Raw genomic sequence first — 121,896 nt, 5'->3', positions numbered from 1 at the left:
TGCCAATAAATTCAAAATTAAACAAATTTATAACATCTATTTTATTTTTGTCCATACATATTATAACAACAAATTAATTTAAACAGAACGGTTTCCTCTAATTTTCCCTGCTCTCCCTCCAACAAAATGTTTAAGCAGTAAATGGGCTGCAAGGCTTTCTATAAAATGTGACCCCAGCCCAACTAATCATTCGAAGAAAAAATGTTAGGCCCAAACAAGCATGCACGTCCACAGTGACCCAATTTCTTAACTCTAGCTATTTTCAACACAGCAGAGGATCCGAATCCATGTTTAGATCTTAAACAGCAAGACAGTTACCGACTTCTTGTCATTTTTCAAATGGATTTCACTTTTCATGAGGGCAAACCCAAATAGTTGAAACTGGGAATCAAACAGAGCATGAATGAATGGCACATGCATGTGCTGTGTCTCATCTGCCCTCCTTGTTTTTTCTGTGATTTCTAGGAGAGTGTGTGTATGTTTATTTATTTTATTATTTTCGAGTGTGTTTTTAGTACAGTGATTCTTGATTTCTGATCGTTACCATATTGCATGAACAAGAATTTAAGCATGCGACGCTTTCTTGATTTACCGAAAAATATATCGAGAGTTTTAATTCTGGCGCAGCCTGGACCATTGACGTGGTGCCGGAGGACGAAAGATATGTCCAGATTACAGGAAAATATTCAGCAGATAATAAAGGTAGGTGATCCACATCACAGAAGGGCAAGCCAAATAGTTTATACATTGATGTCTCATCCACATAAGCAAACAAACACATCAAACCCTTTACATAATTTCAACACGCAAGCACAATCCATTGACTCTGAAGAAAATAAAGGGTTCCCAGACCTAAGAAATAGAGAACCTCCTCCTTCTAGGCTTGGTCAAATCAGCTGTTCCATCTTCGATATTCGAAGTATCCTTCGATCCATTCTTGAATGAGATCAATTTTCCGAGCGTCTTCGACATAGACGAAAAAAACTTATTCTTCTTTGCACTCCCTTTAGATGATGTCGTCCCTACAGTTGGTTTTTGCATATCCGCTATGTACATTTTCATCTTGAGCAACTCGGTTCTCAATGCTTCGTTCTCTTTGGCAAGTGATACATCTGCTTGTATTTTATTTCTCGTGGTTGTTGCATCCGGCATCTTATGTTCATCTGCACCACTTCTTAACTTGAGTTGATCATAGTAGAGTGCATGTAGGACTATTTGGACCGGCAAGCGCTTGTTTTGTGATGCATGGACTCGTGCTTCATAGGATAGTTTGAGGGCATCCATCACACTGCACGCTTTTTCCCTCTCGATTTCATCCAGTTGTGGATGAGCCTAAAATCACCAGTAGCAACAGTCAACAAAGAGCAGATGGATCAATCCTTAACTAGGATTATGCTAATAGTAAATTATCATGTAATAAGAATCGCTAACTTGTTCTATCTCAAATATGGATCATGACAAGAAGACGCGGGCTTTTTACGCCATTCCCTCTAGGCATCTTTTGGTAAAACACAGTTGCACGTATACCCTGTCAAATGTAAAATGACTAACGACACACACTGAAAAAATTATAGCTAAAACCTTTGCCTTTTGTGAAATAAGATCTAGTGTAATATTTCTTAAACAGTAAGTCGGTATATAGCCTCAAATTTTTTTCAGTTGCCCTCCTCTTGCTCCCCTCGTCCAATCTTACTCTCATCTCTCACGAAATCATATATTTCTTCCGTGATCTCAAGATGAACAATTTTAAATTTGATGGTTCGAATGATCTTTATATCCAAACCCACTTAGAATGATAAACAAACTACAAATAAAATCATATATGCACAAGGAATGCAGCAAAAAATTGGATCAGCCAAAGTAATATAAAACCGTCCTGACCTTCAAGTAAATATCAACAGCCCGGTAAAGATCATCATCCATCTTTCTTGCTGCCTTAGGCACTAAATTCGCTATCCCATTAAATTTCGAAATACTCAGATCACCATGTGTAGCAATCTCCCCAAGATAAGCATCAACAGTCTTGGCGACTCTCTGCATAGCTGTTGAACAAACTTCTCTAAGATCACCAGCATTAAAAACCGCAACACTCTTCTCTTTCTCCATGAATCCTGATATGATCTTCCTCACGCTCTCAAGATCGAAAAGCCTCTCACCATCATGGGTAAATGACACAATTAAAAGATCATCCACTGTCACGTGCTCTAGGATAACTGATATCCTCTTTTCTAGCTCGTTTTTGCAGCTATTAGCAGCTTTCAAGAAAATGGCAGTTCTTAAGAGACAGCACAAGAAATTTATGGGGAATGCAGATTTATCCGAGGGCAAGATGGTGACTATAGATTCAAGGAGTTCCCGTTGGCGGGTTTTAGCATTAGAGTCTCCAGGATCAGACGATTTCATGCCATTTCCAGAGTGGTCGCGTACAAGATCGCTAAGTGATCTCTCGGCATATGTGATTATAGCACTGGCTAAAGTAAGTCCCTTTGCTCCTCTAGACTTCATTGCTGCTATGATCTTTTGAAAGAAACTTATGTCCAGAATTGTTAGCTCCTCGGTCCACCAATTTGGGGGGGAACGGCTAGGAAAATTTGCCTCAACGCAAGCCTATCAGATAAAAATTAAACCATATTTTAGTCAACAAGCATACCAGATCAAATAACTTAGCAAACGAACTTTCACCGAGCAGATCAAGCAGCCTCCTATTATTTGATCGTACATGTCATAAAATCAAATTTCTAAAGCGCATAATTTTTTATAAAATACCTTGGCACTGGCGATTTCAACACATTTATGAACAATTTTGAGGTCCTCCGCCATAGGTAGAAGCTTTTGACATGATTTTAGCACCACAAGAGCACCAGACAAGCTCGTTAATGCCACTTGGGACAAGAAATCCTCGGTCCTCCCAGCAAGATTACCATCACAATACTTATCCGTCATTTGAAGATAATCAGCTGCGCATCGCAGGGCTGCCACGTTGTGCACGGTGATCTCAAAGTTCACACCGTAGCAAAATTTTGCTGTTCTCTCGAAGATTTCAGGTCCCCCCGGTATGTCCGAGAGGTTTATTCTTGTTAGATCTGCTTCTTTAGATTCAATAATTAACTTCCGTATGTGATTGCTCTTAGCTACAAGCATGAACTGCCACAGCCAAAAACTAAATCAGATTCATCATGGTCACATTTGGAAGTCGGATTTGGTTAGAAACATTTTTTCCCAACCATAGGCTCAGAACTAGATGCACACCCCACTCAAAACCAAGTTATTAATATATAAATGGGATCACGTATGTAGAGATTCGTATATGTGATCTCGAAACAAACTTAATTGATTATAATGAATAGCATATGCATGATTCCAAAGCCATGATCTCTGCCCTAACATACCTACAATTAAAAGCCATTTTCGCCAAAAATCGAGCTCATGTAAGTTGGATGAACAATAGTTTCATAATTTAAAACGATTTTATACCGTTTTCAAAACTTTCAAGACATCTTGAATGGATAGTGTAGAATATCATACAAAGTATTGTTCTTGAAAAGTGGCTTACAGATCTGAAACTGATTATTTCCATTTTGTTATAAAATTTGGATTGTCTCAAGATCATTGAATGATTCCATAAAAGCATCCACTTCAGCTAACACATTGATATTGCAAATACTAGTAAATCCTTCGCTTAAGGTTTTTATGAAACTCGTATACTAATAAAGATCTAATTTTTTACTTGTAGTAAACTACCACCAAAGATCTTTCGTAGAAACAAAATTTCCAAGAAGCAGATACCAATACAGAACATAAATTAACAAAAAAAACAAGAATGAAGGGACCAACTTGTAAAAAAGAAAGAAATTTTCGTACCTTGTGAAGAGAAAAGTTGGCTTCCCCAACCTCAACAATAACATCTGTAGGGATTTCTTGAGATAGTACCCTGTATTCAGAACAAAAGAAAAAACTTAAGAAAAACAGCAAAGCACCCAAAAAATACCAGTACACAAAAGAATCCCACAAGTTTCGTGTAAGGAATCTTTGTATATTTACCACTGCCCAGTTCTCTCCATAGCAAGCGAAACTCTGCTATTACTTTTGATGGGAGTAGCCATCCAAGGGAGATTCAAGAATTTCAGATGATTAAAACAGCTTAAATGATTATATATAAAGAAATTAATTTTATTTCGAAGTATCGTTTTCCAATCACACCCCCATTTTTATATAAAACTTTTTGGCTTCTCCGGGGACAACTTTTGATAGTTGCAGCAGCCTTGTTGTTGAATATACAGGCTTAAATCCGTAACTTTTTCACGTAGTTTTCGAGTGAAAAAGATTCCAATCACTATTGTACCCTCAACTCCTTTGATGTATTTGTTTTTTAAAAAAAGTATGTTCTGTAATTTTAGTAAACTTTATTTTTTTATTACAATATACTTTACTTTAAATTGTATAACCTTACAGTTATTTATTTTAGATACAAATTTCAAATCTCGAATTTCCAAACATCTATTATGTTGCATGTCATGTCCTCACGTTATTAATTCCACGCAATTATCTAATAATATAAATTTATTTTATGAAATATTTTCAAATACAAACCTTTTTAGAGTAAATGTTTTTATTCGAGCTCGTGTTGTGTTCGAGTCATGGACAATTCTTGTGTCCGGGGCATGAACGACCCAGGATATTGGATGGATGGCCAGAATCAGGACAAGTCGGCAGGAAGGGTTCATCAGGAGCCGGGCGGGTCAATTCCCGGGATGTCTCCTCCCCGGGCCACCGGACGTCTGGGTTCTCGTTCAAACTCCCGGAACTTTCTACCCGGGCCACCTCGATATGTGAACCGCACTCGAGTATACTAGCAGAATAGGATGTGGGCGACTATCTCATCTCTGACACCAGGCCGATGGGTTGACAAAATCAGATGGGCTGGATGTGACCAGTATGAGATTTAACATGTCAGGATATATGGTGTGCTCATCCGTCCTACTATAATTAGTAGGTAGCACGGAGAACGAGGTCATCATTACTTCTCTTACTATAAATACCAGGTTCTCTTTTTACATTTATATTCATTCATTCACACCAATATCACAACCATCACTTGGTTACATTGGTTCTTGGCTTGAATCATTCACTGACTTAAGCATCGGAATGGCCACGCCAGACACCCCTCCGGCGCCCATTCATGTGGTTACCTTCTTGAGTGCAGGAAATCCTCTCCGTCCGAGAAAGAAGCTTCTGGTTCAGATATTTACATTGCTCTTATTTCCTTCATCATTTTGATAGCAGATCCAGTGGAGCACCCGATCCTGCTCATCCATTTCACCCGGATCGCATCATTGGCACCGTCTGTGGGAAATTGAGCTCAAGACGTAGATATGGTTTCCATTCAAAAATAATCTCAACTCTGCTTGGCAAACATACAAGTCCGACCAGCTCGGCACTCAGATCTTATATGTGGATTTCATATGGGCTCAAAGCTCAGCAGCTATCCCGGATTGGCATAAAGAGCAGTTGTTATGCACTCAGTAGCATACAACTATATTAGTCACCTAATTTAGCTCAACCAGAGAAGTTTCACTCTACCGAAAATGAATTCGGATTCAATATTTCCAGATTAGTGATTTGATTTTTAATAAAACTAATATAGCAGGAGGAACAAAAAAGTTAAAAGCCCAGGAGATATGAGGCCCCGGCACATTCTCTTAAGCCTGGGAGGTATCCCCGGCACATTATCTTAAGTCCGGGAGGTATGAGGCCCCGACACATTCTCTTAAGCCCGGGAGGTTTGAGGCCTCGGCACATTATATAAAGCCCGGGAGGTATGAGGCCCCGGCACATTCTCTTAAGCCCGGGAGGTATGAGCCCTCGGCACATTATCTTAAGTCTGGGAGATACGAGGCCCAGGCACATTATCTAAGCCAAGGGTTCTCAAACCTGGCTCGGGGCTCCGCACCTCGACCATTCCCAAGTCCCGGGACATGCTCCCCGGCCCAAGACTACGCCGCACCTTGGTTATTTATAAGCCCATGGTTCTCAAACCTGGCTCGGGGCTCCGCACCTCGACCATTCCCAAGTCCGGGACATGCTCCCCGGCCCAAGGCTCCGTACCTTGGTTATTTATAAGCCCAGGGTTCTCAAACCTGGCTCGGGGCTCCGCACCTCGATCATTCCCAAGTCCCGGGACATGCTCCCCGGCCCAAGGCTACGCACCTTGGTTATTTATAAGCCCAGGGTTCTCAAACCTGGCTCGGGACTCCGCACCTCGACCATTCCCAAGTCCCGGGACATGCTCCCCGGCCTAAGGCTACGCACCTTGCTTATTTGTAAGCCCAGGGTTCTCAAACCTGGCTCGGGGCTCCGCACCTCGACCATTCCCAAGTCCCGGGACATGCTCTCCGGCCCAAGGCTCCGCACCTCGGTTATTTATTAAGTTCAGGGTTGTCAAACCTGGCTCGGGGCTCCGCACTTCGACCATTCCCAAGTCCCGGGACATGCTCTCTGGCCCAAGGCTCCGCACCTTGGTTATTTATTAAGTCCAGGGATCCGTACCATGGCTCGGGGCTCCGTACCTCTACCATTTATGAAGGCCAGGGCTCCGCACCCTGGTTATCTATTAAGTCCAGGGATCCTTACCCTGGCTCGGGGCTCCGTACCTCGACCATTTATGAAGGTCAGGGCTCCGCACCCTGGTTATCTATTAAGTCCAGGGAACCGTACCCTGGCTATCTATTAAGTCCAGGGACCCGTACCCTGGCCTAGTGATCCGTACCCTGGCTCGGGGCTCCGTACCTCGACCATTCATGAAGGCTAGGGCTCCGCACCCTGGTTAACTATTAAGTCCAGGGACCCGTACCCTGGCTCGGGGCTCCGCACTTCGATCATTCATCAACCCCGGGAGACGTAAGTTCCCGGCACCTCATCCCATCTCTGGGATACATGAAGCCACCGATGCTTTTGCAGACAAACTAAATATTTTTCATGATCGGGCACACAAGACTAATCGGGACAGCGAGTATGACTCTAGCCCGACTATTTAAGGAGAGAGTGATGATACCCTCGGGATAGCCCGGGTTGTGCCCGAGTCATGGACGATTCTTGTGTCCGGGGCATGGACGACCCAGGATACTGGATGGATGGCCAGAATCAGGACAAGTCGGCAGGAAGGGTTCATCAGGAGCCGGGCGGGTGAATGCCCGGGACGTCTCCTCCCCGGGCCACCGGACGTCCGGGCTCTCGTTCAAACTCCCGGGAACTTGCTACCCGGGCCACCTCGATATGTGAACCGCACTCGAGTATACTAGCAGAATAGGATGTGGGCGACTATCTCATCTCTGACACCAGGCCGATGGGTTGACAAAATAAGATGGGCTGGATGTGACCAGTATGAGATTTGACATGTCAGAATATATGGTGTGCTCAGCCGTCCTACTATAATTAGTAGGTAGCACGGAGAACGAGGTCATCATTACTTCTCTTACTATAAATACCAGGTTCTCTCTTTACATTTACATTCATTCATTCACACCAATATCACAACCATCACTTGGTTACATTGGTTCTTGGCTTGAATCATTCACTGACTTAAGCATCGGAGTAGCCACGTGGGACACCTCTCCGGCGCCCATTCACGTGGTTACCTTATTGAGTCAGTGAGTGCAGGAAATCCTCTCCGCCCTGGAAAGAAGCTTCTGGTTCAGATATCTACATTGCTCTTATTTCCTTCATCATTTTGATAGCAGATCCGGTGGAGCACCCGACCCTGCTCGTCCATTCTACCCGGATTGCATCAAATATATTGTTGAAAATATGAGTATCGTGTATGTAAGAATAAAACCAAATAGAGACCTGTAGCGAGTACATTTTCCTTAAAGCAGATTCGTCACCTGCATCATGTAAGCAGAGTTTTGCCTTGATCGGTCCAACATTCGACACATTCAGGTCGCGCTCGTACGTTGTCACACAAATCAAACATTTTCCCGCTCAAATCGTGCCCTTGATTTGCATCATCTACTTCAGCGTGTGCGAGAGATAGCTCATTAACACCCAACCTAATATACATTCATTAATTTCTTTATGTGAGACAAACACATCATTTCTCAATTTTCATTCACACGTATGGAAAGCTCATTAACACACAAACTAATGGCAAAAACTTGTGTGAGACGGTCTCACGGGTCGTATTTTGTGAGACAGATATCTTATTTGGGTCATCCATGAAAAAATATTACTTTTTATGTTAAGAGTATTACTTTTTATTGTGAATATCGGTAGGGTTAATCCGTCTCACAGATAAAGATTTGTGAGACCGTCTCACAATCACAAGAGACCTACTCTAACCTAATATACATATATAAGCCAACATATTATAATTTTGATTCACATATTTTATACTTTTATTTTGCAATATGTTGTAATTTCAACATATCTTCATATTAATTAAAGCGTATCTAAGATTTTTTTTCTCGGGAACTTCACGTATTTTCCCCGTTAAATAAATTCGGATGGTTACGTGTTGATTCTCTTGAAGCCTATATATAGTTTTGGAAGTAAAAAGAATTACTGAGCTAATTTAATGATTGTCGTAATTCAACCTATATCAGTACTTATACACTTGGGGCTTGTTAGACGTGGACCCTAACGTAGCTCCCAAACATGGTATAATATGTATTCAAATATGTGAGATTCATCTCTGATCTAGCATACATTTAAAAAAAAATGAATAACGATCATAATATAATCCAATATAAAGATAATATCGAATCAATTTACATTTATATATTCGAGTGTACAATTTTTTTAACCGGAAGTTAATCTGAACAATCATCTATCAAATTCAGATAAATTTATGTTACATTGGTAGAGTTTCTTCTCGTACTCCAATATCATTATATCATGTAGATCTTTCACATTTTTATAAAAGTTGACATATATGTTGATCATTCAAGTGTTAAAATTTGGTCACATCACAGGGAAAGAAATATCTCACGTGTAACATAGTATAATTTATCAAATACAATTAAAAACATTTGATTGGTTAATTGAGATGTCAAAATGACTTGAAAGGTACGTAGATTTTGGAATATATTGAAAAATCTCAACAATAATTAAAATGATCCAAAAGCCCTGCGTGTTTCAAAATCAATTTAAAAAATCCCGAAGTTAAATTTGTTAAAAAAATATTGGCAAAAACTTGTGTGATACGGTCTCATGGGTCGTATTTTGTGAGACGAATATCTTATTTAGGTCATCCATGAAAAATATTACTTTTTATGCTTAGAATATTATTTTTTATTGTGAATATTGGTAGGATTGATCCTTCTCACAGATAAAGATTCGTGATAATGTCTCACAAAAAATCTACTCAAAAGTATTTTATCCCGCAAGTGTTCTATTCTTATTTTATGTAACTAATATGTAAATAAACAATATATATTATTTCATTACTGATAATAAAAATATAATTGAAATTAATTTGTCCAAATACAACTTCAAATTTGACGACTTGAGAAATTAAACAAGGCTTGTGATTGGAGCAATGGATTTTGACCCAAAGAGAGGGGAGACGCATAGTAAAGTCAGGTTTGTTTCAACCTATCTGTGCAGAACGGCCCGGATCACTCCACATGAGTGATCCGGGTCCACCTCCTTAAAAAAAAAAAAAAATTGGCTCGAAAAAATCGGAGCCGTTGGATCGACCCCTACGATTGCCTGCAGGGGTAGGGTCGACCGAACCGTAAAATCATTTGCCGGGAGTGGATCAGATTCAGCCACTCAAATCACGTGGTCCAGATTCTCCCAATAGTCACCAATTAAAAAAATCTTGGTCGTCCGCATCCCACGTCATCTGCCGTCTCCAATTTTCTCGCCCCTTGTATTTCCAAGACATAGATAATATATAATACAGGATAGATTTCCTGTCAAACTATTATTTTTTCTACGTATTTATAAGACGTATCGATTAAGTTTATATAATTAATTTTTTAACATAAAAAATAATTTAATTAATGAATTTTTATGTATAATATTTATATTTCATCTCGTTAAATATTTAATTATATAATAGTACATTTGTCACGACTCAAATTTTAATCCACTGCTCTATTTTTATTAAACTAATTCCTCACAAAATCCCAAATCGAAATTGAATACGTATACGAATTAGTAATTTTTCAAATTTAATTTTTACCCTAAGTAGGAGTAAAAAAATTGGTATGCAATCTTCTTTTTTCCTTCTTGATATGTGTTTCATTTGAGTCTCCATCTGATTATGATTTGCCATTTAATTTCCTCGCGGAGGCGTAATCCATCAGGCAAGTAGACAGGTTCGGAGGAAAGCTACTACAGATCCTTTGTGGCCAAAATGATTGGATGGTGCCATCTTAGCGTGTCTGTTAAAACCACTGAAAAGGCTTCAAAACACCCAAAAGGTTTAATTCTATCAAGTGTGTATAATGATTGACATTTATTTGTGTGCATGATCTATGTTTTTTCCCGTAGACATCACCATATGTGACGATAAACGTACATAAATCATTGAGAAGATGTTATAAGAATGACAAAAATTTGCGTGGGACGGTCTCACGGGTCGTATTTGTGAGACGTATCTCTTATTTGGGTCATCCATGAAAAAGTATTACTTTTTATGCTAAGAGTATTACTTTTTATTGTGAATATCGGTAGCGTTGATCCGTCTTATAGATTAAGATCCGTGAGACGGTCTCACATGAGACCCACTCTATAAGAATAACATCTATTTGACCAGGGTTAAAAATAACTCCATTTCACTTCCAATCGGTTCCAAGAGTTAAGAATCCAAAATTTTCAATATTCTACATGCCTCTATGTAGAAACATTTTCACCTATAAATGATCAAGTAATTGATATCAAATTTACTCAAATTAGAGACCGGGCTTGTAGCTCAGTGATTTCACCCATCAAATTAGCTGGCTTCCCTTCCCGGGTTCGATCCCCCTCCCCGTGTGTTTTGTAGTCAAATTTTTTTTTTACCCAAATTAGGTCAGGAACATAGGAATTGTGAAAGTAAGACCAAGGACAAGTTCAAGAGGGAATCGAAAGTGATATTTAAGCTAAAGTCAGTAACACCTTTGGTCCCCTGTCCAAGTTGGTCGTGCTCTAACTATATCTAGTGGATGCAAATTAACCAAAATTCCTTTTCATGTGAATATAAAAATAAATTATTGGTGTCAAATCTAGTTTGTTTTAGGGCCCTACCATTTGGTCCAATCCTTTTGTCTGTCTGTGTAACCTTGACACCCATTCGGTGGTCCGCCCTCTGTCTAATTGATTATTATTTTTCATATGGGCTTTGCCAAGAAAAGAGTAACGTTTCACGTTTGGTTGCTATTTTCTGTATTTTTATTTTTTTTCCCAATTTTTGATCCATTCATTCGAGATTTAATCAAATAAATTGTTTACGATGTCATTCGGGTCGAGATTATTAGAAAAACCTAAGTTGTTTTGAGATGATATCGACCAACTTTATAACAATACAAAGTGTAAAATAGGTGTAAGTTTGAGGATTTGGAGCACATGTCATTAGTGGTATTGTAAAGAGCGAAGACTTTCCATTGCTTAAGATCCCATATCTTATTTTCATATCCAACAAAAATCAATCAATCTATCATCTATCCTAATTACAATCACAAACTTTTTAAAAAAAATATATATAATTTAAAAGGAAATTAAATTTGAACCTTTGAATTTCATTTGTGAAGATGATTAAGTAATCCATTTATTAATTTTTAGTTGATTTGTTGTAAAAATTGAATCTTTAATTCGAGACCTTAAATCATAAATGAACTACAAATCATCCGCTTTGAGCAATCCATTTCTCAATGTGTGTCAAAAAGCCAGAGTGTAATCAAATCACCAATAAAATTGTAATGATTCGGGCAAAAGCTCCATTCTGCAGCTGGAGTATTTGGGCTCAGGAAGAATCCCAACCGTCCATAAGAATAATTCTAAGGGCTGGGCCCAAATTCTCCAACCAAAGATTCTCTGATTTTGCAAAGCCTAGGAATCTCTCTCAAGTCTTGTTTTTTTACTCCTACACTTTGTTTTGGCAAAAAACATCCAACTAATGTCCATAAAAATTTTGGTACACGACAAGCTTAATATAAAGACGTAGAATACATCATTACTGGTACGAAAAAGACACAATAAAAATGCGCCCAGAAGCAATTTCAAGCAAAAATAATTCAAGAACACTATTCTTGGATCATGTTTATTGCCATGCAACGACCAGAAACCCATATGAATTCATCACCGTTAAAACCCATAATCATAAAATCCAGGCATATACCCACCTGAACCGAAGCCGTGCGGCAGCGGCGGCCTCCGGTTGTATCCGGGGTGGCGGCCATAATGCTCCCATGGATTATTGGAGAAATGAAACGGCGCACCCGAATTGTGAAACGGATGCCCGAACATTCCTGTACTCGCACTAGCAGGCACTTTATCGTGAAAAATCGCTCTCTGTTTATGCTGTTTGCACCAGAAATCTCTGCAAATTCGCCCGTCGATCTCTTGAGGCACGTAGGGTTCGCATTTATGCTCTTCTTCGTCTTTTTCGAATCTGTGGCCGTTGTTGCAAGGATTTCTGTGCTGTCGAGCACGATTTCCGGTGTCGTGCGAGCATTTGTCAGTCTCGTTTCGGTAGGGCTTGGATTTTTCGTAAGCATTTGATTTGCTGCTCCGACTGAAGTGAATGATTTCTGCATATTTCCCTGTTTTCTCAATTGTTTTCACTAATAAATTTGAATCAACTGCTCTGCCTTTCACCGAAACACGATCGTTTTCTAGATCTACGGAGACTGAACAAACCCCTGCATTTATGAAATTTTGAATAAAGATAAAATCATTGATAACGGATGAAAATAAAATCACCAATTACCATCAAGTTTCCGCAACTCTTCCTTCAGTTTTTTCTCATATGCTCTGCAACACATGCTGTTCACTTCCAGAACAATAAGCTGCGATGCAACAAGATTCAGTCAAATGAAAATACAAAGCAGATTGAATTTCATGGAATAAATCAAAATAACTCACACTCGGAGGTGCACTGGAGCTTTCCATTGGAATCTCGAAAGCCTAATGTTGTCCAGGTATGTTGCTCCGCCACACGATCGCTGTTTAGGGTTCCATGATTTCACTGCACAATATCCTCGTGGATATAAATTTAAATATGTAAATAATGAATTAAAAATGGAAAACGGATTTGATTCTAAAGAGTGGATTTTTCTGGATTCTGTACCGTATCTGAGATTTTTTGAGTGTGGACCATCCAAGTTTGATATATTCTTGCAGTAACTTGCAATCGCCGAGCCCATATTAAATCGTTGCAAAACCCTAATTTTGGTTTTGTATGATTGCCTTATTTCTTCGTGAGTTTTATTATTATATTCACCAAATTTCAATTTTATCATCCTAATTTTTGTTTATTTTGTTTTTCATGTTAGTAATTTTTAGCTGACATGATATCGATACGACGTAATTGACATATGTATTACTACGATATTATTGCCAAGGATGATCATATTTCACAATATAGAAAAGCAAAATGACAAAAAACAAACTTAAGAAACAAAAATTTGGAATTTCCCCTAAATTCACTTGTCCGTAATCAAAATTTTAGATTAGAATAACGGGGACGAGAGCAAATTCGAACTTTTTGTGTCGTAAAAGCTACCAAATGACTATTGAAAGGGTAGAAGTAGAAGTGAGAGATAGGAGATAGAGTGATATGTATAATGTGATATGTATGACCCCTATTTTTTGCGTGCACTGAGTAACTGTGTACGTAATGGTGTACAAAATGATACACCAGTGATCTAGTTTAAAACTTTGATCAGGTCGTCCAAATCTCTTTGTTTGGACATTTGGTTCATCAACTCGACATCCGGTTCATTTGATGGTTATTCGGAATATCGACCCATATTTTCTCTGGATCATCATATGCATGCAATGATAAAAATATATGAAAATCGAGATGTTATTTGAGAGCACCGTTCATATAAAGGACCATCAACTACGAGTTGAGTAGGCAGGACCGGAGCCAGAAATATGGCTGTGCTCGAGATAGAATTTTTAACTCTAGGATCTTTTAATATTTTAAATTGATCTACCCGGGGTAATATAATATTATTCCAAAATTATACAAAATTTACTTATAATTTTTTTTAAAAAAAATTGAGCCACCCGGGCTAAAGCCCTGGTATATAATTACATAGCTCCGCCCCTGTGAGTAGGTATCGTGTTAAACGGTCGCACGAATCTTTATCTGTGAGACGAGTTAACCATACCGATGTTCACAATAAAAAAATAATATTCTTAGCATAAAAAATAATACTTTTTCATGGATGACACAAATAAGATATACGTCTCACAAAATACGATCCGTGAGACCGTCTCACACAAGTTTTTTATCTGTGTGTTTTTTTTAAGAAATTAATCATTTTCCTTATGTAACATTAAGTTGACGTCGATTCAAATCTCACATGCACGATACCTAATCGGTATTCAACATTTCTAATGAAAAAAATTTATATTATAAAATAATTTTAAAAAAAGAGACCAAATTCAATTTTGAAAATATATATAACTTAAATTACAAAGTAATAAACATAGAAGATGAAAGCGTGATTTCTCATTTTTAACAAGAATCAAAATCGAGACCTGCCAATTGGCCTAACGGTCTCACTACTTTTGCCTCTATTATAATGATTAAAGTTCAAGTCTTCCTTCCCTGAAGTAGAATTTTTTTTAAAAAAATAACAATATTTTAAATATAAAATCGTTACTTTTGACACGCAACCCATTTATTATCAATGAAATACGACTTTATCTTTCACATGATTTATTATATTTGTTTCATATATTATTATAATACACAATTTATAACATATTTATACGTGTTATTTTACTTTTCCCTCGAATGTCGTATTTAATGCATCAAAATCAAATTCGACAACTTTCTGGCCGTTAATAATTAGAGATGGATGAGGTCAAAGTCTAACCACAAAATTGGCAACATTCTTAAATAAAACGCGACTATTCTTCGACTAATTTGTCGCGCGCAATTAAATACAAAAACTAAGGTGGCGTAAACAAACTAATATACAAACCTAGTCACTTCTGTTAAAACAATGACGTATAAATAACTTTGTTAATGATGAAATCTGCTACCGCTATCTTCGAGCTTGATAGGTATCTGATAAACCTCGTACTAACACATGAAGCTGTGAATCAATCATGCTAATCATGTAAAACACGTTGGACAAACATTTTACGACGGTGTTGAAACATTTGATTCATCTTCAAGTAGTTTTCTATAAATTAAGTGCTTCAATGCTATCTTTTGTAGCAAGCAATTTACAGATCTAAACGAAATAAGACGAAGTCAATAATCTAACCATTATATAATTTAAATTCCAAAAAATAAGAATGTTTCCATTATTTTGTATTAAAAGAAAGCGTAAATTCAGTACATTCTGAAGAATAAGTCAATGAAGGCAGCCACTAGTACGTTTAAATATATTTTTTGTATTAAAAAATGACCAACTCCTGCTTGATTATGCTGTGTACATACATGTACATGGTCGTATATTATTATTTATTGGTAGTATTCAACGTTGAAGCCTCAACAAATGAAAGAGATGGGTGCTGTTCTCATCATTCATCATCAACAGAGATATATTCAATCTACGTGTTTACCCGCTCCGGTGACAGACCAGTTACTTGGGTTTATTTATTTATTTATTTATTTCATACTGCTTTTCGTTTCATCAATTTTCAAACCCACTTTTCTGGTCCTACCAAAAAAACCACCTTCTCATGTAAGAATTTCGCAAGTATTTTTACTCGATATGTTTCTTTTGTAGTTTGAAATTACGGGATTCTATATGATACCATTGGTTTTCTTTTGAAAGGTTGATCTGGTTCACTGGTTGGCTTGTTCGTCGTCCAAGAGCTGTTTTTTCTCTGCTTTGATTTGGAGCTTGACTAGTTTTGTTTTTGGTTATGAAGTGTGTGTGGTTTTGATTGTCTTATCGGAGGTTGTGTTAATTTGTGTGTAAACTTTTGATTTTTATTGATTGCTATTTCAGGTGGGTGATATATATATGTTGTAGAAAATTTTGATAATATCTGATAAATGGCGAATCTTGGGATGTCCCAGTTGACTTCTGCAATGATTGGATTGAGTGTAGCTTTGTGTTTGTCTTTGTTTCTTATTGCTCACAGCCAAATAACGGATCCAAAAGAAGGTAACTTCTCCATTTGATATCATCCTTCTTGTTATATTCTTATCATATGTTATCGTATTAGTGATGTTTTCTAATTATATGTCCTGTGGTGGTTGATGTAAATCTCCATCCTATTCAATTTATGCAATGGTTTTCCTTGATGTTGGCTTTTTGGTAAATGAGCTGGAGACGCTGCAATTTTACACGTCTAGGAGTCTGGCTTTGTACTGTAGTAAATGTAAGAATGTAGAGTAACTGGTTTAGGGATCGACGGTGCAGTATATATTGACGGGTGGTAGTTTGATGTATAACCATTTAAAGTCCTAGCATTAAAGGCATTTGCATATCTCGTATGTTGCTGTTTATTTGTCCTGATGGTGAATGTCGATGTATAGTGTCATTTGTTACTATTTTGATCCTGAAACTCAGGATGATTCATGCTTTAAGTTAGTGACAACGGTGAATGTAGAAACAAAAAGTCATATAATATTTGATGAAACGATAAAATTTCATGCTTTGTGCAGTGAATGCATTGCGATCCATCAAGAATAGTTTGATTGATCATGGAAAACTCGATGGCTGGAAACGCGGGGATCCATGTACTTCTAATTGGAGTGGGATCAACTGCTATGATACGAAATTGGAGGATGGTTATTTTCATGTTAAAGAACTGTACGTCTAATAACTTTCCAGACCTTGCATTACAAATTCATGGCATCAAATGTTATCTTACAGAATAGCTTCTCATTCACATACTACCTTGCATTTCAGAGAATGTGTTACATGTTTTTATTATTCTGAACAGGTTCTTATTAAATTTGAATCTATCGGGAAGTTTAGCACCAGAACTTGGACTTTTATCTAATTTGACGATACTGTGAGTAAAATATTCACACCTCATTACATTATACAGCACTTTAGAAATTTGGATCACTAAAGTTGGCACTAAGATAAGGCTCGTGAGACTTATAACAACTTTACGTTATTTCTATTGCAGAGATTTAATGTGGAACAACTTAACTGGTTCCATACCAAAGGAGATAGGCAACATATCAACATTACAACTTTTGTGAGTTGTAATGGCTCTTCGTTCAATGTTTCTTTTTCCCAGATGCACTTGTTCTGCTTTGTCCATTGTCTGATAGAGGGTCATGTAGATGAGTTCGTTTGAGTTTATGATGTGCCATAAAGACATAGAATGTCAAAATCATATAAAAAGCACAGCGAAATTCAAATCATGAAAGTTGCTCTCTGGGATTTTTAAAACCGTCCTTTATAAGAGGTGCGGATCAAATTTCATGTCTTGACTGTTGTTTCCACGTGATTTTTGCAGGCTTCTGAATGGCAATCAACTAACAGGTTCCTTACCATATGAGCTTGGTAACCTTTCAAACTTGGATAGGATACAAATTGATCAAAATCAGATTTCAGGAGAGATACCACTTTCATTTGCTAACTTGAGCAAAGCAAGACACTTGTAATGATTTATTTCTTTTTGTTTATAATTTATGCATCATCGCGAAGTTTATCTTCTCAGACCATTAAAACTTTTTGAGCGATTGAAACTGATGTGTGTGTTGGCTATGTTTTTGCTTCATATAATTCTTTCTCTGCATTCTGAGCAGCCATATGAATAATAATTTACTCAGCGGACAAATTCCCCCAGATTTGTATCGACTTCCGATACTTATTCACTTGTGAGTTGGATATTTGTTTATTCAATCAATTTTGTGGGATTTTGAAGATTATTTTACACATGTGCATGAAATTTTCTGCAGGTTGCTCGATAATAACAATTTATCAGGATATCTTCCGCCTCAATTGTCTGAAACACCACGTCTGAAAATCATGTATGTATCATGTTCCTTGTAAAACGTTATTCCTCGTGCAACATTGCAGATTTTTTTTTATCCAGCTGTCACTTGTCATTATGCTGTTTCGTTACGCTACACAACTAATGACTGATGATTCATGGTATAAATATTGTTTGTATTATCAGTAGTAAACCTGTATAGTCATCAACTATTGTTTTGTTTCCTAATTGAGTATGGTACTTAGAGTAATGCCTAGCTCCAGAATTTGAATCCCTATTAAATCACCATGTTTTTCATGTTCTTTCTCATTACTGTCTTCTATTGGTCCTTCCTCATTTCACTTTTGTTTTTAATATTTCTGTGGTGAAAGAAAATAATTTTTACTCTATTTCTGGATCTTTATTTGATGAAAAACTTGGAGTATAACTGAGGTGCATCATTTTCTATTTCTATGTTTACTTCAGTCAACCTTCTCTTTTCTTTCTTTCGTTTTTCAGCCAGCTCGATAATAACAACTTTGAAGGAAGTACGATACCTGCTACGTACGGCAACATGTCTCGTCTGTTGAAGTTGTAAGCGAATGAATGTGTTGCTAAATTTTGTCTGTGCTACACGTATTTTTATTGCAGTTGTGAATGGTACATGATCTTCCGGTTATTTTTACAATTTTCTGTAATTCGGGAAACAAATATCTCGATTCAACTTCTCCAAAAGAGTCTAATGTTTCAATATGTTAACTTGGACAACACATAATGTTACATTGCTTTGTCTTCCTTTCAAAAGATTTGACGCTTCTGAAGAATATGGGCACATTGAGAACTAGTGCAAGGTAATGTTGATAACAATTTGGTTTTGTTGGATATATCAGGAGTCTAAGGAACTGCAGTTTACAAGGACCTATTCCTGATTGGAGCAATTTGCCTGATATTGCTTACATGTAAGTAGATATTCATTAAACTTGATTCCTACTCTGGACTTTGCTACTTTTATCTTGTAGTTTTGACCTGTTATTAACATTTGTAGTCCTGCTGCAAGTGGCTCTCATATTGTTATAGGTTCAGAAGGTGCTAGTATGGTTTTCAAATATCTATTTGTTGACTAATATTCGCCTATAATAAAAAACCGACTAGTTTACATATTGTAAATAATTTTTGGTCCTAAGCCTATTTAAACATTGATACCCATGTGGCTTATGGAGTTGATAGTGAGCATGGATCAGTACCTAGAATTATGACAGGAAAACTGAATGAGCTTTTATCTCTTTCACTAATTGGGTGCGCTGAATTGCAGAGATTTGAGTTGGAACCAGCTTAATGGTTCTATACCACCAGGTGCTCTATCTGAAAATATCACAACCATGTAAGCGACATTCACGTTTTCCCTTTTTTAAGAACACGCAAATACCTTTCCTGTTGGACCTTCTTTTCCTACTCTGCAGTGATCTCTCGAACAATAAGCTGAATGGAACCATTCCTGCCAGCTTTTCAAGGCTTCCTCTTCTACAGAAATTGTGAGGCTTCATCGGACTTTCTATCAATTTCATGTTCTTTATTTGATGGAGTTTATCTTGAAAAGTCTCTTGTTTTCTGGTCTATTTAGTTCAAAAATCCCCTATGTATCTCAGAGTTATCAATCTTGTTTTTACATCCTAAAATAATTTAACTTCTTGGTGTAGATCACTTGCAAATAATTCCCTGAGTGGTTCTGTTCCATCAACCATCTGGCAAAATCGAATTTTAAACGAGACTGAGAGACTTCTTCTGTAAGGCCCCTCCTTTGTATGATGATCTCTCTATTATCACTAGACTGAAAGGTATTCTTGGTTTTGATATATCGATGTGTACTTACTGGCATTGCAGGGATTTTGCGTTCAACGAGTTTTCAAATATTTCGGGCACTCTTTTCGTCCCTCAAAATGTTTCCATCGGGTTTGTCGTTTGTATAGCTTTCAAATGTTGAATCTGTATACCTTCTTAAATTGATGTTTTTCTTGAATAAATACAAGTTTAGAAATTTAAGGTTCCTTTTCCATTTATACCGCTTAACAATCTCAGGCTTCAAGGAAATCCCGCATGCTCAAGTAGCAACCTGAGTCAATTTTGTGGGGGTCATGATGTAGATTTCAGCAATACCTCGGGCTTTGGAAATGTCAAAATTTGTGATCCTCAATCATGCCCACCTCCATATGAGTATGCGCCAGTATCTCTTACCAACAGTTGCTTTTGTGCTGGTCCATTATATGTTGGATATCGATTGAAGAGTCCTGGGTTCTCAGATTTTCTTCCATATGCCAAAGCATTTGAGGTCTACCTAAGTTCCGGCCTTGGGTTGAATATCTATCAGCTTGATTTCGATTCCCTTGCATGGCAAAAGGGTCCTCGTCTCAGAATGTACCTAAAGATTTTTCCGTTGAATATCAACAACAGTGTTCGGTTATTTAACAGGACCGAAATCCTACGTATTCGTGGATTGTTTGGTGGATGGATGATTCCCGATAATGAAGTGTTTGGACCTTTTGAGCTTCTCAATTTCACTCTTTCTGATCTTTATCCAGATGGTACGTCTGTTTTTCCAGCTACGATATGTTTTTAGACATTCAGATAATACGAAGGCATGGATTCAAGAAATTTCGCCTCTGCTGTGGAATTGGTTTGATTGTTTTCTGATGAACTAAACATTGTTTTTATGAAGTTAATAAAAGCAGCCATACTCTTAATATAATTAAGAGCAGTCATCTTCGCTTTCGTAATTTTTTAGAGCTGTTGCTTATTTCCTTTTTTGGTTTTCTTTCTCAGAGTTTCCCTCATCATCATCCGGCACAAGCAAGGGTGCATTAGTAGGCATTATACTTGGGACAATAGCTGGTACAATTACTCTAACAGCACTTGTGGCACTCCTTCTCGTAAGGCGGTACTTAAAGAGAATGCAAACATCTTCAAAGAGACGCTTACGTGAGTATTCCCTCTTTTTCTGGCTTTTTGGTCGTGTTAGTGGGTGCAATGCTACCTCTGTTGAATTCAGGGAGAGAAGTTTTTGTGATTGATTCATTGCCTACATCATTTGACAACTTCATTAAGACTAATCAATCATTGCAAACATTTCAGTTGCTAGGATCTCCAAAAAAATTGATGGCGTGAAAGATTTCACTTACGCAGAAATGGCATTGGCAACAAATAATTTTAATAGCTCAAGCCAGGTCGGAGAGGGAGGTTATGGAAAAGTTTATAGAGGTGTTCTTGCTGATGAAACAGTAGTGGCAATAAAGCGTGCTCAGGAGGGATCCCTACAGGGTGAAAAGGAGTTTCTGACAGAAATAGACCTATTGTCCAGGTTGCATCATCGGAACCTGGTATCATTGGTTGGATATTGTGATGAAGAAGGTGAACAGGTACCAAGTTCACGTTTTTATACTCACCAAACCTAGCTAACGGGCGAAAGTCCAGAATCAGTTCGAATGTCCAATGAAAATTAGGAATTTTGAAGGCAGAATATAATTACCCGGGAAAGGCTTCTCCAGCTATAACTTGATTTCTTAAGGTTTAGTTTGCCAATTAGCTTACGTATCGTTTTAAAGTTAGAACCCAAACATATAGACAACAGGATTTGGTAGGCTTAAGACCTACAAGTCTTTATTCATGTTCCCCAAGCTTTGTGATTCTCCTAGTTCTTTTTCTTCATGTCACAAGCTGTTAAATCTTTCTATATGAGTTGAATTCTCATATTTTTTGTGCATTTCATGGTGCAGATGTTGGTTTATGAGTTCATGAGTAGTGGCACCTTGAGGGACCACCTATCTGGTAATTTATGAAACTGGAGTTTTTGCTACTTTTCTGTTGATCCACAATTATCTATGGTTGATTTTGCTAAAAGTTATATGGTGCCTTGATATGACAGGGAAATCTAAAGTGCCTCTGAACTTTGCCACGAGAGTGAGAGTTGCGTTAGCTTCGGCCAGAGGCATCCTTTACCTTCATGCAGAAGCCAACCCTCCAATATTTCATCGGGATATCAAGTCGAGCAACATATTATTAGACTCTAAGCTTATTGCCAAGGTTGCTGATTTTGGATTATCTCGACTAGCTCCATTACCGGAGCTTGAAGGAGCCATGCCTGATCATGTGTCTACAGTAGTCAAAGGGACACCAGTAAGAACAATTAGAAGAGCTAGCTCAAAGATATAAACACACGCTCACACACACACATATATATATTATTCGATCATATTCCTCATATATGTTTCGTCGTTGCCTGATTACTGCAGGGATACCTTGATCCAGAATATTTTCTTACTCAAAAATTGACTGACAAAAGTGATGTTTATAGCCTCGGGGTCGTCTTTTTTGAGCTCTTAACTGGGATGCATCCAATATTTCATGGCAAAAACATCGTCAGGGAGGTAATATGCCATTTCACAGATTACAGTTCAAGGCATATAATGAAGAGCATCATTTATGTTGCTCAAGTGTTCTCCAGCATAATTGCTACCGCGACATCTCACTGATTTGATATTCATCCATTATTTTCTTTGACATGTGGTTGCCTCAACCTCTTTTCTCTTAGAAAAAATAGAAACAATTGAATGTTTGTCTCACTTCTATGACTAATTTTCCGCCTTTGTGAAATTATAATTTTCAGCCATGATAGAACTTAAATTATCTTCAACACACTATCATTTCCACTTTTCACAACTTTCAACAGCCAAAATTGTGATGTACAACAAGAATCTCATTTGTATGCACACATGCTAAGCATTTGCTTGTGTGCATCAGGTCAACGTCGCATATAGTTCGGGCGTGATATTCTCTGTCATTGATGAACGGATGGGATCTTATCCTTCCGAGTGCGTGGAGAAGTTCGTGAATCTGGCTCTAAATTGTTGCCGAGATGACCCTGATGCCCGACCGTCCATGGCGAAAGTGGTCAGAGAACTTGAGAACATATGGTATATGATGCCCGAATCTGACACCAAGATAACAGAAACCTTAGTCACTGATCCTGGAAAGTTTGAGACTCCGGCTTCTTCAGCTTCTTCCTCGAAAGTTCCTTTCTTTTCACAAGATGTCTCAGGTAACGAGCTTGTCAGCGGCGTCTTCCCCACCGTTATCCCGAGGTGACGACTACGGCTCCATGCCTTCTCCATGGATGGATTTTTACATAATATCGTAGATTCATGTAGATCAATACCATCGAAATTTGTGTTGCCTTTGTACATCATTTGTAGCTTAGGTGTTTTAGTTTGTTTTGATGCTAATATAGGATATTGATTTATGTGCTTAGTTTTGTGTTTCTCAAGCATTATACACGGCCATCATGTTCGAACTCGGATTAAGTTGAATTCAGAAATGCAAATATATAAGTTTACCATCAAATTTAAACAAATTTGAATGTGATTTCATAATAATTTTAATTTAAATAAATGATTTTATGATTCAGTTGTACTATCCAAATGAGTAGGTCACTATCGATATTCACAATAAAAAGTAATACTCTTATTATAAAAAGTAATATTTTTTCATGGATGACCCAAATAAGATATCCGTCTCACACATACGACACGTGAGACCGTATCACACAAGTTTTTACCAGGTCTCTTGTAAGACAGTCTCACAAATAAAAAAGATGGAATATTTGATTTTTTAAAAAATATTATTTATGTTTTCCACTCTCAGTTAAAATGATATTTGATCATAGTTTAAGGTGGCAGATGAAACTAATGTATCATTTAAAAAAATTAAAATTAAAATACTTAAAAAAATTGGGTAAACTCATGTGAACCATTTAGGCTCTGATTCTTATTGAAGCCCATTAGCCCAAAATAAGCAGTTTCTGGACGGCCCAATTAATAGATAGACCTGGCCATCCTAATTGATATGATGCGAGCCTATAAGTATGAGTGAGCCCTAGACATTTCCCTCATTTGCTCCCCCACATATATATAGCAATAACTTCCGGGCTAGGGTTTCGGTTCATTTTATCATCTCTCCACCTGCAGAACCTAGCCATGGGACGAAGTAAGTTTCTTTTAATAGATATGTGTTAATTGATTTGGCATTTGAAAGAGTAATTATGAATATATATACTCTCAATTCGTTTATCTGAAATATGGCTTTAAAGGTGATGGTGTTATAATGTTTGGTTGATAGTATGAGTATGCGCTTCTGATGTCTGGATCTATCGATTTATTTCTGTTTTTTGCTATTTGTTGGATCCATATTTTTGTAGTATTGAAAAATGCGGGGGCTTTAATGGGATCATGATGTTATCATGCATCTTTTTTTTTACCTTTGGTTGGTTCTCTTTTTTATTTATTATTGATTGTGATATTAAGGATTGAGATGATGCAGTTCCTTTCTAGGATTTATTTACAGACTAAACTTGTTCGATTGTTAATAAGTTCTTTCCTTGATTCTATTTTGATTTTTAAATGGTAATTATTTTTTGTCGATAATGTTTCTCGGCAAAGTGTGTTGTATGCATCTGAGTTTTTTTAAATCTTCGAACACCAAGTTTGAATCAACGATGTTATGTAAAGAAGAATTTTGATAGGGATAGTGTTTTTTATTTGTGACAGTGCTCTGAGTTTTTTCATTTAGTATGCTATGGCACTTGTATGTGAAATAAAATACTTTAGGACATGATAACTGCATTAGTGCATGGGTACCATGAGTGTAGCCATGTTTGCTGTTGGTACATCTCTGATGGGTTGAATCTTGCATGCATGTAGGGCCTGCAAGGTGCTACCGCCAAATCAAGAACAAGCCATATCCAAAATCACGGTACTGCCGTGGTGTACCAGATCCCAAGATCAGGATCTATGATGTGGGCATGAAGAAAAAGGGAGTGGATGAATTCCCATTCTGTGTGCACTTGGTTAGCTGGGAGAAGGAGAACGTGTCAAGTGAGGCACTTGAGGCTGCTCGCATTGCATGCAACAAGTACATGACCAAGTTTGCAGGAAAAGATGCTTTCCATTTGAGAGTCAGGGTGCATCCATTCCATGTTTTGCGCATCAACAAAATGTTATCATGTGCTGGAGCTGATAGGCTTCAAACTGGCATGAGGGGTGCTTTTGGAAAGCCTCAGGGTGTATGTGCTCGTGTGGCTATTGGTCAAGTCCTTTTATCTGTCCGTTGCAAAGATGGTAACAGCCACCATGCGCAGGAGGCATTGCGTCGTGCTAAGTTCAAGTTTCCTGGCCGTCAAAAGATTATTGTCAGCAGGAAGTGGTAAGCTAATTTGTTGGTTCATGTGGGTCTTATTTGGATTACTGGACCTACTGAATTTTTCCTTCTGATGGATTCCTTCTAAAGGATGTTATTTTTTTAATTATTATAATATTTGCAGTTTATGCTTTATATTTTCCGTCTTAATTTGCAGGGGGTTTACTAAATTCAGTCGCACTGATTATATCAAGTGGAAATCAGAGAATAAGATTTTACCTGATGGTGTCAATGCAAAAGTATGGTGATGCCTATGAGATAACTTGCATAAATTATATATATATTTTTACATTTTTTGTTAGTTTGTTTATCCTAATTTCTTGTTGGTAATATACTGGTTGATATTCTGTACACGAGCATTTTTGTGATGCGCTTGAAATTTCAAAATTTGCAGCTTCTGGGATGTCATGGGCGATTGGCAAACCGTAAACCAGGAAGAGCTTTCTTATCTGAGGATTTAATTGAGTGATGAAGGATGTTAGTCATTGCAGATCGGCAGGAGTAGTTTGGATTTTGTTTCGTTTTTGTTGTCCCTCGTGTTCTCTGTAAATTAAATTAGCGTATTTAATGGCAACCTCTGAAATTGTTTGCTTTAGCTCGGTAGCTTGTTTTTTTAATTTAATAGTATGTGTCACGAAAGATGTTTGCTTTGATGTTCTTCCGAACTTCAGTACCGTAACATTTACTTGACAGTCACATTTACCTTACAGCCACATCGCATGTTTTTGTTAGCATTTAAAGGTTCGCATATGCATGTTTGAGATAAACTTCAGATTACTCGTTCCTTTAGGGGTGATCCCCTGATGGCTTTCTTGACTCGAATTTGGATATAGTTTACAAATTAATTGGTTTGGTAATATCTGATGCATTCGAGGATTTTTCTTTGTTGTATTAGATGCACAAGGCTGAACCCATTTTTCTTTGGTGTTCTTTCAAGCATTTAATAATTACGTTGATATATAACGAGCCAATGGTGGTGTTGATTTCTTTCAGACAAACAAATATAATAGCAAAATATGATATATATATATATATATATATATATAAACACGCACGAGAAATAACAAAAGAAAATGGAGAGGTCTAAAGATGCAATCGAAAATTCAACCTTATAGGCATAAGGCTATATATATGTAGCATTATACAGAATCATACTTGCTAACAAACATCACCAACATTGGTTTGGCAAACACATTGCAAAATAAAGATCAACAACAAATAAATCCAATAATCATCCTACTAGTCTACTTTTAACAATAATAAACAGCCACAGAGAGAGGCGTTGTTACTTCTAACCATTGTTTCTATAGTCTCATGTGATTCTTGCATCTGAAGTCCTTCGCCAGATTGTTGAGCTGTGTTCAATGGCCAAAGGCATGCATCACTTTGAAATGCATCAAGAGATTGCCGGCTTCTGAAGAAACCATAGCATGATGTCATTACCAGCCAGTTTTGGGACGCTTCAGTCCACCAGAATTGAAGGGAGATACACTCCCCGTTGGTTGGGGGCTCTCTTCTCTGATGTTGTTCAGCATGGCAAGTTCTCTAAGCTGTTGTCTCTTGTACATATCCTGAGACTCGTCCTGTAAAGGAAAATTCTGATCATTTTTTTTAAAATATTTGCAAACACCACCTTAGTCTTTTCATGCCATTTGACCAATGGAGAAGTTGTATGTCATGGTATTCAATTTCATTGAAAGTTCGTTATAGAATTTCAAAGTCCTGAGAGATGAAAGACCAATTTCGGCGGGTAGCTACGAGAGACTATGGTTTCAAAGATCTAGAAACTTATGATATTGCAGGACATTTAATCCTTGAACAAAGATTTATAAATCACTGCGCACTGGACATACCACTGGTTTGAGCAGCTCTTCAATAATCTCTTTTGCTTGTTTCAACCGCATATCAGCAATATTGGCAGGCAATTCTGCCTCAATTAAAATATGTAATGGATCATTCAAGTGTTCATATCCCGGCCTACCTCTCAGGCTCTCCTCCTTCAGTTAAAGCATAAATAATGAATTAATGACCATCAACAAAATCACATACAAACTGATTATGAGCGGGGCCATATGCGGAAATTAATTAGTTAGACGCAATGTTCTAAATGGCGGCCGCCTAGGCGCTAGGCGATAATGTAGGCGGTCGAGATGAGATGGGGCAGGCTAGGCGGACCGGTTAAGTATAAAAACATTCAACCGCCTAGGCACCACGGTAATGTAGGCGGCCGAAATGAGATGGGGCGGGCTAGACGGTAGGGCGAGGTGAGGCGAGGCCGGAAAATATAAAACACCTAGGAGCCAAATGCCATTATTTTTTCGTTTACCCCCGACAGATTGACAAAAACACCTAGGATAAGAATAAAAAATTCAACCGCCTAGGAGCCAAATGCCATTATTTTTTCGTTTGCCCCCGACAGATTGACAAAAACACCCAACAGTTTCTGTCTGAATATAAACAGCAAAATTATTTACCTTGTCAGGATCCTTTATCGAACCTTTTCCCCTGATAAAGACGCGGCAACCAGTAGAAGCTTCTACACGCTTAAGAGAATTGCCTCGAGGACCTAAAAGTCTTCCAACAAAGTTGAACTGTTGTCCAAAGAGAACGTAACAGTCATTAGTTCTTAGCACTTGGTTCAAGAAAGCTGAACTTAAGTTCAGTAGGGGGCTCTCTTAACTTACATTTGGATATCTTTCGACTGGTATGTCTAAGCGTAATACCCTCTTCACGGTGAAAGAACTCGGACTTCCGGGCGCTGATTGCCAGTCTATGGTCATATCCTGTGGTCTACTTAATCTCTGCTCCACAAATAACACAATGACAGCATATAAGTATCATCAACCATGAAGAGGCATACTTTTCATGTCTTCGGAAGTTTGATCAAAAAGAGCATAAAAGTTGAGAAATTTTAATTGACAAGTATGATCATGAGTTTAAATCGCCGAGTAGCTTAGCTAGTATTCTTCTTTCGCTAGGTAACTTTGCTTCCTAAACCATGCACATGGCGATTTGATGAAAGGAAAAAAATGGTTAATATGTCAGCTTCTGGCAATATCAGACTCAAAATTCTACTCGAAACATATCATGTAATAATCATTTATACTCCATAGAGCTGATAGAATATAGGAAAACCAAGTTAATATTCAGAAACTTCAGCAGTATAATATGAATACGATATAAAAAGGGTAAAAAGGAACATAGAACACTGCTTCATTTTCTTATCGGCTATCATTTAGTGATTGTTGAATTGCACAAATCAAATCACAGATAAACAGTCAAATGAGGTGTTAAATAGTTCTGACATCAAGCTAGACTTAGGAAACTGCTTATTGGTGGAGGTAATATGAACATGCATAAATGAGCACAATTTGATTCATGTACATGGGCAAGACATGCTGTCAATTTGATTAGTGACATAAATTCTCCGAAATTGATGTCAGATTTCTTTTAGATGTACAATGGTAGCAAATTAAAAGTTATAGCACCAACGTCAATCAATCAACTTATGAAATATGGTAATAGGTTGGATGAAGAAAACAACCAAATAACCTTCACATTTGTATGTACCTACTATCTATTCTACACAGTATATTCGGTCAAAGACATATGAAGTAACCACCGGGGTATGCCACATGTGTGTGCCAAAACACCCCGCATATCAATATCTATTGGACATCTATAACATATATCAAGCAAGAAAAAAACTTTAGCCCCTAACCATCCATATGTCATACTTCTTTGATAGTATATGTTGTGAGAAATGATAATCATTGTGTCAGCATCTATTGCTGATTGAGGTGGAGCAGTAAACAGTTTTAACAATGCTTGTCTGGGCAGCCAAAGTTTTGATTTCTACCTTCGAAGATACATGCACAACAATAATGTTCCAACTGCACGCCATATCTATTCGTGTCAATAATGTGACATAAGCTCCAGAACTAATGTGAATAGTTTACATCAACTTGTTTAAATCATATAAAAGTAACATCAAACGTAACAAGGAGCAATCCACAGAATTAGTGAAGAACCAGATATTTCATAATGATGAAAAGTCATCTTTTGTCCAAGGAAAAAATGTGAGTATTTTAATTTTGACAGCAAACAAAACTTAGTTCACCTCATTCTGAATGCCGCTCCAGCCATTTCCATTCCAGCTACCAATACCTTTTCCTCCAATACCCGGCATCAAATCCAAAGAGGTTCCCTGACTCGGGCTACCACGCTGTAGATTGTCATAGTCACTGAACCCTTGGTTGGAGAATCTTCCAGATACTTTTAAAATTTCTGTCATCAAAATGAGAATAAAATTATAATACATCACATACATGAGAATAAAACTGAAGAATTGGTAACATTTCAGTGATCTTAAACACGAAACAAAAATCTCATTGTCAATCAAATAAAGATCTCTATCTGAATGAGGAATGAAACTACCAACAAGGATCTCATATATTTAAGCAATGAGGAGTATTAGACGAGATTTAGAACTATACTTTGAATTTTACTTGGTTCTATACATTACAGGACTTCTTGTACTGAATTTTTGATGTCGATATGTGTCATACCATTGCAAAATTCGAAAATTGAACCCTCACCATCATCTCATAAATCTCAATCACAGTCGTTACAACTTACAATGATGATTTAACATAGTTAATTATACATCAACTCCATTTCCGATAATTTGGTACAATAAAAAGTGTATGAATTTGCCTAGCACTGCGTGAAGAGAAGGAATAATAGACCACACTTTGCACTCCTGAATAACACTTCTTGTGCTTCAAAACATAAAAGAGTGTCTTCTGGATAATTCATTTTGACATAATGGAGTAAGACTTGAGCTCAATTTTTACTGGGCTCGAGCTTTTATATGATAAACCAAGAGCTCGTGATCGGGGTTATGAGCTTTTTTTAACATTTTTATTTATTTATGTATTAAATTATATAACATACATTGATGAGTTACTATAATGATGAAAATTAATGATATTGATGTTCATATATAATTAATCATATTTGTTATTAAAAAAAAAGTGTCCAACCTTTTCATAATATAACATATGATTCCTTCGTGTTTCTTCGATTTTGATTATGATAAATTATAATTTAGTTGGTTGAGAAACTTGAGCTTGATACAGAAATGGTCTTAATTGAGCCTGGTAAATTTTAAAAGCTCGATTTGAGCTCAACTCGTTCACACACTTAAACACACCCTGAGGTTCTGACTACAACACCTATTATTCTCAATAGGGAGAGGGAAGAAATGCTACCTCGTGAAACATGCCACCTCCATTTTCTACAACTTCAGGCCATCAACTATGTGCCATTCAACCTACCATTCTCGCGAAACAATAGAATAACTCACGCATTGCTCTGTCACGTGAAGGGTGTGCATTCGTAACATGTATCACTATATTCTGTGAAGAACTTGTTCACAATTCCTTGACACACAACAAAAGCATCTTACAATAAATGCTTTCCTTGAATTTCAATCGCACGTACCAAATGAAAACAAATCCCAACACCAAAACGCCAGCTACCACCACCACCAATCCTTTCCATGCTAATAACAGTAAGGAATACGATTCTATTAAACTAAGCAAATTGATGAATTGATTTGGCCAGCAATTTAAGATATAAACGTATCTTGAAACATCATTAGAAATTCATCACATAACAATATTCAGCAAGGGTATGAGAAACTAATAACCATATGATTAGTCACAATGAATGCCACAATCCAGTTCAAAAAATTGAAAACAGGGGAACCCGATAGGATCATGCATACACATCAAAACACCAGAAATCTCAACAATTAGCCAAAATGAAATTCCTAAAACTACAAAACCAGATCCAAAAATCGATCTAGAGGTAAAACCTTGATCCAGGAGTCGACTACATATAGGAACTACTTGCATAAAAGGTCCAAGCTTCTGCCTTTCTGCAAGCAGCTCTGTCAAGTATTGGCTGCAATCAATCGACAACACAGACAAAACAAAGAATTAATAAATTCCCAACAAGAATCAAGATTCAAGAATCTTTCAGCATAAAATATGAAGAGAAAAATAAATACTTGTCAACATCAGAATTGGTCCTTAGAAGCGGAGAAGGGATTCTTCTAGCAGGTGAAAAGTTCAAGTTTTGGTGGTACAAACTGGACATGACGGTAAGGAAAAATGAAATGGTGGAGCGAGATGCAACAAGTGTACTGAGGAAGAAAAAAAAAGAAAATGAGAGAAGGTTTGAACTGGGAAAACAAAAACCCTAGGGAGAAAAACAGTAAATTGAGTGGCTCTTTTTTCAGTTTTTGCGAAATTGTGAGTTGGAGAATTGGAGGCTTGCATAGGTGTGGGGCATTCATATGTACACGTCTGGCTGGCTTTTGTTCATTTGCGGAGACTGTAAATATATTTACTTTCACAGCAGAGGAAGATGTGGCGGCGTCATCATCTCCCGGAAGATTCCTTAGGTTTGGGCCATTAATCTATTACATTTAAGTCAACCTTGTAAAATACTATGTTATAATTCTTTTTCTTTTTTTTCTGAATCGCAAACGTTGTAGTTATTTCAGTCATGCATTGAGTAAATATCTGAATTAACATAATGTAATGTTTCGGATTCGATGACTGTCCTAACTGTACCAAGACGAGTCTTTCCAGTGTGCTTATGTCCTCACTCACACGCACCCTAGAAAACTTTCCAGGTGATAACACATCCCACAATTTCTCCAAGTCAAGCACGCTTAACTTTGAAGTTCTTATGTGATGAGCTATCGAAAAGAAGATGCATCTTCATGATATGAGTAGTACATATCAAATCTTTTAAATCCTCTTCAACTGTACACTCCATTACATTGAACAATGTCGGAATCCATCTCATTCCGGTGTAGAATCAGTTCATTCATGTTCCCTCCACCTAGAAGCCTGCCAGGAGCCACTCATTATCCGTGCAACTTCATGGCACCGGCGATCACCTCCCGCCCTCTTCGGCCCCGGGCCTCACATGCCCACCAGCTTCCGCTTGGTTCGTCCCCGAACCACACCGTACTAAGAGAGATCGGCTCTGATACCAATTGTAACGCCCCGGATTTGACGACTGTCCTCACTATACAAAGACGAGTCTTTCCAGCATGCTTATATCCTCACTCACACGCACCCTAGGAAACTTTTCAGGAGGTCACCCATCCCACAATTTTCCCAAGTCAAGCACGCTTAACTTTAGAGTTCTTATGTGATGAGCTACCGAAAGAAGATGCATATTCGTGATATGAGTAGTACATATCAAATCTTTTAAGCCCTCTTCAACTGTACAATCCATTACATTAAACAGTCTTGGAATCCCTCTCATTCCGGTATGGGATCGGTTCATTCATGTTCCCTCCACCTAGAAGCCTGCCAGGAGACACTCATTGTCCGTGCAACCCCATGGCACCGACGATCACCCCCCGTCTTCTTCGGCCCCGGGCCTCACACATAATAACTTATGAAACACGTTAGCTAAGTAAACTGTCATGTTTGACAAGTTTGTGAAAGAATATGTTGATATGAGAAATCATCTCATTCACAAACTCGAACAATCCTTGAAAAGGCAATGTATTATAATTCTTGTTTGAATAGATCGTGCCTATTATGTATATATGTGTGCACTCAGCACACAAATTTTTTTATATATTTGTTTGTGTTTTTGATACGTGAGAGGTAGCTCTATATAAATATGTAATATTTTTTATATAATAATGTTTTTTAATAATCAAAATATTTTAGGAAGTCAAAATATATTGTACAATAATTTATAATTTCACGGGTTTAAAAAATGATTATATGAAAATAATCAAATTATTATTATTATTTTATATTTTTCAATAAATTAAGTCAATTTTAGAAAATTTGAAAATGATTTACATGACATTTGATACATTTAACATATGTTACTATAAAACATATTCGTTAAACATATTGGATAAATAATCTATATTTTTTCAATGTATACTTGTACTTAAGATTATTTATGTATCTCATACTTTCTTATCGTGTATTTTATCAAATATTTGTCTGAAAATTATATTTCATTGGAGTAAAATGATTATTTCTGCTATGAGTATTGGGCATAGTGTTAGGTTGTTGTGCGATTTAAAATATATGAATTGCATTGTTATCAGCAGCTATAATGTTTAGTAAAACGTCGAATGATCGTCTTATATATCACATAGTGGATAAACTCATTGGGTATATTAATATTATAATTAACACGAAGACAATTTACAGTTATATATATATATATATATATATTATATTATTTGATCATTATATATATCATTTGATCATTATATATATATTAATACAAATAGATTTGTGTTTATTATTATTTGTGTTTATTATTATTTTGTCACTCTAATCGAACTTTTGTAATAAGGGGTAAAGCTAAATTGAATATTCCCATTTTCTTCCAGGGGGTTGCGCAATTTAAACACAGGCAATGTGCATTTAACTTTTTACCCTTTTTTTTTTTAAATGAACTTTTTACCCTGTTGACTACGTTTACATGTTTTTTTTTTTTTTTTTACTATCCTTTATGAAACAATTAATACATACAAATACAAAAATGTACATAAATTCAAGTTTTAATAGAGAAAATTTAATCTCGTTACAGAAGCCACAATAAATTGGCATATTTGACCAAGTTTTAAATGACTCAAATTATCACAAACGCTTACCGGAGTGCTCGAGTTGGGTGGAGTAGGTGGACGCTTAGTAAGTGATCAAGACCTTCATTTCTTTTACCAACACTTTATCGGACGATCCCAATACGATTTACTTGGCTAACACGATTTTGAAGTTATTACGTTAATCTGATGGATTACCAATATAGACCGAAAGATAGCGAATGCGATTCGTAATAACAATATAAACAAACTATTTCAAATTTGACACAAATAACATTTAGCCGATGTGAAAATCCAAAAACGCATACAATCAATCATGTGCATTAAATTAACCATGTTTTAAAACATTTTGTTTATAAAAATATACATCAAACCCCTAGCAATTTGTAATATATATCGTCAACCCGACCTAATTTATGAAAAATATTACTTAATTTTTATGTAAAAATAGATCAGATCAACATGTCTCACGTATATAGATCCATAAAACCGTCATATAATAAACCTATTCATTTTATATGGGATAGTTTGAAAAATGACCTTAATCAAACTTTTTCTAGATCCGCACCTTTTCTTCAAATTTTTTTAATTAAAAAATGACATTCAAACGTAGAGGAAAAACGAAGACCCAACAAAATTAGAAACATACCAGATTATATTTCAAATTCATGGTAGAACAAATGTCATTTTTTTTAAATATTCCCCATTATTTTTTATATAGGGGATTTTATTCATTTTTTAAAATATTTTACAGTGGGTAAATGAAGTTTCCCCTATTGGATTTAAACTCCACTTCTGAAATCGTAAGTGCAAGTATTTGGTATTTAATAATACAAATAAATGAATTGAAAACTCGATCATCAAATATCAATTTGATAATTTTACGAACCATAAATACTAAAAAATTAATTACAAAACAAATGATTCGGCATTTATATGATAAGAAATGGCCACCGATAATTTATTAGCAACTCGATGTACAAATAGAACATAGATTTTGTTGACAAAAACTTGTGTGAGATATATCTCTTATTTGGGTTATCCATGAAAAAAATTATTTTTATGCTAAGATTATTACTTTTTATTGTAAATATCGGTATGATTTACCCGTCTCACAGATAAAGATTCGTGAGACCGCCTGCTCGATTTTTTTCATCAAAAAACAAAAAACAAAACTCAAATTTTCTTTTCAATTTTTTTTAAAAATGCTGCAATGTTTGATTACACGAACATCTCACCCGATTTTCAATATATTTCCAAGCATGGACCCATGTTAATCAAAGAAAAATATTCAAAAAATATATTTAAATATTATTAAAAAGAAAATTCAAATCTCGTGAAACTTTAATTCAAGACTCGTAGTGTGTAAAATAAATGCAAACTCACGCCTACATATACTAATAATTACCAAACAGTTCAATTATAACAAACATATGGTCATTTAATTAAATCCGAAATTGAAAAGCCATTGACCAGCCAACCTGCTATTTGCAACATTTTGTACACGACACCACCAACTATCGAGAGAGGGAGGCTGGCTGCACACATTGTATAAATAAAATCGGATATTTCGGTTTCTATCGCGGTTTTTTCGGCTTCTAAATTTAAGATACGGCGTCGTGTTGTCGCGAAATATATATAAAATTTTATCGCATGTTGAATATTGAAAACCGACTCGACGGCTACACAATAATGTCGAATATGGATTTCAATGTATAATGTACACTGGTAAAATTTTTAGTTTCATAACATCTGATGGTATTTGAACAAATTGTCGTTAACATGAAACTAATATAACTATCGACCTTAATTTTATTTTTATAAATAGGGTCCTGTTTACTAAATATTCGCCCTTCAATAAAATATTATACTAATTATTTTTTAACGATTATATTTTTATCATAAATTTTAATATTATCATTATGTGAGTATTATTTTAATTATTAATATTGTCATCATTGTTTTATATATATATAAATAATAATTCGATTTGTTTGATAACATTAATATTTTCATGATAATTATTTTGATATTGTAATTTTTATAATTACCATTGTAATAAAATATTATTATTAAGATATAAATTTATATTACTTAAGTTAAATTAGAAAAATAATTTATAAATATAGAAAATAGTAGTGAGAATGATGGAATGTATATTCTTATGAATATGAGAATTAGCATTTTCATTGGATTGAACATTCTCATTCCGATATCATACTAATAATGAGTATAAAGAATATTACTTCGTTCTTTTCTACGAGGCATGTCCTAAAAATTTTATATCTTTATTTAAATATTAAAAATTAGCTTGTGGGCCCATTGTAGGTCCAATAAAAACAGTACTTCTCTAAATAAACACGGGCCCAACCCAATTTAATTCGACCCAAATATTAACTGTATCGGGCCTAATTTGAGCTTTCGAGTCGGCAATAATGTTCCAAGGACTCGTGTTATACATGTCTATGCTAACGACCTGACGTTTCGAATAATCGATTTAAATATATTTTTTTAAAATAAACGATGGTTAAATACAATAAAAATTAATTTATCAAATATTTAAGAGTTAGGATTGATGAGATGCGTTGAAAGTACTAACTAGTACATTAAATTAAATTTGTACATATATATTGTTTTGTTAAAAGAGTAGGTGACGGTCTCGCGAATCTTTATCTGTGAGACGGTCTCGCGAATCTTTATCTGTGAGACAGGTCAACCCTATCGATATTCACAATAAAAATTAATACTCTTAACATAAAAATAATATTTTTTCATGGATGATATAAATAAGAGATCCGTCTCACAAGATACGACCCGTGAAACCGTTTTACACAAATTTTTACCTGGTGAAAATAGTAATAGCAAGACCAAAATGGTAACTCCAACGATCTCGAGTAATCCGGAACATGTGGTGTGTCAATATATTTAATATTTATATAATATTTTTTAAGGTATCAATATACAAACAGTTTATGAAAGATTATACAAATTTTAGATGGTATTGTCACCAGAGAGAAAAAATGATGACAACGTGCTCACTTACGAGGATTTAATTAATCAGTAGGTCTTTAGTGATACGATATCACATATATTTATCCGTGACATGGGTCAACTCTACTTATATTTACAATAATAAGTAATATTTTTAATATAAAAAGTAATGTTTTTTCATTGGTGATTCAAATAAAATATCTGTATAAAAAATGACTCGCAAGATCATCTCATAATTTTTTTTTTTTGTGTTAATTAGGTAGAGCAAGTAGAAAGATAATTCCTATTACAAATAAGAAATATACATGAAAATGACAAAAAGGGGTTTCCTCCAAAATAGCACGATTGCCGGTTGGAATTTTCATTGAGAAAAAAGGTTGAAATTAATTATTTTTTAAAAAAACAAATTATGGGTAAATTCTTTTTTTTAGAGAAAAAATGGGTGTGGTTTTTTTTTTTTTGTTTATATATACCCATAATTTGAGAAAAAAACTGGTATGATATGGTTAAAAAATTATACAATGTACATTGATATGAGCACCGATGAGCTGACTCTCATCAAATGTGAGAGCCAGCTTATTGTTGTTAACGTAAATGTGCACGATCAACATATCAAAATTATGTATATATATATATATTGGGAAACAAGTGGTGAAGAGAACAAATTAATGTTTACAAACCATCCAGACTTTCATTTCCCTTTTATAAAAAGGGGTAAATGATACTAATTTTGGGCAAAAAAAAAAACAAATAAGTAAATTAAAGTCCAATTGAATGGCGGGGGTTTCACAATTCACACTTAGCTTTTGATTCAAAAGTGTAGAATACGTTATAATCGTGAGGGATGTCCCTCACCATTTGGAAGCAGATGGTACACACCTTCACATAAAACTCCCTCTGAGTTGGCCTATATATATGTTAATTATTTATTATTTTTCATTTTCGTCTACCGACAAAATTATATCAACGCTCCTTAAAAATTCAAAAAATATTAAAAAAAAATTTAATGTGTAAAATGAATTACATTTAATACTCAATTAAAAAAATGATATTATTATTTTAAAAAAAAAAAAGTTTTTAATGATTTTGTACTTTTAAAAGGTCCGATACAATTAGCCCATTTTTTCCCTAAAAGTTTTCCACTCTTATAAAAAGAGATACATTTAAATCAAATATTAAAGTTACCTCAATTAAAACAAAAAATTTGTACGATTGAACGATTGTTGCTTTATCAAAATTATAATTGAAGATAAACTGTACAACTCAAATATTTTAAACTGTACAACAAACTCAAATACTACGTTTCGATTGTTATACTTAAAAACGAATAATTATTTCCATCAACACAATCCAATCAAAGTATCAATCTCTATGTTTTCTGAGTAAATCTATATATTTCACAGTGTCGGCTTCATAATTTAGACATAATAGCGTCCAGCGTGGGATTCAACTATTTGTAAAGAATAATCCCTTTCACGTGCAGTGTGACTGCTACCCTCTTGTCCTAAAGTCGCCCTCAAAATATTATATTAATAATATATTTTATTTATGTATTTCAGACCAAACTATAAATTTTTTAGCTGGCATTTTGGATTCAAGTATATCATCTTCTACCTCTTTCACATTCCTGGCACAAACAACATTAAAATGCCTAAAAATTTTCTCTCCATTCATACCTCAAAAATTGCTCCACTTAATCCATTTTTTTCAATAACTGGGATAATTTTATGTCTTGAAAGATGTATTCAAAGAGAAAGGTGACATGCATTTTACCTAATATGGGTGGACCATTTGCTATATCAACCATCTATATATCAATAATTATATCTATCTACGATTAATCACACTCAAAACCATCGACCAAAGTCCAAAAAATGGATCATTATTTCCATCAAAATCCCTTTGGAGGGATGATATTTTTGAGTAAAATGCACACGATACATACAAGTGATGATCACAACACAAGAAAAAAATAGACTAGAAAGCCAAAAGAAAATTACACTCCCAATGAGGGAAAGAATTGTACTGAAATCAAATGTCAACCGGAAACCAGGAAAATGCAGCATCCTAACACAACTTGTAAGCGAATCCTCAAGGCACAAATTCAGTCTCCAGCGTTGGCCTAGTCCGTGTCTCGGACGCCACCGGCGCCTTCGTCGTCCCCACCGTCGCCATCGACAAATTTACACCCGTGTCGGACGCCTTCTCCATTCGGCGAATCTCCTTTCTACGCTTACATTTCCTCACACAAAAGAATAGCACAACCAATAAAACTAATACTAGTAATCCTCCAACCACAGAACCGACAATTATCCACACTTTTTTCTTCCTCCTCTTTCCACCACTGCCGATTCCTGCAGGCGCAGGTGCCGGAGGAGTAGCTAGTGACTCCACTACAATGGAAAAGTGGCCCTGGTTTCTAGTCAGACAAGTATGTCCATTCACCACATTGTCGAATGCAACCGACTCATTTAAACCAAAAAACACACATTTTGGTGAAGATCCATTCAACCCAGATCGCACATTCGAAAACCCGATTGAAATCGGATCGCCATAAGCCCGAAAATCAAGTTCGGATAAATTTTTGGCAGATAAATCAGTGGCATCATAAGCTAAAAGTCCTAAAACCGGGGTTAGAAAGTTGTAACCAGGCAGAGGATAGTATAAACCTGACCAATTTGCCAGATTATGGTACACTAACACAAGCCTCTCGACATAAGGCTGCCCAATGACACCGACTGGAATACGAAACTCTTTGTACCTTTCCACTCCTTTCCGCCGCAGGCTGCCGCTCCTCAGCCGCAGAGCCGCCACTCCAATGCCGGAGAAGTTGGAGGGCACTGTTGCATCATAAACAACGCCAGTTCTTGGCCTGACTAAAGCCTCGAAAGCATATCCTTGAAGCAGAGAATCAAGCTCTCTACTCGCCTGAGCTGTGAACACTTGAACACAGAGGATCATGCACAGATATGCAACTTGCATCGAGAAGTAATCCCAGATTCAAAAAAACCTCCGGGTACAAGAGAGAGCATAGCACTACCAGAAGCAAGAACACGAGAAAGAAAGAAACTTCTCTCTTGACGAAAAAAATGTCGGGCAACGGAATATGAGAAGATCTGTTGGGAATGAAAAGGGATTTTGGCAGAAGAAATTAGGCAACAAAATCAAAGGGACCTTGTATTGTGCACTGGCAAAATATTTATTATTAATTTATTTATTTTTGGTTAATTTTACGTGGGTTTTTACCAGGAAAATAAATGAAGAACACCAAACCACAAAATCTGTGCTAAAAGTGAAGACGCAAGACTCCACCGCTGTAGCCAATTATAAGACGACAGTTCAGATTCAAGATCAGACCACAAAAAGACAAATGGACGAAGCAGCCCGGATCAGATTCGGATCCGAAATAAAATTAGGCTACTTGAAGAATTCGAGTCCGGAATCCGGATCCGAAGAAATGAAAAAGACAGGTGGCCTAAAAGGTCGAATGGGAAGGTAGCGGACAGTGGACAGTGGCTTATAAAATTAAGTACAGTGTTTGGAATTCTCCATCCTCAAGTAAAATTTATTTAATTAACCCATTTATTAATAAAAAAAAATTAAATACAAAAATATTTTTTTAAGTATATTTTCATGGAAAATATTTAATGTATTTGGAAAAAAAATACAAAAACAGATTGGAAAGTTAATATTTTGGTGAAATATTTAACTTAATTTTTTCGTAATTTTAAGATTTTTTTTAAAAAATATTATACGTGTTCGAACTAGAATGAATCGATGAAATGGGGAAAAAATATTATTTAATTTTATTTGAATATATATATATATTTCATATTTTTTATATTTAATAAAAAGTATATAATATTTTGGTCCACTCTAATAAATGAGATATAAAAAAGGAATTGATTGGACTTAGCATCTGCCATCCGTCCTTTATTTTATATTTGAAAATGAAAATAATTTATTATTATTTTTTTATATAAAAATTAATTTTTACGTTATTTACTTGTATTTTTAAAATCAAACTATTTTTAAGACATATTTACATATCAAATCATATTAATTGAATTTTTTTTAATAATTATTTTATACTTCACAATTTTAATTATATAAGTCGAAATGATTCTATTCATAGTCATGCAATTTTATAAATATTGACAATATTCGAATTTATTCGATTACAAAGCATATATTAAGCAAAATACATTTAGATTTTTAGTCGAGGAGAAAGTTTGTTACAATTGAATACGTATAACTCATATTGCAGTAGATTTTTTTTAAATGATATTGCAATATATTTCATTTTAATTTATTTGTGGGTCAAAATGTTTCCCATTAAGATTGTATAAAGTTTTGAAATTTTTCAATTTTAAATTGAGTTACCAATTTTCTTGAAAATGATGTCATCGACACAATGGAAGTAATTGGCCTATTGGATATATAATTAGGGTAGACTTTGGAAAAATATTTCTACCTTTTGTTTTTTTTCCTCCAAAATTTAATGTGGCTATTATATGTTAACTTGACTGAAATATATAAGAAAATTTCACAAACTTAAAATATAGATTCGTGAAATCATCTCATAATAGACTATTTTTTTATTAATATAATTGATCTATTTTTAAATGACAATACTAAGCTCATATCACTAAATAAAATAAATTTTAAATTATAATACTATCTTCATCCCACCAACAAATTAAATCATATTTTTTAATAATAAAAAATAACACACCGTCTACACAATAAATGTGCATATTATAATAAAATAATTATAAATATTTTTATTAAAAAAATTCATAATTTAAATATTAATTTAACTACGGCATAATTATTAATAAAAAACCCATGGACAGAGTGACTAATTATTATGATTATTATTATTGGCTTACTGGGGATCGTTAATTTTTTTTTTTTTTTTTTTTGTATCAAAAGGTTATTCTGTCTCCAATAAAATATTTGTAAGTATCGACAAGTCTATTAGATTTAGGAATATTATTTTATTTTGATGACCGAATAAAGTCATCTCGAAACTTTTACATCCAATTTAATATTTGCTTGTTTGATTTTTAAAATATTTTCCCACCATGTCAGAATTTAGTAATTCATGTGTCAAATACTATGGATTTGGCTTCATTACACAACAACTTTTTTTTTTTTTTTAAATGTCGTTGATTAAAAGATGCCATAGAATAATTATAAATCAAACATTCATACAAAATATATTTATTATATAGGTTAGTATAAATTAATTATATAAAATAAAATAAATAAATCTTGAATATTTAACAATTTTTTTTAAAGTTTAACTAAAACTTGTAAAATTAATTCATTCACTGTCGTCCTGTGGCATGTGATCTCCCAGTTTCGGAAAAAAGTTCAAGTTCGAGATCCAAGAACCACCACATTCCCAGCTAGAAAAATAATATTCAATTTTTTTTAAAAAAAAACACACACACACTCTCTTATATATATATATATATATATATCTCGATGATGGGTTAAACATTAAAGCATGAACTTTATTTGTCAACTGCAAGACCAATCGAGAATTTCTTTGTTAAATTACATCCCTTTTCACAATTTGTATGAAGCACAATAAGCTTCCAAACAATGAGACAAAAAAATGAAGAAAAAAAAGATGACATGACAAAGTGAAAGCTCACTCAATTTACTCCTCGGACCTCACTCCTCTCACCAACCTCTTTATATACTATAAAAAACATAAAACAGGTGCTTTGATTCTAAAACAAGTTCAAGCCACTTTTGTTAGGATGGAAACCACTCCAAAGCCATCAAATCCAGCTAATGCCTTCGTAAGTCTTCTGTTGGAGTTTGGATGTAAGGATTCACCGGATTGACAATTGGATAAGCCTCTCTGAGGTCTAGCCGCGGGGAAGAAACAGAAGATAAATTCTCAGTTGTTACCATGACTGCTCCGTGCGGAATTGTGGGAGTTGGGGGGAGAGAAGGGGTAGTGAAAATGGATTGCATGCTGGTGGGTGTAGTTACATTGATGGGGTAAACCTCGGTGACCTCTTCGCTGCCTTCATCCAAGTAGACAACATCCTGCATGGTGAGCTGGTGGTACTCAACAATTTCCCTCAAGAAACGATTCTCTCGTGCATAGATTGAATTCTCTTGTGCGAGTCGAGCTTTCTCGGCCAAAAGGGTCTCAAGTTGAAGCCTTATCTGAGAAGTAAATGTCGACATAAAGTTTTGTCGATTAGGTAACTTGAGAAAAACTTCGAATCAAATCTGTCATACTAGTGAATGGTAAACAGCCACACAATTGTACCCACTGTTCTCAAGCACACTCAAACATCTAAATGCAGCTAAAATATGTACAGGGAGATAGCTTTCATGTAACTTTGCACGTAAATGGACCCTTGCCTGTGTAGATTTTATCGCAGGCCTAATTAGAACATGATTTAACATACAATCCCATAAGTCATATATCATTGTTGAACATTTAAATATTCTTTAAATAGGTTATTTTTTCAAAATGTTTGACATAAAATTATTTTTACTTTTTGAAATGTAAAATACATCATGTCAAAAAATTTAAAACACAAAAGTTTCACGTTTTCTGATTTTTTTCACAGGAAAAAACCACATTAAATAAATTTATGGATATAATGCACTACCAAACAAAAATGATATAATGACGGACATATTTGACTTTGGGACTCGCATCAGAAAACAATGTTGATGAAAGGAGCCACCTATGCCAAGATTTTCAGCTTATTTTATCTTAGTTGTGAAGGGAAAGGGTTTTGCTTTTTATAGAAGAGATGATTACCAAATCATCATCTTCTGGATTGCCACCTTTCTCACGGCTCTCCCTGAGAATTCTGTTTTCTTCTTCCAGCTGACCACAGCGCTCCTTTGCAAAAGCCAAGTCAGCCTTGATTGTCTTCAGCTCTCGCAGAAGAAGTTTCGCTTTTGCAGCCATAGCCATAGCAACCTGAAATTTAAAATAGATCTATCTCGCATCTCACATAAATGAGAAGTTTATCATACAATATTTGAATATGCAGTCATATCTTAAGCAGAGTGCATGGAAATGGCCATGAAGGCCACAAGAGCAGGCATATGCAACCACCATCTGTCCCATAATCATATCTGCCCTACATAAAATAACCCACTGAAAATTGCATGGTTAAATCACAGAAACTTGAGAGTCCACTGATATTATTGGATTGCATAGGATTATTAGTTGCAACAGTATACAAGTATGCCCCCACAAATATATTCAAAACGAGTTTTCTTGAAACGAGTCTAAGCTCTTTTTGCAGTAAGACTTCATTTGACCGCATTTTCTTTGCTTTACTTTACTTTCACCACATCCAACTTCTTATTCTGTTATAGAATGTTCCATTGACTATAGAATACTATTAAACCAAGTGAACCCATAAATCAACAGAGTACCATTCTTTAGATACCAATAGTTTAAGCATCCCTTAGGAAATCTTTAATCTTAAAATTATAGCCGAAATAATTGAACTCTTAATAACTGAATGTGTCATGTTGCTAAATGACTGTGTGATGGAAACATAGCACACGTCCTCCTGTTGGATAAGAACTTAAATTGCAAAAGGAAAGCCAAAACCAAGTCACCACAAGCAAATAAGCTATAACACCACAACAACACAGTTGCCACTTTACGTCTCGAGAAGCTTTCAGTTGTGTTTCCAAATCAGCGTGTGTCTGACGCTGCTCACGGGTCTGCATCACAGGTTGTCGCTGCAAGCTACCAAGACTTGAATCCTGATTCTGTGATACAAGGTTACCGCTCTTTTTCCTTATTTGAATTTTACGAGTTTCTTGAATTATGCCTGCAGTACGGTTTTCAACAGCAGTGATACCTTCCTGCAAAAAGGAAAGACAGTAAACAAATTTGTTGTATGAAAAAATAAGGTTAGTCTGGAGACTCGTGGTGATTGCAACCCAAGGGCAAAAGGACATATATAAAATCTGTAAGTTTATATTCACTCTCATTATCACTATTGTCATTACTTCTGGGGATTTCTTGAAGATCAATGATGAGGTGAAGTGCTGATATCCTTTTCCATTTCAAGATGGCTATAGAACAGGGAACCAGGGAGTTACCCAACTAGCATTGCTCCCAACTCCCAAAATTATTGGTTTCAATCAGACGAAGAAAAATTTCCAAACCACCATAAGAAATCCTTCTATCCATGGTAAATTCTACTCTTTCAATTAAGAGGCCTCCCTCTGATTAATTGGCAACTCTTGACTAGATGGAATGTCAAGTTCTCCTAATGGGACTCAAGATACTCATTTTCCAAACAAGAATTAAATATTAGAAGTGTTATGTCACGACCCATGATCACATCATATTTACCACAAGAAACATGTAAGAAAATAGAACTTCTTCAGGCTTCACTAGCTAATTTTCGAAATTGGCACTCACAACTTTCAATGTGGGAAATAAGAGCGCTAGAATTATTTTATTTCTCTAGAAATCATGCTCAATCGCATAATAGCTGCTACGAAACTCACATACAGTATTTATAAGATCAAAACATGGCCGGAACTCTAAAATGGACGGGATTTGCTTGAAAATCATAACTTGCCAATTTTGTACCAAAAAAGTATCTTTAAAATCAAGTATCTTCATGCAATTTTTGTACCAAAAAAAGTCCTTACTATATCCTTAATAAAATCATGCCTTCTTTCCATCAGCATTCAAGCTCAAAGGACTCAATTTCTCATCACCTAAGATACTGCAACATTCCACTCATTTTTAGCATAAGCCCGGCCGCTTGTTATACTATGAGATAATTTCTGAATACCTTATTGATCTCTAACAAGCCCTTGAAGTTAAGATCTTTACCCAAGAAAACTAATTCAATTTAAAAGGTTTAAGACAATAAGTTAATTACTACAACCCAAAAAATTAACATTGTTTAATAAATTCACTTTAAACCGTACCTCAAGAGCATTACCAATTGTACCACCAATAAAATTAAGTGATGATGCAATCCTATCTAGTCCTCTGTGTAGAGAAGGGCTGTCGATTTTTCGACGATTTTCTGGAGAGTTGTATCCGTTATGGTACTGAAAATCAAGAAGAATGGAAATCAGTTAAATAATATTTTCGCGTTTCAGTGAACAAAACCTAGAGAATATTACAGCATGAGAACATAACATTTATAAAACTAACAGCAGACAAGTTACTGAACCTGTAGTTCTGAAGAGTAAACTTGAGCTTCCCCAAAAATTAGGACTAGATATTTTAAAGCAAAATGTTCTTAAAATAGAATTGTTAGTCAAAACCCTCTTTTAATAAATATAATGCGCTATTTGATTAACCAGGTCAACAGCTGGAAACAACTTGATTCAAATTTCAACAAATTCTCACCTGCCCCTTTTTGGTTCTATCAGATGTCTGAACTGTAGTTCCTACGGCTATTTCTTGTGGTTGAACTACATTATCATCATCAAGAACTTCTTTAGCTTTCCGAGCCAGAACACCCCAGAATCCTTGTTTAGATTCATTCATGTTTGTCTTTGCTGTATAGATGGACAAGTCCTACATTCCATGATGACAATATTACTCGAGAACAATAATATTGCTGACCTAGAAAACCAGCATATTGCCCTCACAATCAAAATGACACAAAGACATTTCTAACATTCACATCAAAACATAAAAATTCAGTTTTTTTTCCACAATTGACGGGAAAGTTCAAAGTATAATGAGCTATGTAAAATATAGGTGATAACTGCACCTTATATAAACACCCAACATACGTGCATCATTAGTTATGAAATTAAAGTAATACTAAACCAATACTTTGATAAAATCAATTTTTCCTCCACATCAGGAAATGGGGCAATCATAAGATGGAGGGGGTGGGGGGTTTAAGGTGAAGATAGAGCATGAAAGGTTCCAATCCCTAAAAAGACGGCTAAAAAAATCCAGTCATTTGATTAGGTCATACGTGGATTGGTGCTATCTAATTGCATTGGATGTACCAATGAATCCAAGTTCACTTCATCTCTTCCAGCAATTTGATAGCCTTATACATGATAAACCTTTAATGTTAAAGTTGATACAGAAATAAGTTATTAGTTGAATTGATACGGTATTTAAATTTAAAAGACCTTGGAAATCAACAGTTTTTAATTGGTGGTGGCACCATCTATCTATACGCAAAGATATGCTGCGTTCATTTAGCGCTCAAATGTATACATAAAAGCATAAACACACTAATGCCTATTGCATTTGATAGCTGCCCTCTGCCACATTTTAGCTCAATGAAATTGAAAAATTCTTACGCTCTTGATCCGTTAGTACCCAAAGACATCAAATTTTTTTCCATAGATGGAACACAATTTAGCAAACTGAAGCTTTGATTCCAGAATTAAAGAAAAAGTTCTGCACAGGTTTGTAGTTGGTACATTTTTCTTCTAGACTGGTAATTCTACAAAGTATGATTCATGTCAATTTACACAAGACACTGTATTATATTCTTCATGACGTAAATATTTACTCAATTAATGATGGCCTTGACTTTGCAATTTATCTCAACATCATCGATTGTTAGCACATCTTATAGATCATATACATGAATAAATCGCATCCTTTTGAAAGATCTGCATGGGACAGGGAAACAAAAATAATCCATTTCCGCCCTTATCAGTAAATCACTGCCCCATCATTAAAATCTCAGATCACACCTACTCATATTCTCGGCTTTATTATCCAGATCTAATGCAATCACTCAAGAGTCAATGACAAATGTTATTACTTATTTAAACCCTCGTGATCGTACAAATCAAAGTAACTTACTTCTCTACCATAACCCGGTAAGAAGTCAATTCATTCCTGTAAAAAATACATGCTTGAGACATAATTAAGCAATGTGGCAACCGATCCAAATGTTCTTTCACCAACTAATGAGAACCAACCCAAAACATTACGCAATTCAATTGCGTTAGTATTTAAGAAGAAGGTCGTCCTTTCTGGCCAACGTATAGATTGATTCCCATGATCTATCACATATCAAAGAGAAAGAAAAGGCATTCATCGTGATGAAAAAAGCAACACAAAAAATAACCATCACCTTTCACCCACAAATAATAAAAAGCAAATGCCACTTGACCCTCGCCGACCTAATCAAACATTGAAAAAAAATCTAAGCTGGTACTGAACCTTAGAAGAGGAAGATGAGAAGTCGCGTGGAGATGAGAGAGCGGATTGTTCGTAGGCGGAAGATAGCGAAGAATCTCTGTAAGCCGCCGAAGCTCTGATCGCTTTCGTGGCCAGCGAGGAGGCTGAGGAATTCGAGGACGATCTGCCGTCCGCCACCGTATTCTGCAGCGGAGGATCTGAATCATAATTGTGGCTTGAAGAGAAGGCATCAGGCCTCCCACCTTGCTGCCTCCTCCTGTAAGCCATTTTCAAGTGAATTAATGCTTTCTTTTCTTTGCTTATGTTATGATTTGAAGATAATCATTTATTTTAATACGTAAAATTTCCTTAAAATTTTCTCTAATCACTAAATATTTAATTTCTTCAATTTTTTAAAAATAATTTATTTTTAAGATGATTTTAATTAAACACATTTCAAATTCACATTTTGTCATTTATATTGTATAATATTTCTAACAAATTTCAAATTTGTTCAATATTAACTTCGTTTAAAATAATACTCTTAACACAATATTTTTCGTTCAAACATGATCCGATCCAAAAATTCGCATCCATTAAAATACCTTAAACGAATGATCACGAATAATTTTTTTCAATAAATCGAATCAAAACACTCCAAAAATATAACTATAAAATTTGATCTAGGACAATAGATGGAGGACGTGGAGGAGCACAAGGCGTTGGCCCATACACGAGTGGCGGTACCTTAATCTACAAAGGAAATCATCACGAGGCCTAGGCGATCCCGAGACCACCCTCACCAAGTTCCATCCAGTTTGTCCCGTAAGCATGTTTCATGCGTTTGTATATAGTGTTAGACATACATACATACATATATATATATAATATATATATATATATACAATTTTTTTGTATCTATCTACATAGGCTCATGTGGGAAAGCGACCAATAGCACGGTTGTGGTTTCCTCCGGAAGTTGATTATAGACTCTCTTTGCTCCCATACAGAAAAACCACACGATGGAACTTCGTCACTGAGATCATGAATTTGCCTCGAGTGGAACGAGCCAACTTTCGCAATCGATTCGAGGAGACCAGTGAATAAAACACTCGTCCGTACATGAATCTGTGTAGAGTTATAGAATAAATCGATTTCTTCACATAGTTTTCTTTTAACTTATTTTTTAAGAAGGGAAATTCATTGTTATTCATAAATAATGTCTTAACTTTGGATGGACTTATGGAAATGTCATTGTTATTGGTGATCGCTTGGATAAACATGTCCATGAATGCAACAACTGAAAATCAAGAAATAGTACAAAGTGGACGAAAAGACGGTTTAATATCGGTTTCACGCCTGATCAACAAGGCCAGACATTATAATGGAGTAGTAGTAGTAAACAGAAGTTAGAGGTTGAGGGAAGTAATATGAAACAGATCTGAAAAAGTTTAAAGACATGCATTTCGTTTGCGTCCCTAAAGACACCATCTCATCACTAACAATTGGAATCTACTGTAAAACGTACACTCACAAAAAGGATAAATATATTGCTCTTCATACCGACGATGTCTTTGGGGGAAGGAACGGCTCCCACCACCCGTATTCGTATTTGGTATAAGGAGCTGTCCAGTTTTCAGGCTTTTCAAACTCGAGTTTAACAGGATTTGAAGCCAGAGCCTCTTCTACATTGTCAGCTTCGAAGCTATCTTGTAACACGCGGTCCAGTCTTAACTTCATGAACCTACATTCAAAACACAAAATTATTCACTCATTGTCACGTCGAAGTTTCCAGACGCAACCAGTTCTTGTCAAATGGAATAGCACAAAATACGATAAAATGTAAAAAAAAACCAAAGAGATGCATGAGTTTACATAATTAGGCTAAGTTAAAACCAGTGGCGAAGCCACATTCAGTATAGGGTGGACAACTGCCCCACATGTAGAAAACCGTTCTTGATTTTCTTCGAAAATCTTCCAATTTTCGTTATGTATTGTATTTTTCAATCTCCTAAAAATTGTGAAAATAGTTGATTAAAATTTTTGCCCCTCTAACCTCTAGGTACTCGGCTAAAGACCAAGCCAACAAGGAAATCACAGATTTCAATCTCTCAACCAAATCCTCACTCACACATAAGTCCTGAGATGAATAAGATCTGTCCCCACCCAACTCTAGCAGCGTGTAGTCTGAGCATATATAGATATCCACACGTCCATGCTGATCAGGCCGATTGCCTCCGTTTAGTGAAATAAAGCCCATTTATACTTCGCTTTCATTCTTTCGTCAGCGAACAGTTTTAGTCCAAATACACGATAATTCAACGTCTAGCTATGCCACATAAAAAAGGGAAAAAAAATGTAGATGAATCTTAATCTAAGATGGACTTCACAATTCATGTTCTTTAAGCCAAAATTTATGCTAAATGACGTATTGACCATTAGATATTTAATGATATAAGATGTACTGATCACTGCAGTTATTGAACTATCGTTCTTACTTAATCCAAGTGCCATTGGTTGAAACAAGAGCAACAGCAGGTCTCTTGAGTCTCTTGGTAATATTGGGGAGCTTGTCCAAGAACTTAGGTTCAGTCACAAGCCAAAAATCTTGCTCTTTGTCCCTCTCACCGTAAAGCCTAAGACGCTCAGCTAGAAGTTCCTTGAAATGCTCTTCCTCATCCAACATGAATTTGGCATTCGCCACAAGAAAATGATATGCTTTTTTCTTCTCAGCTTGTTCTTCCTGTTCTCACAAAAGCAAACCAACATTTATCTCAGTCAACACATATGACATAACCTTAGGCGATCATAAAACCAAATATAACCATATCATTTTCATAATTTTTCCCAAAAAAATATTCACAATCACATTTTCAAAACTCACAACTTAGTCGCCATTTAGCAATCCAAATTTTCACAAAAACCTATTCAATTATTTTATTATATTCTAAACAACGTGCTTCCACTTTTAAATTTTAAATTCTAGGTTCACAACAAAAAAAATTAAGTATTCATAAAGCAATCACACCAGCTAAACAGATTTTCCTATGGCTTTACATCTCACTGAGCACATTCCTTTAAAAACATATAGAAAATATATAACCCATAACACCGAAAATAAAACCATGACTGTTAGGATTCGTTCTTCAAGGTTATGGGATTACAGCAACTCAGTCACACAACAATATAAACACCTGCAAAGAGATTTACGTGGTTCGGCAAAGAAGTGCCTACGTCCACGGGAGAGCAGCCAATCTTGTATTGAATGAACCAAGGTACTCGATTACAATTACAATTACAGAGTTTCTAATCAAGAACAAAGAATACAATCTCTTATGATTTTCAGATCTCTCTTCTTCTCTCCTTTTCAATCGCTCCTCTGTAATTTCCTTTTCTTTTCTGTTCGTCGTCTTTCTCAAGCCTTCCATCTCCCTTTTATATCCCCGCCTACCATCGATTAAGAAGCCTATCTGTTACACCTGGCAGTTGGTTTGTTATCCCAATTAGCCGTTGTCTATAACTGAATCCCATCCATCGACTTGGCTTGACTCAAGATGCCAACTTGCGAGACACTCACTTCACAAATCTCCACCTTGTCTCCAAGCTTGGCTACTCTCCATTCTCCACCTTGATCTATTCTGCAGTCACTGTATTAATCAAGTGCAAGCATGACTTGAACTTGACATGAGGCAGTGACTTTGTTAGCATATCTGCGGGGTTGTTTTCAGTTGCTATCTTCTCAAGTTTGATTTCTCCCTTAGAGATGATATCCCTTACAAAATGCAGCTTGACATCAATATGCTTCGATCGTTCATGGAATACAAGGTGCTTTGACAGATGGATCGCACTTTGATTATCACAGTTTACCACCACATGTTCTTGTTTTATTCCAAGCTCAGCTAAGAGTCCCTTCAGCCAGATTGCTTCCTTAATTGCCTCCGTGACAGCTATAAACTCTGCTTCGGTAGTAGATAGAGCTACCACTGACTGTAATGCAGCTTTCCAGCTAATAGCTGTACCAAATAAGGTAAAGACATAACCTGTTACGGACTTTCTTGTGTCTATATTCCCTGCAAAGTCAGAATCCACAGAACCTTCAAGAGGTTGTTTTGTGATTCCAGATTGATTATTGAACATTAATCCCACATTCACTGTGCCCCTTAAGTATCTTAGAGTCCATTTCAGCGCTTCCCAATGAGACTGCCCCGGATCGGCCATGAACCTGGAAATCAAACTTATTGTGTGTGCTAAGTCCGGTCGACTACAAACCATCCCATACATGATGCTTCCCACACCACTAGCATATGGAACATTCATCATTTGCATCCTCTCCTCTGCACTTGTTGGTGACTGTACCAGGGAGAGTTTGAAGTGGTGTCCTAATGGTGTGCTAACTGTTTTAGCATCATGCATATTGAAACGTTTGAGCACTTTCTTTATGTATGTCTCTTGGCTCAAAAACAGAATCTTGTGGTCCCTTTTCCTTGTGATTTCCATCCCTAATATCCTCTTGGCTTTTCCCAAATCTTTCATTTCGAATTCTGAACTAAGCAGCTGTTTTAAAGCTTGTATTTCAGATTTGCTCACACTAGCAATGAGCATATCATCCACATACAGTAAGAGGTAAGTCATCAATCCATTGTCTCCGAGTTTAAAGTAGACACAACTATCATAACTACTCCTTTCGAAGTTGATCTTTAACATAAACACATCGAACCTCTTATACCATTGTCTAGGACTTTGTTTAAGTCCATAGAGAGATCTTTTAAGAAGACAAACTTTCTGTTCAGACCCTTTTGGCTCAAATCCTTTAGGCTTTTCCATATAAATGGTTTCTTCGAGCTCTCCATGGAGGAATGCGGTTTTTACATCGAGTTGTTCAAGCTCCATGTCCAAGTGGGCTACTAAAGCGAGTATTATTCTTATAGAGCAGTGTTTGACAACCGGGGAGAAAATCTCATTGAAGTCTAGTCCTTCCAGCTGAGAATAACCTTTCGCCACCAACCTTGCTTTGTACTTAAATTTTTCTGCTTCTGTCAGCCCTTCTTTAACTTTATACAACCATTTACTTCCTAGTATCCTCTGCCCCTTGGGTTTGTTTACCAGCTGCCACGTATTGTTTTTCAGTAAGGATTGAAGTTCATCATCCATTGCTTCTTGCCATTCTTTTCTTTTGCTGCAAGTGATAGCTTCCTCATAGGTTGCTGGCTCAAGGGACTCCACCTCTTCAGCTACAGTAAGAGCATACCACGTTAAGTCTGCATGTGCATACCTCTTAGGGGGTCTCACTTCTCTTCTCGGCCTGTCTCTTGCTAAAATGTGTGTTTGTTGATCTTGGGCAGTAGCATGATGATCTGTAATTCCTGTGGAAACTTCATCTTCTTCTTCTACCACAGACTCTTGTGGGGTATTATGAATTGGCTCCACCTCAATTGGTGTTTCTTGATAACCTATTTTGCTCATCACAGTGCACCATTCTTTCCATCCATAGCCCATCTTGCTTTCATCAAAAGTGATGTCCCTTGTATTAAAGCATTTAGGACCAGTGGCTTCCAAGTTCCATACTTTATATCCTTTGACTCCATCCGGGTAACCAATAAAGATGCATCTTAAAGCCCTTGCTCCTAGTTTATCTTGCTTGATATGGGCATATGCCAAACAACCAAATACTCTAAGGTGTGAGTATTCACTTGGGCTTCCTTTCCACAATTCCATTGGTGTTTTAAAATTGATAGCACTTGAAGGGCATCGGTTTATCAAGTAGCATGCTGTATGTATAGCTTCTCCCCAGAAAGATTTAGGTAAACCAGCACTTATTATCATGCATCTCACTCGTTCTAACAGTGTACGATTCATCCTTTCTGCTACCCCATTTTGTTGTGGGTTTCCAGCAACAGTCCTGTGTCTTGTGATTCCCTTTGACTTGCAAAGTTCCTTGAATGATTTAGAAAAGAATTCTAATCCATTATCTGTTCGGAGATGTTTCAATTTTCTGTCCAGTTTATTCTCGGTTGCCTGCAACCATTCTTTGAATTTCAGGGCTTCTTCATCCTTTGTTTTCAATATGGAAACCCATAGTCTCCTGGTATAGTCATTTACTATGGACAAAAAATATCTCCCTCCTCCATGAGTTTCTGTCCTTGAGGGGCCCCAAAGGTCAACATGAACATAATCTAGGGGCTTGTTTGTTGTGTGTTTACCACTTCCGAAATGCACTCTTTTTGCTTTTCCAAATATGCAGTTCTCACAAAATTCTAAGCTTTGAATTTTGTCCCCACACAGCAGGTCTTGTCTTGATAATTCAATCAAGCCTTTTTCCCCCACATGGCCAAGCCTTAAATGCCAAAGACTTGCATTATTGGCTGTCATTTGTGCCATAGCAGTCCCACCTACCACTGTATTTCCTTGAAGTACATACAGTGAGTTCCTCTTTACAGCTTTCATGACAACTAATGAACCCTTCATCACTTTCATAGTTCCATTTTCTGATTTAAACATGAAACCATCACTATCAAGAGTCCCTAGTGAGATCAAATTCCTTTTTAATTCAGGAACATACCTCACTTGGTTCAGTAGCCTGTCTTGTCCATCGTGCATTCTCAATCTGATAGAGCCAGTACCTTTAATTCTGCATGGCTTATTATTTCCCAGTAGCACTAATCCTTCATCAGATTCTGTGAAGCTTTCAAACCAAGATTTCATAGGGCACATGTGGAAAGTGCATCCCGAATCAAGAATCCAGTCATTATTAGGATCTTGATCTGAGATCATGAGAGCTTCTGCTGATTCGTATCCATCAACTACAGCTGCTACTTCATCATTTTGTTTGGGCCTTTCTTGGTATCTTCTTTTCTTTTCTGGACAATCTCTTTTAAAGTGTCCTTCACGATGGCAATTGAAGCATTTATACTTTGTTTGACTCTTTGATCTGGATTGATTTCTTGGCCCCTTTTGCGATCTCTTTTCTGTTCTTCCTCACACATGAAGTATCTCACCTTGAGGTTCTTTTGTTGTTTGATGGTTCCTCTGAAGTTCCTTCGCTTGAATGGCTGATAAGACCTCTTCAAGTGATAGTCTTTTCTCTTCCATACAACATAGCTTCTCTGAAATTGTCATATGCATGAGGGAGTGCATTCAGAAGAAACAAAGCCTTGTCCTCCTCTTCAAGTTTGATGTCCACATTATCCAGATCATTCAAGATCTTGTTGAATTCATCGATTTCATCCAGGAGATTTTTCTCATCTCTGATCTTGAAGGAGTACAAGCGTTGCTTCATGTATAGGCGATTGGCCAAAGATTTGGCCATGTACAACTTTTCCAGCTTATTCCATATATCTTCTGCAGATTTCTCCTTCGAGACTTCACGAAGGGCTTTATCTCCAAGGCTGAGAATGATTGCACTATGGGCCTTCTCCAGAATTGTTTCCTTTTCTGTGTCCTTCATGGTTGTAGCCATATTTGCTTCTCCGTTCAGGGCTTCGACAAGTCCTTGTTGCACCAAGATCGCGCGCATCTTGATCCTAAGCCAAAATCATTTTTGCCAGAGAATTTTTCAATGTCGAATTTTAACGAACCCATCCTCGTAGACTCCCTCAGACGGCGCCACTTGTTAGGATTCGTTCTTCAAGGTTATGGGATTACAGCAACTCACTCACACAACAATATAAACACCTGCAAAGAGATTTACGTGGTTCGGCAAAGAAGTGCCTACGTCCACGGGAGAGCAACCAATCTTGTATTGAATGAACCAAGGTACTCGATTACAATTACAATTACAGAGTTTCTAATCAAGAACAAAGAATACAATCTCTTATGATTTTCGATCTCTCTTCTTCTCTCCTTTTCAATCGCTCCTCTGTAATTTCCTTTTCTTTTCTGTTCGTCGTCTTTCTCAAGCCTTCCATCTCCCTTTTATATCCCCGCCTACCATCGATTAAGAAGCCTATCTGTTACGCCTGGCAGTTGGTTTGTTATCCCAATTAGCCGTTGTCTATAACTGAATCCCATCCATCGACTTGGCTTGATTCAAGATGCCAACTTGCGAGACACTCACTTCACAATGACATTAACTCAAAAACCACGTCTCATTTTCCTAAAAAGAATTAGGAAGTTTCCAAAGATACGTGCTTGGTCCACCCTGCTTTTACTGATCGACGGCATTATATAAAGAACAAGAGAAGTTAAAATATCAAACAGGCAGAGAAATAGCTAACCGTCTCAGTTGGATCAGAGGAATCAACCGCAACCACTGCCGTTTTCACTGAGATTCTTGATTTCCAGCTGCTGATGGGTTTCGAAGAATTCAACAAGGGCGGCGGTTTCGTTGCAGGGATCAAGAAAGGTTTACTGGGATTGTGGACGGGAGCATTCAGCATCACGCCACCCAAACAACCGAGGTTCAGTGTAATACAACCCAACATAGCTGCCGAAAAATGAACTATACTTTTAAAACTTTTTTCCTATGGTAATAGACACTTTTTTTGCTATTTCTCTTCGTTTCTCGGTTTCAAGCAACAGCTCTGATTGGCAAAATAGCAGAGCGAATGCAACCAATCTTATCTGATATAATCACACTCCCCTTATCCCTCGACTTTCCATCCATAAACCCCTCCAGTTGAGAAAATTGCTAAATGCCCCCCCTATTCTTACCTCAAGTTTTTTGGGGTAAATTGTACTTACAGCGTGAAATCTATGTCTCGGATTTATTTTGGCAAGTTTTCGTATGATTGCTAAGTGCTATTTGCCCATGATTTTGATTCCATAAACCGGCCGGTGTGTTTTAAATATAATTATAAATAGTTTTATATTTTCTAGATATCAATACAATAATAATATTTTTAACATTAAATATATAATTTTTTAATATAAGTTTATACATAGCTAACAAATATGAGAATAAATTCATATTCACTTTAAATTCAAAGCCAAGGAAAGAACAATTAAGTGTATCTTTCACATATAAACAGAGTAGAATAATTTGTTACAAAATTTTCAAGAATTGTTAAAACAGACGAGGGTCCTCGAATCAATCAGACAAGCTCAATATAGGCCATGGGTGCATTGTCCCCTCGTCTGGGTAGAGTTCGGATTATCCTTGTATAGCCTCCCTGTCTTTCACTGTATCTCTCTGGGACCTCCGCAAACAAGGCATGGACAATTTGTTTTTCGTAGATGAAGCCAAGGGCTTGCCTTCTCTTGTGTAGAGAACCATCCTTTGCAAGAGTGATCATTTTGTCGACATATTTTCTCACTGCACTGGCCCTGGCTCTTGTTGTTTTAATACGGCCATGTTTCAGAAGTTGAGTTGTCAAACCTCGTAAAAGAGCACGACGTTGATCAGGGGGGCGGTTAAGTTTTGGCACCCTCCTCCCGTGTCTCATGGCGGAAACTCGTCCACCATTGTCAATCACGGTGAATGAATGGTCAAAATTTGTAGAATCTGCAGAAGTACAACTCATTAAATGAATTAGAACGTGGAGAAAAAAAATGTCATTGTAGAATTTGGGCAACATTTAAAAAAAAAAAGGTTATCTCAAGGTACAATTTTAGACAATCATTTGACATTGTAGAATTTGGGCAATCAAGAAAGATGATTTAGATTTGACAAATTATATTTTTCCACTCTATTGTTACAACCTAAAACAAAACTTAAATTACAAGAGAAATTTGAGGATTGCAATATATAAATTATTACAAAAAATAGCTTAACAGAACACCGCTTATGCAGTTGGGTATACAGAATTTTAATCTTAATTAAAAGGAAGTTATAGCAAAACTTTCAGAATTCACCAATCTCATAGAATATGAAAAAAAATTCAAACTTTCATGATTTATTCTCACTCTTGTGAAAGATCCGTAATTAACAAAAGCCTTATTCTTCTTCAATTACTAAGATGCATCAAACATATGCCCTGTTCCATTAAAATCCATTAAAAAAGGAAGGAGACTTGATGCTGAAACTGTGAAACGTGAAGGATAACACAGTCGCTAGCTCATGAAAAATGCTGCAAATTTAAGTCTATCTCAACACGGTATCTATTTTTCAATAGTCCCAATAACTAAAAAAACTCAACTAAATACTTCCTGAACCACTTTCACCATAACATAGATACAGAACAAGAAGAAATGATGAAAGAGCTCAAATAATCAGCCTTCTTCAAACAACTTGAATCAGAAGACTCTCACAGCATATTGACACGAAGTTAATTGGCACAAATTGTAGTATATAATCCATCACTTACCAAATCAAAGAACTACCAACAAAAGTAGCAGATTGCATGGCCATGCCCAAAAGCTAAATCCCAGAACGATTGATATCACACTTAACAATCACAGTAACACGCTAACAAGCACATGGAGACAAGCATTTATTAACGTTTTTTCACAAGTGGTGCTGCTAAATATGATATCCCAATTTATGAAATAAAATATGGACAGATTATGAAAAAGAACCAGTCATAGTATCATTGACCCAAACTACCTTGCGAGTTGCGAACAATATATTATATATACTGATAAAATATTCCTAATCAGTCACTCATTTCTTAATAAAATCTCAACTTCAATCCCATAAAATTCCACATTTTCTATGTTTTTGAGTTCTAAACTGATCAACTAAAAAAAGGGGGGAAGGAGTTTTCATTCACTTTGTTGCACAATATACACTTGAATCAATAGCATTTTTCAACACAACTTTGCCAATTCTGTGTCGTCGTTTATATGAATACATATAAAAAACTAAAACTGACAGTCATCGGTAAACTTATTCATCCAATCCCATGTCTTAAAACAACTGAACATCAAGAATTGCGAATACTGAACAAAGAATTTCAATGAGAAAGAACAAATAGATTAAAAAAATCACTAGTTCAATTAAAAGGCACGAAGTAAAAGGTAGCGGCAAAAACAAACATGAAAAAGCATAAAAACCCACATCATCTTCTATCCAGGTACAAATAACAATCCGGGAATAATCTCGAAGTACCTGATAACATTAACTCTAGCATAAAAAAAATCAACATTCAAACTCAAAACTACAAAAGAATGTAAATGCGGTACCTTGGGAAGAGAGGAGGGGGTGCAAAAGGGTGAGACCCACAAAAGAGTTGAGAGGTCTCGGGGCGGGTCTGGGCTTGGATAGCCCGAGGCGAGATGGGGTGGGCCCGTTTGGAAAGCAAACGGAAGGGCCCGAAGAAGAGGCATGAACAGAAGGGAGTGCAGCCCGAATAGAACAGAGATTCCACGTACAAGACGCCATTTTTGTCTCTTCTTCCCCGCTCACGCTTTGCGAGTTTCGTTTCGTAGAGATCTGCAAATTAAGTGGCCGCTCCTCCGTCAGTAACTGGATAATATCCTTTCGCTCCTTTTATTTCATTAATATTCTTTTCTGAACCTAAAATCTTAGCGTTGAAAAATTATATGAAATTAGTATATTAACAAATATGCAAAAACTTTGCACGAGACATCTCACGAATCGTATTGTGTGAAACAGATTTTTTATTTGGGTAATCCATTAAAACAAAATCGCTATGACGCGCTATGTTTGTTTAATTTTGTTTTACTTATTTCATAAAACTTTTGTTTTTCTATGATTGGGATATCACATATACTAATTTAAAATTTTAATTTGATTCAATTGATGATTTGTTTTAAAAAACGAGACTCGAGAAAATCAATCCAATGAAAGCGAATTGAATATTTCAATTGCTATTAGAATTTTCAGAATCATGTCATTTCATTTAAGTAGGTTTCTTGCGAGACGGTCTCACGAATCTTTATCTGTGAGACGGGAACCCTACCGATATTCACAATAAAAATTAATACTCTTAGCATAAAAAGTAATATTTTTCATTGATGACCCAAATAAAAGATCTGTCTTATAAAATACGACCCGTGAGACCGTCTCAAAAAATAGGACCGATGAGACCGTCTCATATAAATTTTTGTTTTTCATCTTTTAAATGCAAGTCTTTTGGTTTAAACCTTTAAATAATTTAATTTGGAAAATTATTAAAATTCACCGATTTAACAAATTTTAAAAGTTTTTGTTTTTTTGCTTTTTTTTTTTTATATTTTGTCAATTTTTGTATATGAGTTAAATTTTAAATTTTACGAAGAATCATATATCACAAAGAAGTTAATTATTCCCAAAGCCACGACTTTACCTCGCTAGTTCAGAGACTGCAACAGCGGCGTCGCCGTGGGGCCTCCAACGCTGATGTTAAAGCCATTGCCTTTGTTCTCTTCCCTTAAATTCGTCGTACCATTTCTGCATTTACGGCACCCCTCCACACCCACGACGTTTCTTCTTCGTTCTACCGCTGCTACTCTCACCAGGGTTCCCTCTAATCTCACCAGAGCTTCCTCTTCCTTCATGCAACCGCTTACTGAGGTAAGTGTTGAGCTTTGACCTTTGTTTTCCCCGAGTACTGGAATGATTGTGTGTGATTGTTGTCTTGTTGATCTTTCTCTTGGCAATTTTGATGCCCAGATGGATTCTGAGAGTTACATGTTTGGCCCATACAAAATCGACCCAAAGGAAGTGTTCTACTCAACTCAGCTTTCATATGCTTTCGTGAATCTCCGCCCTCTTGTTCCTGGTATGCAAGTTTCATCTTTTATATTTGCGATGTCTTGATGATAAGAATATTTTTTTAGTAGCCGATCGAAGTAAAAACAAAATCGAATTTCAAGTGAAAGTTTAATCCACCAATTCACACACGAAATTCATGAGTCGTCGAGTGCTCCATGTAGTCGGGGTCTAATTTTGTTTGCTATTGTTTGATGGATAGTAAGATGATATAACTGCTGTTTTGGCATCATGTCTTTGCTCTAATATTTATGAAAACGAGAATGATTCTCTACGAGTCAGGGGCAAGAGCTTGAATTCTACCATCTTCGCAAATATTTTCTGTTTAGAGTCGTTATGAGCTAAATTCATAGGCGTCAATGGTAAGAAAATGGAAAAGCATAAATTTTTATGTGGTCTGGAGTCTGGGCTCTAGCATCATTGACATTTGCATTGAATATTTTATTCCATGTGGGTTTGCTGATTTCTTTCTCTGTTTCTTCACATTTCAGGTCATATCCTCTCCGGTTTCCATATTTGAATTTGAGCTTGTAGTGCCATACACAGATTTAGAGGGTAGATACATGTAGAATAAATTGATCTCATTGATCTGGTGATACGATGAATTGTTGCTTTGTTACTTCGCCATTTTGTCTTCTTGAATGAACAGCAGAGTCCTGATTAGTTCTTGAAATGTGTTAGTTCAAGGGGTTGCTACTAGCTTGGGAAGATTGTGGTTTATCAAATATGCCTCAACATCATGGCACAGTCATGTTTAGATTCTCCTTTCTATCAGTTTTCTTTAGATTTCTTGAACTCTGCATTTTATATCAATCCATGAAGCCATTAAAACATAATTAGATAATACAATGTAACCACTCCAGGGTCGTGTTTCCTTATTTGGTTGACTTAACACAACATACACGTGCTTGTCTGCCCGAGGCGTGAAGTCAAACGCTTTCTTGATCTTAGTGCTGATGAGACCAGTGATCTATGGCTTATGGCACAGAAGGTGGGGAGCCAACTTGAGTCCTACCACAATGCATCTTCACTTACATTTGCAATCCAAGTAAGATCACAAATTATTTAATTGAGGGCGGTCATTTGTTTTTTCTTCTGGTCTTCGTGTTTCTTCATCTGTTACGTATTAATTGAGTTGAGTAATTTTCCAATAAACCATCTAGTCAATTTCCTCCAAACGTTGACATTATCTTGTGAAACAAACCAAGTAATAGTTAATCTATTTGTTCGTGTCACCTACATGATCTGACCTGCAAAAGGTTAACGATATCATAGGAACTATATGTTGTTTGATTCACCTTCGTTTGAAATATTTGAGATTAAACTCATGACATTTTGAGGGCATGTAAAGCATGCATGAACACAACCACATTACTGCCGTTCCTGCAATTTTATTTGAAAGAACTAATCTCTCAAGATTTTTCTCCTTTTCCCTTGTTTACTAAGGCGATATCTTATCTGAAATTACCTTGGACCTCAACATCTTTGACCCCAACCTCATGACAATTGGGGAAAAATCTCAAACACAAAAATCTATCCCAAGAAGAAAGAAACAAAGAAAGAAATCAAATTGATATTTATTATGAGACTAGGTAGGTGAACGTGCGATGCACGTGGAGATATATGTTTCAATAATTGTGCAATAAATATCATAGAGTAAGCAATTCATTGACAAAAGTTTTCAAACTAAGCAATAGAGAGATAAATCTTTATAATAATAAGACATCGTGTCTATATAAGATATAGTACGATAACAATTTTCAGTTAAGGTTGCAAACAACAAAACAAAGGATTACACAATGTACTAAGATCGTAGCAAACAACCTACGCAAAGCAATAGGCATGTGAAAACTTGCTGCCTCATTTAAACAGTCAAAATTACTCTTATCACTTTCTAATAGCCCCCTACATTGTGCTGCTTCCTTGAAAGTGAAACAAAATATTCCACGAACAGTGAGCAAATCAGAGTAGGACTTAGGGCCTCGAACATGAAGATGTAATAAACGATGATAATACCTCTCACCTTCTGCCGGATTTGCCGAGTTAACACGTCCGATAACCTGTCTTTGTTTCCTTGGTTTCCAAGTTCTAGTTGGTCGATCCCAAACAAAATGCTCTAGGAATTCAAAATATAATAACTTTGTTGCTTCCACAATGTGCGAACAAGTCTTAAAAAATTCAGTCAACATAGTTTTGGAGACACATTCGGATGCCAACACATTGCCCAAGTTCTGGTAATTTGAGAAGGTGATCATGTGCTTGTCCAGTAAATTTAGATGCAAATTGATAACTGCATGAGAGATTTCATTCAGATCAAATTCAAAAATGCGCCACACTGATTCTGGAGCAGACACCCAGCGAGCATTCTGAAATGCTCGTATTTCATCTACAAATGAGTTAGAACTATGTGGTGATAAATGAACACTTATTTTGTCATGGCCCTTGTAAATATATCTGTATAAATATTTTACAGCCGTTAGCCCAGAACAAATTTCAACGTTGATATGACAATCATAGCGATAGAGTAGATAAGGATTATAAGGAACAACCCATTGAGAATTCATTGTACAATTCCGAACCTTAACAGAGCGACCATCGTTTCTCCTCCTGTATATATATAGGGTAATCATCAGATCGTTGAACAGAATGTTCTAAAAAAGGGCGAGGATAATGGTTTTTGCATTTTCCATTAACCATAAATGGGCATTTTAAATTTAACGTGCCACAAGGTCCATGCATCATATGTCGTGAGACCAAACCAAACAATCGAGGAAAAACATCTTTATCTGGAAGCTCAGCAACAACTTAAGAGTCGAACCTTTCAGGCGAGTTAATCTTATAATTAGATTGCAGGATAATAATCATATGACAATAAGGTAGACCTCGTTTCTGGAACTCGATAACATAAACATAAGCAACAACAGGGCCAAATATATAGACTTTTTAAGAATCTGGTCTTTAAGATCAAGTAATTTTGCACGAAACACTCGAGAGACCAAATCTGGACGATCACGAGCAAGCTGACCTTCAAATAAATTTTCTCGAATCTCTTTCCAATCCGGATTGCAAGTCATCGTAATAAACAAGTCAGGTTTTCCAAATTTCTGAATCAATGCAATTGCATCAAGATATCGACGTCGCATATCTCTTTGACCTCCTATGAAAGATGTTGGTAAAACAACACGTTGCTCGATCTCACTCCCACGTGATTCACCATTGGCTACACTATCAACCACACCCCGGTACAATTCCGACCTTATCTCACTTTGGTGCCTTCTGTAGTAATATAATCTCATTGTTTCTAGTTTAATGTACATATCAACAACAAATTGTTGCAATAATCAACCACCATACTAGATTAACGAAGTGTTGCTGCCATGAATTTGCAACCTGTAACAATAGTACTCCCTACAAGAAACCATCCTATCATTTTTTTCACGAACAACGGCATGAAACAAATAAAATACACACAAATTAGTTGCATGATAAAAATATAAATATATGCAGCCGATCATCTTGTTTGTTTGGGGGAAATTGCAAGAAATAATTACTAAAATTGAGTATGAGGTAAAAGATTAAAAACGCACCACGACTTTCACCAGCAATAATACGATCGAAGGAATTAACATCGGCAAGTGGTAGCACACTCTCATGCACGTCAACATGGGCATACCCATTTTTTACCTTCAGAATATTCTGCTGCCACCCATTGTCCCCATACGGGAAAAAAACGGATATTGCAAGGAATCATAATAACCATAATAATGTTGTATTTGATGGGTTTGACCATCACGACCACAAGCAACTATGTCCCTGTTCTGTGGAATGTTAGCATCATCATTGCCTTCGACCCAAATAGCCGCAATTTGATCAGCGGATGGGCTGTCATAACATCTCTGGTCAACGGGAACATTTTTGGAAATATGCAATCTTAAGTTTATGATTGAAGAATATTGATTTATCCTCTTTAGAAGTTGTGCATTAGGGCTTACTTTCATTATGTCCATCAGCAAAACCATGAGTTCTCTGTCAACATAAGTGTCCGGGAAAACGGACATCCTATTTTCCAACTCATTATCGTTGTCCCAAAAATAAAGTTGGAAATACCTTGCACCATCCGAATTAGGTATAAGTGGTGGCGATGAATGGAAAATCTAGCCAGGCGCACGAAATGTGTATACCCCACGTTGAAGAGAAGCCAATTCCTTGTCAAGCCTAACCCCAAATGAAGTGAAAGAAAAAACATTGTTGTACAATCGTACTTTACGGCGGAATAAAATAGCCAAGGGAGACGATGGGTCCTTGAATAATTCCAGCAATGCAATCTGAGTAATAGGATATGTCAATCTAATCTTACCACATGCGCAACAAGAAGATGGAGCTTCACAAAAGAATCTATGTGCGCCACAAAATTGACATGAAGGAACCATTGGCAAGACACTGATACCAGCAATATCTTCTTCATTGTCTGAATTTTAAAAAGAAATGCAATTGGGGAAAAAAAAACCCACGTATTTCAGGTGCTAAAAAATGAACATAGGAAAACCGAAAAAAAAAATCCAAGTAAAATAAAGGCACGATGAAAACAACAACATATTACTTACAAATAGGAGAACACGCAAGAGGAACAGACACAATATGTGCTATATGATTGAATTATATCATTGAACGACAGCAGCACATGCGATAAAAAAATATAAACAGATCAAAGGGGGGAAAAACAATCCAATCGATGCAAATAAACATGGTGAAAATAACAGAGTAGCTAACCGTTGGAAGTAGATAAACCGGCACCACCAACACACCGAAATTGAGCAGCGCCGCTGCCAAATTAAAATGATTACATGAAACTCTTTAAGATAACACACATAGCTAAGAGGGAAAATAACGTTAGGAGAACACATAGAAAATACAAAAACTCGAAGATGCAAAGGGGCATCAACAAAGCAAGCAGGAGAGAAATGAAGAGAGCGAAACACATACCCTGAGACAAATCCCGAGATGGCAGCCGGCCGTCTACCCTGCGTCATGAAAAGTAGAAGAAGTAAAACCAAAATAACAGAGAGAAATTGAGGATCACAGCGACATAAACAAATTGCAGGCGATAGAAATCGGTGAGTTTACTGGAAGGTGGATGAAATAACCCATCAACAATAATGACCATAGTGAAGCAGTAATAGGAAAGGAAGAAACGTAGGAATAAAATAAATGAGAATGAAATAAATGGGCCCATATATCTATCAAATGGTGGTAAACAACGAAAAAATTAATCCTCCATGAAGCCAAATTGCAAAATCTAGAAATATAAGGGTACATAGGGGAAAACACAATTGAAAGTGACATATATGTATGTTAGATGTTAGAAATCTTTTATCATATTTCAATATCTATATAATATATGATTTTATTAGTTCATATTTAAAAATAAAATTGTTAAAAAATTTACTAAGAAATGTAAATAAATAATTTTTCTGGCATAAAATTTAAAAAAAAAATAGGAATGTGTATTAATGTCCAAATCCATTTAAGATGGACAATGAATTACAAAAAACTCTTAAAAAAACCTATTAATTTAATTTGCTAACTTAAATTAACAAGAAAATTTAAATAAATAATTTTTTTGGCATAAAAGTTAGGGAAGAAAGAGGAATGTGTATTAATGTCCAAATTCATTTAAGATGGATAATTAATTAAAAAAAACCTTTAAGATAACCTATTAATTTATTAGTTCATATTTAAAAATAAAGTTGTTAAAAAATTTACTAAGAAATGTAAATAAATAATTTTTCTGGCATAAAATTTAAAAAAGAAATATGAATGTGTATTAATGTTCAAATCCATTTAAGATGGACAATGAATTACAAAAAACTCTTAAAAAAACCTATTAATTTAATTTGCTAACTTAAATTAACAAGAAAATTTAAATAAATAATTTTTTGGCATAAAAGTTAGGGAAGAAAGAGGAATGTGTATTAATGTCCAAATTCATTTAAGATGGACAATGAATTACAAAAAAACCTTTAAGATAACCTATTAATTTATTTGCTAACTTAAATTAAATAAATGAACAAAGACATATAAGGAAATTCATAAATGAAAGTGATATATTTATATGTACGTTAGATTTGGCATTTATATGTTTATATATTTTTAGCTGAAATCGACAATTTTTTATGGATACTTAGACGTAGTAGTAAATTCATTATGATTATGTGTATGTACTTGTGATGAACCTGAAATTAATGAAAGATTCCTTTCTCTAGTAGCTATCTCTGCTCTTTGACTGTTACTATCTCAATTTTTATTGTGACCTTAGGATGGACCTCAGGCCGGACAGACTGTTCCACATGTTCATATTCACATACTCCCCCGCAAAAATGGCGATTTTGAAAAAAATGATGAGATCTACGATGCTGTGAGACACAATATTTTCTTATAATTTTATTCATTTGCAACAGGATTTTGTTTCTTGCTGCTAACCCGTCGTACAGATTGATTTGAAGGAGAAGGAATTGAAGCAGAAGCTTGATCTCGACAGAGAGAGAAAAGACAGAAGCATAGCTGAAATGGCTGAAGAGGCAGATGCATACAGAAAGTTTTTTCTTCGAGTATAGTATCTTAAGTATTGAGTTTATGGAAGTTCCCAGGATTTGGAGTTATTTATGATTGAATTTTTTGCCGGTTAGAAGGTGGATTTTTTTTGGTTTTTGTAGCCAGATATGGAACTCTGTTATATGGTTTCTTTTGTATTTCTTGATGCGCTATTGCTGTATACTCAGAGACACACGACCTACACATTATAATAGTTCATATATATGTTGTGAAATAGCTCCCAGTTCATCCCTTGTAGAACCAGTTAGCCAATAATTTCATGATACAAAATGTATACTTGGATAATAATGTCGATGAAGCCTGGATACAAAATTCTCTGTAAATAGTTAGAAGCTAGGACAAATAACCAGCATCAGAACATCTTTCCAAGTACTAGCAGAATAGAGTAACATATAATTTTTACTTCCGTTGAATAACTTTGCTGAGGCGACCAACAAGAATTTAGGCGCAATCCTTGTAAAATAGGCGCGTTTAGTTTGTACGGTCAAAATATGCCTATAAATCAATAACATGGATAGATTGCGCGATGTCAGTGACCGTGTAAAAGGTCCTCTGGATCCAATTCCACCCCCGTTCGTCTTTTGATTGATGCACACGAATCCACGGGCAATTTGCACTTATTCTGTAACTCCAAAAACCTCTGAATATCAAAGTTATACTTCTTTATGAGCTTTCGCTGCCTTGAGAGGAAGAGTCTTTTCAGCAGATCTTGGTAACTCGGATCTCTTGAAGTTACCATAAAATAAGCATAGCCAATTATAATTCCCGTGGTGGTAGTGAAAAATGCAATTGGCTCCATCACATCCCAAGAAAATTCCCAGAATGTTAGACGAAAGAAAAATCCGACCTGCACCACAGCAAGCCCCAATCCAGTCCACAAAATGCGGCGTACTTGCTTGTGTGCTAGCACGTCGATTTCTTCCTTTTTCTCCTGCAGCTTCTTGAGCTCATCCTTGCATGGGTCGTCCCCAGGTAAAAGAGCAAGAGGAACTGCCCTCCGAACCAGATCAACCACCTGAAGAGATGCACATTGAAAGAAAAATGATGAAACACATCGCTATGAACTGCTTCATGACTCTTAATGATGGCAACACACAATCGTAACTCGTTGGTTAAGAATCACAATCTCTTTCATAAAAAAAAGTGTACTTTCTGATATCTGCTTAACCAAAAGCTTTCTGATTTGGTTCTTCTGGCATTGAAACAGAGAGGCCTTCGTTGGTAAAGATGAAAAAGTGTTGAATGGTTTTTTTTCATTTCATCCTGATATGATTGTTCGCCATTGATCAAACAAACAACTAAAATGATTTCTTGGGCATTTCAAACAAGAATTCGAAACATCAAACAGTACCTTTATATCTTACATCAGAAGCACGAGCTCAACTATTCTTTCCCCAATAAGATAGCATGTAACCTTTGACTCGATCTTTAATTTAAATAAACTCGAGGCTTCAGCAGTTCATCATATTACAAAACAATTATGACCCGGTTTCTTGTTAAGATACAATCGGAGATCAAATAATTCTTCCCCACTTTCTTCAACCCACATTCAACTGTAGGAATCCCAAAGTCTAAATCAAGATCATTCTCACAAAACCCGAGAACCCCTTATAAATAATTCCCTATCATTGGAATTCAGCACCCCAATTCACATAAAAGTATAACATATAATTAGATAAATAAAGAATGTGAATCTGATGCCTTATCTGGATGAAGATAAACTTTATCCCGGAACAGCAAAACGATGCCGGCCTCATCCAGAACTCGAGCGAACGCGGCGGCTTCATCCGCCGACTTGGCGACACCCGAGCTCTCACAGGCGCGCAACAGCTCTCTGTAGGTGATCACCTCCTTGTTCTCCATACCAAGCTTCTCCTTCAACGACTTCACATTCACCAACCTCATCAGCCTCTTCGCCTCCGCATAAGTCATCGTAGTTGCACCACCATAATCGTTCTCATTCACACTACCGCCGCCGCTCACGGCGGAGCTACAGAATTGATAAAACAATGAACCCATCAACTGGGAAACGGGTCTGGGCCTGGAGCCCCGGATGGCTGAATCAAATGCCCGTTTCAGTAGATTTGAGCTGGTACTTGTTCTCCACATGTTGAAATGCAATTCACTTTACGATGTTGAAGATTTGGTGGCGTTTGTGGAGTGGGTGGTGCAATTATATCACATATATGTTAATCTTTCATTGAAAAATTTCTAAAATGAAAAGTGGGTGAGTGCTGGATTCTGCGATAGGCCATTGATGAATCGTTGAAAATTTTGAAAGGAAGAAAAGATGATATACTCTGGGAAGCCGGGACCCAGCGATCGATAGCGAAATCCAAGATACTAAACTCAAAAAGTTCACTGAATAAAAAAATTTTATATCTTTATGTAAAAATTTCATGATGTTAGAAAGAATTTTTTTAAAAAAAATATTGTAGTCTGAGAAGTCAACTCCAAATTATTTTCTAATATGGTAGCCTGAGAAGCCAACTCCAAAACTCATATATACAACATCAAAAATTAAAAAAATATTTAATTTTTGGAGAAAGCAAAAATTTGCTCGATATTTCAAGACAATGATATTTGAAATTTCTATAGTTTTCGTAAATTATTAATCACAAAGACTTCTATAAGACCCTCTGATGAGTCAATTTTATGAGACGAATGTCTGACACGATACAATTTATGAAATTGTATTAATATGTATCTCAAATAAATTTTCACTTAAAACGTGGATCGAATCGATGCATCTCACATGTATTAGAGCTGTCGAACAGGTTGGTCCTCCAATCAGTCGAATTGGGAAAACCTCGACTTGTCTCTCACTGCTGCTGCAGTCAAGGTGGGTCAACCCGAAAAATAATAATAAAAATACGAAAACAACACTAATACTTGAGATTTGAAACAAAAAAATTAACAATATTACACGTTAACATAACAAATAATAAATGTCACAACCAAACAAATCATATAAAAGTGAGATGTCAATTATTATATTTTGTATAAAAAAATCACACTCTCAAATAATATTAATAATATAAATAGAAATTTAATTAAAAACAAATTAAATACTAGTTTAAATTTATAGAAAACCATATTTTTAAAATAAGTGTCTTTTTACAACAATTCAAACAAAATTAATGAAAAATTAAGAAATTATTTTTAAAAAAACCGGCAGCTCGACCATGTCTGACCCGTCTTGCCACAACCTAGTATGGCCTATCTGGGTTGTCCTATTTTGGCCCGTTTCCAAACAAGCCACTGAACCGTAACTCAACCTATCAATTTATCACGGCGAGACAGGTGGTCTGATAGACTTAATCTATTTCGACGACTCTAACATATATAAATATAAATATATGAGATCATTTTACAAAAGATCTATTTATTGTTAATTTATTATATCAATTGTGTCGTGTACAAGTTGTCTAATAGTTTATTTTTAAAAAAAAATTGAAAATCTTATTAAGTAATAAAATTTACTGATATATTGTATTAGTTTATGAAAATTATACCGTATTTTCCACAAATAAACTTATTAAACAAAACTTTATTTATTTTTTACTTAAAGTAGATATTGTGATTACATCCCTATAAATATGAGTTAAATTAAATTAATGCCTATTGCCCCCTCTTTCTTCGTATCTCTTTGACCATTCTATGAACCTTACTTTATTACGCCTTTTCAAGTTCTTGTCAATAAAGTATTTGACCAATTCTCACGAGTCAGCTTTGTAAGAAAAATTTACATTTTAAAATGTTGTAATGATGACCTAATTTATTTTTTCCTTAAAAGTATTTAACAAGATTATCCGTAACTTTTTTTCCAAAAGATGAATATAATTATCTAAATATTACACAAATTTCTAATCTATTTATAAAAAAAATACTCTTATATTATAGTAATTAAAACTATTTTGTCACATGTTTTTGAGAGATTTTATTGAATATGTTGTACATTTTCTGGTTTTTAGATCATATACAAAATTATTTTAAGGTATTGGAATATGCAACCCCTCGCTTATTCAAGAATTAACTAAAATACAAAAATTGATTTTAATTTTGAAGAACTGATTGTAGCTAAATGCAAGAAGTATATTTTCATGTTTTGGGATCCAAATAAATTTTTTATTAAAAAAATATCTGGAGAGCAATGACAATTAATGGTTGAGGTAACCTCGTCCATGAAGAATGTCATTTGCTGTGCCTGGCCTTGTTCAAGGTTTTAACCAAACCTCTAGCAATTTTCCAGAACCAGAACAAGTTCATCATTGTCAACACAGGAGGCACTGTAAGCAAACTGTAAAATCCCACTGGAAACACTTTCTTGACCTGATAGAAGCAGCAAAAATCGAAATAAGGTCACATATCTAAGGCGAGCTTCTTCGCATTTTGATGTGACCCTTAGAACACCACATAGACCATAGCAGACTCACCCCACTCAACAAAGTTTGGTGCGCGTGGATTTCAAGATCTGTGACTGGATACGAACCAGAATAAGGGTTGACATCTTATGAATAAGGGTTGTGCGGAACTAGTAATTTAGAAAGAGCAATTTCCCGATCACCAAGATTTCTTGTATAGAAAGACTCAATGTGTTACCACATGATTGGCTAAGATCCCAAAAAATAATCCGGGACCAACTTTAACTGGGAGAGCAGACTTAGAGCAGCTAAAAATTTTGAGGTCCAAAATAATGCCTGTTGCTACCGAATACCAAAATTTAAAGTCAATTTACCTGATCAAAATGCATAAACATGTGGTAGAAAAAGTACACGAACAAGATAATCCTGGCAACCTGAATAAGAAAGTATACATGTTACAACAATCTTAATATGATGTACAACCATGGAAATATGAATAGTATTATTATATCCTCCGCATTCAATACATTTTACAATTGTGTGTATACTTTGCAAATACGGCGAGAAATTAAATTTCAATAATTTGAAAGCCAGTAAAAAGACTGTACATACCAACCACCCAAAGAACAACGCGATGCCGTTGTAGGTGTAGAGTTTAGAATTCTTCAAGCCAGCAACATCAAGATACCTGAATGTGAGTTGAAACTGAATTAATATAATACCTCAAGAGACAAACTAAAGGAGGATATTGTAAAATTAACATCTCCTAATCTTACCATCTCAGATTAACAAATGGAGTTGTGCTTTCAGTAAAGAGAACCATCAATGTATAGATTTGTGCTTGACCGCTCAAAAGAGATTGAATGATTGAGTACATAGAGAGTCCATGATGCACCACCTAGCCCAAAAAAAAAACACCTAAATGAAAACCTCTCCCGCGAACTAAGTAACATCAAACATTTTTCAAGCAAATTCAAAAAAAAAAAAAAGAGAAAGATATCAAGACTTTACGAATACATAAAACAAGGCAAGATAAAATATTAAGATACGCAATGATAATAAAAATGGACAAGCGAATTTGGTGGGATTCCCGTACGTACATACTCCATTCCACCTAAAGTTGGAAAGTAGAAAAATATCATTGCCAAGTCTGAGAGAAAGTAGCCGATGGAAACCTGAATGTTAAAAATAAAATAAAACTGAGAGGATGTATCAATGAGAAATGGAAATAAGATCCACAAAACTTATAATCGCATACGAGGTTAAGCTAATACAAATGGGAAAGAGGAGAATGTTGTCTCAAGTGAGTCTGATAAACAGACAGTTTCATTTGATTTTTTTCAATTTAGTCTTTTTATAGACATTCACTTAAATGCTGCTGCAAATCTATGTATCAGCAAGCGTAGCACTGGGGAAAAGATATTTCCTCAAGGCAAGAGAACAGACTGCTATTACAATTATACACATTATTACAGCCTCAAGAAATAAGAAAAATGATCACTTTCATGGCTAAACAAACTGACCGACATAAAAGACACATTTCAAGCAATATAGCAATGATTTTCAACAGCAAAAATAATCAAATTACGGATCATATATTACCGTCTCAACTTTACATGGTAGTTAACAATTAACATTACCCCCATTATAGTGTCGGATAGATTTGATGTTCTATTAATCATCAACTCGTTTTGTGTGTCAACAAAAAGATCTGAAACAGCCAACAGATATAGAGAACCAGCTGCTACTACAATTGCATGGAAAGTGGAGAATCCCCTGTATCATTATAAGTTGATCACAACCAAAATTTGGGTTGCAATAATAAACTTTGGGACAAATTAAAAAGAATCGATTAACATGCGAAAGAATCATAACCTGTTGTTCCACTCTAGTTTCTGATTATTGTCAAGCTTGGGATATCCGTTAATGAATATACCGCTGACTACACCTGTTAGTTCATAGACCTTCAACACCAAAATTGTATCACTTCAAAAGGGAAGTAGAGATTATTTTTTTTAAAAAAAAAAGGAAGTAGAGATGAGCAAAATACTGGTAGGATTCAAGAGTATAAAAGATCGTTCGAATCCAGCGTACAGTGAATGTTAAATCATGAAAAAATTGTTCTTCCTCCAATTAATCCTATATCCTGTTTCAGCATTGGGAAGCTTCTGCTTCCCTTAAACAGAGGCGAATAAAGCAGCTTCAGGGCAATAGCACAAATGTAAATTTATTTATTTTTTCTATGATATTATCACAGCACCACACATTGGGATTTTGATAATAAGCTCAATTACAAAACAAAATAATAGAAGAATCCGTGAGCTCTCTATATCCACGCCCACGCCCACAGTTAAGATACTCAGTGAAAACATTTCTTATTGACAGTGGTAGGCCATCATTAACAATGTTGGTTTAAAGTGCATCCAGCACCTCATGAAACCCCCTATATAAAATTTATAGGCATTTTAGTTCCTATGTTCTTTAGAAAGAAGCTAATGCGTCCTACATTAACCCAATATGATATTTTTCATTCAGATTGATTATTTTATCACTTATTGAATATTTTACTTTTCTCATAACCTTTCTTACCCTAAAATCCGAATGAGAGGAAGCTTATTTATTTTTTAAATCTATTTATTTATTTTTTACATTTTCCGGAATAAAATGTGATATAAACAATACCAAATAAAAGTAGGCGCATGCATATGCAACTATGGATGCAAGGTTGTTTGAGCTCAGGAGTTTCTATGCAACTTCAAAATTTCACAAGGAGGCTAGTGCACTCTACCCAACAATGTTGTGTTGATATGATTCCTCGGTGGTCCCATTTATGTAATAATTAATAAAGGTTGCAAACTCTGCCACCAATTAATCAAGTCTCTGAATTTGGACTAATTAATTGTTTAATATTGGAACGGAAGAGCTATTCTGGAGGAGGACAATCATTTAGTTGGCGTCGATTGAAACCCACTGAGCGCATCAGCTTTCAAAGGAAAGCAATGTCACGATATGAACTTGGTTTCACGAGCAACTGTTTTGAGAGGCTCTAAAAGGTGACATACTAGTCTTTTCGATCTGTACTCTTCTATAGGTGTTATGAGATAACATGTTAGTCCATCCATTGACTTCCATTTGCACAACTTTAGAAACAATCTCTGGGTAACCAGAGAAGCTAAAAGACCAGGAAGAACCCTCCATCTAACAAGCACAAAAATCCTCTCTAACTTTTTCCCAAAATCAAATGGTTTCCTCTTTCAATCAATATCAATAAAAGTTACTGATATCTTATGTTACAAAACACCATGCCCAGAAAAGAACCGAACGCAGATAAACACAGCACAAACAAATATTATACAGGAAATGAGAGAAAAGGCAAGCATCAAACTAACTTACAATTTTGCACATCAAAATCCCAACAAAAACAGAAGACATCCAGTGTAACTGTTTGGTTGGTGTAGCATGACCCGCGATGCCAATCAACCCAACTCCAATCCCCAAAAACCACATCCCTTTTCCTTTTTCCTGCAAGAACACAACAAGTCCACTCACTTCACAAGAAAACCATTACAAACCTCTCCCGGAGAAGCATATGTGGTGCGTTACGTCATCTATATCGCAAGAAAACAACAATTATAAGTTACCAGAATAATCGGAAGAAGATGATCAAACGCTGAACTGGGCAGTATTCTATGATAGAAGAAAAAAAAAACACTGCTAATAAAAAGGGAGACGAATCCCATCTGTAGAGAAGGTGGGCCTCCCCGTCTCACTAACATTCACACAAATGGCATGACGCAGATACCGAAATAATTCAGTAAAAATCAAGAATTTATCACTTACCGGGAGGAGCAGTGGTAGTACTAGAAAAAAAAGTTGAAAATTGTCATTCTGGGCAGCAGTCAGCCAGCAAAATGAAAATCGGAGCAATATTTTTTAAATTTCTATTGGAAAATTACTACCAATAAAGATTATACTTTTACAGCTGCATACAATAAATAAGGCTCCAACTCCCTTCCCAAATCACGAGCAAGTAGCAATACTGTTCATAATTATTTGCTAGCGGCCATGAATACCAAATTTTCAATTTTATATGTTTTAGGTCAAATTAATGGTTTATTTAAGAATGCTTCTTCCACATCAACGACTAAATTTATAATAATTTTGCTGAATAAATAATTTTTTTAAAAAAAAAAACAGAATGTTTGGTGAATAAACGATTTTAATAATTTTTGAATAAAATATCAAAAATAATATTGTCCAAGTGTTTGTGAAAGATAGATTGGTCGTAAATAAATGTAAATGATAATTTGAGATTATATAAAAATATTAGTAGGTCTCTTGTGAGACAGTCTCACGAAACTTTATCTGTGAGACGGGTAAACTTTACCGATATTCACAATAAAAAATAATATTCTTAGCATAAAATGTAATATTTTTTCATTGATGACCCAAATAAGAGATCCGTCTCATAAAATACGAGTCGTGAGAACGTCTCACATAAGTTTTTGTCTTAAAAATATTAGAGATGAGAGTGTGTAGAACTTTTTTTTTTATGTTTTCAAAAAAACCAAAATAAAATTTAAAGAATAGATCAACTTTTGGATTTTGAATTTGAATAGACATATTAAAAAAGAACAAAATTAAATGCAAGTTCCGGTGATTTAGTTTATGTTAAGTGAACTTTTTTTAAAAAAAAAAAAAACCTTATTAAGCGATTTTGATATGAAATTAACTAGTATTTTATTTGTGTGATGTACAAACTGTTATTTTATATAATTAATCATTAAATTTAATAAATATTAACGTTTGAAAATTTATCAAAATTATTGATATAATATGATGAATATATTTAAATTTTAGGTATTATTATATAAAAATGTTTATATCATTTGAGATAACACTTAGATTAATATAAAAAATATTGACTGAATCAATCTATACTAATAAAAAAATAGAAAATTATATCTAAAAATTCTTATATTTATTTATTTATCAAAATTTTAAACAATAAACAAATATTTTTCAAAAAAAGTTAAATTTTTTGTCATTAGATAATAAATTTTATTAACATTTTAAACTACATTTGAGATCATGTAAAAAAATATTTATATTAAAATTCTAATCAAGATACATAATAATAATAGAAATTTAAATACCATCAAAATACCAAAATTCATGACGATAATCTTTTTAAAAATTGAAAAAATTAATATTATATTAGATTTAATATGATAGAGATTAGTGATAACTAAGTGCATAAAAGTAAGAAAATATTTAAAATTTTAATCCAAATTAAATGATATAATTAATGCACACACTTAAATATAATTAAATTTTCAAAGGACATCAAATTTAATTTAAATTTTCAAAAACTAAAAATACTTAACATTTAATTACATATTTATTTTCAAATATTTAATGTTCTAGGTGAATACGTTAATACTGTTGAAAAATATATTTAAAATGTGAGTATTGAATATTTGAATGTTGAATATTTGAATGTTGAAAATAAGAGTTGTAAATATTGAAAATTAGTGTGTGATGATGTAGGTAATGATGTATTTTATTTTTGGATTATTTGTAAAGATTTCCTATAAATAGATCTCTCATTTGTGAAGAAAATCACAATTGAGTAGAAAGAAAAATATTATAAAGTGTGTAGTTTGGTAAATTTTGAGAGTTTGAGATTTTTACTTTTTACCATAAATTTTTACTTTTTCACAACACGTTATCAGCACGAAGCTCTAAAAGTCCTACATACTTTTCCAAGCTCCAAACAGAAGAAAAAGGTAACAAAAATAATTATATTTATTTTACTGTTATTTATTTATTGTGTATTTATTTAATATACAATATAATGTTATTATTAGAAATAATAAAAATAAATTTTTCATAAACTTGTTATAAATCCTGGGAGGATGTTAAGACGACATCCCACACTCCCGGTAAGGGATACGACAAGTATAAAAGCCTATAAGGTTTTTAAACAAAATAAATTATGACACTCATTATAATATTATGATATGATATACATAATTATTTAAACATGTCTAATATTATATATATCATATTATTATCATAAAATTATACAAATACATACCTTTATTTTTTTTTGTACCCCAACGGTCATAAATGGTAAACAACGGCTATTTTTTGCCCTATAAATATGATCTCACAAACACATTCCATCACTCCAACTTTCTCTTCTTCTCTAAAAATTATTCATCATCAAATTTTTCGAAGAAAAAAGAAGATGGCTTTCTCAAGGTTATTTTTAATTATTTTGGTTATCATACTCACGAGTCTTTTATTTATCGGAGAATATCCTCCTCGTGTGTTTTCTTTATTTTTACAAATACTTGTACTTGTTGTTTATCCGTTACTTTGTATTGCAATAATTATTAACTAATAAAATGCATCGTAATTTTTTAGTACCACCATGTCAAATTTAACAAAGCTCGAATTTGTTGCGCTCGACATCACGGGAAAGAATTATATGCCATGGACTCTAGATGTAGAAATGCATCTTGAGTCATTGGGTCTAAGCGAGACCATTAAAGAAAATGGCATATGCACGTCACAAGAAAAGGCAAGAGCCATGATATTTTTGCGTCGACATCTCGACGATGGATTGAAATGTGAATATCTGACTGAAAAAAATCCCATGGCTTTGTGGAAGGGATTAAAAGAAAGATTCGAACATATAAGAGAAGTTATACTTCCGACCGCCCGGGATGAATGGAATACATTGAGATTCCAAGACTTTAAAAAAGTCAGTGATTACAATTCGGCGATGTATAGAATAATCTCGCAATTAAAATTTTGTGGACATGAGGTCACAGAATCTGAGATGCTTGAAAAAACATTTTCCACGTTTCATGCATCAAATATTACTCTACAGCAACAATATAGAGTACGTGGATTCGCGAGATATTCTGAACTCATCGCCTGTCTTCTTGTGGCGGAAAAAAACAACGAGCTATTAATGAGAAATCATCAGTCCCGACCCACTGGATCAACAGCATTTCCAGAAGTAAATGCTGTAAGTAAAAATGAATTTAAACCTGGAAACCAAAATCAAATTCAAAGACAAGGTTTTGGTCGAGGTCGAGGTCGAGGTCGTGGACGTGGACGTGGACGTGGAATTGGCCGTGGTCGTGGTCAAGGCCGTGGTTTTGAAAATAATCGAGATAGTTATTTTTATAACTCATCTCAAAAGAACGTCCCAAACCATCCACAGAAAAGGCATCATGATAATACAAGTGTTAATGAGAAGCACTCAAAAAGATATGAAAGTTCTTGTTACAGATGTGGTACTCCAGGACATTGGTCTAAAGTTTGTCGAGCCCCTGAGCACCTTTGTAAACTTTATAAAGAATCATTAAAGGGGAAAGAAAAGGAGACCAACTTCACTGAACGCAGTGACCGTTTGAGTGATGCAACTCATTTTGATGCTGGTGATTTTATGAATGATTTCTCTGGAAATGATCAATATGTTGGTGGGATAGAAATGAACAATATTGATGCTGCAGATTTTCTCAACGATTTCTCTGAAAATGAACAATATAATGGTAGAATATAAATGTACAATAATCTATTTTTCATGTATTCATAGAATAATGTTTTATTGTATAATTATGATTTGTGTTATATTTAAATATATATTGCAAGTAATTTATTTCATTGCATATTTTTTTGAAGTTCAAATATGGAAAATGCTATGAGCAAAGCTGAAGTTTGCATACCCGATAGTGGTACAACGCACACTATCCTCCGAGATAAAAGATATTTTTTGGAACTAAAACCAACAAAAACAACGGTGAATACAATATCAGGTCCTGCAGACTTGATTAAAGGATGTGGTAAAGCACAATTTTTGTTACCTAATGGTACAAAATTTTTTATCAATGATGCTTTATATTCACCACAATCGAAAAGAAATTTGTTGAGTTTTAATGATATATATTCCCATGGGTATGATACTCAAACAATGAATGAAGGGAATGAGAAATATATGTGTCTTATCACATATAAATCAGGAAAGAAATATGTGATTGAAAAACTACCAATGCTCCCTACTGGATTGCATTATACACATATAAGTCCCATTGAATCAAACATGGTAGTTGATAATTCTTCGATATTAACCAATTGGCATGATCGATTGGGACATCCTGGTTCAACAATGATGCGAAGAATTATAGAAAATACACATGGTCATCCACTGAAAGACCAGAAGATCTTTCAGAATAATAAGTTTCAATGTAAAGCATGTTCTCTTGGAAAACTTATTATAAGACCATCACCAGTCAAAATCCAAACTGAATCACCAATGTTTCTTGAACGTATTCAGGGTGATATTTGTGGACCAATCCATCCACCATGTGGACCATTCAGATACTTTATGGTATTGATTGATGCCTCCAGCAGATGGTCACATGTATGTTTATTATCAACTCGAAATGTTGCATTTGCAAGATTACTTGCTCAAATAATAAAATTGAGGAATCAATTTCCCGATTATACAATCAAGAAAATTAGACTTGATAATGCTGGTGAATTTACTTCCCAAACTTTCAATGATTATTGTATGTCTATGGGAATCATTGTTGAGCATCATGTTGCTCATGTACATACACAGAATGGATTGGCTGAATCATTGATTAAACGTCTGCAAATGATTGCTAGACCAATGATAATGAAAACAAAGCTCCCTATTTCTATATGGGGACATGCAATTTTACACGCTGCTTCATTAATTCGCATCAGACCAAGTGCATATCATAAATACTCCCCATTGCAGCTTGCATTTGGTAAAGAACCAGACATTTCTCATCTGAGAATTTTTGGATGTATGGTGTATGTGCCTATTGCACCACCGCAACGAAAGAAAATGGGACCTCAAAGAAAGGTTGGAATTTATATCGGTTATGATAGTCCATCAATCATTCGATATATTGAACCTCAGACAGGCGACGTGTTCACAGCACGTTTTGCTGATTGTCATTTTAATGAGGAAATCTTCCCAATGTTAGGGGGAGAACAGAAACATACCGAAAAAGAAATTACATGGTATGTATCATCATTGTTACATCTGGATCCAAGAACAAAACAATGTGAAAAAGATGTACAACAAATTGTACACTTGCAAAGAATAGCAAATCAAATACCAGATGCATTTGCAGACACAAAAGGGGTAACTAAATCATATATACATGCTGCAAATGCCCCTGCTCGAATTGAAATTCCAAAGAAACAAATGGAAGATACTCATGATGTCATTAAACGCCTGAAGCGTGGAAGGCCAGTCGGTTCCAAGGATAAAAATCCTCGAAAAAGAAAATTCATAGAGAAACACGATGATCACAAAATAAAGAATGACGTTTCTGAAGAAACACATGATGATCACAAAATAGAGAATGGTGTTCCTGAAGAAACACATGATGATGAAAATGTTCTGTCAGAACCACAAACTGACGAGAATCATGAAATCTCTATCAATTATATTAATACTGGAAAAATATGGAACCGAAAAGATATAGATGAAATTGATGATATATTTTCTTATAATATGGCAATCGACATCATAAATGATAACGAAGATCATGAACCAAAATCTTTTGGTGAATGTAAAAATCGGCAGGATTGGATAAAATGGAAAGATGCCATCCAGGTTGAATTAAATTCGCTAAATAAACGTAATGTTTTTGGACCTATAGTCCTTACACCTGAAGGTGTAAAACCTGTTGGATACAAATGGGTTTTTATTCGAAAGCGAAATGAGAAAAATGAAATAGTAAGATATAAAGCTCGACTTGTTGCACAAGGTTTTTCTCAAAGGCCTGGAATTGATTATGAAGAAACGTATTCTCCTGTGATGGATGCAATTACGTTTCGGTATTTGATTAGCTTGGCGGTATCTGAAAATTTAGAAATGCGTCTTATGGATGTTGTTACAGCTTACTTATATGGATCACTTGATAGTAATATATATATATGAAAATCCCTGAAGGATTTAAGATGCCTGAAACACAAAGTTCAAAACCCAGGGAATGTTATTCTGTGAAATTACAAAGATCATTATATGGGTTAAAGCAATCAGGTCGAATGTGGTATAATCGACTAAGTGATCACTTGATGAAAAAGGGATATGTAAATAATTCAATATGCCCTTGTGTTTTCATTAAGAAAACAACATCCGGATGCGTAATTATTGCTGTATATGTTGATGATTTAAACATCATTGGAACGAATAAAGAAATTCAAGAAGTTGTGTCATACTTGAAGGAAGAATTTGAAATGAAGGATCTTGGAAAAACCAAGTATTGTCTGGGTTTACAAATTGAACAAAAAGAATGTGGAATGTTTGTTCACCAGACAAATTATACAGAAAAGATCCTTAAACGTTTTAATATGGATAAAGCAAATCCTTTAAGTACTCCAATGGTTGTTAGATCATTAAACATAGAAAAGGATCCATTCCGTCCATGTGAAGATGATGAAGATATTCTTGGTCCAGAAGTACCATATCTAAGTGCCATCGGTGCCCTTATGTACCTTACAAATTGTACAAGGCCTGATATATCTTTTGCCGTGAATCTGTTGGCAAGATTTAGCACATATCCAACAAAGAGACACTGGAACGGAATTAAACATATATTCCGTTATCTACGAGGAACGACAGACTTGGGACTTTTGTATTCAAAAGATGCTAATCCAAGTATAATTGGTTATGCTGATGCTGGATACTTATCTGATCCACACAAGGCACGTTCCCAAACTGGATATGTATTTACTCGTGGAGGCACTGCAATATCTTGGCGTTCTCAGAAACAAACGCTCGTAACAACTTCATCAAATCATGCCGAGATTATTGCACTACATGAAGCAAGTCGTGAATGTGTGTGGTTAAAATCAATGACCCAACATATCCAAATTTCATGCGGATTATCATCTGATGAGAAGCCTGTGATACTATATGAAGATAATGCTGCATGTGTTGCTCAAATGAAAGAAGGATACATAAAAAGCGACAGAACTAAACATATTCCTCCTAAGTTCTTCGCATTCACCAAGGAGCTTGAGAAGAATAGATGTATTGATGTTCGTCACATTCAATCAAGTGAAAATTCATCAGATCTCTTCACAAAGGCGCTTCCTACGTCAATATTCAGAAAGCATATATATAATATTGGGATGCGCAATCTACGAAATTTGTGAAGAATTGTTCGTGTCAACATGAGGGGGAGTTTACGTGACTGCACTCTTTTTCCCTTACTATGGTTTTTATCCCAATGGGTTTTTCCTAGTAAGGTTTTTAACGAGGCAGTATAAAAACACGTAATGAAGACAATCATTATGATCATCATCACAAGGGGGAGTGTTGAAAAATATATTTAAAATGTGAGTATTGAATATTTGAATGTTGAATATTTGAATGTTGAAAATAAGAGTTGTAAATATTGAAAATTAGTGTGTGATGATGTAGGTAATGATGTATTTTATTTTTGGATTATTTGTAAAGATTTCCTATAAATAGATCTCTCATTTGTGAAGAAAATCACAATTGAGTAGAGAGAAAAATATTATAAAGTGTGTAGTTTGGTAAATTTTGAGAGTTTGAGATTTTTACTTTTTACCATAAATTTTTACTTTTTCACAACAAATACTAATAAATATTTATTTTTATACCCGATTTTTTAAATAGAACTTTTCAAATGTACAAAAACATATAGATGTGATTATTTTTTTAATTAATTTAATTTGATCCTATCTGAATCTACCTATTTGTTAAAATAAATGCGATGATATGGTTGGGAGGTATACTGATTTGATTCAACCCTCAACTGGTTGACGTTGACCATGGTGTCACTGATAAAATAAGAGGAATAATGATTTATTAAAAAATTAATCATTTCATAATTTGTGAATGAAAATCTAATGATCATTTTTTTAGAGTACATAAACATTCGTTGCTACAAATTTGTAAAGAAAAAGTTCATAATTAATTTTTAAGTATTTGCAAACACAGCCTAAATACGATTGTATTTTAAAGTAGATATTTTGTGAGATGGTCCCACGAATTTTTATCTATGAGACGAATCAACACTACCGATATTCACAATAAAAAGTAACACTCTTAGCATAAAAATTAATAATTTTTCATGGGTGACTCAAATAAGAGACCGTCTCCCAAAATACGATTCGTGAGATCGTCTCACGTAAGTTTTTGCCAATGTTTTATATAAGTTTTTGCTTATATTTAATGGAGTTTACTCAAATTGAAAACGTATGTCCTGGATTCGAAGGACATCACATCCCAAAGGACAATTGACACGACAACCTAATTTCAACGAGCAAAATTAAGAACAATTAAGGCTCCTTTTACACAAGATAAGACTGACACAAGTTTTGATATTTGGGACGGAGAAAATACCATATTTATGATTACACTAAATTTTGTACACCTAAAAACCATAAGTAAATAAACGACAAATTGAATAATTTGATTTATGAGAAGTTGGTAGTTGTTATTGGGATAATACCATATGATTGAAGATAAAAATTTGTTTGAGACAGTAGATCATTTATTTGGGTCATCCATGAAAAAAAATTACTTTTTATGCTAAGAGTATTATTTTTTATTGTGATTATTGGTAGAGTTGACTTGTTAGATAAAGATTCGTGAGACTGTTTTACAAGAGACATACTATCGCAAAAAATATGAACCTCGCATATAAAAATAAACGTGGATGAATTTTATTTGAAATTCAAATCCTCTTATCCACATACAATGTACAGAAAATAGATTGGTTTTGATTATTAAGAACCAAAATGGCAAAAATAAAAATAAAAAATCAGTTAAATTGTTATTATATTATTTATTTTGAACCTTTCAAAATTGTATTATATTTTAAATTAATCGATAATAGTGAATTATCTGGTCAACCAATTGTTGTTCCCGTTAGTGGGCAGTCACACGCCTATAGGCTTCAATACTTGGGCTTAATATTTCCAATATCGGCCCATATTGTTATTAGTCCATTATGATAAATAAGATCACCATATTAATGACAAGGCCTTTTCACTACATGGGCCAACTATAAATCATTACTCGATTATCATCTAAATTAAACATATTATAGTTGTTCGGATAATTTGATTGAATAATTTTATATTATTACACAATCAAATCCATGAAAACAATTCTCACGTCCAAATTAAATCTAAACACTTTTAAGGAAAAAAAATTTAATTTTATCATATACTTTTCTATTTTTAGTAATATATATTATCTATATACTATTAAACTTAACAACTCGTATGAACTAAATTTGGTATGTCATCGTGATATCAAAGTTTCATTATAATTTTTCGTTCGTAATATATGTTAGTTAACTTTAATGTGACGTGAGTTTATTAGTAATTTTTGTATATTTTTCTATGTTTTTCTTATTTTCCTATCATTTATATCTAATTTATTTAAAAATTCAAATTATCTTAATAAATCATTTTAATCTGTAAGTAGTATTTTTAATAAAATAATATATATTTTTTACATAAAAATTATCAAATAGAAAACAATTAACATGCATGTCCGCGTGACATACAATTGTATTAACAATAAATTTGAATTTAAAATACAAATGATTGCAATTTTCAATATCACTCATTAGGTTAATCATTCAAAAATACATTTTGCTATTTTAAGTATTTCTTTGCCCAAATTACTTACTAAACAAGAAATACAATATTTAATTTTTCTAAAAAAATTGGTTGAGTGTTAAAAGTTATCACTACAACAAATTTTTTCAATGAATATTAAATTACAATTTAATAATCATAAATTTTTGATCTCAAATGCATATTATTTCGAAATTACCTTAATTTGAAAGAATTTATGCATTATAGTTTTCTTCCAAAACCATATGTTAATTGTATATCTTGAATTGTCTTTTTAAAAATTTTAATAAGATAGCACAAGAAATTTAAAAAGATAGATTCAAATGAGTTTCAAATTAACATTGAATTACCTTCAATAAACATGTACTACCCTCAATAATCATAAATATTTAACACACAATGCATGCAATTCGAGATTTATATAATTTGAATGAGTTAATGTACGATATAATTCTGTAAAAAATATCCAATGTATAATTTTTGTATTTTATAATGTCTTATTTGATTTTAAACTATAAATAATGCAATATTGCATATTATATTAGAAATCAGTTTTATTCTATTTATCTTACTAAATATATCTAATCTAAAATTGAATTCTGAAATGTCTTCTCTTTTCAACATAATATATGAGTTGAATCCTTTCAAGATGTAATGTTCGTTTAAATTTAAATTTGTTCGTTGTTATTAACTACCTACATATGGAAACATCAAGATATCAAGTTTGAAATTTGTCTTTCATGATCGAGAAGTAAAAAATATTATTCTTCTGTTTGTACAAAATTTAAATTATTATGTATTACTAATGTGATAAATTTTTATGTTATAATATTCACATAGACATGATAGTATAAAATGTCCCGTAATATAAATGATTAAACCAATTCTAAAGAAAGTACTCATCTTATTATAAGACACTTTATAAAATTTATTGACGTTGTTTTGGAATACACATAGTAAATATTAATAAAAAGAACTTTTCTGATTTATACATAATTTACTTATGATCACATTTTCATTTTTCTTCCGGAATAATAGGCTGTTGTGTATATTATAAAGTGATTTTGTAGATAAAAATCACGACCCATTTGGATAAAGATATTGATGAAACAATTATTATTATCATTCAAACGTGTCAAATACGTGTCATGTTACAAAATTGTTTGTGAATGTGGATTTAGACGAAATTACTAAATTTTTTAAAAAGTATTTCTCATTAATTTTTATTGAATGTAATTTAAAAATAATTTTTTATCACATGTTCAAAAATAATAATATACAACTTCTCAAAAATTAAAAAATTAAATATGTATTAAGATTGATGGTAGACATCAATATTCAATACATTGAATACGATAAGCATCGTGTTATTGTCACGTGCAAAAACAATCTAAAATTTTTTTATCCACTCTCCGTAGAACTCCAAGCAGCGTGGTCGAGCTTCGGCTACCGAGGCAGGTAATAAACGTGCCGTAAGTCGCCGCCTCTCTGCCGCCATTCGCGGCCTCCCATCTTGGAGTGGTAGGTAGTCGAATAATCTATTATTTACTGAGGGACTTCGTAAGTTTCGTTTCATATGAATTGACAGTGCGTCTTAGCGTATTTTTGTGGAAATTAATTAGGTTTAGTTTCGCTATTGAGCGTCGTGGTGTGTGTTCAACGCTTTCCGTGTCGAAATTGATAGTTTTGTTGAGAATCTGAATAGTTTAATGCACGAAACTTGTGCTTTTATAAACCTAAGCTGTAAATTTTGGAATTTTGCAGTTGGATTAAACATCATGTCTTGGTGCACTATTGAGTCGGATCCTGGTATGATTTTCTTTGGTGTTTCATCTTATGTTCCTCTTTGTTGATATGGAATGTCATGGCTAATCTGTTTTTCTCTTAAGTGGGAGGTGCCTGAATCTCATTATTTTTTTGTGTTCAAGAGTTGATATTTTATAGCAAAAATTCTATTTTTTTGCAGCTTTGATAGGAAAATCTTGATTCCTGACATATCCTTATTTCATTTATGTGTACAATGTGAGAAAGAGCTCTACTGAGAACCCAATGGTGTTTTTTGAGCTCCCTTCTATAAAGCCACAATTTAGTGTTCTAATACTTGTTTTGTTGGAGTGTTGAAAGGATGGCTAGAATGAAATCTGTACTCTTAAAGTTGTTTATTTTCATTATGCAGTTCATTTATAGTTGTTTTATATTGGTTTTCCCATACATTTTTTCAGAGTGATAAGGATGCATCCTCTTCATATCCTCCATTACATTTCTTTACTGCTGTAAAGGATAATACATGGTTCTAATGTTTTGTTTGGACTCATTTGATCTTAAGTACTAAAACCATAAAATGTAGCCAAAGAAATTGTTTTGATACTTAGGACCAAGTTTAGCAGCCTTGGTGTATAGACAAGGAGACCCACATGATCGTAGAAGTGTCATCCAAAAGATATACTAACTTAGTAAGCTACAAAGGCAAGTAATTTTGACTTCTGAATCACCAGTTTAGTAAAAGTAGTGAATTATTGCTCTTAAACCAATTGTGAATAATGTATTCAACCTAATTTGAACCTTCTTTTCTGTGAAAATTTGGTCCTCCGTTTTGCAAACACAGTTCAGGAATCTTCTGTTTATTCTTATATTTTACAAATGAATCTTTTTATCTAGTTGGTAGCATTGGATCACCATCATCTTTGTAATTACTGTGTCAAACAGTGAATACATATTGCCATCTTGTACAGATTCTGTGCCTATGTGCTGAGAAACTTTTTTTTTTCCTTTTTGGCTCTTGACGTTTCAGTGGAAGTTATGCCAGGGAGTGCATGCATTAGCGCACCTTTCTAAATGTCCTCAATGAACTTGAGAAAACCTCTGTTATATTCCTTTCAAGACTATGAATTATGCAAAATTTATTTCTCCTGCACTTGTTTTGGCTTTTTCCTCATATTGACTCTGTTGGAACACTCCCTTGAGCTTCTATCTGGGCTTAGAATATGAAACCCAAATTTTGCATTCCGTTGTATTGAGTTTGCTTTCTTGCTGCAGGAGTTTTCACCGAACTCATTCAGCAGATGCAAGTTAAAGGTGTTCAGGTATAGTTTTTGATGCATATTCCTCTTGCTAGGTGCTCTGAAATTGAGATTGTATTGCTTAGATACGCTATTCAGCATCACCCACTATAGGATTTCCTTTTGTTTTGGAGAATCTTTTTCATTGAATTTTAGATTATTTAACTCGTATACTCTAGTTTAAATAAACAGTTGGAAATGGGAGATTGGAATACATATAAGTTTCTGTTTTCTTTCTTAACTTGGGGGAATGATTGTAATATAGTCAGATTGTAATATAGTCAAATTTGAAGAAAGAAAAGATTATTGCTGCAGTAAGGCATCTCATGGAACATCTGAAATTGCCCTGTGTTTCACCGCAACAATTAGATGGGTTAAGCTGTTCCGCCTGTTGAACAGATAGGACTAGATGAATATAAGTGTTTCCAGACTATAAGCTAGATAAGCTCAAAGGCTGTTGAGTTGTTGGGTTCCTGGGAAGATCCCTCTTTGGACTTGGAAAAAGGTTAATATGTTCACATCCTACTTTCTGGTGATCAGTTTTATTTTATTTCATGGTATTTGTTAAATAGCAAATCCAATTGTTTGTTCATGTATCCAAAAGAAAGACTATTTTTATCCTCTGGGAAGTCTCTATGCTCCGATGCTTAGAGCCTCAGCCTCAGCTTCAGCTTCAAAAGTCACGATGCTGAAGATTCTGGTAGTTATTATTTAATTTTTATCCCATTAGAATTATCCCAAGGAAAGTACTACTATTTTGGTGTTACTTTTACTTGCGAGTAACACATAATTCAAAAGTGGAAGTCGGGAAAGTAAATTTGAGTTATGTTGTGACAAGTATTTTTTCCTTTTCCCATACTGGTAACGATAATTTTTTGTTCTGGACACGACTGAAAAATTATTGTTTGAATGACTAGTTTGGTTTAAGATTGAAGGAAAAATGGAACTCTGTTGGCTGGCTGACTCAGTTCTCTGGAATATTTTAATTTTCTTATTATGGTTTAGCTTCCTTACTTCCTTTGCTATTCTCAAGCAGGTCGAGGAGTTGTATTCACTTGACCTCGATTCTCTAAATAGTCTACGGTAAATTGATTAATCCTAGTCGCTGTTGTATAATTCTTTCGTCATATTCTTTCTTTCATTTGTCAAAACTTTTTGGATCTTTCTGTTTTTCAGGCCAATATATGGGCTCATATTCCTCTTCAAATGGCGCCCTGGCGAAAAGGATGATCGTATGGTTATTAAGGATCCAAGCCCAAACTTATTTTTCGCCAGCCAGGTTCATGTCCATACCATATATTTTGGCAGATGTTTAGTAGTAGAATTTTAGGATAATGCAATATCACTTCTCTTTAATGATTATAGGTGATCAACAACGCTTGTGCCACACAAGCTATCCTGTCTATTCTGATTAACAGCCCTGACATTGATATTGGCCCAGAGCTGACCGCTCTGAAAGAATTCACGAAAAACTTTCCACCTGAGCTTAAAGGTTTGGCTATCAATAATAGTGAAGCTATTCGTGTGGCACACAATAGTTTCGCGAGGCCTGAGCCCTTTGTACCTGAAGAGCAGAAGTCTGCTGGTAAAGACGATGATGTCTATCACTTCATAAGTTACATACCTGTTGATGGCATACTGTACGAGCTCGATGGACTGAAGGAGGGACCTATAAGCCTGGGACAGTGCCCCAATGGACAAGATGGTGTGGAATGGCTACAAATGGTGCAACCAGTGATTCAAGATCGTATAGAGAGATATTCAAAGAACGAGATAAGGTTTAATCTGCTTGCGATAATAAAGAACAGGAAAGAGATGTACACGGCGGAGCTCAAGGAACTCCAAAGGAAGAGGGAGCGAATCCTCCAACAGCTTGCCGCCTTGCAGTCTGAAAGAATGATGGATGGCAGCAATATGGAATCGCTAAACATAACACTTTCAGAAATAAATGCTGGGATCGAAGCTGCTACGGAGAAGATTTTGATGGAGGAGGAAAAATTCAAGAAATGGAGAACTGAAAATATACGCCGTAAGCACAATTATATACCTTTCTTGTTCAACTTCTTGAAGATACTTGCTGAAAAGAAGCAGCTGAGACCCCTCATAGAGAAGGCCAAACAGAAAGCAACCAAATCCTAGACGAGTGAGCTGCAGTCATTGAACTTTTTGCTCGATGACAACTGTTAAATGATTTTCGGTAATTGCTTATTATCTGGATATGCGTCATATGGAAGGCAGATACTTTTACGTATGGATTGGTATTTGGGAATGCTTCTCTCTCTCCTCTTTCTTTGTGCGTACTGTTTACCTTGCTCATGACAAAGGCGATGTATGAGATGTTTAATAAGCAATCTATTTATTGTAACTTAAAGATTTAAATTGTGTTCAGAATTGTTTCAAGTGCATTTAGTTCAAGTTCTACTTATTGATGAAAATGCTCTATGAAATCTATGTAAATAATATAAAGTAGATAAATGTGAATTGAGCTTGTGCAACACCATTCATGAATTGAAATCGAACCATTTTCATTCTCGAGTTTGATTGATTTAACAATAGATTTGAGCCACAGGTATGATGGTATTATATTATTAGAGCTCGGTTCGACATGTAACTCTTAAAGTTTGTTCCACAAATTTTATTTTGCTTCACACATTGCCCTTCCCAACACCTAAATCTTTTTTTTTGCTTCACAACACCTAAATGGTTTTTTTTTGGGGGCAAACAAACTATAATTTTTTGATGCTGAATCCCACTTTCCATTTGCTGCTGTAAAACTTCAAAAGAACAAAATATATACTTCACCCAGCTGATTTTGACTGATCGAGCGACATTTGTATGACACACATCAGCTGTTCCTTGTTTGTTCCACAAATTTCCTCTTACACAGTTACACTGACTACAAATTTGAGCAAAGCTGAATGTATTGTCGAGAAACAAATTATTTCTGCACGTGACAGACATGTGAAATGACATCGTTCAGTCACTCATAATTTTCTTTGCTCTTCGGGAGAAATTTTTTATCAGCACGGTATCACCAAAGGTCAAAGGGAGTTCTTCATCAGCCAATTCCCTAGGATCGGACCAGCCCTTCATGATACTCTCGTCTTTTGGGTGTTGCTCACTTGGTAAAGAAGGTTCATCTGGTATATCACGATATAAGTGCTTTAACATGAAAAGAACGGTATCGTTATCTCTCCAATAGTTTCTGTGAAGAAATAATCATTCGAAGTTAAAAGTTCAGCACTCAGTACAACAAACAAGCTGCCAAAGCACGGAACCCAACAGTGATCTAAATGAAATTTGATAGGTTATAATTGAAAAGGTGCGCTTACGTATGTGCCCCAATAGCCGATACATATGGGTGGCGAAAGGTTTTATCCTGCATCAGTAAAAGCCATAAAGAAAAAAATAATCAGCCAAGTAGAGAACATACCTGAGGTTTGAACTGATATAATCAGCAAATTACAAAACATGCCTAAAGATGTAACAACTGCTCTAGAATATATAATCAAAGGAAGAGCACATACTTGTAAAACATGATCAATTTGCCCATCTCCACTTCCTGTTAGCTTCTCCATCATAATCGAGCCATATGATCTCTCTTCCTTCTCTTGGATATGTTCACCTTCCTCTGCATGAGATATTCTAAATTCTTCAGTGTATGAAAGTCTTCCATCCTCTATTGCATGAATAACAGCAAACAATATGTAGGAATTGAACCATAGAAAGAATGCTTACCACCATGGGCATTTTCACTTCTTGATTGGCAGAGTGTAAGCACTTTAACCTAAGCAAAAATAAGACTTATAGGTGATATAACAGTTCAGTCTACTTTACATATTAATCATTTACAAACAAAACAGGAGTTATGCTGACTTGTGACAACATGATACAATCCACAGAATGACAGAAAATAATAAAATCCGCTTGTATAATTGCACTTACCTATATACTCAAACACTGACGATGAAAATTTTACAAGCAATAATCTCATCAAGTCAAAGAAGAAACCTATTAGTTTATGCCATCCAAAATCAACTTTGTACTCCCCGATAAAATATAAGAAAGTATAATCACAGCAATTATGTCTGGAAAAGTAACAATTTGTACGTGCTCTATTCATCCGTGTCGATTTCTAATTTATCACAAAAACAGAAGACTGCACAATTATTTGAGCATCAACTGTTTCTCACATGTTCAAAGTTTATATCGATCTTTAATGTTTTAAAGGAATATACACAAACAAAACCGGTTAATGCTTCCTAAACGGTTAACCAATTGAACAAGGTGGATTCCCCGAGTATCAATACCAGGCAGACATAACCTTTACTCCATATAAATAATACTGATAGTGACAAGGTAACCTATATATGTGTGTGTGTGTATATATCGGTAAGAAAAAATATAATTTTGATTTGTTTCTACCAAGGTTACATCAGTCAAGAGGGGATAAAATACAAAAGGGAAAAATAACAGAAATCATCAACGGAGCATCAATAGACAAATCTACCTACCTGAATAGCGCTCATGTGACCCACCATAGACTTAGAATGTGAAGCCAATCCTTCCCTGAATTCCTGAGTGACATTGTATCAGTACATCAAGTGGCATTATTAGTTATCAGTAATCACAACCTTTTGGTTTCATAATGAAAGAATGCAGATCATAAACCATTTCGGACTTTCTAAAGCACCAACCTGAAACCCAACATACAGCCGCTTCCCACCTCTGTGGTAAGGGATAATAACTGCCCGTTTGTGTATAAATTCTTTACAGATCAGTGGTTCTATTCTGAAAGGAATTTAATTTATCCGATTCATCAAGAATTTAATTCATGAATAATCCTGTTCATAGCTGTACAAGACGGACCTATATGCCACAGGATCATAAGGATGAAAGATGTTAAACATTCGCTGACATGCTGGCATCTCCTCGTTTATGTTTTCCTCTCCCCAATATTCTTTCCCCTCGCCTAGAATCCAAACAGTAGAAAGTATCTTACACAACGATTATGTGCTCAATTGATAAATAGAATGGACAAAAAACTAAAGAGAAATCAAGACATCTTCAAAAGTAGTTCTCTATTAGGTTATCAAACCAGTCTAACTTAAAAAAAAAGAAATTAAGACAGCTTTGCTATTTTATCTACAACAATATTTTCATAACCAAATCGGTCTACTCTAAAAAAAAGATTCAATCAAACTGGTCGGACCGGAACACTATTATATTATATAAAATAATAATATAATAAATAATATATTTTAAATAAAAATATCTTAAATGTGTATATAAATAATAAAAAAATATTTCCAAAGTTTAAAATCTAAATAATATACATATAATCAAAATATAATATATATATATATTTTCAAAAACTCAAATTTTCTACTAAAATAATATTTTTAACAAAATACAAAATCCAAATAATCATATATATATATATGTATCACCAAAAAAAGAAATTTTAAAAGTAAAAAATAATTTTTTTGAAAGGGATATAATAAATAATCAAATTCTAAAAAAAATTTTAAAAGGCTTAACCGGTTGGACCAGTTTTTAACTGGTTCGCATGGCCGGTGCGACCGATTTGACAGCTAAAACGGTTTATGGGCTTGTTCTGGACGGGTCCCGCAACGGTTCTCGATCGAACCGACCGGACTACATAACAGAATCCAGAGAACCCATATTTCATTCAATTAAAATCTTAGTTACTACTTTTCCCTGCGAGTCTTAAAGATATTATTTTGAAATAAGAAATGATTCCTTCCCAGAGCTTCAAGAATTCCTAGCTCTTCAAAACATGGGAAAAATGACAAAAACTAAAATAGGGGCATGCAAGTATTAGGTCTTAGCTATTACCAATTCCAATGCGAATATTCCGAAGGGAAAGAAACACTCCAAGAGGAGACCCAACAGCAAAAAATGTGTCAACCTGAAATAAAAATCCTTGTGTATAAGCTTATATAGCCTGTGCATAAGTTGCATAAAAAAAAGAAACATGCTGGTGATATGAAATTAGAAAGAGGCATGTAATGTGGGTGTACGACAATATATTTGGTCACAGAGATATGAGACAAGAAGTTGTGGGTTATCCACGAGAAACTAGAGTGATACTCCATTTCACATGAAATTTAAATGGAAAGATGGCCAACTTAATACTGTTTTGGCTAAGAAATCTTGTGCAAACATAGAATATCCAGCAAGGGGTATAAGATTCCATTTTCAAGTTTCACCAGCTCAATTTTCTTGCCTCGAATAGGATCAGAGACCAATGCCACAATAATAGATATCAGAGCAAGCAGCCTATGACTTGTATTAAACATATTACTATGTGGAGTAAAGTGCTACAAAATTGAGAGCAAAGAACCCGAGGGACAAACCACCGAAGAGATCCATGTCTAAATCCCATTCACTGGAGACGGTCAAATATTGATGCGGCCTAATGTCTGAAGACGCATTGGATCTAAATGAAATTTTTACTAATTATAACTTCTGACTAAAATCCCACATGCATGGTGAATTAAATCCTCCAATAGGATCAGAGACCAATGCCACAATAATAGATATCAGAGCAAGCAGCCTATGACTTGTATTAAACATATTACTATGTGGAGTAAAGTGCTACAAAATTGAGAGCAAAGAACCCGAGGGACAAACCACCGAAGAGATCCATGTCTAAATCCCATTCACCGGAGACGGTCAAATATTGATGCGGCCTAATGTCTGAAGACGCATTGGATCTAAATGAAATTTTTACTAATTATAACTTCTGACTAAAATCCCACATGCATGGTGAATTAAGTGCTCCATATCAAGTGCATTCTGTAGGTTACGATGCAAACTCGTGTATGGCTTATACAAGCTACTGACCAGATAGCAAACAACAAAAAATGAGAGAAATTTACCTCAAATTCTAACTTTGTGTATTTTATTTGAGGAGTGTAATTCTTCAAGGAATCTTCAAGCTCTGGCCGAACACTCTTGTAATCAGATTGACTCACAGCTGCGGTAGTCTTTTTAGCATTCTCTGGTAACTCTTCACATCAGACACAAACATTTAAACAATCAGAACTTCCAGAACTGAACAACTATAGTCCAAAAAGAATGTTTACATCATCTCCAATCACACAGCCCATACCATCAGTAGCACATTCAGCTTCAATTTTTTTTACTTTTGCCTTTAGCAAACGAATCTGGAACTCAAGTGAGTGGCAAGAATGTCAAACAGGATACCAGAAAAAGAAACTCAAAGAATAGTCAAAGGAACCACCTCTTCCTTCATTAATTTAATTGCTTCATCTTTATCATTATCAAAGATATCCTCGTCATCTTTATCGCCATCAAACAGTACAACCTCACTGCTCATGATATTAGGGTTATCTACCATATAACTTTTATAGGAGCCCATGAGATTCGAATTGCCAAAAGAATTATTAACATTTTCATCTGAGGACAAGGCATCATTTGTTTTCTGGTAATCAATATCTGTGGTATTGGATTCATCAGAAACTGATAATGCAGGAGGTCCCAATGGAATACATGATCCCTGCATAGATTCTTCCACAATATCTTGGTTATCCACATGGCCAACAATGCTCTCAATATCAACATTCTCAGATCTCTCATCCCCTATATTTGACATGAAATTACAGTCAGAAGATATATTATTCCTGATAGAACAATTTGCCTCATTTCGTCGTTCTTTGTACATCCACTCCATCGGGAAATTTGAATACAACTTTTCTTGATGACAAAGGATATCATAAGCTAGAACACTTCCCAAAGAGTGACCATACAGGGAAACCTACAAAGTAGATTTAAAATTGGACAATTCAGTTTAACAAATAGTTTTAATGTTAGCTTATAATGCTCAAATTAAATTGGCAGCTTTCTTTTTGTTTTTTTTGCCTCAGTACCTTTCCATCATAACCAGGATTCCTCTTTAAGAACTTCAAATACAATCTATTAAGTTGATTGGATACCTGAACAAGATGCAAACACTTAACAAATTAACAATTGCCCAAGACACATTTGTTAACAGATATCATCGATCAAATAGAAAGAATAAGATGGTTATTTGACAGATGAAAAGGAATAAAAAAATTAATTTGTTTTGGCAAGTAATGATCTTGCCAGTTCAATGAAAACATGAAAATCGATATTTATGATTACAATCGTCAAGTAGCATGGAGGGGCAAACGGGGAATGAAGGTGATGTGGGTGTGGGTTTCAGGGGGTTTTAGGATAGTATGGAGCACCAAGTTTCTACTTATGGCACTCACCTCCTGCTGTAAAAACAGACCTGGCCAAAACTCATCTCCTTGTTTACAAATACACAAATTTATTATCTCCACCTTTTGGTTTTCCTCTCTCGCACATAGCCCCCTTACTCTCCGATTCAAATCAAAACAAATCCATGTTTCGGTGCAGAAAAAAGGGCGCATGTATTTAAAAGTAATATTCACCAAGCTAAAAGAAAATAAATATAAAATAAAAAGAGCAAACCCCTCATTTTTTAGGTTCTTGCTCAAGTTGGCATATGATTCATCAAACTAGTACCTTGATAAGTGATCACCGATAATTAAACAAACAACCACCATGAAAAGATAGATATAACAACTCCTTATATGATATGACTGCAAGTGTGAGATCCTGATACGGCTTTCAGAGGATGAACAAGACAAGACTTTCAGATTAATACAAGAGTATCATCAAGACATGAAAAGAAATAAGAGACATTCAAGACTTGCAAGGTGATACAAACAAAAGTGATTAAATGAGGGGGTACCGAGTCAATAATGTCCTGACAATGAACAGGGCTCATGTAGTATAATATATCATGAACAGTTGCACTCAACATCGTACGCAGCCCTCGGACGCCATCTAAAGTGATTTTTTCAACTGAAGCTTCACCACCAAGCGTCAAGCCCTTCCGCCACTGGAAAAAAGAATGAAACCTAAAATCTACCTTAGTAAAAGGTTCTACAATTAGAAAATCCCTCCGCAGTAAATAAACAGCAAAGTCATGTACGAGAAACCTCATAAATGGCAGAACTTCTGACAACCCAATACAACTAGTGGTTGAGAGTCACCAAAAGAGATCACATTTTAACTACTTTCCTACTTGGGATCAACAGCGAGAGGCAGCCAAGCAAGCATTTTCACCACTAAGTTATTTGGTTTACCTCGTTGACAATACCTACTTCAAGTAGCCACTAATATCTTCTACTAATATCCAACAATAATCCTATTGCTTTCATAAAATGAAATGATCAAAGAATAAACAAGAATGTGGATTACATCTTAGCAGAGAAATCAGGAAATAATAATGGTATACAAAAGATTCATAATTCTGGTAAATACAGCCATCTGTCTCCCCGAATACTTATTTTAAGTTAAAAACAACTAGGTTTCTTAATTCTGGGGCTCAGGAAGCTCTGGCATTGAAGTTTATAAAGACTGTTGCTTTCTCTCTCTCTCTCTCTCTCTCTCTCTCTCTCTCTCTATATATATATATATATATATATATATATATATATATATATTACTGTCTGCAACACTGAAACAACCATCATATGGTCCTAGTCTGATAACATTTTAAAATATAAGAAGCTCCAACCCACTTTACCCATCATTTACAATACTCTGAGCTTTCCGTAATAAAGTTTCTGTAGATTTTCAGCTATTGGCATCATGGAAATCCCAGCTGTCATTCTTCCGCTTTTTGTTCTGGGAATACATTCTAAAAACTTGTCTTACATCAAAGAAGGACAAATGAAAGAACCATAGGACATACACCAATAACTAAAACAACAAAAAGGTCCACATAACTTTACAATGCTATTGAGTGAACCAGACCTGGCATGGTATAAAAATGACTCTTTGGGTGCCACGTTGGTGAGAAGTTAGGTGTCTTTCGGCGAGCCTTTCCGTTACATGTCGATGAGTTGCAACATCATCCACCAAATTAGACTTCTCCAACCTTTGACCAATGCCATGAATCACAAATACTAGATGTCGAACAGGAACCTACGACAAAGAAAGTAGTTTACTACTCGTAACTTGGCAGGTTCTAACTCTGAAATTTTATAATCATCACTAAAAGTGAGAGGAAATATAAAAGAAAAAAACAGGAAGGCTAGGTAACTGCCAGTTGAAATCGGAATATAAAAGAATTTTTATCAAACTTCAGAAAATAGAGCAATACACACCAAAGTCAAAAGCTCCAATAAATTTAGATTCAAATCTCCAATTAAAGAACCATAAAGTTAAAAAAAAACTTCATTTCAGAAACACTCGTGAGCAGACCGACAAGTCACAAGTAGCACCACATACCTAAAAAAATAATATGACAAAATGATTTGATAGACATTTAACTATTTTTATCAGCGTCTTTGTCTTTGAACAACTTGAAAACAGATCCAGCATGTAAAAAAAGTCAGCACAGACTGACAAGATACACATTATTTCTCATTTATCACCAAGTTTTTCGACTGAAGCAATTATCATCAGAAATTCTTGCCATCCGACTGTCGATGTTGAAAATCCTGAGAATGAGAATATAAGATAGCCATGATGTGAAAAAGGAAAATAAACTAAAACTCAGAGGATATATGATGAGAAATCTGCCAAACTTCTCTCTAAGGTCTTTCAGTCTTAGAAGACATATCAGGATAAAAGACAAAAGAGTCAAATTCAAAGATAATTTATTATCGACTCTGCTATTTCACAGTGACAATAAGAATTTCTAGGACACAAAATGCAGCATACAAGAAGTACAATCTTCACCACATTAGTCAATCCATTAATCACCATGATAACCAAAGAGTAGGATGGGAACCAATAATCAATATCACTAGACTTTAATTACCTAGTCCAGGAAAATCATTTATCTGATTGAATATACATCAGAACTATCAAAACATGTCAGAACATATAACTACTCCTCAACTTTGTTTGGCGTACCTGCGAACAGTAATCGTCCATTTCCTCCTCCTTCTCTTGACGTAATTCATCCTGAAATATGGAAGACAAAGTGGATGGTGCTTTTCATTTTCATTTCTGAGAACAGGAAATAGGTATAAACTCAATTCATCAAGACATCCTATGTGTTCACTTCTTACAAAAGTTATAGAGATGAAGAATTCTACTGTGGATTTTTAGAATGAAACTTTCAACAGTTTTGGGAGTGAGAAACAGAAAAGCCAGCATAGTCAAAGATATCCACAAAAAGTCCAACACTTCTTTCCAATGCCTCTATTTTGATAGGAAAAAAAACTCACACTTTCATATTAATTTTTATTTTTCATTTTACCTCATATCCAATGCAAATGTTGCAAACTCGTAGTTCAGAATATAAAATTTTACACGTATAAAATAACAATATCAAATATCTCAACTTTGACAAGTTTGTATTAGAGTTCATGTCAAATAATCAGATATAATTTAGTTCATTATATAACCTTTAGTAATCACTAAGAGGATCGATGGTTGCGGTAATAAAAATGCTTCAATAATGTCCACTTAACCTAAGTTCTCTACTTTGCATGGAAATGGCATATTTGTTCATAAAACAACAGTTATAACTGCAAAGCAATACTTGAGTTGGTTTTTTTGATTGAGGGGAAGCATATCCTCGTCTTAGCTTAATGTTGTTCCCTCCAAAACCTATAACACTTGAAATCCCGGAAGCATCAACATTTAGCCAAGATTCCCATGTGTCATCTTCCCCGGTGAAAAGGGCGTGCAACCCCTACAACCAAAAAGTGTGTAAAAGACAATTTCAATTTAATAACCATGAAAAATAACCTTCAATAAACGAAGAGGATCCTACCGTGGTTGAGCCTTGTAAATCAACCCGAGCGGCAAAGAGACCCGATGGTTGAAAGGTCCTTCTATGCCAAACCTGAAAACATGGCACCCAGCTTCATGTATTAGTCTTTTGAAAGTTGATACACCCTAATTCAAAGACTTAAAGCCCAAACACAAAAATATGAAAAAACAATAGTGAAAAACCACGTCATAAATTGATTGAAGGCTTAACACATTATCCCCGAAAGAAGGACAAAATCAGACGAAGGCTCTTAGTTTAAAGGTGTGTTTTATGGGGTTGGTAAGATAAGAGAGTGATATATAATCATACGATAAAAGGTTTGGTAACAAGTCAAGTAATTGTATGAGACATTTAGTCAACTGTTTGGTTTGCATGAGTAAATGTAAGATCACATTTACACATTTATAATCATTCCTCCAAAATCTGCAAATGGTTCCATGAGTAAAATGAGCAGAATCCAAGTAATTTACCAATTAATTCAGTCTATTGTAGCTTCGAACAAAAACAACTCGCCAATATGGTGAGATATTTTGTCAACAAAATATACAATTTACGAACAACAGCCCATGGATTTATTGAAGGAAATGAAAATGTGAAGCATACACGTGATGAGGGATCAGTGTTTATCTATCCTCCTCTTATCAGGGCAACAAAAAACGCCCTAAATGACAATAATTATGCTCCTGAACTCAAGAAACTCGAGAACAAGAAAGAAATAGGTAGTTGAAGAACAACAAAGAGGAACATCGAGTGATAGAATCAAAAGATAGAATTTTAGAACCTGACTGCGATATGCATATTCCAGCTGCTCAGAAACATCTTCACGTAGTGGAAGCCAGTCCAGACCACCTTTACGAGCAAACCAGTGACCTCGTAACACACGCCGATTCTCACCATTCCAATAAACAGGAAAACAATGTCTCTTGGCCAAATCTACCTGCAAAATAAGGCTATCAGAAATTTTATGTGTTTTTGACAGAGAGCTGATGCATACATGATGTGGGGGTCCTAGTTTGACGAAAATATACATGATCAAGGCTTGGAAAAGTATTGAGAAATACATTCTGAAGCACAGGAGGGAAGCGCAAACAACTTTCTTTCTTCTGGAAAGTGAACTGAATGTAGGGAGTTCCCAATAGATTGCAAATACAAGCACCTAGAAAATTCATCGACAGCTCGATTGTCATGGGCTCCTTGGCTTACCAAGAAGATTTGACAGTGGAATCCAAATAAAATATGATTTTAAGCTGATTGATATCTTTTATTTGATTATTTTTAGGTTGAATGGATGAGATAATTCTCATAGGATTGTGAGTTCGGATACAGTTATAATTTAGGATATGATTGTCTTTTTATATTTAGTTAGCATAAGGTGATCTTTATTTTGGAGAACTGAATCTATATATCTTTTAAATCAATGGATTCTCCTATATATTGAAGGATTGAATCAATAAAGGATATAAAAAAATTATTCACAATCTTGTCTTATAAGATTTAAGGTTCTCTCCCAACGAGCTTTAAAATCAAGATATAAAGAGATTCTCTTTAATGAGCCTCAAATTTAAAATGTTATGAATCTTAACAATCAACCCATCAGTCACCCCATTAAAGGATCCATAATTTGGGATCATAACATTGGCTTTATACCAAATTATTTGCAGCAAAAACAAACACAAGTTAATTCGATATATCAGGCTAGTGATGTCAGAAAATGTTAGTTATATTATTTTTCATTAGGGACAACTAGCACATCCACATCTCATCAAAATGTGCGTGTGCAAAAAAATTTTTTAGCAGGATCAATTTTCTTTTGCGAGCCTTGACAAAGGCACGATGGTAATGGTATGACTTTCAGAAACAAAATTAGTCCAAGATTTTTTCCCATGGAGTAAATAAGTTTAAAAAAAATTTAGTAGGGTAAAATTTTTCTCGTGCAAGCATAACAAAGGCGCAATATTACACTTGGTCTTAATATGCAGTAAATAACAACCACGAGAGATTTTTGTTTAAAGAATACTGAAGACCCAAGTATTTAATCTGGATATAGAATCCCTTAGTCATCTGAAATGTCCGCATTGTTTCACCAAAAATACTAATTTACAAAATTCCTCCAATGATGTAGGAATTAGTCGTTGTTCATATAAAAGCTCGATAGGATATCCATATGCAAACAACACTCGAGGATCACTTATCTTAAATAACATATTGTAGTTATAACTTATAAGTGCATGGTTAATGTTTTAATGACAATCTTCAATGTATTGCAACATACTATACAAGATGAAAGCCACGTCCTTTTCTTGGACAATTCGATGAATGGAAAAGTAACGAGACTAGAAAACTAATGTGCAGATGTGAAAAACTGCAGCAAATTCAAATGCAAGAGTCACAATGAGACAATAATACTATTTTCCAAACTAACTGTTGTCTAATACTAGCCCAGCTCTCCAGCCACATTAACTTTATTCTCCACAGTTTTAAGTATGGTTGATAGTAAAACAAACCATAGTTTGCATTAAAGTGCCTGATAGGAGAACTGTAAAGAATTGCATTATACTTAATTTTCTAAAAAGGAAAGATTGCTGTTATTCTTATCCATCAGTCAAGAGTTAAGATTTGATCTCTCTCTCGAAGAGGCACCCTTATAAAACTGATGAAATCTTTTAACCTTGCTTAACTCTTAAAATAACCGGTCCATTCAAAAAACATTGGAGAAAAGCGAATGTTATACACTTGTCCCACGTTAGTTGAAAATGATTTATAAAGATTACAACAGACTCCTACAGCAACTTAGTTTAATCATTTTCGTAAAGTGAGGATGAATACGATGTAATTGCTATAGGGGCTCATTGTGCAGTCGCGCAAGCACGGGTCTAGTCTCAGGGCTTAACAGTATGGTTCAGATATGGCCACCGACGACAAATAATTGTTATGTAGGGCAAAATGCAACATAGGTGAGAACCACCTCTTGAACCTGCGGGGAGAGGTATTACATCACATGAGGCACATCTTGAAATTGTATGATCCATCTCTAGACTCCCGGCTCTAGTGGATTGAGGGGCAAGCCACGACGAGGATGTCGCGTTATGAAGTAGGGGTGATTAAGTTCTCTTGTCTCACAATAGTCGAAAATGAAAGTTTAAATGCTTTATAATTATAAGGACTTACAATAAACTCCTATAGTAACTTGAATTAACCATTTTCGTAAAGCGATGACGAATACGGAGTATTTACTATAGGGGTCTGTTATGCAGTCGCGCAGGCCTAGGCCCTAGGCGTGACAATTTGTAACGTCCCATTCGACGATTATCATCGTTGTTTCAACATAGGTCTTTCCAACGTGCTTATGTCTTCACTCACACTCCCTAAAAAACTTCTAAGGGGGTTTTACCCATTGCCCAACGTCAAACATGTTTAACTTTGGAGTTTTTAACTAATGAGGTCTCGAAAAGAATATGCACTTCGACGATAAGAGTAGTACATATCAAATCTTTTTAAGCTTGTTCATGCTGGCGACCGTCTCTAATACCCGAGATTTGACATCTATCCTCACTGTATCAACACAGGTCTGTCCAATGTGCTCATGTTCTCTCACTCACACGCTCCTCACTCACCCATTCTAGAGTTGTCTCAAGTCAAACAAACTTAATTTTAGAGTTTTTAAGTAATGAGCACTCGAAAAGAAGATATACCTTGATAATATGAGTAGTACATATCAAATCTTTTTAAGCCCTTCATTTTGGTATGGGGTATCACAACGAATGATATGCCGAGTTCCATATTTAAATTTGAAAAGCAATTTCAGAATTTAGTCTTGGTTCTGCGATGGAGCCTAATAACCATCCTCACTCCAAGCAGAAGATGGAAGATCTTTTTTTTACCAGGTTTTTGTGTAGATGTGATTGGAATACCAGCCAACATTCCCATCCCGATAAATAGAAATTTTAAAAATCTATTAGTCACTTTGACGAGAATAAGGAACGGCTACGGCTAAACACTGACACATTTCTCACTTTATCGGCCACCATTATAAAGTAATACTGTAAGAGGACTACTGAAAACAGTACCTCGTACAACCCTCCCTTTACAGGGACACCAACTCTATCTTCTTCAGTTGCATACTGCTTCCATTTGGAACTCTCCGATGAAAAATGTTTCATCTGTATATTTGAACTGGAAATAATACTAGACTGCCCCCTTGGACCTTCACTACACTCAGCAAACTCTTTCCACCAACTTGAAAGCAACTCGTCCTCTCTCTGTTAAAATGCAAAAGAGCATCTCAGTAATTTAACAAGTTTATTATAAATAATGAATGCTTTTGTATATTCTTTGAATACACAACATGTTTCCACTTTCATAAGTAAGAACTTGAGCAACGAAAACAAATGAAAAGAAGGAAAATGACATGACCTGCAAAAAAGATGCCTCTACCGCAAGAGAATCCCTCATACCAAATCGAAAATAATCACCTTTTCCCACAATTTCTGTTCGAGGAATTGACGCAGCAAGTTCTGCCACAGCGAGCAATAGACATTACGCATAATGTTATACCACACATCCAAAGCATGTGCTTTTTTATCGCATGAATCTCATTATATCAATAAATTAAGCATATGGATAATGGTCATAAGTAGTTTAGATTGGACATTCGAGGTAGTTGATCTAATAAAAAGTTCCTCCGGAGTAAGCATGCCCACAAAAGCAGGAGTTGCCTCAGAACTCACAATTCATAGCATAAAACACAATTTATTTAAAACACCACAGCTTCCTCCTTCTAAAGAATCGGGCAATTTCAGAGAGTACTTCATAGTATCCTTGTCCCATGTAAAGCATAAACAGCAGTCAGCAAGCCACAAGCTTAAAGTTCCTTAACCATGGCAGGGCTCCTTTTTCACTTGATTAAAGTAGAACTTGTTCCTAAAGCATATTGATAAAATCACACTTTCAGAATCCACTCCTTCCTGTTGCTGCCTCCACTATTTCCGGCAAACTAGCTTCCAGCCCATGGATTTTTGCCTTCCTAATTCATGGGCTGACTCTAGATTAATTTATCAAAGCTCTTGATTTATATAGTCTACATTTTTCATCCTTTCTTCTTTGCTTTTAAGAAGATAATAATTTATTATGTATGAAATCAGCCTAAAAATTTGACTAGAATGGAGTTTCTACACGTCAGATGCTAATGCCTGCCATTCCTAACTTATTTATTAGTTTAGCCAACCTAACACTATTTAAAATGATTGTTTGTTACAAGAAGAAATCCTCTTTACATCATAGGATCTACGTAAATGAAGATCTCTGTGCTTATCACGCAGATAAAGAAGCCAAAAAGGTGAAGGCAATCATGATAGAATCAACCAGAAACAGATACCATCTGCTTCATGTCCCTCACATCTCCCTCAACTCTTTTGATCTCCACAGGATCACAAGAAGTCATATAAGAGTACAAGAGAAATTTGATATCTGTCATTTGATCAGTTAATCATCGGAAAATAACATCTGACTATACTGTACACAATCCCTATGTCTGTGGCCACAATTTGGGATGCTCCAATCAATATTCAAATCTCACAAGCAACCTTTGTGGGATAACAAGTAAATGAAAGCAGTAAAACTATAGATAATGCAGATTAAAAAAGATTCAAACACAATAACTTTCTGAGGTATATTTCCAGATAAAATAAGAGAAATTCCTTCAAAGTGCAATGAATAAGTGCTGACCATTTACAGCCAAAGGGACCTTGCAGAAGTACCACCGAACATCGCCTCCATCTGAGGGGCTGTTAGTGCGAGCAAGGTATTTCTGCCTGCCTTCACATTGATCAATCTCATTAGCCAATCTCCTTATATTAGACGGCGTGTTCTTTAACATGTCCGGTGAGGTCTCATCAACCTCCCCAGCACCAGCCCCCACATTCAGTTCCATTATTTCCGTCTTTTTCACCTCAAAATAATCAAATTTATCATAGGTTTCACTATATATATATATAAACAAGTACTACAGTAACGTTGGGGCTTCCTTTGCTTTATCCAAAATTCCTTCCCAAACGCGCACCTTTTCCAACTGACTCAACATATACCAAGAAAATAATCAACAACAAACGGAATATCAGCAAAAACACCAAACGGGATCCATCCGCTTTCCTTTTTCCTCACCGCTACTCAACAAATTTCGGATTTTAGACCAAAACGGTATGAATCATACTATTCCCCCCAACTTCAATCCATAAAACTGGAGGAAATCGTCAATCGAAATTATTTAATGAAGAAGATCGAGCAATCATACATCATTTAACCTAAATTCCAAAAATGGGATGGGATGGGACGATCTTCGCGACATGCATTGAAATTCAATGCATGCTCAAACTATGATACTGTCAGGATACATTAAAGTGCCGTAATCAAAGAAAGATTACGGGCCCAATGGCGAATCCAAAAGAAGAAAATCAATGAAGGGAAAACTTTGGTAAATTTCAAATCGTAAACATGGAAAAAAGATCGATCACGGGATGGAGGAGCGGAGCAGGTGTTGAATGTCAGGTTCAACAATCTCCAAATGTGAGTCTCAATCGCCTCATTCGGATTTTAATATATTATTATTTATTTATAATTGGGTTTGTGAAAAGACTTAGCTTCTTCCTAATACAAAATAAATTTCACATGTTCCACGCACACATTTTATTTATTTATTTATTTAATTTAATGTCATGTAATAATTAATTACAAATTACTTGCTTCGTTGACCAACATTAAAATGTGAGAATTTTAAGACAGTAGACGTGTGACCGAATGTGGATATAGGTTCCATTTTTTTCAATTACAAAATTAGTCTTTTATATCTGAATAAGTAGCTTGTGAGACGATTTCACGAATTTTTATATGTGAGTCAGATCAATCATACCGATATTCACAATAAAAGTAATATTTTTAGCATAAAAAATAATAATTTTTCATGGATGATCCAAATAAGAGATCTGTCTCACAAAATACGACCTGTGAAACCGTCTCATACAAATTTTTGTATTTATATTTATGTAAAGAATAAGAAATGACGTATATATTTTGGTTTTTTTAACTATGGGATCGACAGAAATGGGAAAAATAAGTTATTGACTTAATATTTCTTCATTACCATCAAATTATTTAGAAAGCAATTGACCAATATTCAATTATCGGGATTAGGTAATGGGTTGTATAAAAAAGAATTAAATAAAGTTGTGTTTGAGGGATGATTTGAAATATATCGATTTCGGTGTATCAAAATGATTTTCTATTTATATATTAGTAAAACAAAGTAGAATGAATTTCAAATGACATTATTATGGATTTGAAATTCATCATAATTAATATAAAATATTATATTATAAAAAACACGTGAGAAGTAAATTTGAAATTTATCATTTTATTTCTCAACAAAAAAAAAATACACATTTAAAATTCATGGATTCAAAATCCGTCAATTCAAATACAATCTAAGAGACCATCTATGTACCACTAAATTAATGGCAAATCAAAGGGGCGGGGTGGGTTGTTCTCTTCTGCCTTTAAAAGGAAAATTGTGGGTAAAAAAATTTCATAACCTTAGGTGGTCAAGAAAATTAACCAACTTTGACAATTTAATGTTTCTATATTTTCAGATTACGAAAATCAATATAATGGTAATATGTTAGGTAAACTGGATGATTTTCAATCGGATTGTTTGTATTTTTAGAATTGAACTTTATTCAATTTTAAATAAATATAACTAACTCTTCATATTTTTTTCTCTTTTACTTTCTATGAGCTAGGCATCCCATCTTCCTATTCTCTATCATTTTTCAAAGTCTATTTTTTTAAAATATTTTAGAACTTAGATAGTTCTTGTTAAACTTCGAGAAAATACAAATACTTAAAAAGCCAATGGGGTTAAATATAAAAACCTCTCTGTTTTTTCCCACAAACAAGAAAGGTCCAATGTTTGGTTTTACATTGTACCTTAAAAAAACGAGAAAGAATCACGTGGGAGGAATTTGTAAGGTAAAAAACATATGATTGGATTTTCTTATTTGGGCAAACAATTTTACCATGCAACTCAAATTACTTGAGATTTTTTTTGGTACCTATTGTTCAAATTTATACTAAATTTGCTGTGTGTTAGTGTTAATAAATTGAAGTTGTAATTATGCTGGCAGGTATGAAAAGAGAGAAGAAAATAAGTTTTGAAGAATGAGAGCCACAGGTTCATATGAGGTTGTTTGTTGTTGATTTTGAGCATCATTGATCATTCCCAACACATAAGCATGCATCTTATTACTGATAACAGTTTCGTAGATTCCATCTTTATCCAAACATTCGTGAGACAAAGCTTGCATCAGACACATTTACAATATTAAGAAGTTATTTTCTTGGCCCTCGCCTCCCTAGTATCCTCCCTGTATAAACGCATTCAAGCGATTCAGTTCTTCCCGATGCTCGCTCACTACAGCACGGACCACGTCCCCTATGGACACCATGCCCATCATTCCCTTTTCATTGATCACCGGAATGTGCCTGATACGGTTATCTGCGAACCAAGAATTTCATTTCTAAATCAGAAGTTTTTTTTTTTACTTCAAGAACCGTGATCTAAATTTGCACTTTCTTGATTTTTTCAAATGATAGCATGTTGGAAACAAGTTACCTGTCATGAGTTGCATCGCTTTCAGAACTTTGGTGTCTGGCGTTACCGTAATGAGTTTGTTCTGCATGCAATCGACATATAACATGAGACTTGAGAAGTGTTTCTAATTTTTCAATGAGGCTTGTTTCGACTTTAGAGTATACTATACCTCTTCGGTCATGATGTCCCCAACCTTTGTCGACTTGGATGACCGTCCTTGTACGATGATTTTCCTCAGATAATCTGAATCCATAGTAGAAAAAAGTATATAATAAAAAATAACTATGCTAGATTCAGTTCTTTGAAGAAATCTAGTGATCTTGTCAATGTAGAATCTCAAACCGGAAGAATCTGCCATACGATCCTTTAATTTCTTTTTTCCATCTACTTTAGCGATAAATGGCATGCAAATAACAAAGAGTAGAACAGAGATTACAAGTTTAATTATATTATGTCGAAGGTGAAGCTAAAGGAATCAATGTGAAAAGGTTATATGTGTCGAGAAAACAATCTCAACCTGTTTGTTTGTTTTTTTTAATCAAGTATACAATTGCATTGAAATACCATGGAATGGTTTATTACATGTCATCAATGAATTATCTTGCTTTACATAAAACAGTACAAAAGCATATGAAATTAGACAAATACAAGAAATTTAGAGGTCCCTCAAACCCAAGAATGGTCTCAGAAATCAAGTTCTTTGAGAGGTCAAACTCACATTTTTTGTAAAAAAAAATAGATATAAAATTCTTTTAATTATTTTTGGGGGATGGTCGAATCTCTGCTTGAATCGGAGACCTCCAAAATGTAAAAATCTTGAGAAATGCCTCATCCACCTAGGAAGCCTTAGCATTTTGTAGCATTATAAAAATGTATACGTACCTCTTTCTGTGATGATTCCAGCAATTGACTTCTGTTCTCCTGGTTGAACAACCACCAAAGCTCCAACATTGTGCTGTGTCATCTGTAGTAGACTTGCGATACTCAGTCATTTTCATATTAAAATCGACTGATAAAATGAAGAAAAGTGAACTGATACAAGACTGAAAAATTATTATACTCTCACCGATTTAACAGCATCATACACAGTGTCATCTGTCGTGCACCAAAGCCAGGACCCATCAGCGCTTTTTCCTTTTCCTTTCAGAATATCGGATATCGTGGTGCTTTCAAACCCATGCTCTTCCATTCGAGCAGCCGAGGCTGATTCGTGGCGTGTTAACATAAGAGGCCGCATGGCAGGAGGCACTAAACGCACATGACGTCGAACAGCATTCTTGAGCACATTCCCATGAGAAAATATAGCTTGAATTCCTCCTTGCATTGTTCCTAAAATAAAAGAATAGATCAGTACATCTCCAAACAAATTAAATTGCTATAATCTGGTAAACTGGGGGCCATGGCATATCACGCAAAACATATGCTAAGATTTCTGCTCTGGTTAGTCTACGTAATGTAGCAGAGTCATATCCTAACCAGAAACGTTTGAAGAGAAGCCAAGTAATCTTAAAAAGTTTCATTTCTCTTAAAACGTTTCATATTATGACAGAAATGGATTCGCGTTATAGACGCCTATGGTCTTCCCCTGTAAGTGATGCTGTCCATAAATCCCACAATTCGTTAACAACAGTACATAACTTCGATGACATAAAAGAGGTTTAACTAAATATCATAACCCCGATTTCACTAGATAAATCTTAAAAGTCATCTTAAACATCATTTCTGCCAAGTACACCAAAGGACTACTCTCATTCATATGCACATATCAGCAACAAATAGTGTCCAGTGAGTCTAGGGCCTTTGTGTCCAAGACCAGTACTAAAGAGACCGGAGGAAGGTTCTCTGTTGGCCGTATGAAAGAAGATAGAAAGGCTATCCAAACGCTCAAGTACCTATATACGTTGTTCACTCCTTTCTGGAGTCGAATCGGGAAATCATACTCTTCGGGATAGTATCACGAGCTTCCCACAAATTGTTCATAGAAAAAGAGAATTTATCGACAACCATTATCGCAACAGCCTATGAAACTGGACGTCATCCTTAACCATCGACGTTCTTATTAATCTGTATCTTGGTGTATATTTTTGGGGGCTTATATAAATACAACATGATTAATTTCTATCTGTAGAAACTAGAAGAATCCAAAAACAAATACCACATTTATCACACCATTTCGACGTCAAATTTCTCAGCCTATCCCGCCGCAGCTATATCTCAGCATAAAATTATGAATGCATTCACTCAAGATTAACGAAGAATCCCACAAAAGAAACACTGCTTTTTCAATTTTTTTTTTTAAAATAATAACCTGATTTTCAAGAATCGCCAAAACAAGCAATCCCTTCACAGATACACAATCACACAGACAAAGAGTATGGTAAAGATTTCTGCAAGGGATCGGTACCTCACCCGTTGAAAGTGGAGTCACCTTAACTAGCTGAGTAAAGTTGCAGTAGAAAGTCCCAAGAAATTAAACGTAACCCTCCTTTTAGAATATTATTACTATTATTAATTTGAATAAATATGAAGCGAGAAGTTCAGTTGTCAGATACAGTTAGCAAAGCAGTTTTAAAGATACCTGGAATATCAAAAATATATATTTTATTCTTTGGAAAATTAAATATGTATTTTATATTTTATAAAAATTATACTAACATTTTTGCACCCATTGAAAATATGACGATGATATTTCATAAATCAATTATCAAAATAACAAACGAACAAAATGGTTTAAAAAAAAACTCAATTTGTTACAAGTCACATGTCAGACTGATTAGACTAGTTCAGACATTATCTATACTAATTGAACGTTGTCAGTTGTTGTATATGTGCCATCCAGCTCGATCTTTTAGCGTCCAACTAGCATGGATAACTTTCGAACTAGTCTAACCAACGTGAAATATGACTTGTAGTAAAATGAGTTTTCTTTCTAATTGTTTTGTTTGCTTATCATTTTGATCACTAATCTTTAAGATATCATTAAAATACTTCAATTCTCTAAATTTCCAACCGGTGTAAAAGGTGTTTGTTCAACTTTTATAGAAAGTTGAGATCTAGGTTTAGACAATGTGAATTTTCAACATTTTACTGTGATTATTGGTGAAAAAACTCAAAAAGCATTTCCTTTTCCCATGATTTGACCACGACCCTTTCAGCGGCCCATTTGTTTGCTTTTGACATGAAAATTAATAATTCTTACATGAATTGGATCGAATCTTCGTCTCACAATCGATAAGATGTTTCACCTGAATTTTTGTGTAATATAAATCTTACTAAACATAATATAAAAACATTTTAACAGATGTTATCCAATTTTTAAAAAAATCAACAAGATAAAACCCGAACTTTTTCAATTATATATGTATATATATTAAGTACACAGAAAGTACGGATTTCACTTTTTTAGTAGATTATTACCACACAGTGGAGGGGGACAAGTTCGGATAAGGTGGATGCGTGGAGCGATTTTTTAGGTAAAGTGTTGGTGGGTCCGGAGGCATGGAGCGATATTTTTGGGGTAGGTCCGGGAATTGATATCGACTAAGAGCACCCACATTGGTTGGTTAATGGGTGTTAATAACACCCATTAATTTTCGCCCACCAATGTGGGCGCAAGAATTAATAATCTTGGCTGACATGGCAGCCAAGAAATTCATCAGAATGAACGGCGTTATTTCGAAATTTGCGACGGTTTTTCGTAAACCATCGCAACTTTGCGACGGTTTACAAAGCTTGTCCAACTATATCGAATTAACTAAACATTGAGTAAGTCTCTTATGAGACGGTCTCACGAATCTTTATATATGAGACGGGTCAACCCTACCGATATTCAAAATAAAAAATAATAGTTTTAGCATAAAAAGTAATATTTTTTATGGACGACTCAAATAAGAGATCCGTCTCACAAAATACGATCCATGAGACCGTCTTACGTAAGTTTTTGTCCTAAACTTAATTATTTTAACAAGTAAAAAAAAGAGTTAAATATTAATATTAAATTAATTTTTGTTCGAGTTATTCAAGTGTATTACGGAAAAATCAAAGAAGCGTCTTAATACATAAAGCTTCTTTCTCGAGTCTAAGATTCTAATATCAACTTTACAATATATGAAGCTTGCATACACAAATTATAGTATTATACTACACACACGCACATATTTTTAATATATAATTATCATTATTTGTACTATTTATTTTATATTATTAAATTTGAGTTAATTAAAATAATTAACTTTAGATGTAATGATGTTTTAATATTAATATATATATATATATATTAATAAAATGCTAAAATTTTGATGTAAATTATTATATTTGAGTAGATAGTCTTTATCATCTAGACATTATTAATTTGCAAGTTCTATTCTTACTCGTGTCTTTTTTTTTTATATTTATTTTTTTAATTCATATATAAGAATGACAACGTAATTTCTCATTATTTTTTTAATTACATTTTGGTTCTCGTGTAAATATAAATCAAATAAATTATAAAAATCATTTTACAAGCACGTGTTTGGACTAAATATTAATTAAATATGTATAAATCAGGATAGAGTATGAGCAAAGAGTAGACTCGGAAACAAGAGCAATGCACTAAATTTAATCTTGTACGCTGAAGATATAAAAGTAGCTCTAGCGCCCAGAGAACTAATCAAACTCAAAAGGATGACAACGGAAAAGAAAGATTCAAGTAACGAAAACAAGGAATCAAGGATTCTCATTGCTGACCAAAACGCCAAAAAGCTTTTATTGATCCTACCACGCAAGTAACTGAATTTTTTTTAAAAAAAAATGTATATCTTTATGCATTTTAGCAGAGGTGATGAAATCTACGGTGCCCCAGGAAACGAATTAAGACCAAAATTCAAATTGTAAAAATCAACTACAAACTGATTCGAGTCGATAACTCTTGCTGCCAACGAATGATTTTACTCGAAAAAAGCATGAAACTGATTCCTTGATTCTCGTAGAAAGAATAGAATCACCTGACCCAAATGACGCCCGCGACAACAATTGAAACTCAGAACCAATATGGTACCTATTCTATTCTCCAACAGTTAATCCGAATCCGAACTTGTAATCTTTCTTACGGTGATCTATCTGCAAGATATAATAGCAGAACATGTCGACAATTGATGAAGTGACAAAGGGTAAATGGAGATAGATTCAAGAAAATAAAAGGAAGAAGTTGTCGCGTGTCAATCCTCACCTCAGCCGAAAGAAGAAAATTAAGACCCATACTAAACCGCTCTTCCAGCAAAGCAGCCACAACACCGTTGGAATCTATCTTCCCTCTTAAACGACACTGCCAAAGAATTGAGATGTATTAGTAGGATACATATGGAATCGTATTTTCTTTATCCAACGAATCTAAAGCTAGTAAACTGAAACATAATACTGTGTTATTGAAATTCAAAAGGTTAGATCGCATGAGTCCAGTCATGATTTCACCCTATTCTGATCTGACCAATCATTAAAGATGTAAAACATGTTGAAGAAAATTCAAAATATATTTACATGAAATTGATATTAAGGATTGAATTGGGCCCATTGCGGACAACAATGCTATGCACAAGACTGATTGTTCGGCAATACAAGCAGTTAGATTGTTTCTAGTCTAATATAAATTAACACGATAGATATGATGCAGATGTTCTCAGCTGATAGTATGAATGATAATTCTCAGACAAGGTGATGGTTGCAGAGGACCTTGGCTTAAGCAAAGTGTAAGATAATCTGAAATCATACACCAATATAAAAAGCAATATGCTCAAACACAATTTTTTTTTAAAAAAAAAAATCTATTTGACACAGTAAATACAACATAATAACAATACAGTCATTGAAGTTGCATTGAGTAAACAGTATTCATCTCTGTTGAATCTACAAATTTCTTCCTCAAAATAAAATATATTCATTTTGATCTGCACTTGACTAATCTTTTTTTTGATAGGAAACTAAATTTATTATAATATTATGAAATTACAATATGAGCGTGGATGAGCATTCCACGACAACAGTACAGCTACATCAACTCGAAAGTACCCCGTCGTTACAAGGAAACACTAATTTCATGACCAAATAAATTTGAAGTCCCTCAATAAATCTGAAATGCACAAGTGGTCGAACTTTTGCAAGGTAGTTGTCCAAGTTGCGACTCTGAATTTGATGTTTTCCCATAGTTTGTCAACAGATTCTGCTTTTTCTTCAAAAATTCTTCGATTTCTCTCCAACCATATCGACCAATATATGCCGTGAACGATCATGCACCAGAAATCGCTGTTTTTTTTGTTGAATGAGCCTCCTTAATTCCAATGAAAGAGTTCTTTAGCATGCCGCGGCATAACCCATTGTATACCCAGCTCGTTGCAAACTTTAGCCCAAATCGTTGTAGTGAAGGACCAGTGTAGAAGTATATGATCCTGATTCTCCTCGTGCTGTCGACATAAGCAACACCACTGCGGTCTTAAAACACAAGTCTTCCACCTTCTTTTCACTGAATCACACGTAGGCAACTTCCCCAAGGCGACGATCCACGAGAAAATCTTAATCTTGTGTGGGACAGGAACTTTCCAAATGGTATTAAAGAAATCGAACAACGGAAAGGTGGAAATAGGGAAGAAGGAGCAATAAAAAGATCTAACAGAGAACAAACCTGAAGGGTCCCCCCTCCAAACTCTAACATCCTCAGTACCCCTCTCCAGTCTGACCCTCTCTAATACTCGAAGCAAGTTAGTGAACTCTAGAACCTCAACCTCACTAAGATTTCTTCTAAATCTGACATCCCAAATGGTCGAAAGACTATCCCCACTATTGACAACATCAATGAAATGACGAATGGGTTCATTGGTAGAAGTACAAATACGAAACAAAGATGGAAATCTCAATTTAAATGACGTATCTCCCTCCCAGACATCCTCCCAGAACCGAATGATATTCCCCTGTTTAGGCACTCCCCTGATAAGTTGATGAAAAGCCAGGTAAGACCGAGAAATACACTTCCAAGGACTTCTAAATGTCGCCTTCTCCGCCAACCCCAAGTCCCACTTGTTTTCCTGTTTGCCATATAAACTCTGAATAATTTTTTTCCACAAAGACCCCGTTTCCACTGAACTTCTCCACCACCATTTGCCAAGAAGAGCCTTATTCCTGAGAGTAACATTCCCCAATCCCAACCCTCCTTTTTCCTTTGGTTTACACACATGTTTCCATCCGACGACATGACAATGCTTTTCCCCGTCACCACCATCCCACAAAAAATCTCTCATAATTTTTTCCATTTTACTGGCAACATTTACCGGCACATTGAAAAGGGACATGAAATAGGACGGCATCGCACTTAGCACGGCCTTTATCAAAGTTAGACGGCCTCCTCTCGATAGAAAAGCTTTTTTCCAAGTCGCTAATTTCTTTGACATCTTCGAGAGGACGGGTTCCCAGAACTCCTTCTTAGTTGGATTATGCACTTGACTAATCTAACTCCTTGGATTAGCCACCAAAATTATTATCTAAAGGTTTAACATCAAAATAAGAGTGTCATCATAAGGTCTAGAGTTCGCAAGTAATTCAATGTCAGAAGCAACTAAGATTGAAGAAAATGAAATATTTGCTGCATTTGTTTAAGAAAACCCGCTTCTGATTTATGTTACACATCCAGCCACCATAGTTTCTACACAAGTCCAACAAAACTTTCACATTAACAGAAAAATTCATTAGAATTTACTTGCCCATAGGCATATGTAAAAAGTTGACAATATAAAATGGTAGAATAAGGTGATATTGCCCATACTCATAACCAATTGCTCCTTGAAATTAATACAAAATTATGAAAGTAATCGAGCACTCTCATCGATAAAATAATTTAGTTAGAAAAGGGATGCATGGTTATGATAGTAAACCAGTAAACAGAAAGTTGCGATTGTATTTTACATGTAAAATCAGATGCTAAGAGAATAGGAATATGTTCTAAAATCTCTACGACTCTCTCAATATGACAGGTATAGGGAGATATCCATCATAAAAAAATATACAGATGTTTCCACGACGCATAGGCCACAAGGTTGAAAAACCTTCATGTGAGAGAAGAGAATGAAAGGAAACAAAAGCTACTGCACAAAAAGGTATCAATTGTATATCATATGATTACAAGCATGAAAGCTGGAATTCATCTTTAGTTTACTATGTAACACAAAAGAAATCATATTAACCATAAAAATTAATATACAATTATGAATATGTGAGTGGTCTCACAAAACTAATCATCAACCAAATAGCTGAAACACCAGAAAAATTCCAGCTGTCTTTTCATATGTTCTTGATAAGATTATCTATCGGATAAAGTATGCCTATACAACGTGGACATAACGGAGCCTCTTTTACAAGCACAGATGCCGTCGCCTAAGATAAGTCAAGATTATTATATCCACACACACCCAAAAAAAAGGAACTGAGCTCAGGAAACTAGCACCAGACTGCAGAGTATTGAGTGACGAAACTTAAATTAGTAGAACGAGAATAACCTGCCGAAGGATATAATCATAACCAAAGCTAGCCGTGGCATCCCTGGACATATAGTTGTACATGAAATCCGATGCAAGAGAAACCTAAAAGCAAAAGACCAACGATGATCTGCCAGTAGCAAGAGACAAGCAAAAAAAAATTAGACGTAAAAGCTTATGCTATGGACTATACGCTAATGTTACCTTCTCAGATACTTTTTGCACATAGCCTAGAGCAACCATTCCAGTGCTAGCAACTTGTCCGGTTGCAACCTGCATGAGATATAAGTTAATTGCGCGCCCTGCCCAAGCATCAGTAACAGAGAAAAACAGCAAGTAAAACTTTCCGAGTTTGGTTCTGTTCAACATATTGTCATTTTCAATACAACTGTGACGTCATATAACAAACAACTTGGTAGTTCTTATCGTAGTTGTCAAGGGTGCAAGGCACACTGAGGTGCACAAGGGTCATGGATCCTGAAGCGCAAAGCGAGGCGCGTGCCGCACGTGCCTTACCAAAGCAAGATGCACATTTTTAAATTAAAAAAAAATTATTTATCTTAGAATAATTATATTAAAATATGAAATAGTTATGTCACATCCTAACACAAAACAAAAAATAATTAATAAATTCATAGTAATTAGTAACATGATTAAAATTCTCCAATCATCCAAATTAAGTTCATCTTATTCCAACGAATCATTGGAGTATCCAGAACTTTCGAACTTGTATTCTTTTTGAACTTCATCATTTTCTTAATCAACATCAATTTCTTATTCTTCTACATCCAAAATATGTTAAATCACTCTTTTTCTTGTTGTTTTGATATAGATGTCTTAACCTTGTTCTTCTGTTCAAGGCTCTCTTCTTCTGATTCTGATGTTGGGGCATTGGGTTCCTAGGGTCAGAGGCTTGTTATATTCTTCCGAGTGCATGGGCTTGCCTAGTGAATCGCTGCTCCTAGGATGACTGATGACTCCAGGCGCAGGGTCCTCGCTTGGCAGTGCCTCTCGCCTTTAAGCACTCGCCTCTGACAACTATGGTTCTTATCAGATGAAATCCAGATTAGCAGTCCTAAGCATCTGTAATTATGTCTAGCAGTTCCAGTTGGCTGAAATTCTTTGATTATCATCTGCTTGTTTCTCCACCAATTCAACTGGTGCTTTATATTTTAATTCACAGGGTCAGAGGCCTGTTATCCTGTTATTCTTGTTACTTGGAAGAATATCTAGTCAAATGAATCAAATTAAGTAAGTTAGGTAAATGAATTTTATGATTTAAAATTCATTCAATTTCGATTTAAAAACAACAAAATAATGCATACTTCATCCATGAACGCTATTCAGCTATTACATACACAGTATAGAGAAGCATTGCTCAATTATAGACTGTAGACAAGATACGAGAATATAGTTTCATGTGCAAGGCCACCTCTCTTCACATAGACACAAGTTTACTTATACGTAGGCAAGTGCTAATGTTCTAAGATTCCAGTTTCACTGTCCCTTCAACTCTGTTGAAAGCCTTTAAATATACCGAATGGCATTTATGACAGCATACAATGTCAGGCAATAAATATAAACCAAGCTTCAATGAAACTAATTGTGAAACTACATAAAAAAAATGTTGGTAATGAAACTGAAATGAAAAATCCCAAACCAAAGCATGTATATGAAGAAAGAGTGAAAGACCCAGTAAATAGTACCATCTTGTCGGTGTTGTAACGTGCAGCATAGCCAATGCCAGATTTTCGATGCTGACCAGCCCAGAATACTTCGCCACCCAATGATAAATGAGGACTCACACTCTGCAAACATAATGATCGACTAAAATTCAATCCTCTATAAATGCACAACATCTTTGATATTTTTTATGCTTGAATTAATCATTGTGATCACATAAAAGAGTTGAGAGATACATCTGAGAGGACATGAACTTTCATCCTTTTTCTATAACATCCAATTGGATGCCTACTCTCGGTATGAAGAGATTACACAGACATTAATTTAAGCTATATAAGTTGCCATCCGATTAATGAAAAACTAGACGGAATTTCTTTGAAATCATTGTCCAGTTGTGCCAAAAGTACAACTCATTATTTGATGTTCTCCCATATAAGATATCAAGCCTTATATTTCATTAAATATCCAATTATTTCTTTCTTTCCATAGTTCTTTTTTAAAGTGCTAATATCACTATTTTATTTGGGATATATATATCCTTTGGCACACAATCCGAACATATATGTTAACTTTTATATAGAATATAATTTTAAGTGTGTTAAATTTTTATATAAAGTGTAATTACATTGCCGTAATTTTTTAAAATATTAATTTGATTTTTCATTTTATTATATTTAATTTTTGGGTAGATAAATTTTATTTAACCATTATTAAAAAGCCACATAATAGGAAACCCACATTTGGTGATCGAGAACACCACTTGTTCTTTATGTATAGCATAGAATCAAATCATTAACCTGGATGTAGCTTGCACCAAATAAGGCACCGTTTCCTACTTGAAATTGAGTCCTATAGTCAGATCCCTGCACATTATTTGGCGTACTATTAGCATCAACTTTTTAATTCAACTAAACACTGGCATTTATTGTACTCTTGGCCTGCGAGGAGTATGGAGCTGGACAAACCAAAATCTAAATCAAAACAACACACAACCACCGCCATCCAAAAAAAAGGTAATCAAATGATCGATATGCCTATTTACCTTATAATCAAAATTGAACATGCCGTGCGACATATGCGGCTCATTCGTAAGCTACACAAAGAAAGATCGAGTATTACTTGACTTCATGATATGAACAGATGAAGGAGAAAACAGCAAGTCTGCATACTTGAGCATTTCCCTTAAGTGTAAGGTTCTCAGACAAATCACACTTCAATCTTGCATTTAGTCTACCATCAGTCATCACCCTCCCAAAGAGCATCAACTGAGAAAAACCAAGTAACCTTCTCATGGTCATATCAGGTAATCTCGCCATAGATTGAAAATGTAGAGTAAATCAGTAATGCACCTTTGGGTCTATAAAGTTGGCACCAAATTCATAATGAGCGGTGGGGATTTTAATAGTTTCCGATGACTGAGAAGGAATTTCTGTAGGTCCCATCATCACACTGATGGCAATTACAAACCAAATAGTATTTCACAACACAAAAACAAAAAACAGAAATTCCGTAGAGAATAAACAACTAAGCCACCTATGACTGAGAGAAAATTTCTGGTTTAGTCCTTTAGTAAAATCAAAACGCATTCCCTCAAAAAGCTCTGGCTTCAAGGACACTGCCAATAACAATAAACAAGCTCAGCATTTTTAAAAACAGAATCTTTTTTCACAATTAGATCCGCCATCCAAAACACGAAAAATACGGATGAGTATGACAGTAAAAAACTGACTAAAAGCTTCGCGATGTATTTCCTCATATGGAATGGGGCAAGGCAAATCTAAGTAATCTACTTTCTTCTGCTCCATGGAGGTTGGATACGACGGTGGCGGGGTAGATGCGGCAGTCGGCGGAGGAATTAGAGTCGCCATAATCTAAAATCTTTTCCAGAATAATGTACGAGAAGAAGATTGATGATTAGCTGATTCCTTCTCTTCTGCTGCTGCCGAGATACCTCTCCCCTCCGCTGTTAAAACCCTAAACCCATTACCCAATCAGGCTTTGGTCCACTTTACACATTTTTTATTTTATTTTTAAAAAATCAGTAATCTTTGTTTGAAAATGTAATATTTTTCATTTTATATGCTCATCTTCTTTCTTTCTTTTCATATTATTCTAATTAAAACGAAAAAGAAATCTAACTATAAAAATTTAATTTAATTTATTAAATTTATTAAATCAAGATTTGAGCACATTATGGCTCAAGAAATAGATAATGATAATTTAATACATAAAAATACATAAAACAATTTAGTCAAATGATTTCATGGTCTTCATAGATTTGATTTTATATAATATATATATAATTTTGATATACTGCACACCTACCGTGCACACCTACGTGAAATATATATATATATATATATATATGTATATATATATATATATATATATGTATGTATATTCTGTCTTGAGAAGTTCTTCCATGATGTAATCAATCACTTCTAGCTGAAATTTTTTAGCACAATTTCTAAAAATCTCACGTGGATGAATTTATAAATCTAATATAAATCCCAACTTTGTTGATTTGAATCGATATATATTTTTTAATCCAAAAAATATGAAAAATTATATTTGTGAGATTTTAGATGCACCAAAAATTGACTAACAGCATATTTTGAGAAAGAATTTTAAATTATCAAAATTGTGATGTGGCCAATTCCATCCCTCTATGTATTCACCTCAAGGTCGCAAACCTTCACTTACTTTAAAGTGTCGAGGGAAAAAAAATTATGGATACAATGTTTAACAGAGAAAGATCAAAGCAAATATTTTGTAGCTTACTTGACAGATTCTTGAGAATAAAACCCTCCATTAATAATATATAAGCACATGATATGGATAA

General features: G+C 35.0%; 19 protein-coding genes across 32 annotated transcripts in view; 5 read left to right on the top strand and 14 right to left on the bottom strand.

Annotated features, from left to right (window-relative positions):
- Positions 1 to 694: 694 nt before the first annotated feature.
- On the bottom strand, positions 695 to 4,280 carry LOC142549944 (root phototropism protein 2-like). The gene is made up of 5 exons (XM_075659190.1): positions 4,042 to 4,280; positions 3,862 to 3,931; positions 2,767 to 3,144; positions 1,882 to 2,607; positions 695 to 1,332 (listed from the first exon to the last, which is right to left on the bottom strand). Exons 1-5 carry the CDS (start codon positions 4,101 to 4,103, stop codon positions 853 to 855), a joined length of 1,716 nt encoding a protein of 571 aa, XP_075515305.1. The 5' UTR covers positions 4,104 to 4,280; the 3' UTR covers positions 695 to 852.
- A 6,562-nt stretch (positions 4,281 to 10,842) lies between these two features.
- LOC142549931 (uncharacterized) lies at positions 10,843 to 13,296 on the bottom strand. Of its 2 annotated transcripts, XM_075659183.1 has the most exons (4): positions 13,271 to 13,296; positions 13,066 to 13,168; positions 12,911 to 12,989; positions 10,843 to 12,842 (listed from the first exon to the last, which is right to left on the bottom strand). In XM_075659183.1, the coding sequence occupies exons 2-4, from the start codon at positions 13,090 to 13,092 to the stop codon at positions 12,286 to 12,288; spliced, it is 663 nt and encodes a 220-aa protein (XP_075515298.1). In that variant the 5' UTR covers positions 13,093 to 13,168; positions 13,271 to 13,296; the 3' UTR covers positions 10,843 to 12,285. The 2 variants fall into 2 exon arrangements, with proteins under 2 accessions (XP_075515298.1, XP_075515291.1); XM_075659176.1 differs by having other exon boundaries at positions 13,066 to 13,289.
- Positions 13,297 to 15,619: 2,323 nt separating this feature from the next.
- On the top strand, positions 15,620 to 23,431 carry LOC142549923 (putative LRR receptor-like serine/threonine-protein kinase At1g06840). Its single transcript, XM_075659162.1, has 21 exons — positions 15,620 to 15,851; positions 15,945 to 16,280; positions 16,784 to 16,931; positions 17,065 to 17,136; positions 17,257 to 17,328; positions 17,593 to 17,736; positions 17,885 to 17,956; positions 18,038 to 18,109; positions 18,571 to 18,645; positions 18,942 to 19,010; positions 19,364 to 19,432; positions 19,512 to 19,583; positions 19,749 to 19,835; positions 19,933 to 20,001; positions 20,128 to 20,630; positions 20,869 to 21,024; positions 21,178 to 21,461; positions 21,819 to 21,870; positions 21,968 to 22,218; positions 22,335 to 22,469; positions 22,843 to 23,431. The coding sequence occupies exons 2-21, from the start codon at positions 16,169 to 16,171 to the stop codon at positions 23,185 to 23,187; spliced, it is 2,859 nt and encodes a 952-aa protein (XP_075515277.1). The 5' UTR covers positions 15,620 to 15,851; positions 15,945 to 16,168; the 3' UTR covers positions 23,188 to 23,431.
- A 535-nt stretch (positions 23,432 to 23,966) lies between these two features.
- LOC142549916 (large ribosomal subunit protein uL16) lies at positions 23,967 to 25,946 on the top strand. Its single transcript, XM_075659153.1, has 4 exons — positions 23,967 to 24,084; positions 24,798 to 25,299; positions 25,451 to 25,532; positions 25,688 to 25,946. Exons 1-4 carry the CDS (start codon positions 24,075 to 24,077, stop codon positions 25,760 to 25,762), a joined length of 669 nt encoding a protein of 222 aa, XP_075515268.1. The 5' UTR covers positions 23,967 to 24,074; the 3' UTR covers positions 25,763 to 25,946.
- A 437-nt stretch (positions 25,947 to 26,383) lies between these two features.
- LOC142549905 (KH domain-containing protein At2g38610-like) lies at positions 26,384 to 31,677 on the bottom strand. 2 transcript variants are annotated; one of them, XM_075659132.1, is made up of 7 exons: positions 31,370 to 31,677; positions 31,175 to 31,263; positions 29,414 to 29,580; positions 27,978 to 28,097; positions 27,768 to 27,884; positions 27,147 to 27,290; positions 26,384 to 26,876 (listed from the first exon to the last, which is right to left on the bottom strand). In XM_075659132.1, the coding sequence occupies exons 1-7, from the start codon at positions 31,456 to 31,458 to the stop codon at positions 26,733 to 26,735; spliced, it is 870 nt and encodes a 289-aa protein (XP_075515247.1). In that variant the 5' UTR covers positions 31,459 to 31,677; the 3' UTR covers positions 26,384 to 26,732. The 2 variants fall into 2 exon arrangements, with proteins under 2 accessions (XP_075515247.1, XP_075515255.1); XM_075659140.1 differs by having other exon boundaries at positions 27,978 to 28,094; positions 31,370 to 31,671.
- A 7,363-nt stretch (positions 31,678 to 39,040) lies between these two features.
- On the bottom strand, positions 39,041 to 39,910 carry LOC142513114 (uncharacterized). The gene has a single exon (XM_075619713.1). It carries the CDS (start codon positions 39,908 to 39,910, stop codon positions 39,041 to 39,043), a length of 870 nt encoding a protein of 289 aa, XP_075475828.1.
- Positions 39,911 to 42,501: 2,591 nt separating this feature from the next.
- LOC142549895 (uncharacterized) lies at positions 42,502 to 48,419 on the bottom strand. The gene is made up of 6 exons (XM_075659122.1): positions 48,135 to 48,419; positions 46,338 to 46,508; positions 45,908 to 46,033; positions 44,618 to 44,821; positions 43,752 to 43,916; positions 42,502 to 43,141 (listed from the first exon to the last, which is right to left on the bottom strand). The coding sequence occupies exons 1-6, from the start codon at positions 48,378 to 48,380 to the stop codon at positions 42,755 to 42,757; spliced, it is 1,299 nt and encodes a 432-aa protein (XP_075515237.1). The 5' UTR covers positions 48,381 to 48,419; the 3' UTR covers positions 42,502 to 42,754.
- A 108-nt stretch (positions 48,420 to 48,527) lies between these two features.
- LOC142513097 (uncharacterized) lies at positions 48,528 to 49,326 on the top strand. The gene is made up of 3 exons (XM_075619712.1): positions 48,528 to 48,575; positions 48,780 to 48,917; positions 49,023 to 49,326. The coding sequence occupies exons 1-3, from the start codon at positions 48,528 to 48,530 to the stop codon at positions 49,197 to 49,199; spliced, it is 363 nt and encodes a 120-aa protein (XP_075475827.1). The 3' UTR covers positions 49,200 to 49,326.
- A 91-nt stretch (positions 49,327 to 49,417) lies between these two features.
- LOC142549879 (protein YCF54, chloroplastic-like) lies at positions 49,418 to 56,535 on the bottom strand. Its single transcript, XM_075659097.1, has 3 exons — positions 56,306 to 56,535; positions 50,591 to 50,835; positions 49,418 to 49,836 (listed from the first exon to the last, which is right to left on the bottom strand). Exons 1-3 carry the CDS (start codon positions 56,510 to 56,512, stop codon positions 49,650 to 49,652), a joined length of 639 nt encoding a protein of 212 aa, XP_075515212.1. The 5' UTR covers positions 56,513 to 56,535; the 3' UTR covers positions 49,418 to 49,649.
- Positions 56,305 to 59,444, bottom strand: LOC142549887 (large ribosomal subunit protein bL17c). The gene is made up of 2 exons (XM_075659110.1): positions 59,151 to 59,444; positions 56,305 to 57,531 (listed from the first exon to the last, which is right to left on the bottom strand). Exons 1-2 carry the CDS (start codon positions 59,347 to 59,349, stop codon positions 57,122 to 57,124), a joined length of 609 nt encoding a protein of 202 aa, XP_075515225.1. The 5' UTR covers positions 59,350 to 59,444; the 3' UTR covers positions 56,305 to 57,121.
- An 802-nt stretch (positions 59,445 to 60,246) lies between these two features.
- Positions 60,247 to 67,414, top strand: LOC142549873 (bifunctional bis(5'-adenosyl)-triphosphatase/adenylylsulfatase FHIT-like). Its single transcript, XM_075659085.1, has 5 exons — positions 60,247 to 60,483; positions 60,583 to 60,693; positions 61,583 to 61,729; positions 66,998 to 67,096; positions 67,173 to 67,414. Exons 1-5 carry the CDS (start codon positions 60,310 to 60,312, stop codon positions 67,293 to 67,295), a joined length of 654 nt encoding a protein of 217 aa, XP_075515200.1. The 5' UTR covers positions 60,247 to 60,309; the 3' UTR covers positions 67,296 to 67,414.
- On the bottom strand, positions 64,254 to 66,259 carry LOC142519750 (uncharacterized). The gene is made up of 3 exons (XM_075622782.1): positions 65,665 to 66,259; positions 65,452 to 65,504; positions 64,254 to 65,149 (listed from the first exon to the last, which is right to left on the bottom strand). Exons 1-3 carry the CDS (start codon positions 65,709 to 65,711, stop codon positions 64,836 to 64,838), a joined length of 414 nt encoding a protein of 137 aa, XP_075478897.1. The 5' UTR covers positions 65,712 to 66,259; the 3' UTR covers positions 64,254 to 64,835.
- Positions 67,415 to 67,493: 79 nt separating the features above from the next.
- LOC142549865 (calcium uniporter protein 2, mitochondrial-like) lies at positions 67,494 to 69,594 on the bottom strand. Its single transcript, XM_075659073.1, has 2 exons — positions 68,995 to 69,594; positions 67,494 to 68,308 (listed from the first exon to the last, which is right to left on the bottom strand). The coding sequence occupies exons 1-2, from the start codon at positions 69,400 to 69,402 to the stop codon at positions 67,823 to 67,825; spliced, it is 894 nt and encodes a 297-aa protein (XP_075515188.1). The 5' UTR covers positions 69,403 to 69,594; the 3' UTR covers positions 67,494 to 67,822.
- Positions 69,595 to 71,381: 1,787 nt separating this feature from the next.
- On the bottom strand, positions 71,382 to 75,695 carry LOC142549854 (uncharacterized). 2 transcript variants are annotated; one of them, XM_075659061.1, is made up of 10 exons: positions 75,498 to 75,695; positions 75,051 to 75,179; positions 73,533 to 73,621; positions 73,298 to 73,433; positions 72,758 to 72,832; positions 72,434 to 72,555; positions 72,270 to 72,345; positions 72,032 to 72,091; positions 71,476 to 71,625; positions 71,382 to 71,391 (listed from the first exon to the last, which is right to left on the bottom strand). In XM_075659061.1, the coding sequence occupies exons 2-9, from the start codon at positions 75,162 to 75,164 to the stop codon at positions 71,488 to 71,490; spliced, it is 810 nt and encodes a 269-aa protein (XP_075515176.1). In that variant the 5' UTR covers positions 75,165 to 75,179; positions 75,498 to 75,695; the 3' UTR covers positions 71,382 to 71,391; positions 71,476 to 71,487. The 2 variants fall into 2 exon arrangements, with proteins under 2 accessions (XP_075515176.1, XP_075515170.1); XM_075659055.1 differs by lacking the exon at positions 75,498 to 75,695 and adding an exon at positions 75,299 to 75,482.
- An 11,028-nt stretch (positions 75,696 to 86,723) lies between these two features.
- Positions 86,724 to 90,804, top strand: LOC142549832 (ubiquitin carboxyl-terminal hydrolase 2-like). Of its 4 annotated transcripts, none has more exons than XM_075659019.1 (6): positions 86,724 to 86,861; positions 87,105 to 87,149; positions 88,377 to 88,423; positions 89,436 to 89,482; positions 89,576 to 89,678; positions 89,765 to 90,804. In XM_075659019.1, exons 2-6 carry the CDS (start codon positions 87,119 to 87,121, stop codon positions 90,536 to 90,538), a joined length of 1,002 nt encoding a protein of 333 aa, XP_075515134.1. In that variant the 5' UTR covers positions 86,724 to 86,861; positions 87,105 to 87,118; the 3' UTR covers positions 90,539 to 90,804. The 4 variants fall into 4 exon arrangements, with proteins under 4 accessions (XP_075515134.1, XP_075515141.1, XP_075515149.1 ...); XM_075659026.1 differs by having other exon boundaries at positions 86,735 to 86,798; XM_075659034.1 differs by having other exon boundaries at positions 86,737 to 86,812.
- A 366-nt stretch (positions 90,805 to 91,170) lies between these two features.
- LOC142549814 (phospholipase SGR2-like) lies at positions 91,171 to 106,811 on the bottom strand. 3 transcript variants are annotated; one of them, XM_075658990.1, is made up of 21 exons: positions 105,957 to 106,809; positions 104,646 to 104,746; positions 104,300 to 104,491; positions 101,014 to 101,169; positions 100,233 to 100,304; positions 99,999 to 100,151; positions 99,365 to 99,415; positions 98,258 to 98,428; positions 97,188 to 97,337; positions 96,316 to 96,381; positions 95,670 to 96,203; positions 95,538 to 95,592; positions 95,305 to 95,435; positions 94,259 to 94,331; positions 93,269 to 93,371; positions 93,097 to 93,190; positions 92,914 to 92,976; positions 92,138 to 92,186; positions 91,927 to 92,030; positions 91,732 to 91,778; positions 91,171 to 91,604 (listed from the first exon to the last, which is right to left on the bottom strand). In XM_075658990.1, the coding sequence occupies exons 1-21, from the start codon at positions 106,159 to 106,161 to the stop codon at positions 91,376 to 91,378; spliced, it is 2,799 nt and encodes a 932-aa protein (XP_075515105.1). In that variant the 5' UTR covers positions 106,162 to 106,809; the 3' UTR covers positions 91,171 to 91,375. The 3 variants fall into 3 exon arrangements, with proteins under 3 accessions (XP_075515105.1, XP_075515121.1, XP_075515113.1); XM_075659006.1 differs by lacking the exon at positions 105,957 to 106,809 and having other exon boundaries at positions 104,300 to 104,487; positions 104,641 to 104,746; XM_075658998.1 differs by lacking the exons at positions 91,171 to 91,604; positions 91,732 to 91,778 and having other exon boundaries at positions 91,926 to 92,044; positions 105,957 to 106,811.
- A 1,680-nt stretch (positions 106,812 to 108,491) lies between these two features.
- LOC142549796 (CBS domain-containing protein CBSX3, mitochondrial-like) lies at positions 108,492 to 111,428 on the bottom strand. Of its 3 annotated transcripts, none has more exons than XM_075658963.1 (6): positions 111,278 to 111,428; positions 109,940 to 110,202; positions 109,756 to 109,837; positions 109,043 to 109,116; positions 108,895 to 108,955; positions 108,492 to 108,777 (listed from the first exon to the last, which is right to left on the bottom strand). In XM_075658963.1, exons 2-6 carry the CDS (start codon positions 110,195 to 110,197, stop codon positions 108,635 to 108,637), a joined length of 618 nt encoding a protein of 205 aa, XP_075515078.1. In that variant the 5' UTR covers positions 110,198 to 110,202; positions 111,278 to 111,428; the 3' UTR covers positions 108,492 to 108,634. The 3 variants fall into 3 exon arrangements, with proteins under 3 accessions (XP_075515078.1, XP_075515087.1, XP_075515095.1); XM_075658972.1 differs by having other exon boundaries at positions 111,283 to 111,422; XM_075658980.1 differs by having other exon boundaries at positions 111,182 to 111,318.
- A 2,232-nt stretch (positions 111,429 to 113,660) lies between these two features.
- On the bottom strand, positions 113,661 to 121,057 carry LOC142549793 (mitochondrial import receptor subunit TOM40-1-like). Its single transcript, XM_075658951.1, has 11 exons — positions 120,784 to 121,057; positions 120,588 to 120,669; positions 120,404 to 120,503; positions 120,224 to 120,319; positions 120,097 to 120,147; positions 119,852 to 119,917; positions 119,078 to 119,179; positions 117,576 to 117,644; positions 117,393 to 117,476; positions 114,083 to 114,178; positions 113,661 to 113,973 (listed from the first exon to the last, which is right to left on the bottom strand). Exons 1-11 carry the CDS (start codon positions 120,920 to 120,922, stop codon positions 113,917 to 113,919), a joined length of 942 nt encoding a protein of 313 aa, XP_075515066.1. The 5' UTR covers positions 120,923 to 121,057; the 3' UTR covers positions 113,661 to 113,916.
- Positions 121,058 to 121,843: 786 nt separating this feature from the next.
- Positions 121,844 to 121,896, bottom strand: part of LOC142549777 (uncharacterized) — a 3,904-nt gene continuing 3,851 nt past the window's right edge. For all 4 annotated transcript variants that reach the window (XM_075658941.1, XM_075658932.1, XM_075658912.1 and 1 more), the window contains one exon: positions 121,844 to 121,896. This exon is cut by the window's right edge and continues 230 nt beyond it. The gene's annotated coding sequence lies outside the window, so the exon portion shown is untranslated.

This window comes from Primulina tabacum, chromosome 1 (assembly GCF_025594145.1).
Source record: "Primulina tabacum isolate GXHZ01 chromosome 1, ASM2559414v2, whole genome shotgun sequence".
NCBI lineage: Eukaryota > Viridiplantae > Streptophyta > Magnoliopsida > Lamiales > Gesneriaceae > Primulina > Primulina tabacum.
Note: the sequence above shows the minus strand (reverse complement) of the source record. Positions and strands in the feature narration are given on the sequence as shown.

Excerpts from the sequence above, each read along its gene's own strand:
- LOC142549944 (XM_075659190.1), bottom strand. The coding sequence starts at position 4,103 with ATGGCTACTCCCATCAAAAGTAATAGCAGAGTTTCGCTTGCTATGGAG. Across the intron at positions 3,145-3,861 it reads CCAACTTTTCTCTTCACAAG|TTCATGCTTGTAGCTAAGAG; the intron begins GTACGAAAATTT and ends TGGCTGTGGCAG. Across the intron at positions 1,333-1,881 it reads CTGTTGATATTTACTTGAAG|GCTCATCCACAACTGGATGA; the intron begins GTCAGGACGGTT and ends TGGTGATTTTAG.
- LOC142549931 (XM_075659183.1), bottom strand. The coding sequence starts at position 13,092 with ATGGAAAGCTCCAGTGCACCTCCGAGT. Across the intron at positions 12,990-13,065 it reads GCTCCAGTGCACCTCCGAGT|CTTATTGTTCTGGAAGTGAA; the intron begins GTGAGTTATTTT and ends GTTGCATCGCAG. Across the intron at positions 12,843-12,910 it reads AGAGTTGCGGAAACTTGATG|GGGTTTGTTCAGTCTCCGTA; the intron begins GTAATTGGTGAT and ends TCATAAATGCAG.
- LOC142549923 (XM_075659162.1), top strand. The coding sequence starts at position 16,169 with ATGGCGAATCTTGGGATGTCCCAGTTGACTTCTGCAATGATTGGATTG. Across the intron at positions 17,737-17,884 it reads TTGAGCAAAGCAAGACACTT|CCATATGAATAATAATTTAC; the intron begins GTAATGATTTAT and ends CATTCTGAGCAG. Across the intron at positions 18,646-18,941 it reads ATGTCTCGTCTGTTGAAGTT|GAGTCTAAGGAACTGCAGTT; the intron begins GTAAGCGAATGA and ends TGGATATATCAG.
- LOC142549916 (XM_075659153.1), top strand. Across the intron at positions 25,300-25,450 it reads ATTATTGTCAGCAGGAAGTG|GGGGTTTACTAAATTCAGTC; the intron begins GTAAGCTAATTT and ends CTTAATTTGCAG. Across the intron at positions 25,533-25,687 it reads CTGATGGTGTCAATGCAAAA|CTTCTGGGATGTCATGGGCG; the intron begins GTATGGTGATGC and ends CAAAATTTGCAG.
- LOC142549905 (XM_075659132.1), bottom strand. The coding sequence starts at position 31,458 with ATGTCCAGTTTGTACCACCAAAACTTGAACTTTTCACCTGCTAGAAGA. Across the intron at positions 28,098-29,413 it reads GGAGCGGCATTCAGAATGAG|CAGAGATTAAGTAGACCACA; the intron begins GTGAACTAAGTT and ends TTATTTGTGGAG. Across the intron at positions 27,291-27,767 it reads CGATAAAGGATCCTGACAAG|GAGGAGAGCCTGAGAGGTAG; the intron begins GTAAATAATTTT and ends CTTTAACTGAAG.
- LOC142513114 (XM_075619713.1), bottom strand. The coding sequence starts at position 39,910 with ATGATCCTCTGTGTTCAAGTGTTCACAGCTCAGGCGAGTAGAGAGCTT.
- LOC142549895 (XM_075659122.1), bottom strand. The coding sequence starts at position 48,380 with ATGGCTTACAGGAGGAGGCAGCAAGGTGGGAGGCCTGATGCCTTCTCT. Across the intron at positions 46,509-48,134 it reads TCTCATCTTCCTCTTCTAAG|GACTTGTCCATCTATACAGC; the intron begins GTTCAGTACCAG and ends CATGGAATGTAG. Across the intron at positions 44,822-45,907 it reads CAATTGGTAATGCTCTTGAG|GAAGGTATCACTGCTGTTGA; the intron begins GTACGGTTTAAA and ends TCCTTTTTGCAG.
- LOC142513097 (XM_075619712.1), top strand. The coding sequence starts at position 48,528 with ATGATTTTAATTAAACACATTTCAAATTCACATTTTGTCATTTATATT. Across the intron at positions 48,576-48,779 it reads CACATTTTGTCATTTATATT|GACAATAGATGGAGGACGTG; the intron begins GTATAATATTTC and ends AATTTGATCTAG. Across the intron at positions 48,918-49,022 it reads AGTTCCATCCAGTTTGTCCC|GCTCATGTGGGAAAGCGACC; the intron begins GTAAGCATGTTT and ends CTATCTACATAG.
- LOC142549879 (XM_075659097.1), bottom strand. The coding sequence starts at position 56,512 with ATGTTGGGTTGTATTACACTGAACCTCGGTTGTTTGGGTGGCGTGATG. Across the intron at positions 50,836-56,305 it reads CCTCTGATCCAACTGAGACG|GAAGAACAAGCTGAGAAGAA; the intron begins GTTAGCTATTTC and ends TTGTGAGAACAG. Across the intron at positions 49,837-50,590 it reads ACCAATGGCACTTGGATTAA|GTTCATGAAGTTAAGACTGG; the intron begins GTAAGAACGATA and ends TTTTGAATGTAG.
- LOC142549887 (XM_075659110.1), bottom strand. The coding sequence starts at position 59,349 with ATGGCGTCTTGTACGTGGAATCTCTGTTCTATTCGGGCTGCACTCCCT. Across the intron at positions 57,532-59,150 it reads CCCCCTCCTCTCTTCCCAAG|ATTCTACAAATTTTGACCAT; the intron begins GTACCGCATTTA and ends GTACTTCTGCAG.
- LOC142549873 (XM_075659085.1), top strand. The coding sequence starts at position 60,310 with ATGTTAAAGCCATTGCCTTTGTTCTCTTCCCTTAAATTCGTCGTACCA. Across the intron at positions 60,694-61,582 it reads TCCGCCCTCTTGTTCCTGGT|CACGTGCTTGTCTGCCCGAG; the intron begins ATGCAAGTTTCA and ends TAACACAACATA. Across the intron at positions 61,730-66,997 it reads CACTTACATTTGCAATCCAA|GATGGACCTCAGGCCGGACA; the intron begins GTAAGATCACAA and ends TTGTGACCTTAG.
- LOC142519750 (XM_075622782.1), bottom strand. The coding sequence starts at position 65,711 with ATGACGCAGGGTAGACGGCCGGCTGCCATCTCGGGATTTGTCTCAGG. Across the intron at positions 65,505-65,664 it reads ATCTCGGGATTTGTCTCAGG|CGGCGCTGCTCAATTTCGGT; the intron begins GTATGTGTTTCG and ends TTAATTTGGCAG. Across the intron at positions 65,150-65,451 it reads CGGTTTATCTACTTCCAACG|ACAATGAAGAAGATATTGCT; the intron begins GTTAGCTACTCT and ends TTTAAAATTCAG.
- LOC142549865 (XM_075659073.1), bottom strand. The coding sequence starts at position 69,402 with ATGTGGAGAACAAGTACCAGCTCAAATCTACTGAAACGGGCATTTGAT. Across the intron at positions 68,309-68,994 it reads TTTATCTTCATCCAGATAAG|GTGGTTGATCTGGTTCGGAG; the intron begins GCATCAGATTCA and ends GCATCTCTTCAG.
- LOC142549854 (XM_075659055.1), bottom strand. The coding sequence starts at position 75,433 with ATGTTAGTGAGACGGGGAGGCCCACCTTCTCTACAGATGGGATTCGTC. Across the intron at positions 73,622-75,050 it reads GGATTTTGATGTGCAAAATT|GTCTATGAACTAACAGGTGT; the intron begins GTAAGTTAGTTT and ends TTGGTGTTGAAG. Across the intron at positions 72,556-72,757 it reads CTTTAGGTGGAATGGAGTAT|GTGGTGCATCATGGACTCTC; the intron begins GTACGTACGGGA and ends TTTTTGGGCTAG.
- LOC142549832 (XM_075659019.1), top strand. The coding sequence starts at position 87,119 with ATGTCTTGGTGCACTATTGAGTCGGATCCTG. Across the intron at positions 88,424-89,435 it reads TGCAAGTTAAAGGTGTTCAG|GTCGAGGAGTTGTATTCACT; the intron begins GTATAGTTTTTG and ends ATTCTCAAGCAG. Across the intron at positions 89,483-89,575 it reads GATTCTCTAAATAGTCTACG|GCCAATATATGGGCTCATAT; the intron begins GTAAATTGATTA and ends TCTGTTTTTCAG.
- LOC142549814 (XM_075658990.1), bottom strand. The coding sequence starts at position 106,161 with ATGGAACTGAATGTGGGGGCTGGTGCTGGGGAGGTTGATGAGACCTCA. Across the intron at positions 97,338-98,257 it reads TCATTTTTATACCATGCCAG|TGGCGGAAGGGCTTGACGCT; the intron begins GTCTGGTTCACT and ends TCTTTTTTCCAG. Across the intron at positions 94,332-95,304 it reads ACACAAAGTTAGAATTTGAG|GTTGACACATTTTTTGCTGT; the intron begins GTAAATTTCTCT and ends TTTTTATTTCAG.
- LOC142549796 (XM_075658963.1), bottom strand. The coding sequence starts at position 110,197 with ATGCAAGGAGGAATTCAAGCTATATTTTCTCATGGGAATGTGCTCAAG. Across the intron at positions 109,838-109,939 it reads TGTATGATGCTGTTAAATCG|ATGACACAGCACAATGTTGG; the intron begins GTGAGAGTATAA and ends AGTCTACTACAG. Across the intron at positions 108,778-108,894 it reads AGCGATGCAACTCATGACAG|ATAACCGTATCAGGCACATT; the intron begins GTAACTTGTTTC and ends CTTGGTTCGCAG.
- LOC142549793 (XM_075658951.1), bottom strand. The coding sequence starts at position 120,922 with ATGGCGACTCTAATTCCTCCGCCGACTGCCGCATCTACCCCGCCACCG. Across the intron at positions 120,670-120,783 it reads AATACATCGCGAAGCTTTTA|TGTCCTTGAAGCCAGAGCTT; the intron begins GTCAGTTTTTTA and ends TGTTATTGGCAG. Across the intron at positions 114,179-117,392 it reads ATGATTATATCCTTCGGCAG|TGTCGTTTAAGAGGGAAGAT; the intron begins GTTATTCTCGTT and ends ATTCTTTGGCAG.